Source organism: Neodiprion lecontei, chromosome 7 (assembly GCF_021901455.1).
Source record: "Neodiprion lecontei isolate iyNeoLeco1 chromosome 7, iyNeoLeco1.1, whole genome shotgun sequence".
NCBI classification, from domain to species: Eukaryota; Metazoa; Arthropoda; class Insecta; order Hymenoptera; family Diprionidae; genus Neodiprion; species Neodiprion lecontei.
Window position 1 is genome coordinate 7,579,952 of NC_060266.1, and position 144,179 is coordinate 7,724,130.

General features: G+C 36.4%; 2 protein-coding genes and 4 non-coding genes across 8 annotated transcripts; 4 read left to right on the forward strand and 2 right to left on the reverse strand.

The window, feature by feature from the left end:
- The first annotated feature begins 1,470 nt into the window (after window positions 1–1,470).
- On the forward strand, window positions 1,471–1,589 carry LOC124295622. Its single transcript, XR_006905519.1, has one exon. It is a non-coding gene; the product is annotated as a 5S ribosomal RNA (ribosomal RNA).
- Window positions 1,590–1,921: 332 nt separating this feature from the next.
- Window positions 1,922–2,040, forward strand: LOC124295623. Its single transcript, XR_006905520.1, has one exon. It is a non-coding gene; the product is annotated as a 5S ribosomal RNA (ribosomal RNA).
- Window positions 2,041–2,372: 332 nt separating this feature from the next.
- LOC124295624 lies at window positions 2,373–2,491 on the forward strand. The gene has a single exon (XR_006905521.1). It is a non-coding gene; the product is annotated as a 5S ribosomal RNA (ribosomal RNA).
- Window positions 2,492–2,823: 332 nt separating this feature from the next.
- Window positions 2,824–2,942, forward strand: LOC124295615. Its single transcript, XR_006905512.1, has one exon. It is a non-coding gene; the product is annotated as a 5S ribosomal RNA (ribosomal RNA).
- Window positions 2,943–34,251: 31,309 nt separating this feature from the next.
- Window positions 34,252–93,529, reverse strand: LOC107223201 (locomotion-related protein Hikaru genki). 2 transcript variants are annotated; one of them, XM_015662814.2, is made up of 9 exons: window positions 93,191–93,529; window positions 83,608–83,690; window positions 70,026–70,188; window positions 60,412–60,582; window positions 56,971–57,105; window positions 55,631–55,774; window positions 50,968–51,177; window positions 40,369–40,563; window positions 34,252–37,002 (listed from the first exon to the last, which is right to left on the reverse strand). In XM_015662814.2, the coding sequence occupies exons 1-9, from the start codon at window positions 93,300–93,302 to the stop codon at window positions 36,797–36,799; spliced, it is 1,419 nt and encodes a 472-aa protein (XP_015518300.1). In that variant the 5' UTR covers window positions 93,303–93,529; the 3' UTR covers window positions 34,252–36,796. The 2 variants fall into 2 exon arrangements, with proteins under 2 accessions (XP_015518300.1, XP_046601220.1); XM_046745264.1 differs by lacking the exon at window positions 70,026–70,188.
- A 31,716-nt stretch (window positions 93,530–125,245) lies between these two features.
- On the reverse strand, window positions 125,246–136,557 carry LOC107223200 (esterase FE4-like). Of its 2 annotated transcripts, XM_015662813.2 has the most exons (9): window positions 136,357–136,557; window positions 134,873–135,155; window positions 134,463–134,648; window positions 134,177–134,376; window positions 133,803–133,959; window positions 132,573–132,887; window positions 131,524–131,662; window positions 131,264–131,424; window positions 125,246–125,321 (listed from the first exon to the last, which is right to left on the reverse strand). In XM_015662813.2, exons 1-9 carry the CDS (start codon window positions 136,489–136,491, stop codon window positions 125,290–125,292), a joined length of 1,608 nt encoding a protein of 535 aa, XP_015518299.2. In that variant the 5' UTR covers window positions 136,492–136,557; the 3' UTR covers window positions 125,246–125,289. The 2 variants fall into 2 exon arrangements, with proteins under 2 accessions (XP_015518299.2, XP_046601548.1); XM_046745592.1 differs by lacking the exon at window positions 125,246–125,321 and having other exon boundaries at window positions 131,279–131,424; window positions 132,736–132,887.
- Between the last annotated feature and the right edge of the window lie 7,622 nt (window positions 136,558–144,179).

The following is a 144,179-nucleotide window of genomic DNA, read 5'->3' on the forward strand; positions in this document are numbered from 1 at the left end:
CCATCAGATGATTTTGAAATACAATTTTATCAGTCTTTATAAAATTTATTCTTTAAGCAATTGTTCTGATGCATTAATTTTAATTAGAATGAAATTAAAATTAATTAAAATTAATAATCAATTTAAAAACATTGTATGCAATGAAATTTATGTGAATTTTAATCTACTAAGAAAGTAGATTTTACATTTACTGGCGTTAAAACACACCAAATATACACGTGCTTAATGCACAGATAAATGCACACTTTAATTATAAAAATTTGTTTTCAAGTAAAACACAGGTTATGTGTACTGTAGTAAACAAAAACAAAACACTGTATACACTCCGGGAGTATACAATGGACAGTCGATTGCGCACGGCGACGCGTCGCCACACCGTACTACCATCATATAGCGTGGCGACGCGTCGCCACGGCTTGCGTCGCCACGGCTTGCGTCGCCACGCCAGAAATCTGTTTTACGTGCGGCTATAGATGTTTCACATCAAAAATGCTCAAACCTCTCCAACTACAGGCCAACAAGCCTGCATGCCAAGCATGAGTAAAATATTCGACGTTGTAATGAATAAGGCACTAGCGGTAATTTGGGATGAAAATTAATATTCTGGAGCGCGAGTTTGGCTTCCGCCACAGACACTCAATTATCCATACAATATCCAAATTTACATTGGACATCTATTGAGCTTTGAACATCACCGAATGCGTGGCAGCATGCCTGATTGACCTTGAAAAAGCGTTTGATACCTAGTGGTTGGACGGGATGTTGTAGAAGCTATTGAAAAAAACATTTCACAAGCATCTGACAAAGATGCTGTGGGTAATGTTGCACGGCAAACATTTTCGCGCATGGATTGGATCAAATACCTCCTCTAAAACGTTCGCCATTGCCGACGATCTGCATCAGGGGACGGTTAATCGTCCATTTTATTTAACGTGCTCAATCGCAAAATCCTGATATAGTTTGGCCTGAATAAAGTTACCTCCAAAGAAGCAACTGCCTTCGCCGACGACCTGGTTGTCTACATCTCAGGCAACAACCCTTGGAACTGAAACCACAGCTGCATGAACTTTTCGTAAAAATTATAGGTTCTTATAATGTCTGAAACCTAAAAATTATTACGTGAAAATGTGAGACAATTTTATTGAGGCCAAATCTTGAGGTCACAAAACGTGATACCAAAAAGAACTGGAGAAACGTTGAAATTTCCTACAATGAAACCGGTGGCCAGGTGGGTTCCCACAAAAATATAATGACAGAGAACTAGAGAACCGGGAACCAAACATTAGTGGTTTCCTTATCAACGTCATCTTGTTATGTATGATTTCAAAGTTCGTCAGTTATATTTATTGTTATAGCACTCGTTTGAGAAAAGTTGGCCGATTTCGAGGAGTGGTTGTTTTTAAACGACATTCGCAGGCTCTGCAGATTTAATTGGATTCTAAGATGAACCGGCAAGGTTTCTAGACATTCGGCAACGGCCATACCACGTTGAAAGCACCGGTTCTCGTCCGATCACCGAAGTTAAGCAACGTTGGGCGCGGTCAGTACTTGGATGGGTGACCGCTTGGGAACACCGCGTGCCGTTGGCACCTTTTTTTCTCGCCAGATTCTCTGAAAATTAGGTGACTCCTCATTTATTTTTTTGCTAGCATCGCACAGTCTCAATTTTGTACAGTTTTCCAAGCTTATACGCCAAATCAATCTTCATCCCTGAATGATGGAAGACTGGATAATTCCACGCATTCGTTGGTTCTTTCTTAACGTCATCGGTTGGTCTATGATTTATACCGACAGTACTTACTGCGTAACTTGATTCGAAAAAGTCTCTTGATTCCGAGAAATGGAATTTTTTAAGCGACATTCGCAGGCTCTGCAGATTCAATTGAATTCTGGGATGCACCGGCAAGGTTTCAACACCCACGGCAACGGCCATACCACGTTGAAAGCACCGGTTCTCGTCCGATCACCGAAGTTAAGCAACGTTGGGCGCGGTCAGTACTTGGATGGGTGACCGCTTGGGAACACCGCGTGCCGTTGGCATTTTTTTTTCTCACAAAGTTCTTTGAAAATTAGGTGACTCCTTATTTATTTTTTAGGTAGCATCACAAAGTCTCAATTTTGTACAGTTTTGCAAGCTTATACGCCAAATCAATCTTCATCCCTGAATGATGGAAGACTGGATAATTCCAAGCATTCATTGGTTCTCTCTGAACGTCATCGGTTGGTCTATGATTTATACCGACAGTACTTACTGCGTCACTTGACTCGAAAAAGTCTTTCGATTCCGAGAAGTGGAATTTTTTAAACGACATTCGCAGGCTCTGCTGTTTCAATTGGTTTCTGAGATGCACCGGCAAGGTTTCAACACCCACGGCAACGGCCATACCACGTTGAAAGCACCGGTTCTCGTCCGATCACCGAAGTTAAGCAACGTTGGGCGCGGTCAGTACTTGGATGGGTGACCGCTTGGGAACACCGCGTGCCGTTGGCATTTTTTTTTCTCACAAAGTTCTCTGAAAATTAGGTGACTCCTTATTTATTTTTTAGGTAGCATCACAAAGTCTCAATTTTGTACAGTTTTGCAAGCTTATACGCCAAATCAATCTTCATCCCTGAATGATGGAAGACTGGATAATTCCAAGCATTCATTGGTTCTCTCTGAACGTCATCGGTTGGTCTATGATTTATACCGACAGTACTTACTGCGTCACTTGACTCGAAAAAGTCTTTCGATTCCGAGAAGTGGAATTTTTTAAACGACATTCGCAGGCTCTGCTGTTTCAATTGGTTTCTGAGATGAACCGGCAAGGTTTCGTAACATTCGGCAACGGCCATACCACGTTGAAAGCACCGGTTCTCGTCCGATCACCGAAGTTAAGCAACGTTGGGCGCGGTCAGTACTTGGATGGGTGACCGCTTGGGAACACCGCGTGCCGTTGGCATCCTTTTTTCTCACAAGGTTCTCTGAAAACGAGCTGATTTCTTTATTTTCATTTTTTTGCTAGCATCACAAGGTCTCAATTTTGTACAGTTTTCCAAGCTTATACGCCAAATCAATCTTCATCCCTGAATGATGGAAGACTGGATAATTCCAAGCATTCATTGGTTCTCTCTGAACGTCATCGGTTGGTCTATGATTTATACCGACAGTACTTACTGCCTCACTTGACTCGAAAAAGTCTTTCGATTCCGAGAAGTGGAATTTTTTAAACGACATTCGCAGGCTCTGCTGCTTCAATTGGTTTCTGAGATGAACCGGCAAGGTTTCGTAACCTTCGGCAACGGCCATACCACGTTGAAAGCACCGGTTCTCGTCCGAGTCGCGTTCCGTCTCACGTTCCAAACGTATCGGCGCTACATAAATACGATTAGTGACACAGAAGGTAAACATAACCTCACAGAGTCCCCACAAATGCCTCCGGCAGTGGATCTCAGCACGGTAATCACACCAATCAATAACAGAAAACGCAGTGCAAATGCAAATACAACTAATGCTAAAAGTAAAATCACCAAAATGATTAACCAACAAGGAAATGGACCCGCTATTCCATTGTCAAACAGATTTGATCCACTCGCAAATGACGACATGGAAATACACGAGGAAAGCACTCACCAACAGATTAATAATCAAACACCACCAACTGCAACCCACACGCAGAATACACCACCAAAAAAAGAAAAGAAACCTCCACCAATTGCCATCCACGGTAAGGTTCAAGACCACTCAAAGATAACAGAACTCATAAAATGCTTAGTGAAAGAAAAATTTTACATAAAATATCATCAATATCACACCGAGATCTTCACAACATCAAAAACTGATTATGATAACCTATTGGCGCATCTGAAAGCCACGGGGGTTAAGTTTCACACTTATTCCCTAAAAAATGAAAAAAAGAAAACTTTTGTAATTAAAGGACTGCACGAGGTAACCAAACCGGAACAAATACAAACTGAACTCCAAGAAATTGGTTTTGATGGCACACAGGTCAGTCTAATGAAAGGCACTAAGTATCCAATATTTATGGTAGCAGTTTCAGCTGACACTCACCTCAAACATGTCAAGCAAAAAGCACAACTATTGTGTAATACCGTAGTCACTTGGGAAAATTACGAAACTAAAAGAAGAGCCTCACAGTGTCACAGGTGTCAAGAGTGGGGCCATGCAACTGTCAACTGCTTCGCAGAACCAGCATGCCTAAAATGTAGTGAGGCACATTTAACTAAAGACTGCCAAAAACCCAAAACGACACCAGCAAAATGTGTCAACTGTGGTGGTGAACACCCGGCAAACGCCACCATCTGCGACGCCTATCGCAAAAGGATACAACAAATAGCGAGTAGATCAGCTAACGCGAAGCAAGCAAAAACACAGCCACCGAACGTGACACCAAATCTAAATGACCAGCAGCACTTTCCATCACTTCGAGTTAGGACTGCAGAGCCAAACGCCAACTCCTGGTTTAACAGCGGAGTACAAAGTAATTTAAGCAATAGGTTACATCAAGAAAAACTTAACACTAACATTAATAATAACTATCACGTAAGTAATGAAATGACTGACTTCCTAGAGCTCACTAATGTAATTAAAAGCATTAATAAACTTGTCGATATTAAAAAAATGTTAAGACTAGCAAAAGAACTCCACACAAATTTACAAAAGTGCTCAACACAGACAGAAAAATTTAGCGTATTCGCTGATTTTACAGCTAAATTAGAAACACCATAGATAACATAAAAATATGTAGTTGGAACGCAAACGGCTTAAAAAATAAATTAGGAGAAGTTATCCAATTTTTAAATAGTTATAAAATTGATATATTTTTAATTAATGAAACTAGGCTAAGTGATAAAGACAAACTTAAAATTAAAAATTATAACTGTGTACGTAAAGATAAAGGTTATGCAGCAGGTGGAGTTGCAGTGTTAATTAAAAAAGATTTAGCATATAAGGAACTTAGTATAGACAATAATATTACTATAGAATATATTTCTATCAAATTAGCAAGTAACATTTGTATAATTGCAGCTTACAATAGCCCAGCTAATGATTTTACAACTCAAGAATTAGATTCTGTTCTAGGTATTGGAGATAAAGTACTGTTGGTTGGGGATCTTAACGCCAGACACCTCAGCTGGAACAACCATATCAATAATAACAGAGGATTAACGTTATTTAACTACACCCTTGCTAATAATTGCAGTATCACTTTTCCAGACGAACCAACACATTATCCCACTAATAATTCCACTCCTACCACCATAGACATTGCTATAAACAAAAACATCAGTCAAGTTTCAGACATGAAAGTCCTACATGAACTCAACTCAGATCACACACCGGTTATAATCGAGCTAGGATCACAAGAAAGAAGCTGTGCTCAGAAAACCGTCTATGACTACAAAAAAGCTGACTGGGTTAACTTTAGAAAACACCTTGATCAGAAAACAATTCTCACACCAACAATCAAAACAAAAGATGAGCTCGATCAAACAATACTGAAATTCACCACCGACATCCGCAATAGTATCGATAAAACTATCCCCAAAACAACATTTAAAAACCTACATGATAAACTGCCACATAGTATACTGCGAATGATCAAGCAAAGAAACCACCTCAGAAAAATCTGGCAGCGCTCTAGACAAAATAAAGACAAAGTTGAAGTAACAAAACTCACTCATCAAATAAGAACAGCTATAATCAACCACAGAAACAAGGAGTGGTCCAATAAATTGGAAAAGTTGAATCCTAACGACAACTCGTTGTGGAGAATGACTAAAATACTAAAAATGGAGGACAACAACATCCCATCGCTAGTAAAGAATGGGGTCGAAGCCTTCACTGACTACGATAAAGCCAACATGCTGGCAGACCAATTTGAACAGGTTCACAATATAGATCTAGTTAATAATACATCCGATCAGGACAACATAATAAAACAGGTAAAGAAATATCTAGAAGAAACTGATAATGAAAACTGGGATAACTCTATAACATCGCCACGCGAACTGTCATCTATAATCAAAAAGCTACCTTCTAAAAAAGCACCAGGACAAGACACCATACAGAATATAGTTCTTAAAAATTTTTCACGAAAGGCACTTGTACAACTCACATATATAATAAATAACTCAATCAAGCTATCCTACTTTCCGCAGCACTGGAAGACAGGACAAATTGTACCAATCAAAAAACCTGGTAAAGTAAGCACAGATCCTAGTAGTCATCGCCCAATTAGTCTTCTTCCGACGATGAGTAAAGTCTACGAAAAGGTGATTCTCAAGAGACTCATACAACATGATGAAAAAAACAACATACTAGTAGATCATCAGTTTGGGTTCAGAAGCAAGCATAACACAGTACAACAGGTAACAAGAATAGTAAACGACATCTCAATTAACTTCAACAAAAATCTAGTCACAACATTATTATTACTTGATATAGAAAAAGCATTTGACAGAGTGTGGATAGATGGCTTAACTTTTAAACTGATAAATTACAATTATCCACCGACAATTATCAAACTCATCTATTCATATTTATCTGACAGACACTTCGTCGTATCTCTCAATGGAACGATATCAACTAGAAGAAAAATCAAAGCTGGTGTTCCACAAGGCTCAGTTATTGGTCCTATACTTTTCAATATCTATCTTAACGATATTCCTACCTTTCTTAAAACGAGCACAGCACTATTTGCAGATGATACAGCCATCTATGCACACTCTTTCAGTGCCATCACCGCTGCCAAACAGTTACAAGTACACATAAACATACTCGAAAAATTCTACACCATGTGGAAAATTTCACTAAACGCATCTAAGACTGAAGTCATAACATTTGCCAAGAAGACGAGCAACACAAGAATAATTCAACCCATAAAAGTATACAATCACAACATAGAACCAGCAAACACAGTCAAATACTTAGGCGTCTACTTAGATCCCAGACTAACATACCACACCCACATCAAACAAGCAATCAGAAAAGCCTTTATAGTACAAAAAAAAGTGTATCCCCTGATGGTTAAAGGCTCAACACTGACAATTAAAAATAAAAAACTCATATGCACGATGATCTTAAGACCTATCCTGACATATGCAGCTCCGGTGTGGTGTGGTGCATCCCCAACCAACTTACTACTTCTCCAAAGATATCAAAATAAATGTCTTAGACTCATTCTCTCAGAAAACAGATACGCGAAAATTAAAAAAATGCATGAGACAACTGACTTAATGTACATAAAAGAGTATATATATAGACTAGCAAATAACTTTTATGACCAACAATTAAATAACAATAATTTAACAAAAAACATTACAAATATAAGAAAGTATAATATACCACACACGTTTAAACACAAACTACCTTACCAAAAACTAGAAATATTTAATAACATAAAAACCTAAGCAACTGAAATAAATGCTACCTGATAAACAGCATACAGGCACATGCCTGGAACAATTCTCAATCACAGGTTTTTGCGCGATCTTTTCCTGTATCTAAGTCAATTACTACTGCATTTGCTACAATACTGCATTCAAGTCTTAGACAAAACATTTAGAAAATAAGTTAACCACTTAATGTAAAACAAAATGTTAGATTAAGCTTAAAATCTAAGCCGGAGTTACATAAACTAAGATAATTATAAGTGCAACATTGTAAATATTGTACATCTATTGTTTCATCTAATAAACAAACCTAAAGGTTAAAAAAAAAAAAAAGGTTCTCGTCCGATCACCGAAGTTAAGCAACGTTGGGCGCGGTCAGTACTTGGATGGGTGACCGCTTGGGAACACCGCGTGCCGTTGGCATCTTTTTTTCTCACAAGATTCTCTAAAAATTAGGTGACTCTTTATTTATTTTTTTGCTAGCATCGCAAAGTCTCAATTCTGTGCCGTATTTTCAAGCACATGTATATAATTATTGAAAGACGAATAACAGGAAAATTCTAGGCATTCATTGCTTCCTGCCCAACGTCATCTTTTTGCGTATGATCTTTTCCATTAGTACTTACTGTATCACTTTATTCGAAAAAGTCTCCCATTTCAGAGAAGTGGAATGTTTCGTCACGACATAACATTCGCAAATTCTACAGATTTGTTCAGTTCAGCAAATTTCATCTCGGTTGGCAGCGGCCATACCGCCCAGAACACACCTGCTCTCGACCAATCAATGATAGAAGCAATATTGGGTGCGGTTAGTATTTGGGCGGTTGATTGCCTGGGAACACTGTTAGCATTTTTTTGTTCCTTTAACTGTTTTATCATTCATGATTACATTCTTTTAGACGTAGCTTATCATTTTCATCACGATGCTAATGTCTTTATAAAAGTGCGACTAGAGTCGTGTACTGCGCCTGAAATTCACACGACTCATACCCGAAGTTATTAAATTTCATCTCTGCAGTTGAAATCCAATCAGTTGAATCCATGTGAAGTCATATATATATACTATTAATCTACAAAAAAAAAAAAGAACTGCATTCTCTGACTTATTCTAGGATGAATTAGAGTTAGACCTTACCCTTCGGTTCCACAGGATTAACTACCCATACGATTCATTGACACTAAATGCAAAGCGAAACAAAAATGAAAGTTAAACACAGTGTAAATTATGTATGATATTTTCATTCTGTATTCTAAATTAAATTTCCGAGTTCCCATTAAATTTCGCCTTGTATGTCTTTAGCTTATCATTGTTTAAGCAATCATACCACGAATTTTCTGACTGTCTTGCGAACACTGTCAAGTCAACACCGATAACAGTCTAATTAGTCCCGATTAACTCGGCAATCATTTACATTAGCGATTTATATTATTCACTCGATCACTCTAATAATAATAGAAGAGAGAAAAGGAAAGAAAAGGAAAAAAAAATATCAAAGACGTAAGTTGGCAGCAAATTTGTGGAAATTTCACGGAGCTCCGGAAGTCCCACGTCCACAAGTTACACAAAGTCGAAATAACTTTCAGCTTAGAGAATTCCAACAGCAATGCAAAGCCGCGAAACATGGGTGGAAAAAGGTACGGGAAAAACGGTAAACTGCATGTGCAGGTGGACGGAAACGGCTTTGCTACACAACACGTTAGAGTCCAAGACGAAATTCGGCGTGTGTTTTCATGCTGCACAAGATTTGTGGAGGCATTAGTAGCTGCCGCCTAGCGACTGGCCAGATGGCCGGTTGCTGATCCAGCTTCCAGGTTTACTCGAAAGCTTTCAGCCTCTGGGTATCGTTGCCTTAACCACATCTCGACTGGAATTCTTTACCTTCATCCATTTTCGTGAAAATTCCTCGGATATAATAATATTTCACATGTTTGCAGACTTGCAATATTCAGTCTTCTTCTCAACTTTGGGAAATCCCAGTAAATGAACCCAAAAACATTGGAATTGAATCAAAAACACCAGAGGTTCATGGGTGGGGGTGAGAAATCAGAAAAACCGAAAATCATTTAATAAACTCGAATAACAAATATGAGAGAACGGATACCATCAGAAATTTTAAGTCCCGAATGGTGCCAAAGAAAAAGCTGCAGTTTACATAAAATGTATTTAATAGAGGGCTCTATTATCCGAACCCACTTACTTCAGAAAACGTTAATCCAAGAATTCAGAGACGCAGAATTTAATAATGTATTGAGTCAATATTCTAGGGAATGAATTTGTAGAAAGTTTCATATTCTGAAATATCTAAATATTATGAAAATAAAAGTTGGAACTTGATCATCTAGAAACGGCGGAAAACAGATATCCAGAATGTAGAAGGGTCATTATTCAGAATCGTAAAATTCAAAAAGATCAGAATTCTGAAATTAACCGTATAGATGGCTTTCCACCAGAATTCCACATTTCGAGTCTATTCAACTAATCTATTTTGACTTGTAAAATGTTTTATATACAGAATCAAACAAATTCTGCAATATTTTTATCTCACTAAAAGATTGAATACGACTTTTGATATGATAAACTTATATTTCTTGGCTTCTAATACTAAATATGAGTTATTGAGTCTTCTGATATATTGCGATTCTTTATTCTGACGATTCTGATACACTGCAATTCCATATTCCGAGCCATCTATGAGATCACTACTCGGAGTTCTAACCGTTCTGATTCTTGATCCTTCGCATTTATGAATTCGAATAGATGAAAATTCTACTTTATGATCCATCTGAAGATTATTTAAATTTGTGTTTGTGAGCAATCGCGTTTGCCTCGTTCCGCCAATGGCTTTTCGGAATTTTCACCAGTTGGGTATTCTAAATTCTATAACTTCAAACTTTGATATTTTAATATTCTATTTCCATTATTTCTGGCTCAATGAAGATTCACCACTTTGTTCTTTCCTGATTGTGAGTTTTCGATGTATTTATGTTCGGAATTCTGACCATTCTGAGTTTTGGTTTTTCTGATTTTTCATCCGCACCCGTCTCTGGTTCATTTGGTTTCACTACTGCTACGAATTAGTTATTATTCAACGTTAAACATGGGTATTTCAGCAGAATTACATAACGAACATGCTGAAGTTGTTTCATACCCATTGCATCCAATATTAAATTGCTTATTGCAATGAAGCTGTTCGAATTTTCGATTCGAAAAAATTATAGAATAGCTCTAAAACATCTTTCTTCATAACACGATTGGATTTTTAGAGATCAACTTCATATTGAATATAGAAAAAAATTCTCTCAGCAATTAAAACTTGAGAAATAGCTTTTTTTCTCTTAAAAAATCATAACTCGTGCAACTTGGATATTCTGAACTGAAAATTAAACCCAACACTCTCGAGATATGATACTTTAAAAAAAAAAGATAGCGGAATAGTAGGCGTTCCAAAAAAGGATACTTATTCCGAGAACTGAAATGAATAATTGTGCAAGGGAAAAATAAACAAAAGATTCTTTTAAAATAATATACTGAATTTCCGAGGTCAGTTTTATTTTCGCGTTGCAGGTTAGGCTAAACCAACACTGAGTTTCTTTGGGCTCTTAAGGACTACGCAATGCATGTTAAGGGATAACTCTTTCAGTCAAATTTTTCAACTCAATATTTTGGCTTGAATTTTCTTATTCATCACTCGTCACAAATCTGAAGTCGGAATTTGATAATTTTGAAATCCAAGATGGCGGATCCGATATGGCGGACGTAAAATCGATGATTCTGGCTGAAACTTGTTTGTAGCCAGGGGTTTTTAGGGTCATTGATTATGAATCTGAGGTCAAAATTTGATAATTTCTGAATCCAAAATGGCGGACATAAAATCGATAAAACTATAAAAACTCGATGATTCTGGCCGAAACTTATTTCTGGGAATTTTTAGGGTCGCTGGTCATGAATCTGAAGTGAAAATTTGATGATTTCCGAATCCAAAAAAAATTCGATGATTCTGGCCGAAACTTGCTACTGAAGGGTTTTTGGGGTCGCTGGTCAGGAATCTAACGTCAGAATGTGATCATTTCTGAATCCAATATGGTGGATATAATATGGTGGACATAGAATCGAAAAAAACTACCGAAGTTCGATAATTCTGGCTGAAACTTGTTACTCAAGGGTTTTTTAGGTTATACGAAGTGACAAAAATCGTTCGAAGTTGTAAATAAGCTGCGATAAGGCTAGGACATGGAAATTTTTGAGGTGGGAGGCTGAGCATCCCACTGTGACCGAATGGGTTAAGGGGGGAGCCTGCTTTAGAGGCTTCAAAAAATCTATTTTTTTTTTTTTTTGCATAAATGTCTTCCCAAACTATCCAAGAATGTGTCCCTAAAATTTCAGACACAAATTCGAAACATTTTCGGAGTTACAGAAGAAATAGTGAGCAAGCGTCGAGCAGGTATACGAGCGGTTTTTTGAAGTTTTTTCAAGTTTTGAACCAGTTTTTTGAAGAGTCAGAAGGGCAACTCTATGGACCAGGAATCGCTGATTAGCATATTAATGCGGTAAGTTCAAGAAAATTACGATTTTTTATGTACGAAAACTTTGACGCACGATTTCTCGGTTATTCATTTTTACGCTTTTTCCTAATTGGCGGGAAAGATAGGGAAAAAACTAAACGTCCTATCGAAACGAGACAAATTGCATTGTACTCGGGATTAAATTCTCTTCTAGTTGAACCTAAAAAACCTTAAGAAAGTTAAGATTAACCCACTTTTTTAACAATCTAAAGTGAATTCTTTTTCCAACAAAAATGAATTTTTTTTTTAATTTGCGAAAAATTGTTGAATTTTTCACTTTTTGCGGAATTTCCTTGGTTTAACTAGAAGCTATACTATTGAGAAGTAAAAATTTTTTTGGTTCCTTCGTTTCAGATGGAAATTGCGACCTGCACCTTCCCCGCCGCACGACAAATGCATACTCGAGACGCCTCGGTGAAATGCTTGTATCAGGCATAATATGACATGTATCCTAATGAAAAAATTCGAGAAGACTGTTGAAATACATAACAATAAACCCTGAAAGTTCCGTTTTAATCGGATATTTCTTTCCTTCCGAAAAAAATCCTCGAAAAAACCGATTTTTTGAAGCCTCTAAAGCAGGCTCCCCCCTTAAACGGTTTTTCCTCTTTTCATACAACCCACCGATTCGTCCTCAGGGCTGCGTGTACGCATATTCCGTATTATATCGTAGAAGTGTCCCAAAGTTGCGGGCGGGTTTTCCCCCGGCTCAGCGTAAGCCATTCCAAGGGTAACGCGATTCTCGGGACGAGGCATGATCCATTTAATATAATTAAGGGATGACGGCGCCTCGAGTTGTTTACAAGTAGGCCGGCGCCCGGCGGTAATAAACGCATCCTTAGTGCCGGGTGACCCCGGCGTCTCTATGGCAAACTCAAAGCAAGTGTCTCCCTCAAGAATGCCCCCTGGAATCGTTCTCGCGGCCGAGGGGAGGCTTCGGACTCACCTCTGCATCCCCCTCTCGCCCTGTCGGCGCTCCTCAAGCCTGAGAATTAGAGAGGCTAATTTTCGCCCGCGTTCACCCCTTGCTTTCGCCCCAATTTTACGGAGGACTGTTAATATGCCGAAACCCTGAATGAGCTTCCCGACTAAGGTAGCAATTAATTTTACGGAGGTCGCCGCCTGGCTTTTCCTAACAATGTGTCTCCACTAACGCATCGACCTGTTTCCCCGGATATACCGTTATAAGCCGTTTCCACTTTATTATACACCTAACTTGGTTAATTTCGAGTTTACTTGATGAGGGGAATCGTCCTCATAGATACCCCTTGAACGCTCCGTATTGCACAGTTCGTCTGTTATGTTACACCTATTTTTGAGGCAGGGTTAAAATTTCTTGTCTTGAATGTTTTGTTGGTGAAACTTAAAGTAAAAAAATCAAACCTTGATCAAACGTCGAATTTTTGAATGTTCCGAAACACGACGCTCCAAGTTTCGAAAGACCAAAATTTCTAAGGGAAGAAAATAAGGAAATTTAAAAATCCGAAATATCGAAGTTCCAAATGATCGAAGATTTTCAGTTCCGTGCATTTTGTCTCGGTAATTTCACCACTTTGATCTTTCTTTGTTTCATGTATTCGAAATTCTGTTAATTCTGATTTTCAGTTTTTCTAATTTTTTACACCCACTTGTCGAGTAAACTACGCTGTGCGAGTATATTTTAATTTTAGAAATTTTTCTGTAGCGAAACTACGATTCCGAACTTTGCTCTGTCGTAACTTAAATTTTCAGAATCTTGCATTTCGAAACTGAGTCGTCGAGGTTTCAACCATTCGAAACTTTGTTGTTTCTTAACAGTTCGATTCCTTTAATTAAAGTTTCGGAACCAAATAATTCACCAAATATTTTTCACAAAGGATCGTGTATTGAGGAAAATTTTCTTTCTTCCAGTTATCATGAAATTTTGGTAAAACGGATATCTACACAAAAACGGCTTGAATAAGCAACTATTTAGTGTTATAATAGTTGTCAATTACACCGAATTTTCCAGTAATTGCAACCTCAATCCTTCGACAACACAACTATTTTTTCGATCGTCGAGAACACTCTGGGTCAAAATGACCCTGTCCCATTTTTGATGTGTTACCATTTCTAATCTACGCGTACGATCAACCCAAAAAAAAAAAAAAAAATCAAGACTATACTGCCACCATCTTAGAATGTGATAGTGCAGTTTAAAAGTATGAACAAAAATGTGGAATATAAAATTCACAATCCAACTTTCACTACCTTCGATATCGGTTTACGCAATTTGCAAATACTTTGAAGCGTCCGTTTAAAAAATTATTCGAAACGCTGAGATATATCGTTGATATCAGCGTGCAAATATCATCTCGAAAAAAAGGCGACAATTTTTTTATTACGTTTTGAAAAAATAACAGAGCACGCAATTAGTTTGACGAGAATTCCGCTAGTGCGAGGTTGAAAGAGGAGAGTAAAAATTCATGTTTCATAAAACGCATTGAAACTACACGCGCCGTGATACATCGCCGCAAGCCATATATTTCAGCTGGCGACTCGTGATCCACGCTCTTCAATCATGTAGCCTAATGGCACGTTCCTGAGCTCTTCGCCCTTGTCACATGTCATTAATATTACACCGTTGCACGTTTCCCGCATCGTGTATAACACATCCATAGCTTATCTACGTGATGCGCAGGCTAGTCGGACGGCTGAACTGCGTTGAACCTGCACGTATAATAACGCTGAATTTTTTTTCCTATTTTTTGCACGCAAATATGGGATCGTTGAACGTGCTACGATTGCATATGAAAAATTACAGATTCAGAAAATCGTAGAACAGTAATGAGAAAACATGGATGGACACAAAATCTATGTCGAAAGCTAAGGACCAGAAGGGCGAAGCTCGCTGTTTTATTACGTTAGCTTTCGGTGATCTTATTGACCTAAGGGCGTATCCTCAACTGTAACATGGAAGTTCAGTAGAAGGAAAATCAATGAGCCTTCAGCCAGAAAGGCGTAAGACGTAATCATTTTTGTCACAACACTGACGGAAGGGCGCAGCCCGTAAAAATACAAAAACACGAGAGTTGCGCTTTTCTGGCAAATAACAGGTAAACATTTTTCGAATTTTGATCACCTCCTCACAGCCATAGAAAGGCCTGAGCTTCTATTTTAATTCGTTTGTGCGTTGAACTTTCCTGGTTCTTCATCCTCGATGTGTATGAAATATGTAAAGAAACAAAAAAAAAAAAAAAATGCATGCGCGTATGGTGTTTATGAAGTCATTTAATTTCCATTCAATTTTAATCATTCTCTGAGGTATCCGTCAAACTTCATGAAATGGAACCCCTTTTGGAGTTCGAAGGGTCAACAACTGTAATGTGAACTTTTTATTTTCTTTATTAACGGAACGGGGTCGAATAAAATAAATCTGTAGTTCGTAATTTTTTTCCTCTGTGTTAAAATGCCAATGTCGGAGTAATTAATTATATATTTAATCTTTTTCTCTCTGGTATTGAAAGAACGTTTTTTCTCGTAAAGTTTGATTCGATGAATACGACTCGATTTTTCTACACTAGTATTTTGAGCAACGTTTGTTTATTCGTTTTGTCATTTTTTCTGCCAAATTTCACTCACATCTAAACACACTCACACTTACTGTGCTTTTCAGAACGATAGTAAATGATGCTCGTTACTTCACACAAGCTTTAACCAGACATCACAACATTGTACTGAGATGTGGCTTGATCTGAAGCCGGTGAAGCTCAATCCAATAATCCAGATTTTACGACCGAACGATATGCGACACCTTATTCCAGCGTAAAGTCGGATACTTCAAGTAAACTATCACATAATAAAGTAGAAGTTTGAGGTTAAAGCAGCACTTCTTCATCTCGAGGAAAGGAGAAACTAGGATTAAAAAGTTAATAGTGCGAGTTTTGACCGTCTGAAAAAAAAAATGGAGCTATATAAGTAGGACCGCATAAATTGACATTGATTACGAAGTATCTTAAAATTTAGCACTGAAGTTGCAAATGCTTAATTCATTCATGAATGTAGATCACATATTGTATAATGTGATAAGTTTTTTGATATTTATTTTCATGGGAAATCAATGAGGTTTGTTTTAAGAAAAAAGAAATTTACTACGTTGATAAAACATTTTCTATAAAAATCCTGAGAAACCCAATATAACCCCCATGGAAATTCTTGAAACGCCGTAAAAATTCTTCAATCCCCATAAAATACCCATAGAGATTCTTCATAAAAATGGTGAAAACTCGTGAACTTTCCCCAGAAATGTGTTTCGATATTTTCGAAACGAGAACGAAACTTTTCGAAAACCCCATGTAAACTCTGACCCCTGAGAAATCCCTTTAACGTAATGAAATGGTAAGCTTGCATGTAAGCTTCAGAATGGTTTACACGTAGGTGTAAAATGGCGACCGTGTTATAACTCCGAAAGCTTGGTTCTATTCGAACCCTCAGACGTGGTTGAATAGTTGATGTATTATAGTTCACGGACGAACATAGCTGCCCAAATTACGTTCGTAATAATTCGCGGAATGAACAAACGAGACTGGGGTACACGGGCCGCTATTAATATAAATCCAAATATTAAGCCTCCCTTTTATTACCGGCCTACGGAGGCCTCGATTAATTCCATATGTATACCGAACGGGCAGCTCCGGTGCAGTTGCATCAATGTCGAAATGCGCTGAGCACGCGCTGTTTGCGGTGAATTAAAACGTGTTTGCCGTTGTCCGAACCTACTCGTCAAAAACCACCGACGAATATTGGATTTTGCAACATTTTCACGCTCGTGTGCGCAACTGGGCGCTAGCAATGCGAGAGTATCTATTATTTGCAGCGTTTAGCTGTTTCATATTTTCGTTTCGCTTTTTTCCTCACAACTCGTAACAAGTGCAACGTGAATATGACGATTCATCCGGCGTACATTTGCGATGCCGACAAAACTGAAGTCTGATTGGGAAATTCTATAGACAATGAAAAGTATTCTTCCGAACAAGCTTATTATTTCATTACGTTAAAGAGATGTCCAAGGGCTCAAAGTTAGCATGGGGTTTACAACAGTTTCGTACTTCTTTAAAAAAAGTTTGAAAAGATATTTCTGTAGGAAGTTCAAGAGTGTAAAAAATTCTTATGGGAAATTCCCATGGGTATTTTATGGGGATTGAAGAATTTTTATGGTGTTTCGAGAATTTCTATGGGAGTTATATGGGGTTTCTCGGTTTTCTTTTTTCTCAAAAACGTTTCATCGGTATCGTAAATTTTTTTTTAAAAACCTCACAGGGTTTCCATTCAAATAAATGTCAAACAACTTACCAAATGTATATGTATATATATATATGGACCGAAAATCTACTCAGACTAAGGAGAGAAAAATAAAACTCCAACAGTTGATGGGAAACGTCGAAATATGCTTGGCTAAATCATTGTGAAATTGATATTGTATTTGGAGGCATTTTATAATACTCTAGGGTTTAACCTCTGACATCTGTACCGACAATTTTGATATTAACATAGAGATGTAAAATTACAAAACCATTTGAGTTGTTTAAAATTTAATCAATAAAGTTATAACATTTACCATCATCTAATACGAGAAATAAACAATTGAGAAAATTGCTTATGTTACGGAATTGAAATTTTTCCGAGAATGTAGAAAAATTATTTTACAATTTTTGCATTTGAAAAAAATGATGTGGTTGAAATTTAGAATGCTTTAGGCTAATACGTATTCATTCACTATCTCAGACTGAGAAATATAACGTAATTATCTGTTATGCCTGACTGCGAGTGAAAACAATATTTCGTCTTATTCGATTGAAGCATGCATAATTGTGGATTTTGAGAAATGGTTTCATTCCGAAAATTTGAACATTGATAACAATCGAACGAAGATCTATTACACGATTGATTTACCTTGCGAATCGAATCGTTTATCCAAGGAAAAAGCACTCCTATAAATTTTTACCAATTGCAACAGCTGAGTGTGCAAGGCATTATATTATATGTGAAAAGGGTGTCTCAATTATCGCGAAAGGCCTTATAGGTATTAGGTTTAGGCGATACGCCAACGCATTCGCAACAGATTGGCTCGCTCAGAGACCCAACGAAAGGTACAAGCGTAACCCCCGCGACGCGGATGCTAAAGCTAAGGGTTATTTTTATACGTGCGTGTGTCGACAGATGGCGAGCCTATAAAACAGGCTGATTGTAGTCGGCGTATTACCTATTACCCAAATTAATTAAGACACTAATCAAGTAGTTTAGCCGGCGACATATTTTATGGCTAACGTTTCGAGGGTTCGCCCGGCGCCCGATGAAACGACGCAACGCCTGCGGAGGAACGAATTCGGAAAGGGAGGGTTCAATGGACCCCTGAAACATGACCGCTCCACTGTAAATTTTTACCCCAAATTTACGTCGCCATTCTCACATTCACCGTGAAATTCAAACGCGAAACATTGAACAAATAACGCAGTTCGACGTGAAAATAATTTTGTTTTAAATTTTTTTTTTATTTTATTTTTTTTATTCGAGCTTATGTTTATTAAATTTGGATTCTATACATCGAATAATAACCAAAATCTTCTCTTATTATTCATAAGGCTTGCTTTTGTCCTTTTTACGTTGACAAAAAAAAAAAAAACGTCACCAAGGTATGATGAACTTTATCGTCATTAACGTTATCAGGAGCAGTGCAATGAGAATATGATTGGAGATTAGGGTTTAGGGGTTGACACGACGAAGTCTATGCAAACATAGAAGTACGAAAAATATTAATTTTTGAACTTTGTTTGACAATTTTTTTACGTTTGTAGTTTGTTATTAATTATCATTTTCAAATAAACGTGACTTAAATGTGAAACTAAAGTTTTTTCCATTGTTGTTTAGAATAAATGTGTGAGAAAACGGGTAACTTTTCTTAAAATCCGAAATATTGTTCTGGTTTCTAATAAAGCAAACTTCATCCAACGAATTCTTTTCTTTTGTCAGTTACGTAGAAGAAATCAAAATTTGACATTTAGAACCCGAACTCAAAATTCGTGTTTACCGGTATAATTCAGAGAATTTTCGCAACTTTGCAGTCTTATCTGACAAAATTCATATTTTCGTGCTGAAATTAGAATCTTTCATCGACTAAAAATTTTCGAAATCGAATCAACGTGAAAAACTTTCGAAAAATATGCGCCAAGAAAGTATGTAAGCATTTAATCCGAGAAAATTATATCAACTTCCTACACTGAGAGAAATTTTTAGTTCCGGTTACCGTTCGGTCCTTAACTAATTTCATTTTTTATCACAATCGAAAAACATAGTTCTAGGTAGAAGATGAAAATTAGTTTTCTAGCTTTTACCGGAAAGTCTAGTATCCGTTACTATTCTTTCTCATTAGCAAATTTTTTTTTTTTTTTTTGTTTACTCTCAGTGTATAGTTCTGATATTTCTGTAATGCTCTACGTCTGCTAATCTCTGAAAATTTCCGAAAAGAACTTTTTAGGGCAAAACTTTTCAACGAAACGTTTTTACCCGCAGGGTGTATTTGCAGCTCGGTTTGCTGAAATTTATGGTGTTTATACGCTGTGCAACCGGGGCTGCAGATGTGTGCGGAGAAAAAGGATTATCACCGGATGTTTGCAGTTGGACTTTTAACCCCCACCCCTTCTTTGTTTCAAACCGTCGCCATTTCACGGGACCTCCAGCCTTGCTGGCTATTTCTACAAGTTTTAGTACCCACTTTCTTACCAGTCACAAGCGTTTTCAAGCGTGGCCTCTGTTTTACCGACAGTATCGCATTTTTCGGCAGACCGTCGTTACTGAGATTCGCAAGCGGAAATTCACATCCCTGCCGAAAAAGCGTTGACCACTCAACATTTCGGACTCGATATGTTTCACGTGATACAGTAGATTGCGCTGAATAATAATTTGACAATATGAAATTCGTTGTTATTTCGATTTATGATTTTTTTCTATTTTGACTTTAATTTCCAACAAACGAGAGATGATTTTCTACGATTATGTGGAACATCGAGCTTTTTTCAGTAATAAATATTATTGATTTTTGTATTTTATATTTGTTTGTGTTTAACCCTGCTATTATTACCTTTATCAAAATACTTTTGCGCTCTACTGTACTAACAAGGTACCCTAGGTAAGTCAGCCCCTACGATTTCGATGCAGTCCATAGATACTGTGGTGCATCGAAAACCAAGAGACACGTATATTTTTTTATCTGATAATAAACGGTTTAGAGGGGTGAAAACGACCCCTAAAGATGGGCACCCAACGGGGTGATTTATTGATGCACTTGGTGGATTTGAATGAAACCAACGCCGAAAGGTTTTATTAATGAATAGACACAGGTATAATAGATACATTCAAAAATGAAAATCGTTATTCAATATCACGTAATAAAAAGGTAGATAATAGACTGAGATTAATAAAAAGAAAAATTTGAAGTTCGAAACTGATTACGCAAAACAAAAATTGAAAAAGAAAACAATGTTGTCAGTTACAAATATTTCTCGAATAATTAGTTAGAAATAGAAATTGATTTTTTTGGTATCGTAGATTATTATCGGTTCAATGGGCTAATTTCTTTTTTTTTCAATCAATCCTTGGGATTACATAAAATAATGTACGAGAGCAAGAGAAAAATCAATGTTTTGATGCCTGAAACAGTTTAAACGTAAATTGATTATAAAACAGATGACTTTATTTCAAACTTACATATGTTCGTATGCACTGTTTTTTGAGTAAACGTAGAAACCAAAAGACGAAAGGCGTGTGCATTGTTGCTAGTTTGTTTAAAAATATCAAGATGGATGCCGATAATTAGACTCATTGATGTTGGTAATTACGGTAATTAAGCAAGCCACTAGAAAAGCTCAAGAAGCTCGTTGAGAAAAATATATTCATAGCTGAATGGGTTATTCGTACTGTCGATTTTTCTCCACTTGAAAATGCAAAGCATAATATAATTCTATGGAAATAAATGAGAGAAATGAAATCACGAAGTCAACGTATTTACGAGTACATAATTTGAAAGTTTACCACCTGACAAAGTCCCTCGCTTTTCTTCAAACGACCAAGTTTCAAAAATTGGGGTGTGTCGGTGGATTTGGATTCTTACAGCCATGCTTTCGACACTTTTGATGTGATTGCTTTACCGGAAGTTAATATTTTCTATTTATTTTATTAGTAGATAATCGTACATTGAGTATTTTTATCGAATTAATATATTCACGAGCTGAAAAAATCTCTTCTAAAATACAAGGATAGAGAATACTGGAATTATAAACAAAAGCTGAGATATCGATACTTCGTTCCAAATCGCTTCAAAGAGTGATTAAAAATGTAGAAGATTCGTTCGATTCGACTAAACGATGGCTCTTTTCATTCATAATTAGACTATTCTAAACAAGGCTCAGTGAAATAATATTTCTTGTCATGTTGGCGTCGTAGAACGTTTAATTTCACAACATTGCAACAATATTGATAAGGTTGAATAAATGGCGATATTGATGATCATCTATGAAAGAAGAAATTCGTTTCAGTGATTTGAATTTGTAAAAAACAGTACATACTTCGAATAAAATGAGCGATCGCAAGGTGAAAGGGAAAAAATCTGGTAAATTTCTATTAATTTTAAGAATATTTGCAACAAGTATTTCAATACTTCTGATTTTTGTATTTTTGAAAAGATCCTCGTTCTTGACACATTTAATTTATAATTAAAAAATTAACAGCACAAATTGTGAATTTCTCGACGACTCGAACAAATCGACAGAGGGTTAGACATTACAAATTAATTTTCGGTAATTTTGCGACTAAGAATCAAACAAATACGACGAAAAGTGGTCAATAATTGGGAGACAGGTTCAATAACTGGTACATTCACCTTGATACAATAATTTGACGAATACTCGTGACCGGTATTATTACATGCATGATCCAAACTAAGCAGCGATGAAAAGACAATTTTGAGTTAACAAGAGGACGCGGTTAACGGATATAATCATTTGGGCTGAAAGATATCCGAGCTCCTCCGAAATTCATTTGAAATACTGGTCTTTGTTTCCCGTCTGCGAAATAGCGAGGGAAAAGATGACCTGCTCGAATAAAAACTAATTGGCAGAGGCCATTTGTTTTTGTGTGGTTCTCGGGAAAAACTGGGGCTGTAGGTTGAGAAGAGAGAGAGAGAGAGAGAGAGAGAAGCATGAGAGGGAAAATAAGGGAAAGAGATCCTGAGGGCGGTGAGAAAAAGGTGAGAAAAAACGGAAATTGTTATTTCTCTTGCGGCACCTTCTGCTACTTTTTGCAACTCACTCTGGCAGCTATCTTCGCAGACGCAATTCCGGACCCCTTTTCCCCGCCGTTTCGCCCCGCCTTTTCAGTTCTTCCCTTTCGGGGCAGCAGCGCAGCCGGCGCAAGCTGTCCCAAGTTTTTTGGGCGATATATTAGCCCAGACAAGGCGGCGAAGCAACGCCGCGGATGGGGGACCGTTAATTGTTTCACCTAACCTTTGAGCGAAAGTTTCGCCGGTCCGCCGGAGCTTGCAAGCCGCCCGAAGCGCCCCGCGCATTCTTTGTCGCAAACCTAATTATAAACCCATTCCGATAATCTGCATGAGAAGCGGATTATCTTGCCAGGAATATTCTAACGTCAATCATACCCGCGTTTTATCTTCTTCCGAGACTCTGCTAGACCTCTTGGTGGCTAAAGTACGTTTATGGAGTGAAGAGGGTGCACAAAATGCGTTGAGGGTGGGTATTGTTTTTATTTTTTTATTTTGTTTTATTTTATTTTTTTCTATTTTCACAAAATGAAGACACTCGGAGCAATTTGAGTTTGAGAACTTTATTGTTTATAGTTTCAAGAACATTTGACAATTTTTTTCATTGAAATTAATTCGTGGCATGACGCATTTAAGTAGCGAACGACCACGTTTTAAATCCGGTGGCGCAGATTCCTCGATCAATTTTTACCCGATCGACTTGAAATCTTGACGCAATCGTGAAAACTTGTTTATCGATTCGAGCTCGTGTCCAGATTTTTGAATATCAATCCCAACATTTTTTTATACAAATTTTTCCAACAACTTCTCGGTCGAAAAATGAAATTTTTTGTTCATTATCGCGTATATTTAGAAGAGAAAAAAATTTCCTAACGTTTGGGGTACGAGCTCGAACCCGAAACGATTTTTTTTTTTTTACTCAACAAAATATTTTCTGTATTTTACAAGTCGGACAGTGATGTCAGGAGATGTTCTCTACTTATATGCGCCATGCCACCATTTTGTTACTAATTTTAATAGAAAAATTTCTGAAATTTCATCGAAAGTGTAAGTAATAAAGCCCTCGAACTTGAATCTCTCCAAGTGTTTTCATTTTCTTTAAAACAAGCCTCGTAAAAATTGGCAAGATTTTAGACCCTCCTTAAAGATACGAACGAAGCAAACGATGTGTTCGATAGTTCGAATTCAAGCTGACAATATTATTGAATCGTATAATAGATGAATTTGTAGTTGAGCTGATCAATCAAACCTGATGGTATTTAAAAAATAACAATTGATCGCGATGCATTCTGTCGATATGTGATTCGATCAACGACAGATCACAACGAACGTTTAAAAAAATCTCTATCAGTACTCTTTAGAGTCAGTGCCAGTCAACTCGAATAAAATAATATACTCACTGTGTAACGGAAATCAATCTCATCAAATTCCAAAAACTTAAGCTAAGATGTCAACAATTTGACAGAGAACATTGTAATTAGGACGTTCAGCACTATCAAACTCTGGTGATTTTTATCTGAGTCTAATATTTTTAAGGGACATTATTAATCGATTGCGTGAAAAATACCGGAATCCGATTATCTTGAAAGATCTAATTACGAAACCGCTTACGAAATTGTTGATATTTCAGCTTCTGTCATTGAATTTTGCTGAGATTCATTTCCCAAGCATCGTACCAGTGGTTATCTTTTCATTCTTGTTCGCTATAATTCTAACAAGAAGCAATGCTAAAATTTTCAAAGTGACGTTTCACTTCTTATACTCTTATACTCTTTGTTTCAAACGATCATTTGCACAAATACATTTTTCTCCAAATGTAAGGGTGGAAATTGAACCTACACAACGGAGTATAACGAGGAGGTGCTTTCTGAAGTACCAACGAAGGACCTAATAAAGCATAAAATCCTTTTTGTCGACCGCGGCTTAGCGCTGGCGCTGTCGATGATATTTCAGCTGTATCTATGGCGGCTCGAGCTTCAATATTAATCCCATCCCGATACCCCGCTTACGGGATAATTGCTTTCTTCAAGTACTCACTTGACCCGTCGACCTTTGCGAGGAAAAGTTTAAGCTGATCCGCACTCCGTAGGTCTGCGGGCTTCCTTGACTATTGCTGGTGCCTTCCTAGTCGATTGCCTGGTTCAAAGTGGATGATTTATTAACAACGAAGCTTAATTACATTCAAGCTCGTTTCGTGAATAGCTGAAATTTTATTCGAATAATACAAAACCGAACTGTATTCGGTTTCATATCCAAGTATAGATCGATGTTCTTCGGTATCCCTAGAATGTTCCACGAGCTTTTGCTCTTCGCAATCCTCAAATCAATACTCGTACTTTGCCGATCTTGCGAATGCAAATTGAGTTTGTGAACATCAGTCAACGCGTGTAACGGATTTGACAACTAAATTCTCCAATGAAGTGATCGGAAAATCGCAAATCGTCAAAGGTTCGGTAAAACATCTAAGAGCTTCCATAAAATCCAAATTGTTCCACACGTTGTTCTATGACGTTTTATACAACACTGTGCGATTGCTTCTGTTCTCTTTTCTTTTTTCACACCCTTTGGGACTTTCGGGACTTACGAGGAATGAAGAAAATCGGCGAGGTACGCGTCGTTGGGTGCTTTTCTTTGTTGGATTCTCGAAATGTCTTTGAACTCTATCGGACACCGGCTGTTTGGCCTTAGGCACATTCGCATAGTTTGAAGAAAATTTCAGGAGAAACTTTCGATCGAAATTCAGTGAGGAACCTCACGTGGGGCGTCATTTTACAATATCCCCGTCGAACTTCAAAGCTTTCGCATTAACCGTACACACTGCATGTCTGTGCCCTTATTGTTAGACTGCCTCTAGGCTATGCGCTCACCTTCATTTCGCTGATCTAACTTTGAACTGATTATGTACTTCAGAAGAAGATTATATATGTATATTATTACCATATATAGGTATAATAAGACTTCGTGATGAATCAAAATGCCCTCGAGACATGTTCCAACTCCTTGCAAATAAATCTTCCTCGCTCCGTGAAAATTACGTGGAAAATGACGTGCAGATTTTAACGATACACAGCGAAACATGCAATTCCAAGTTTGTGAACATTCACACGCAAGAGATCTTCGTCGAGTCTGGTTTGACACGATGAAAAAACAGAATCTCACTTACCAGAAAAAATTCGCTACCGATAAGTCTTTAATTTGGTGACGGAGAAGGAAGAGAAATTTCCGATACTCAAAAGTAAGAAATTGCGTACTATCAAGGAAAAACTAGAAGAATGGATTGTAAAACATTGCTTCGAATAAAGTAAGTGTAGTTGGAGCGAAAACATTGTTAGAAACGAACTATTGAATCAGTTTCGGAAGGTATACAAATCAGTTTTGTTATTCTCGAAAAGATAAAAGGTTGAATAATATTGGAAATGTGTTTTTTTAGTGTTCAGTGTTGGGTAAATGTTACGTGATGGCCAATTTTCAAGTCCACTCCTAAACACGACTGCTTTTCTTTTCTTACCGTACCTTCGTCAGGATGTCACATTTTAACTTTCGCAGCAAAATTTATCGAAAATAGTTGGGGCTAGCAAAATATGTTTCATACAAAATTTATTGGAATCTGAGCGGACGTGCTACGATGACCAACTTTCATTTTGTAAATGGGAACCCCTATTTTTGTCCAAGAATTCGAAAAAAACGAAAAATTCTACGTTCATACGAGGTTTCACGTATAAAGCCAACTCAGCCTTTTTAGTTCATTTGTGAGTCAAAATAATTGTTTCGATAAAAATTTCTATTTTAGAGCCCGGATTTGGAGAGGGCGACAAATTTTTCGTTCAACAGCTGAGAGTCGAAAGCAATTAATTCCAATAAAAATTTTTGTTCCAACGAAAAATTTTTCACCTTCTCCAAATCTGAGGTCAAGAAATAGACAGTTTTTATTGAAACAATTATTTTTACTCATAAATGAACTGAAAAGGTTGAGCTGGCTTTATTCGTGAAACCTCGCGTGAACCTAGAATTTTTCGCTCTTTTCGGATCCGGGGTCAAAAATAGGCGTTCCCATTTACAAATCAAAAGTTGAACTTAAAAATTGTTGCACAAGCATGAAATTTTCGCCACAGTTGCAAGAAAATCTAGTAACAGTGATCGTAATGAGAAAGAATAGTAAACAGACACTAGACTTTCCGGTAACGGCGAGAAAACTAATTTTCATTTTCTGCCTAGAACAATATTTTTCGATTGTGGTAAAAAAATGTAAATAGTTAATTAACGAACGGTAACCGGAACTAAAAATTTCTCTCATCGTACGAAACATTTTTTGCCAGCCCCTACGAAGTTCCATAAATTTTCTTTCGAAAGTTAAAATGGGACACCCTGTATAACGTATACCTGTGCACCGTGTACCATTATTGCATACGTATGTATTTTCGTTGGTCATCCAATAAACTAAATTTATCTGAGAATCTGCGTATTCTGTCACGGTAATTACGAACAATCCCGAGTATTTCCGACCATACTGCGAGAATTGCAACTGATTAAGTCTACGAGGGGGAATTTCTGTACACGCGGATCAAGGGTGGATGGAAATATTGGAAACTGTTAATAGAGACACGAAGGTTATCGAAGTTGCGAAGAGGCGCGGACCTGCAGGGAAATTCGAGGGTAACGAATGGATGTTCCATCGAGTGTGTGAAGTGGCTGCAGGGGTTGTCGCACGGTGACGAGGCTTCATCCCCGTTCCTCCTCCCCCCCCCCCCCCCCCCGACATCGTTGTCCCGAGGGAACCGTGAAGGACTCGCTCATGCATCTCAACCAGCTCATCATCTTCCGACAAATGTATTCAAATATATTTACTCCCCCCCCCCCCCGCCTTAATAATATCTTTTGCCCCCCTTCACAAGGGTATGACGGTTATATCATTCCAAACGCGGTGCCGCACCAGAACCAGACATCGAGAACTATCCTCGAGAGGCTCGTATCGCAGTCGCGGTTTTATTTTTATCGCGGCGACTCAGACGTGAGCACGGTTTTTTTTTTTTTTTCATTCGACGAGCCGACTCGCCGGGGAGACTCGAGTTCAATAATCTGCAACGGCATGTAGAGCTCGCTCGACGGGACAGTTTTTTACCGATTGGTAATAGAAAATTATTAGCGTTGTAACGATGCAAATATGCCCGTCTCAAAAAAAAAAATCAAAAATCAAAAAAAAAAAAAAAAACTAGTACTAGGTACAAATGGAATTGACTATGTGCGTCTGTCACGTGGCGTCCGCCCTTGTCGACTCACAGCTTTCTTCTTGGAAATAAGCTTTCTCTCTCCGCTAAGCTCTGTTTGAAGTACGACGTGCCGAATCGTCTTTGAGGATGCATTTGTCGCATAGATTCTCAACCAAAAGTAAGTCTCTTCGACAATATTAAACACTTTGTGATGAGATAAAAATGGAGAAAAAATTAACCACAATAAAGGTGATGAGAACCTTAAATTTGAATAGTAATAATGCCCTGAAGTTATCAGAACATTGTTTAATAAATTTTACAGGAATATTCTTTCTTATTTTTTTTTTTGTCGCGTTAAATGAATTCGTTGATTTTTCTAAATACACGTGGAATTTTAACGAAATTTCTGTCTACGAAACTCTTCGATAAATATCCCGGAAACTTCTTAATTGTGATATAGAACACTTTTAAGAAAACGTATCCAAAATACGTGACTTTTCTGTCATGTTTGTAAGAAATCTCTAATTCGCACTTTTTTGACATTCCGGGATTTAGCAAACGACTTTAAAAAAAAAATATACGCTTATTCTGAAAAGCCAATTATTTGAAAGTCATCCTAAAATTGCCCGGTATTGATTTTTTTTCTCCCGACGTATCGTTACGTTGACGTTACTAACTTCAGTCTCATTCATTTCACGAGTGAAACCTATAACAGGCATCTATGAGTAAACTGACGATAATCTCTAGGTCTATTTTCTGTCAACAGTTTTTTAACATCGCACAAACGGCGCATTTAGAATTTGCCGATGACTTGAGACACGGTGCAATTAATTACACTGAGCGTTCATTAAACGTATAATTTTCCACGAGAAATTTACACCCAGCGTTGGTTTAAGAGCTGACTTGGCACTCTGATTGACCGTTAAAGCGTCGTCGTATAAAACGCAAGAACCACTTCTGAAATGGGTTTACGGTCGCATTGTTGCGTGTTCATTTTCAGCTTGAGTGAACATTTTTAAGAACACAAACCGACGAGTTATTATCTTCGCTGTTATATCAACCTTTCGACATGCGTGCACAACAAGTTACGTATTGAAGTTTGTCTCTGACTTTGAAAGCGAAAGTGGGAAGTAAATACCTGTGTTTAAATTAGCTCTGTCAAGCATTTGGCCGCCATCTTGTCGTTAGTTGCACATCGGTTGCGGAACATTTCGATACCGACGATTTGTGAACATCGGAACTCTTTGATTACAAAACACTAAACGGCACTGGACTTTTTCTCACTGCCGACACGCACCTTCAAATCGATTCGACAAACTTCAAATTACGGAACTGAGCTCTTCCACCGCTTCCTTAAAGAGCCTCGGCTGAACTGAAGAACTTGCGATAACGGATATTTTTCCCAATCACACGAGTGTCCAGATCTGTTTACATTACCCCCACTTTAACCAGGAGGCTTGGCTGGATTATTTTAGATTCCATAGGCTATTAAAACCTTGATTGATCGCTGGATGCATCAATAAACGAAGGTTTACGTCTATATGAGGTATTTCATGCAAACTCGGCCATTGATTTTCCATCACCATTTTTATTTCGTTGATGATCTTTGATACGATTCTCCTAACTCCAAAGGTCACTTTATAATTATGTCTGGTTTTTTTTCTCCAGCGGTTATTTTCCTATGAACTCAAAAACCTGCACAAGAGAGAAAATTTTTTTTCATCTACTTCAGAAAATTGTCAAAAATTCTTTGATCAAAGACGATCATTTTAGGCTGTATCCAGAAGTGGAAACTATTCCTCTTTTATTTATTTTACTGATTTGACGATTTTTTTTTTTTTTTTCATCAATTTGTTTCATTTGGTATTTTTATTGGTAATTACTTATTTTCAAACTCCAAGCAGATGTGAAATTATGCATATCGGACGCCCAATATCGAACTGTAATAATTCAAAAAATCTCGTTTCGTGGAAGTGCCATAAAAACTTATGCAGTGCCATGTATAATTTCATTTTGATATGAATTAATTAGAGAACATTTGGCCATATGTTACAGCTTTGTTGGCATGCGAATATATATTGATGTATTCATAGTTGTATGTATATTGCGATAGATATATTAATATCTCGACGTAAATTAATATAGACGTATGCCCGCATCAATATATTTATAATTTCAGAACCGCTTTCTGAATGAAAAAAAAAAATATTAATTGGCAATAAATATCATAACTTGAAAAAAATTACGAAAAAGATACGACTTTCAATCAGTCAAATGAATACAAGAAAAATAGTTTCCACTTCCGGATATGGCCTAAAATAATCGTCTTTGGTAGGAGAATTATATATGAGAATTTTTTCGAGAAAATCAATAATGTCTTTCTATTTTGAGGTAGAAAACTTATACAAAAAAAAACACTGTTTGAGAAAACAATTTTTAGAGTCAGAACAAACGTATACAAAAATTGTGAACGAAATAAAAAATTGAGAGGGAAAGTCATTGATCGAGTTGGCATGGAATACCTCATATGTAGAGTTTAGTGTATCGTATCAAACAACCAGATAATATATATATATATAGAACAAAGTAGTGCAGGTTTCATTGTTGGACAAGATTTAAACCAGTCTAATACATGGCATATTTCCATGCAATGATTACGTCTTTACATGATTTTTGATCTTTATATTATCTAACATAATAATGACATAATAAAGTGGATGATTATTAATCAATTCCATTTGCTAAGAGAGGAAAATCTGACCGTACCACAGATAAAAAAAAAATATAACATTATTTGCTTATTATGGGGAGAAAGAAACTCGTCAATTCTTGGATTTCGTGTCTCGCAAATTTTCAACTTGGTTTTGTTAATATTGCAGAATAGAATTTTCCTTAAATTGTCCTGATTAAACTTGTCTCTCAAAAGTTCATAAGATTATCTGTACACTTTGTAACTTATATATGTATTGTTTTTCAAGACACATTTTTTTACTCACTATTCAATCTCACTAACAAAAGATTCGTGTATGAAAATTGGATTATTGGGGCTTACAGACTTGAAGACTCTGAATCGGATGGACGGTTCAATTTATTCGTCGCGACAACCGAGAGAGAATTTTCATCGGTATGTAACTGTTACGCAACTACCGAAACTGCGTCAGATGCAGGAGATTCAATAATTTATGATGGTCACATTTGCGTTACGTTGGAAGAACATAGTACCAAAACTGTCATAAATGTGTTTTCGTAACTGCGACATTAATTTCTCTTGTTTACCTAGATTGCACTTACACCTCAACCTTTACCTGCAACGTGAAAAGAGCGAATCTGCAGTATAAAAAAAAATATTCGCGCAGTGTTTCGGCATTATCGTAAAAGCCCCGTGTGTATAACGATTCTCATCAACTTCGTTTGAGAGTGCGCATGACATTTCACCCTCGCTTCACGTGAGCACGAAAAATGAAAGTTTTGGCCGGACTCGCCACGCTTGGATTTTCCAGGCGACGTTCACGTGCTTCTTTCTGCTCTGTTGAATGATTACAATAAGAGGAACGGCGATAGGGAGACGAGACGCGAAAAAGTGTTCGAAGCGCACAGGTACCAGACTCCATTATTAAACTGACAAGACGAGAGAATGAAAATGAAAATGAAAACGAAAATGAAAATGAGAGCGAAAGCGAGAACGGGACTGGGAATGGGAATGAAAATGTTGCGGCAAATAAAAAATGGAAATAAGACAACGAGAGTGGAAAGGTAATTGTAAACCCATCCCGCACTTTGATCACGGGGCTTTATGATGTACCGGGACGATCTCTTGAAATTTGAAAATCAACCGCGCATGCGCTAAATAATTCAATCTCATTGGTCGACGAAATCTTCCCGCAGCGATATTCTTGTCTGCGACTCAGGCAGGCCAACGTACACAAAATGTGTACGTTTGACTTTTCAAAGAGCATAAGCATTAAATTCCGACCGTTCTTCGAAGAATCAACTTTCCGACTCAACGACAAATGCTTCCCAAACCTTACCGAGTCGCTACATCAATTATTTGAGATTCTAACCTCGAAAATTCGTATCAACTACATCGCACCCAGAAACAATTTGACAGCTGAAACTCGGGATGGCCAGCCTGTGCGAACAACCAATAAAACTCGCGCATGCGCGGTTGATTTTCAATTTTCAAGAGGTTGTCCCGGTGTAATGTATATAGTATGTACGGTGCAATATATGACTTGACTGTTAATGGACTTGGCGACTTTTAACCCCGTTCCCATTGCCTCTGTAGAGTTCGCTTTGTCTTTCTCTATGCACGGCTGTCTAGACTGTTGTATTCTCTGGGGAGCCCTGCAGCTTTCATTATGGAGAACAACAGCCAAGCCTACAAATACAAACGACTTGCCCAACGCGCAAGACATCTGTCCCTGAGTTGTTGTTTCTTCCCTTTCCCATTTAACATTTCGTCTCTCATTTCCGTCTCTTCCCGCTGTCGGAATGAAGATTCAAATGTCTCACCAACCTGCCATGGTGCATAGATATGGGGTAGTCCAAATGAACGTGAACAAGATTTGACCCCGATCTCCCTCGAATTGGTCACCGATTCATTCCCTACTTATACTCAACCAAACATATGTTTTATAATTTTCTCAGATTTCTTCCACCTAGCGTTTGAGAGTAGGTGTTTTAGATCTCAACTTCAGTAAATCGAAAACTGTGCATTTGGAAGATAAATTGCGAAGGGTAAAAAGTTTCTTTTTTTTTTCAATTAGTCGAAAATTAGTTTTTCAGAATTTTCTGGAATTCGTAAAGTCATCGCTTTCGACGAAAAACGCCTATAAGCAACGTTCTCGAAAATTTGAAACTTTTTGTGAACTTTCTCTGAATAGAAAACTTTTTTACTTGAACGAAAAATGGGCCCATAATAATATGCTATAAATAATAACGATGCCACTACCGGACTCCAAATGTCGAAAAACATGGTCTTCTATAGCGATTCCCGAAGATCTATCTCAAAATGAATTCAATATTCGCAAATATCGGATTTTTTATTACAAAAAGAAAGAAAATGCATCATATTTTTTATCTAACGACAAGAGGTTCGAAAAATTCGAACGAATTCGGAAAATTAATAGAAATGATCGGAATGTTTTCAAAATTGGAGCCAGATAGAAATTTTTACCTTAAAAAGCTGGCCAAAATTTGGTGGATTAGTCCATAAGAAAATTTTATTATTTTTTCGTATATTTGGTATTGATAAAATCAAGAATCAATGAACAAATTCACGTCTTTCTGATATCTGTAGAACTAGTTTAAAATCATACGATTTTCCAAGGAAAAACCAAGTCACTGAATACTTTTCTCATCTTTTCTTACACAAAATTCAAAGTGCATGTGTTATCCGCGTTGAAAGACTTTAAATGCGTGTTTTCATAACACTCGGAGACCGAAGTATTTTCCGATGGAGGAAAATAAGGAAAGCGAACCACATTTTGTAGGTGATAGCGTGCCGAGGTATTGCAGCTGCGGCTGAATCGACGGAAAGAGTGTTTGAAGAGGGTGCGAAGATTGTCTGTTTTCAGGACAAATAATAATAACAGAGAAAGGGAGAGAGTTGGAGAGAACAAGCTTACGTGGCTTCGCCGATGGAGCCATACCGAGAAAGTTTTCTATTTGATTAGCCACGAGCAGACTATTATTGCCTGGCGTTGCTGAAGTGGAACTTCAACCGAAGGATTACGATCCAGCCCGCTCAACTTCCACTCACTTGTCCAATGAAATAGCTCCGGCTGGCTCTTCGTTCAGCAATGGCATTAACTACTTAACACAATTATCAGATGGTCGTAATAACACCTTGCCCCACGATACACACCACGCTATACTTACGTTCGCGATACTTTTCCGGTAGGCTGTTGATGTGATCACTGATCAATCAGTTGACCACTCGAATGTTTTCTTTCGTACTATGAGGCTGAAGTTAGCCGAAGTTAGTAACGTTAACTCAACGAAACATCGGGTAATGTAATCAGGCTGAAGTTAATAAAGTTACAGTAACGAAACCTGAGGATAAAATATCATCGTTATTGGGCAATTAAAAAATGACTTTTAAGGAGTTGGCGTTTCAAAATTGAAGTATATTTTTTTTTATAATGGTTTACTAAATCTCGAACGTTCCCAATGATGCGAAGTAGCGATTTATCTCAAACATGCATCGTTACGGTAACGTTACTAACTTCATCGTTATGAAAAATATCATTATTGGGCCGTTTTGGACTGACTTTCGAGTTGGTTTTGCAAAACATGAGTATATTTTATTTATCACGGTTTACTAAATTTCAGGCATACACAAAAGTGCGAGGTAACGATATTTCCTAAGCACGCATTGTTACGACAACGTCAACTAACTTCATCCTCATTTCGTACTTTTGTATAACGTTGAAATATTGTTTATACCTCAATGAAAGAAAATAACTTTTGACAGTAACGACTCACTTGAATATTCTAACGCTGACGCAAAAACCTCGTTGTATTCTTACCAATTGTTATACTTCACGAAGTGAATTATACAAGTTTATAGTGTAAAAACTTGACGGTGTTAAAATTAGGTCCATTCAGAACTTGAACGTCAGATAGTGTTAGATTTAGGATAATTAGTATTAGATCGGCACCACGTATCGTTGGATTGACACTAAAAGATATACCATAGAAGTCCGCATCGCATTTTTTTTTTTTTTTTTTTTTTTTTACAGTGTACTTTTCTGCAAGGGTATATTCCTGAGACACAAGAAACACAATAACGCATTGTTAAAGAATAAACGTTAGCTTTATTATACATCAATGTGAAAAGAAACGATCTAAGGGTATTCCGCGTCGTTGATTCGATACACCATACACTGCCGCGTCATATAACTACCCGTTATTGAAGGGATTCTAACGGGTACCGCATGGCATATATGTATGATTAACAACGACGGGGTGTAAACTATATATATCATTATATATATATATATATAGGCCTGTAGTAAAGGCTGGACTTATAGGACTAACCCTTATTTATACAACTATAACACCACACTGGAATTATATTTACACATGCGAGCTATGGCTACAGGGTTGCTTAATTAATATTTCCCTGCAAACACGGCGCAACTCACGCGACTCACCGTCTCCGCTCCACTTTCCTACAGTTGGATTTTACGCGTTCTAGCTTGAATGCTTCACAATTATATGAAATTTCTCCGTGTACGATATAAAATTGCGATACGTCGAGTCTTTCACCCAATTTTACGTAGCGCGACAGCCGCAGGAAAATTGACATCCAATTGCGCATGCGCAATGTTTTCGTTTGTTTAGACAGTCTGACCAACTGTGAGACAACGAGTAACTTCACGCAAATTATTAATAGGCGCAAACGGACCGAGGCAGTGTTGCCAAACCTATAGAAATTTTAGTCCGTTCAAACAAAAAAAAAAAAAAAAGCTTCCTTTCTTCTGAAAAAAACATGTCTTTTAAGGCCGAAATCTGAAGAAAATCTAATGATCTCAGACGAAATTTCAAGACTGACAGCGAAATCTCTAAAACTGGTCTGTGAAATCGAAACAACAGACTAAAATCAATCAATCGTGAGATTCGTGAGAAAAAATGATTTGCGAACGCACTTCTTGACAAGTTAATGGTTCGTAAGTATTAAAAATAAAAATATTTTACACAAACAAAAGTTCCAAATACACTTTTATACTTACAATTCGGAATATAAGATACTTATATCAAGAATTATTGCAGTGCAATGTAAAGAGTTGCTTTCACGCCATTTAAAGAAATACTTGTCCGATAAGTTGGCAACGCTGGACGCCGAGGTTATGTTGACTCAAACGTAGCCCGTTACATTTTGGCCGTCTCAAATTCGCGACGCAAGATAAACCTCGAGTTGCCTGGGAATTTTGACGGCTAGCGTCTCGTTGCGACTGAGTAAGTTGGGCAATTTGACGAGTTTATGAGAAATCTACCGATCGAATCACGTGATTTGGCGCATGCGCAGTTCGGTTTCAAGTCACCTGATACTGTCGCGGTGCGTGTAGCTCACCTCCCAACAAATATCTTCGCACGTCTAATTGTTTATATGATTGTTGTTGCTCAGAACCACTATAATATATGAGGTATTCCATGCCAACTGAGAGGGCATTTTCCCTGACCCCCGCCAATCTGCTTCACTATTTTTTATATGATTCTACAACCTACAAAAAGCACTCACCATTTTTTCAGATTTTTCGTCCCAACCATTCTTTTTTAAAAAATGTTAGAAACATAACATATGTTTTGTATACATACAAAATAAGAAAAATTATTCCTAAAAAAAAATATTTAAAAAATACAAAAAATCGATTCACCCCTCTGAACTATGGCTCAAAATGTTTGTTTTGGGACCTAGAAATTATTTTAATTTTTGTAAAAAAATAAAAAATGGAGTTTTTTTTAGGACCATAAAAGGGTTTGTAACATTTTTTTTAAAATAATGGTTGGGACGAAAAATCTGAAAAAAATGGTGAGCGCTTTTTTTAGGTTGTAGAATCATAAAAAATAATGAAGCAAGTTGGCGGTGGTCAGGGAAAATTTCCTCTCAGTTGGCATGGAATACCTCACATACTATTTATATGTATAGTATACCCAACGATGGGTAATCATATCGTGTTCGTGCGTTTTAATTCCCTCGTATTTCGGCCTTACCGTTGAACGAATCTCATAAATCGCGCGTGACAAATTAGTCTCATTGATGACGGGGATGATCCACTCTCGTCTCAAGTCTCCGGAGATAAATTTACAATACATTACACGATGTATAAAAAATAAAATAAGCTTACTCGGTATATGTGTCTAGGTATGTATAAAATGTCGTCGATGTTTTGTTAGTTTCATTTTCTTTTTGTCTTTTTCTTTTCTTGCATTTTTCCTTTTCTATTTCCTTTTTTTTCGGCCAGAGAACGGAATCGCCTTACAGAGAGGAACACGTGGTAGCGGACCCACGAACGATTCGAAGTTCGAATCGCATGTACATATATACGTATGTGTGTATATATATACATATAGGTAGATGTTCCCTGCGAGGAATGCTTTTGGACTGTTGTTGGGCGGTATTCGGGGGCTTAAAGGTCGCGCGAAACATGAAATCAAACCGATTTCCTCACGACTAGCATGTATGTATTTATGTATGTATTCACGTATGCGCGTGTGTTGTAACGTGTACTCAAACCTCGCGCGCCTCGCCTCTCAGAAACAGGAGACGCGATGGAACGAGACAAGGTGAGGCAACGCAATTTTGGAACGTCATCGGACTCGAGTCGAGCTTTAATTTTTAAACGTCTTTGTAGGATCGACACGGGGGCGGGGGACCACTCCAAATGCCGTTCTCTCGGCATGTGGGCCTCTTCACTGGTTCCAAAGGTGTTACGTAGCCCGGTGAACACGTCACCTGGATATTGTCGCCAGGCTCGTACCAGAACTTCAATGGAGCTATTCTGCCGTGCGGTGGATCCCCAGGATACGGACATCTCACCTTGCCTGAAACATCCGACATCAAGGTTTTGACTTTGCAAGTTCGATCGGTCCAGGATTATTTGAACTTGTTTTTTATTTATTTTTTTTATTTTTTTGAACTTCATTTTCGTAACGTGCATACATTCAAGTATATACGCAGAAAATTTCACATCGATCCGACAAATATTCTCGAAGTTACGCGAACATTAACAAAGACGCCCCGGAGCGTTTTAAAACTTTGCTTTTGAAACTTTGAACGCATTGCTCTTAAAACTATATTTCCAAAGTCGGTGAGCAAGATTTCTCGGAAACGGCTGAACCGATCGGTCTCAAATTTTTGCACAAGCTTTGTGAATACATTTTTTCGTCCTTAACGTAAGGTTTTTTCTCGTCGATAAATATTTTTTATTTCATAAACAGATTAAGGCGAAATTTTTTAGAGGTGGTCCCGGAGATCGGCCATAGCAGCTTTAGAAATCATTATTTTTATGAATAATAAATACCCCAATATGTGTATAAATTTGTATATTAATAAATTTAAATGTCTCTTCGTGAAGAATCCTTGAAAAAAACGCTTTTTCGGTTCTCTGATTGGGTATAACCCGTTAATATAGGTGACCGAATGACTTGCAACGAACTGAAATGGCCTCACGTCACTTCATATAATTATAACTGAACTCGAATTATTGATTAGTAAAATTGCGATTAGTCGTATCAAGAGACTCATTGTCAATAAAGTCTCGCACTAGGTAGATTAAAAAAAAGAGAGAGAGAGAAAAAAGAAGCCAACGTAGTCTCTTTCTCGCGAATGAAACATATGGTGAGAATTTTCTCCCTTTTTACGATCAACTGCGATATTCGAGCATTGTATCTGGAATGCAGGTTCGAAAAGCTTTTATTTGTAAATAGTAAAAGGAGAGCCGAGATGTATATAATTTATTAATTCCGGATCTCGTCGAAATGGTCAGTTCACTTTAGAATTTTCGTCTAACGAGCAGTTTCGCTTTCTTAAACAATGATGCTCGCGCATTTAAGGCTATGAGAGTTAAGTTGTTGAATTAATCGTTGTAATGAAACAAAAGCACGATCTAAAACGTGCATGTGAGAAATTTATCACGTTGACCTTACGTGAGAAGAGATTTACTCATCAGACAGGATTAAATGTGGAACTAAATTTTGTTGGAAAGATATTAGAAAATGAAATGGTATTCTTGAAACTTGTGGTACAGAAAATCCTCAAATACAATACAAATGCACTTTGTATTTCATTTCACCCAAAATTAAAGACTGTAATAAGACGATGTTGAATACTGCATCAGATTAATTCAGTTCAATCCATGATTGAGCTTCTTCCATTGCCTCAAACTTATGCTCAATAATACAACATGGCACGATCATAGATGCAATAAAGTCATATTTACTGTCAGTAGTTGAAAAACAAAAGTGAGCCGTAGGTTCGATCGTAATAAAACAACTACGTTAAATTTATGTAGATTTACTGGATCCTCGTATGTGAGAAAGGACTTATGAAAATGATTGAAAAATTTGATCTAAAAAGTGGCACTGCATGCGTTTACTCGAGAAAATAGGGCAAAGTTGGTTCGGTCGAAGTTATAACACATTTGCAATGCCAAACAACGTTGCGACAGCTGCAAGTTGCAAAATGTTTAGCGTTAAATAAAAATGACCACAAATTGAAAAAAGCCACGGCCCATACATTCAGGTACATATTAATTGTTAGAAAAGTGAAAATTCAAACGAAGAAGAAACATATTTTCGGAGAAATATATTTCAAGCCATTTCCCAGACAATTTAACAGCTCTTGCGTAAAATTTCGTGATATGAACTTTTTTTGTTTAAATGGCTGTTGTTAGAAGCAGTTATCACAGTCGCGGAGTATCGACTAATATTATTAGAATTGCATCGAATGCACATTTCCAACGAAAACACGGACCATGCCATTTTTGATTGCCACGTTAATTTCAACCGTCCTTCGTATTCTTCGCACGGGATTTGTGAATTCAAAAACTTTTACTCTGAAAAAATTATTTTTCATCATAAATTGGAACAAAGATTGACGGCTCCTGCAGTCGTTAAGCGTGATTCGCCAATCGGGAAGGAAAAAAGAGCCGTAGAATAAAGTAAAGAGCGATAATAAAAAGTTTTTGGTTACGCCGATACTCCGGCCGGTGAGTAATTTGCATTTCGCAGTTGGAAGTTTTCCATGCGGCGTGTTTTTAGACAGGGATGAAAAGAGCACTGTGCAGTGTTTGAAAAAAAAAAAAAAAAAAAACCACGAAAGTTGTAAAAAAAGAAAAAAACAACAACGACGTCAAACTTCTCGCGAAAAATAAAGGAGAAATGTACACGCTCGCTTTTCATTCACCCTCCAACAGTTCCTCGATCACCAGCCACTGTAATATAAACATTCCATACAAGGATCGGAAAGCGAAACTTTTAAAATCACGTTACGACCGACCACAGTTCGCTTACAGCTCCGTTGTTCTGCAGCGGAAATGCTGTTTCCGGAACAAGAAGTCTTGAAATATCGGGCGTTTCATACCGGCCGTCAGATTCGCAGCGAGGAATATTTTTCACGGAAAATTCTTACTCTTTCCTTATCGTTCTCTATTTTTCTCTTTCGCCCACAAGATAAACAGGAGAAAAATATGACTTGTAATAGGTAGTTTTTGGTCTTCGGGTGTGCAAGTAATTCAAAATCAGGAATAATTATTCTTCGAACAATTAAATTTTTTCGAGCGATTCGGCTCTTCGAATAGTTTAAATTTTTTTAGCAGACCGATTCGAGTTCGCATAATTTCATATCTCCCGAATTATTCGGTTGCATAATCTTCGTACCTTTGATTTCTCTTTAAAAGAAAATTTACATACCTGTGACAATATATCTGAATAATTCAAACGAAACCTCAAATATGCAGTTATTCATCCACGCGGTATTTATTTGTTTGTTGATTCTTATTTTGCAGATTCTCATATTTCCGAAATTTGTCAGTCGTTCGAATTTTCTTATCTCTTTACTTAAAATTTACCTGTTAATTTTTACAATTTCCATTCAAGTTTCTGTCTTCAATTGAATTTTTAGTTGCAAGTATTTTGAAAACAAACTCAAGAAAATTTAGATTCTGGAATTTAAACCGAATAACTTGAATAATTTAAACTATTTGAGTCACTGATCGGTCTAATTCAAACTATTCAAAACACTAGAATTATTTGAAATATTTGAATCAAATTTCACTGTTTGATTCGATTCGATCACGGCTCGTTTTTACTAACTTACCAATGTTTTGAAAGTCCGCAAAATAAGAAAAAAAAAAAAAAAACTGAAACCCGAAAATATGCCACGTTAAAAATGACAGCAAAATTTCTTACATATCGGCGTTGGGTGCGACCAGCTTCCACCTTCGGTGCAGATCGCGGAAGATTCACCGACCAGCTGATGACCAGGCTGACAAGCGAACTGGACCAGGGCGCCAACTTTGTATCGAAGATTTCGCTTTTTCGTACTCCGCTTGTGTTCGACTATATGTCCACTTTTTGGGGACGTTGGTAGTGGGCAGGTGATTTCTGTAAACAAAAAGGATCACAAACAGTTTTATAACGAAGTCTCAGGCCTTAAAAACGCAGAAAAATTTGTTTTCGTGCGATTTGAAGACGTTTTGTTTATGCAGATTTTTGAATATCGCATAAATATTCTTGACATTTGACAATTTTTCCCCATCGTGTTTAACATGTTGACTTCGATATCCAGATTTAAAAGCATTTATAAATTTTAACGAAACAAATATTTTCCGGTTCGTTTAGACTAATTGTATGCATCAATTCAAATAACCTCAAAAATTACTGTTTTTCAAACATTTTTTTCGGACCAATTTAAAACAATATCGTAATTTGTTTTATAGAGTAAAAAAACGTTGCTTTGCCACTTTGCGATTTGATCGTTAAAATGTGTATAATGAAATTTATTATCAAAATATTTTCTATATCGAATTTCTCCTCATCATAAAATACATTTTAGCTGAAACTTTAAGTTAATATTAACAGTGGCATGATTAAATATCAATCGTAGATTGCAAATTGAATAGCAATTTTTCTTCTTTCGAAGTACTGGGAAAGTGGTGGATTTTATTTCGAATTTCGATGAGAAAAAGTATTTAGCCAGGAGCTTTTTCAATAACACTAGCTTCATATGTTATTTGAATGAATATCTAGGAATGTATTGAGCGAATAAACGATTCAAACAGGCAAGATACTTATTTTATAAAACATAATTGATCGATAAAATTTCACGTCAATCAAAGAAGTTTGGATATTCAATGAAGCGTCGAAGAATTCGGATTCGACTTGATTTTATACTACATTTTATGGAGTTTTATGTGATTTGACAATTTTTTCTAATTTTTCTCTCAAAACAAAAATTGAAACGAATTGGACGCTTGCAGGGACTTAAAAATTTCAAGCTGTTAATTCCCCTCCGAAAAAAGCTTAAGTCACATAAAGTTTATACTCATCCACGAGCTACATTCAACACGTAGAAAATCTCCATAGTTTCAGAGGCGGAAGTAGATAAAGGATCTTACATTCAGGGATGAAAATGTTGGAGGCGAAGCTCAGCAGCGCCGTGTTAAATGTACTGGATTCCGTTTAACACAAAGATAAGCTTCGACGACTGGATTTAGTACGATTAAGATTGAGCCGACGACGGGAGCTTTTGACGCACCGAACTTTCCCGCTATATGCAACATTGAGGTGGTCCTTATACAGGGTTTTGACGAATTTTTTCCGGACCACATCCCAAATCAATTTTAAATAATTCGAAAACAATCGCCTAATTTTTTCAGATTTTTCAACTCAACTCTAAACCCTCTTGCCAACAGGATGGTTTTCCTTATTTAAAATAAACGTGTTTCGGACACATTCACAATACAGATTTTATTGTGAGAATAATGATATTCAAAAAAATCTGTAACAGCGAGGTCTTAGTGATCATTAATGCTACTATATGAAAAAAAAAATACACGTCATCATATCATGTAATATCGACGAATTGCAACGCACACCCTCGAAGTCTGACTTTCTTGTTATTTAGAGGAAGAGCTTTTTGAGGAAAAGTTATTTAGAGAAATTCGTTTAGATTGCCTGGTATAATGACGCGTATTTTTTTCAGACAGCAGTGCTAATGTATACTAAAACTTCGTAGTTGCAGTTTTTTTGAAACATCATTACTCCTGCAATAAAGTATATTCTGAGTTAAAGAAAAAAATCTTGTTCTTTTCATAAAATACTTCGACCACAAAGCGTACTATCTTAGATTTAACATGGAGAGCAATAACTTTGAGGGAATTCTTCTAAGCAATTTGAAAGCGTTTAAGCCCCCTGGGACCATAAATATTCAAAAACAACACTGTTAAGGACCATCCCAATACAACATACACACGCCGACGTACCGAATCACAGTTCGTTCCAAGTAAACGGCACGGTATGTTGGGTTGCCTACCGCTAAGAGGAGCAAATATCGGTAAAACAGACCTACCGAGTCATTATCACTTTAGTCGAGTACAGTTGTACGATCATTTTAACGTGACTCCGGAACACGATCACTGAACGCTTCAACATAGGTTATAAACAGCGAAATAATTGCTCGATCAAATCCACACAACTTAGCAACACGGTCACGTCCAGCTTACTCACGAGGACTTTGAATGAACTACTTACCGATAACTCGTTAGGTCTGCATTACCGATATTTGTTTACTTTTGTAGTAGGCAACCCGACATACTGCGGCGTTTGCTTGGAAACTCTCTGTACATGATTACGGTTACTTTACAAGGGAAGCGAAGTTGAAGAAGGAAAAGAGAAAATACTCGACAGGCAAAAGCTCCTTTGACGTTGCGATTTTACTGATTGAGAGCGTCCTGCGCATGAAAGTATAATCTTTTTTAACAAATACAAAATGTACAAACGATGACCATGATGTGAGAGGGAAAGAACTCACCAATGCAGTAACAAAAAAGCTTCAAGCGCAGCTCGCCCTAATTGGAGAGGTTGTTTTGTAATCGATCGGGCAAAAGCGACGTGGAATAATCCTCGGATTATTGAAATTTTATACAATCAGACGGTTGAATTGTACCGCAAGGGTTTTCTTGTACATATTATTTCCACAAATTGCAGGTTATACGATTTTACTACCGGATGAATAATCGTGGAATAAGTTTCTTCGTTCACATCTTTATTCATTCTTGATTCTTTTTTTAAACATTGTTTCACTGCAATTTCATTATTTATATTTCCTTTATCTTAAAACTCCAAGTCTGCTTTATTACAAGTATTGACCTTGCTGACTTTAAAATATCTTGAAATAAATATTCATCTTATTCATGAATACACATGTTGAAATATGCTTTATTATACGTATTTGATCAACATTTACTATTTAGTATTTTTTAATACTGAATTTGATGATAGATTTGATCACAGGTTGATCTCCTATTTCCTTAGATTCAGATTATTTCAGCGCATAATCATTTTCATTTTTAACCTGATCCCGAATAAGGTGAATTTTTTGTTCTGAATGTCCATGCGGGTGACAATTTGATTTGATATTTTGACAGTTGAAATAGTGGCAGGTTGAAAAAATTCTCAGAGGGTTGTGACTCGCGTGTATAAAAATCACTGCCACAATAAATAACTCGACAGATAAATTTTCGGTGAATAAATATAATACGTATAGCACATATGATAAAGCAGCGCAGCTTAATTCATCAACCTTTCGCGAGCTTGCAGGCGTCAGCAAACACGCTGGAAGCTAATAATTTACGTTGTGAAATCGAGATAGAGTCGGTCGAGATGCGAGAGCTGCAGGCCTTTTACGAAGTAATCCCGCATTAGTCCCTCAGAACAACATTAAAGGAGACGTGCGCTAATTCCATCATTCTGAAACCGTCATGATTAATAATACTCCCGTAACTCTTAAACTTGCTCATTATTCAGAACTCGTACGATCGGTAACTTACTTACCGTCGGTAAGTACTCGCTCTAAATCTAATACATCGCCCGTTTCTCTCTCTATGTAGTATTCTCATACTTATGTATCAAATTTTGTGCAAAGTTCGATGTGATTTCGTTCAAATATTGTTTCTCTTCTAAAATTTCGTCCCGGTTAATCAGAGCGCGATGAGGTAAATTTATTCTCGCCAGCTTTTCGAATTTTCTCTTTTGTGCAATGAACGAGGGTAAAGACTTCATACCAAATAAAAATTTTTAATAGTATGTACGTCGAGATTTTACGTGAACCATAAAATCTAAAATTCCAGAATTTGTTCTCCTTAATTTCATTAGACGTATAAGTGCGCAGCTTTCAACTGTGAAGGTACAGCTTGCAAAGTGCATAGTTCCAGCTTTATGGATGCACTGAAAGTGTGAAGTATATAACGAAGTTGCGAATACGTCTCGTGCGGAAAAGTTTCTTCTTTCACAGTTGAGCGGGCAGCTGTATGAGTTACTCTTCATAAATCTCCAGAATATGTAGATAATTTATGCCCCATGGTGACTAGTTTTTAAGGAAAAGAATAAAAAGAAACACGGTAAGTGATTAGAAGTACAAATTGAAGTTAAATTTTGTCAAAAAATAACTGCGACGTGATGGAATTTTTGAGGAGGTATTCTTCCAATTTTTCAGTGACATAGTTCATTCGTGCTTTTTGAGTGTATAAAGCTTCGTATCTCCTGATGAGGTTGTCTTTGCAGTCCTGATTCATGGGAAACTGAATTACCCACTGAGGCAGGCTGTTGGTGTTTTTTTACTCGAATTGGAGATGCAATTGAAAGGATATTTTTAACGATGCACTTCAGCTTATACTTCTTACCAATTCCCACACATTTCATATTTGGCCGTGTTGAAAAACGGAATTGCTGAGTCCAGATAATTTACTAATTCGAGAAAACGTTCGTCTTTTACGATGGGAATTATAGATTCAAAATGATATGGAATTTGGCGTCCCCGCCGAAATTTGATAAATCATCCAAATCAATGTTTCTTTTTTTTTTTCTTTTAAAGAATGAAGCTCGATTTTGGTCCCAAATTCCATTGATTGATAGATCCGGTACTTCAAATTGTCCTGATGGAAAAAATTCAATATCTGATTACGTATTGTGATGATACCAGAGAATTTTTTCCGCAATTTTCCCTTCGCATATCTTAGTCATCTTCCTAAAATATCAAATTGAAAGCAGAAGCGATGCAATGATAATATTATTCTGGATTGATTTAAAAAAAAAAAAATTTGATTGAATGTCAGTCTATGAAATAATTCACCAGGTGTGGGCGAGAAAACTTTATTTTATTCGATGAAAATCTATCTCAGCCCAATAAATCTTTGTTTGGAACAAATAAATTCTATCGTCATAGGTTCGTATACTAACGGATCTTTTCTCTGGATGTGAGCAAAGAATTTATATCGGAATGTGATATCGTGATAGTTCATATCAGCAGGAGAATCCAAACAAGTAAATCTCCCTCAACTTACGTACAAAAATAATGGAATTGAAAAAATCTAAGAGTGAAAAAATATCTGTTCTTGGAAAAAAAATTTACCAGAATTACATGTAAATGTAATTTTAAATAGTTCGTGGTTTTTTACGACTTGTATTCACAAAAAGTACGTCTTAAATAAATCTTTTCGATTCATCGAAAACGATATGTCAACTTTAAATTTTGCACTGTTTCTGTTTGAGTCATACGAATCTATCACATGAAATATTGTGTGAAGTATTATAATTTCAGGATTTACTACATAAACTCAGTATCAATATCTTAAGAAATGCAAAAATAATTCTTGTGTGTAGATGTGTGTACATCAATCGAATAGAAATTTACATAATTGGATGAAGTTTCCCTACTTAGTCGAGAGTAGTTCGCATGGTGCTGTTGGAAAGCTTTTTGGAAACTTGTAAAAGATACTCGATACAAGCTATGCGATGGCTTAACAGTGCTTCGCAGTAATCAACTTCGCCGGAAATGAATGAGAACTTCATGTTTCAGGTCTCGCCTACAGAATCGCATATAATAATACAAACAGCAGCTAGACGCTGGCTCAAGAACGAAACCTATTTAAACTCAATTTCGAATTTGACGACAGTTTTCTCATATGAACGACGAGTTTCAATAACGACATTTCCGATTCATTGATGCTGATCAAAACAAGCGGTTTTAGACTGACTATGAGCTAGCACTCGAACTTCCCATACTCACACTGCAGGTTCCAAGTTTACAGGCAAAAAAAAAAACCATTTCGAATTTTGAAGTACAAATTCAAATTTGTGATTAACGATATTGAAGCCCTCGAATACTTTATTACATGGAAATATGATGATATTTTTTATTTTGAACCACTATAATGGATCCAACATTGCAAATTTTGGAACTCTGACCTTGGATTCGTCATCGATGACCCAGAAAACCTCTGCCTACCAATTTCTACCAAAATCAAAATATTTTTAGATATTTTTCCACCACATTGGATCGTCGTTTTGGATTTCGCAATCTAACTTCAGATTCGTAATCAGCCGCCCAACAAACCGACGAGTACCAATTTTCATCAATATCAAAATATTTTTAGTCTTCTTTTTTCAGCTTATTGAATACGCCAAATTTAAATACAGAAAATCTGACTCAAAAAAACTCACAACACCAATTTTTATTCAAATCCATTAATCCATTCTCAAGATATCGTCATTTTATTTGATTTTTTGAAATTTTGTTATTCAAATAATTGAAAAAGTTCTGCACCGATCAAAGACGAAATCTAATCAGTTCTAAGTTTGGAGAAGTAGCTTCGTCTGAGACGAAAATCATTGAAATCCGGTAACTCGTTCTCGAGATATCGTCGGACAAAAAAACTTGATAACATCCACATATATACGTACATACATACACACAACCAAATGTCCGTGCGAAAATGGTCAGAGGTGATTCTCCAGACTTTGAAACGTGGAGATCAATTGAAAACACAACTTTTCATTTTCGGGGTGATTAAAGTAACTTCCTTTTTTCTCTGAAAAGAGAGAAACGGAAAGTTAAAAATGTGCAAATGAATCTTGATCTGCATACTTTTGAACAAAATAAACCCCAATTGAATTGAATAACTGATTGTCGAGAAATAAATTCTGAAAATTCATTTACCTTGTCAGCCTTCTACTCGTATTATACACCCCCTTAACATAGGAAAATACATCCAAGTTACACGAGTCGGGGAATCCTTTACAACCGGTAGAAATAAGCGCTGAAAACTTTCAGCAGTCTCCTCTCTCTTTCCCTTTTCCCCCCTTTTCACCACCCTTTTGCTCCGGTTTGCTCAAGTGTACGACAGTCCGGATCCCGTTCTCGCTTTCCGGATTACCTCAGCATTTCGGTGTTCAAGAAGAACCGGAGATAGGAAAAGCAAAAGGGAGGCGAGTGGAATGGAAGAAGGGAAAGAGGAGAGCAAAAAGTAAAAAAAAAAAAAATTTCAAAAACTCCCCGGTTACGCGATGTTAAGTGATGATAGTCGGCTTCCACCCAGCTTTTACTGCATCCTGGCATTGTATAGTCACTTATAGAAGTAAGCAGTCTGGTCTGATTTTACTCCAGTGAAAGTAGACGGTTGACATATGAGACATGAGATTTTCGTCCTCGTCAACCAAGGACAAAGAAATCCGGCATTTTTTTATTTTTTATCCCAGCTGAGGGGAGAAGATTGCTCAAAACGTAGCGCATAGCTGTCTAATCCGCCATTTTCAGTTTTTCAAGTATTTTAAAACAACTTGCAAAATTTCAATATAATTTTAGATTAAATTTTTTTGCCCAATTCGAGTGCCATCTGTCAGAGAGTGAAAAATTTCAACGCGATAAAAATTGTGAATTTTATTGAAACAATATTGTTTTAATGTAAAAAGAAACGAAAGAAAAACCGTTGATATTGATCTAAACAAGTTAATTTTGTAATTACTTTGAATTAAAATCATACCGTTCTGTAATTTTCACGTGCCAACAGAAAATGAAAATACTAGTTGAATTGTAGATAAAATGTAACGATTTTACCCAATCGTAGTTTTTCGTTTTTCAAATCGTAAGACAATCTCATCTCTCAAAAACTGACAAACTTTGTGCTTTCACAGTTGAAATCAGGGATCGCGATTATTTAAGTTGGACCCGACAACTTTTTCGTATCTACGCTTCCTTTTTAACTTTCTCTGCGTTTCTCTGCTTTAACAGAAAAAAAGAAGTTACTGTAATCACCCTGGAAATGAAAAGTTGAGTTTTCGCTAGATCTCCACGTTTGGAAGTTTAGAAAATCGCCACCAATCATCTTCAAATGGAAGTCTGTGTGTGTGTACGCATCACGTATGTGATTAATTTTTTTGTTGGACGATATTTCGAGAACGGTTTACCGGATTTCAATGATTTTGGTCTCATTCGAAGCGGCTTGTCGAAACTTAGAACTGATTATATTTTAGTTTCGATTGGTTCGGAACTTTTTCAATTATTTGAATGACAAAATTTCAAAAAATCAAATAGAATGACGATATCTTGAAAATAGATTAATAGATTTGAATAAAAATTGGTGTTGTGAGTTTTTTTGAGTCAGATTTTCTAAATTTAAATTTGGCGTATTCAATAAGCAGAAAAACAACTAAAAACATTTGGATTTTGATGAAAATTGGTACTCGTCGATTTGTTGGATAGCTGATCACAAATCTGAAGTCATATTGCGAAATCCAAAATCGCGATCCAATATGGTGGAAAAAAATCTAAAAATATTTCGATTTTGGTATAAATTGGTAGGCAGAGGTTTTTTGAGTCGCCGATAACGAATCCAAGGTCAGAGTTCAAAAATTTGTGATAATTGACCCATTACAGTTGTTTGAAATTTAAAAAAAAAATCGCCATATTTTCATGGATTATTGTATCCGAGGACTTTAAAATCGTTAATCACGAATCTAAATTTATAATCGAAATTCGAATTGGGTATTGTTATTTTTTTTTTCTTTATGAACTTGGAACCTGCAGTGTCCGAAGCCGCTTGTTTCGTAATGGAATGAGAGTGAATAAAAGAAGGTGGGCGTTGAGATTTAACATGCCAATCCAGATTTCCGACGCTACCGTAAATTCTAACGTTGCATAAATCCGTCGATATAAACGCACTTGCGCACTTCTTACGATCAACTCGTCAAATTGAGTTCATTAGAGTTTCCAAGTTGTCCAACTCCAGTGACAGCAGCTGCAGCTTCGGCAAAGTTTAGTAGTTCAGTTTATACAGTTTAGCTCCAGTTTAGTTCAGCTCAGTTCAGTTTATACCTAGTACAGTTTGACTTGGCCAAGATCTTTATATGCCGCACATACACGCGGAAAATAGTTCGTCCCAATTCATCCCTCTGCGAATCTCTCTCGCACAAATCAATCACTGCAATAAAGAGGAATTCAGTTTCACTATTCGACGATCCGTTTAAGAGATTGATGGAAAAGTTGGATCTGGTCGTGATGCGACTGCTAACCTCTGTCCAAAGTTTATTCTCATGTCTACAGATTTATACATTATACATTGCTCGATCTTTCATGCATCGGAATAATTTTACGCAAGTACAAGCTTTGAGACTTAATCTTCGATCGGTTTTTCACATCATAATTATTTATAAGCCTCAAGATCGTCTCGCCCTAAACGCACCCCGATTTTTGGTGCCGGATGTCGGATAAAGCCGAATCGTGTTTGATTGTTGGAAATGCATGAATTCGAATCGACGGGAATTTCGCGCTAAAAGCCTTCGGAGAGAATGTTTTTAGATAAGTGCTGAGAATGGATGGGACTCGTAGTCTGAATCGAAGGTTAGAATGAATAGGGAAAAACAGTTTAACAAATGGCCAACAATTTTATTTGCATTTCTCAACATTCTCACTTTGCAACAGAAATGAATCCGAGAAAATTCGGATAACGTAAGCTAACTCATCAACAATTTGCGAAAAGGTTTTGTCGTCAGAACGTTCGAAACGCTTTAACTCTGGTGTTGTGATCCGATTTTAATGTTTCATCAGCTCATTTTTCTTCCTCAACCTCGAATTGTGATTCTTGCCGATTCTTGACCTGTTGTATGCGTGTTACAAAATCCGTTTTTATTTACTCTGAATTTCATTTGTTAAATTGCTTCTAAGCGATCTCTCGAGATGTCTACAATGAACAGAATATCCCCAAAAGATTAGAATTGAATCAAAAATCCAAGAGTTCAATCGGATGAACGTTCCAATCATAAAATCTGTTCTCAAATCGATAATGTTTCAGCGTACCGTTATTCGAACTTGTTCCAACTTGTTTTTATCGTATAGTAGCAATATTTTTACATTCAGCTCTACTGTCATTGGCACAAATAATATTGCTGGAGATTTTTGAAACGTTTTATTCCCTTTCCCTAACTTTTCCTTCACAAACTGTGTGTCCCATTTAGGGGGAGGGTTTGAATTCCGAATTTTAAAAGTTCCGAAATGGCGAAAATGAGAAAATTTTAACATCTAAAACATAGAAATTCCGAATGATCGAAGATTTTCTACACCGTGAGTTTCTGGCTTGCTGAAATTTCACCACTTTGATCTTTCCTTATTTTGGATTTTCGATATTTTTACGTTCGGAATCCTGGTCATTCTAATTTTCGGTATTTCTGAATATTTACACTCACTCGTTGAGTAAACTACGCTACGTGAGTGTGTTTTAATTTTTTGTATATCACTATATCGAACCTTTACTCTATCTTAACTTGAATTTTCATAATCTTGGATTTCGGAACTTTGAGCCATCGGGTTTCTGACCGTTCGAAACTCTGCTATTTCGTAAAAGTTTGATTTATTTACTCCAAGTTTCGCCACCAAATAATTCGGAATAAGGCGATTTCGGAACTTTACAAATTCGGAACTTCAACGAAGAACCTTCAAAAGCTATCGAGTCTTACCTTCGCAGGTGGGCATGCTGTTTGTCCAGACACCCTCGCCCTCGCATTGAATACTCTGAGGACCCGATAATCTGTATCCCCACATACAGGTGAAAACTACCCGACCTCCATGGCTGTTGTTGCGCTCGAGAAGCTGCAGCTTTGCGTTCGTTGGTACAAGCTCAGGACAAAGGATCGGCTCGCAGCGAGGTACCGCAGCTGACCATAAACCTGGAACAAACGAATACGAGTCCTTAATCAAAGCCGCACTCCGACTGCGACTCTTTTGTGTCCCTAGTAAAAATTCCCCAAAAACTGGAAGCTGTGAGAAATATTTGTAAATCTATAAATATTACGAAAATCTTGTCAAAAAGGCAAAGTTTCACAAAGATCGCTCCTTTCGAGGACCGAAATTTTTTAAACACTATTTGATCTCGAAATTCTTCCGAATACCTTATCACCTTTTTTCTCTTCTTACTCGAAACGAATTTGCAGCGCTTTCCAATAAGATTTGGATACGAGATTTGCCCTAAAAAAATGTTGCAGGTATTCATATTGAATAAAGAAATTTCGTTGGAGATGGTCATTGAATTAATAATATTCATCTCAACGTTTCAAAATTGTCACATTTTTAAATTATGTTGGAGAGGAGGAGTGGAAAAATAGTTGGAAAGCTAAGTTTTTCACCAACTGTCGAATTCAAGGTCAATAACGGTGCGAACAAGATAATACAAGAAATTTTTAAATTAAATTACGCTATTCATATTTTGAAAGTGTTCGTGCGAATTCACCGACTTATCGATTTCGAACAATCGATTGGGTTTGAGGACGTAAAATGCACATACACGTGGTACAAGCGCTGATGGAATGCGCCGATATGAAGAAGATGCTGACAAGTTGAGATGAATGAAGCAATGCCCGGCTGTATCTTCACCCGATCCGATATTCACCCGTTCAGGAGGAAACGTGAAAGGCGGCAACGCGCGAGCAACAGCGTCGTGAATATGCCCGAGGGAGTTTACCGACGACGTCGAGAGATAGACGTAAACGTACATTTTTTTGGTTCCTATCCCCAGCAGTGTGAACCCTCCGGGTTAGCGACGATAAGTTCGCAACAGTATCCGAATTTTATGATCTCCCGATACCGCGAGGCGCAGGATTTTTATAATCCGGTTCCCCCCGAGGCCGGCTGGTTATCTCCTGACGAGCTTTCCTCCTGATTTTCAAACACGTGCTGAAAGCTTGTCTGTAAATCAACGTCATCAGCGAAACGAAAGAACCATCAAAGGTGTCCAGTTTTTATCGCGTGTGGGAGGGGTTGAAAATGTATTGTGATGAGAAAATAGACGGGTCAAAGATTATTTTTGAAATCGTGAGAGTGTATTTTTTTTTTTTTTTTTTTTCACAAAATTACAAAATGGAAAAAAACGAAGTATGGAAGAGTCAAAATGTGAAACGGTTGAAGTATAGACAATTCGGGTGGAGTATTATCGTATACTTCGTTTTTCTACTTACTGAGATTCTACGAAACAAATTTTCGCGATTTCAAAAATTCTATACATTTTTATAGTACTACGAGTCATTATTTCATAACTTCAAAGGTAGCTTCCGGCTGGATAGTTATTGATTTTTGTTTAACTATAGAAATGCATGTGAAAGAATCCAACTTTTCGACAGCAATTTTCTCATCGTGATCAAATCATCGTACAGCAGTGAAAAATACGACCTGAAGAGAAAACTCATTTTTAGGCATAAATGCTTATTTTTCTTATCAAAGTCTCTTTCTAATGTGTAGCAAATCACTATCCTGTGAATCTGAAATTTTCAGAGTAGGATCTCAATGGGATCTATTATTTCCACGATGTTAACAAACAACAAGATAGCGTATATACATGTTGAAATAGTATGTTAAGTCATTTCACATGAATTACCAAAAAGCCTTGTACATGTGTGTATGCCTGGACAGATAAGATTTGCTAATATCTAGGCTCTAAAATTATCGTTGTCACCTTATAATTTGCGTAAAAGAATATTATTTTGTAAATTAAATGACTATTCACGATTAAAAACAAAATTTTTCTTTACAATCGTATTTAATACTGTTTTACGATTATTTTATCACAACAAAGATATTATTTTTTTCTTCCAAAAAGCGGTGAGATTTTCACACAAAAATGATGTGTCGAAAGAACTCTGTTTTCAAACACCTAGTGAAGGTGAAAAAAAAAAAAAACAAAATAAGAAGGAAAATGTAGCGAAAATACGATGTAAAATTCTCGGATTTCATTGATTTCAAAATATATGGACGAAAATTTGAACAACTTTTTTTACCGAATCAAACATATTCCCAAAGTTATAGAAAACTCGGAAACCAACAGGCGGAGAATTGTCGTAGGAATTGAAGTAGTGACCCTTATTCTGTAATCTTTTTACTTTTTTATCCCCACCCAATTCTATCTTCATTGTATCGTCGAGGGTGGGATAAACGTGGCACTGCAAAAAGTGGAAGCAGGATGGAAATTGTTTAAAGAATGGGGCACGGGCCGTTTGAACGTGGGTTGACTCGAAAATTCTGGCACTTCTAGTTTCTTGTGCAAATGTGTTCTCTGAGCTCTAAATATTGAGAAATTTTTTTTATATTTGAAATCGGATAACGAGATATTTTAATTTGCGCACAAAATTTTGAAAATTGAATAATCTTTTGAAGAAAATTATTTCCCTAGTGTCGAGTTGATGAGTTCGATAAATAAAAAAATCGCTTTTTGATTAGAAGTGCTTCTAAAGGAATAACGATTTTTTTTCAATTTTTTACCGATCGATGCCACTTTTCCGGTGTTTTTTCACTGCCATAGATCAATTTTCTATCCAAAAACTTATTAACTCTCCGTCAGGTAAAAAAAAATTTTATTCAAGAGATCATTTGATTTTTAAAACTTTGCGGACAAATTAAAACAGCTCGTTATCCGATTTCGAAAAAAAGAAAAAATTTCTCAATATTCAGATCTCAGGTAACACTTTTCCACAAAAAACCCAGACGAGCCAAAACTTTCGGATTATCCCGCGTTCAAACGACCCGTGGGGGCGAAACAAGCAGAGGAAAATGATATTGTCCCTTCGAAAAGAATGGAAAGTAATCGAGATAAGGAGGTTATTTACTTTTACGACTGTCAAAGAATTGTTCAACACAATTGTTCTCTCAAAAAGGTAATACAAGAATAAAGACGGTCGTTGAATTAGGAGCTAACAAAAGGCATTGATTATTTTTCCGAATTGGAGCAGCTTCAATTTAAGCTGCCTGCATGTCCATGTAACTACGCAAACACAGAATAGCAGAGAAAATGTTTTCAAGAAAAATTTTGAAACACGGGTCGAAGGGTAAAATTTTTAAAAGTGAAAGGGATGATAAAAATGCTGATTTAATAAAATGGCATTTCAGTGACAATTGTTGTATCAACAACTTTGATTCTGCCTGGAAGGGAAAAATTGGTAAAACTATTTTGGCTGAAAGTTATTGTCCAAAATGGTTATTGAAAGTGTTTTGACTTCAGTAGAATCTAGATGACAATAACGCACGAAGTTGATACTGTCGGAAATAGAATTTTAGAAAAATTAAACGAATCGGAGTTTGAGATATAAGAATTTTTTATAGGTGGAATGTGGGTGTTGAAAAAATAGTACGTATCAAAATATATAACTGTAGATCAAAATGCGAATATTTATATTTTGAAAGGTGTCAAGACACAGGAAAGTCAAAATATATAGAATCACAAGAATCTACAAACTAGAAAAGTGTAAAATAGTGATTTACTCTTGTACTTCTGTTTTCATACTTCTATATTTTGACTCTTCCGACTCGTAAGTCTGATAATCAAATCCTTGATGAATCTGTGTCGTGAAATTGAAAAAATTCGACATCATGATCTACGATTCTACATTTCAGCCTTTCCGAAATCAGGATCTGAGTCTTTTAACGAGATCGATTTAGTATTTAAAATTTTTGAATTCTCAGTCTATGTATGACAGTTACATTAAATAAAAACTACGCTCAAGAAAACTGCCAAAATTTGTCTATCAAGTCGAATTATTACGTAATAATTACCACAAAAAAAAAAAAAAAATTTTTGACTTAAATTTTCCAACTATCTTTACATTTATTTAACCGAATATTTGTCTACCAGTCAACATTGACCTTGCTCAGCAGGAAATTATTGCAATTAGCATATGAAACCGTCGTATCGTTTAAGAGGTTATTCGCCTGTTTGGCCCAAGCAAAGTCCCACAGGGGTTCGTGTCATAAAGAATAACGTTTATCAACGAATGGTAGACTATTTTACATTTCCTTACATCAAGCGTCTCATCGCAAACTGACCCACAAGTTGGCGTCGGTCATAGAAAGTTTGTCATCTAGAGAGGACGTTCCGTACGCATATGCGTCTAACTTGTTAATCGGACCTCAGTCTAACTAGTCAATTTGCATTCGTGATTCAGGTTACAACACGACTGACATTTATACACAATTCATATGCCAACGGTGGTATTAGGTCCGTATTTCTCATATAAGAGGAATCCCGAAACATTTCTAGAGAATTTCATACGAGATGTGACACGCTGTTGATTCGAAACGTGAAGGGGACAATAAAGAAGATGAGAAGAGGAGAAGGGAAAGAAAAAAGCACTGACTCACCGTTATACTGGCAGGTTATGTTCGGCGCACCCTGCAGCCTATATCCCTCTGGACACTTGAACGTCGCGCTCTGTCCCATCCTGGCACCCTCGATTTTACCACTCAACGGTGCGACCGGTTGTTCAATCGTGGGACAATGGATGTCTGCAACGCGTAAGCAAATTTCCAGAATCACATCCCTGCGTTTTTTTCCAAGACAGATTTTCCCCTCGTTGCAACGTAGGCTTGAATATTTTACTGAACGCCTTTTGTCACTTTTGAATTAATCTTCATTCCAAGATTTCTTGCACAGATATTTTTATGAAAAAAAACCATTCAAAACAGTTCGTTTAACTGTCAATGATTATTTGTTTACGGTATATTTTTGAGCCGCACAGAGAAAGTTTTCATTTTTTTAAAGTTACTGGACTATGACTGTTTCGAATATTCATGAAATTACAACGCAATGTTGTAAAAGTAACTATTTAGTGTGATTATAGTTGACAAAAGTACATTCTGTGGTTATTGTAATACTAAATCTATTTGTTTACATCAGTTTACTATATTTTTTCATCGTCAGTTGGATAAAGTCAAAGCATCAATTTTTTCTTGCAGTAACAATAAACTATTGCAACAGTTACTAGAAAATATAGAGCCAGTGAATGTAATAAAAATTAATAGTAACGCAAGCTCTATTTTCTGGTTTCACCTACGAAACTCGTTGTTATTTTATTATGAGAACTCTATTTTTCAGCTATGGTAAAAATTGATAAACGTTTATAACTAAGTAGTGATCGTAACTAGAAATTTCTCTCGTTGTAACTGCTGAATGGAATTGTGAACGTAGAATACTGAAATTATTTCACATAACTGATAAATATTCACGATTATGAATGTATAATATTTGGTCAGTTATAACCTTATCGTGAGTTATTAATTCTGGAACATTATACACAGAAAATAAATTAATTTTTGTGTTGATACCCTAATTCTTTATTTGGCAGCCAAGATTCTGAATTAGCAGTTTCGTTTTTATCGATTCAGCTACACTGAAAAAAAGCTTACCATTTACCACTGTACCGTCATCAATTATTTTCATTTTCTTCGCAAATGTAATCGACAAACATGGTTTAAGATACAAAATGGAAATGAGTTTTCTAGCTGTGATCGGAAAATTTTATTTGCCTCACTACTCATTTGGGTCATAATTACTCGTATAAGATTTTCTCGTAACTATAGCGATAAGTTGATATTGGTACAAGTTTTATTGTAAGCTGACTGTTTAAATTTGAGGAAATTCGCTTTCAAAGAGAGTCATTAAATTTAAATAGTTGGGTAAAGCTCGATTTCTCTGGACTTACCGACCACGTGGACGCGAATGGAGTTGGCCAAGCCTCGGGGCGTGGAGCACACGTAATTCCCAGAGTCCTGAGACTTGGCGTAGTATATAGAGAGTCTATACTTCCAGTCCCTCTCCGTGGATGCGATAGCCCAGCCTGAGAAATAGAAAACAGTGTTGAATGCCTTATAAAAGCGGAAAAAATAAAATTTCCAAGTAAAGGCCGATGTTGGGTTGCCTACCACTGAGGGGAACAAATATCGGTAAAACATACCTAACAAGTTATCGGTTGGTAGCGCGTTTAAAGTCTTCTCACGTGAGCTGGAACTGCCCGTGTTGCCAAGTTGTATGGATTTGGCTAAGCAGTTCTTTCGTGCTTGTAACCTATGCTGAAGCGTTCAATGATTGCATTTTGTAGTCACGTCAAAGGGGTTGTACGACTCGAATTGACTAAAGTGATTATGACTCGGTAGGTCTGTTTTACCGATATTCGTGTCCCTTAGTGGTAGGCAACCCGACGTACTTTAGTGTTCACTTGGAAACATCTGCGTCAAACTTATTGCCTTTGTGTCTGTCTGCTCTACCTGTTTATTCGTTTACAACTCTAGAAGTATCGAACCGATTTTGATTCTTTGTTTTTTTGTGAATAGCTACAATGACTGGCCATATTTTATGCTATATTTAAGTTACAACCAAATAAATAGTTTCCGAGAGAAAACGACATTTGTATGCCAAGTCGGAACGCGATCACAAGCTTATGCGAACGCTGACTAAACCCTTACAGATGAAGGTTAGGTTAGGTTCAAAAATTTCTAAGGTCTTGGCAAGCTCTACTAAAATTTATCGAGAGCATAAAACCATTTCCAATGGTTTTGGAAATATTTGAACACGGAGCCGTAACGGACTGCTAGTCCTATACAAGCACAGGGCCGCGGTTACTTTTGTTATCCGTCGATTTCGGGAAGCTGATCAGACCATACGAGGCTGGATTATAGAGCCAGGTGCCTGCAGGTACCTTGGGCAAACTTCGTGTAGGCTTTTCACCCTGCCAAAGAAGTTCGATCAACCCTGTAGCATTTATTTATTTGTCCCCGACGTCCGGCATCTGGCATCTGGAATCGCGCTCATTTTTGGGCACAAACATTCGTAAACGAAACGCTTTGTACACCGAAAACAATTTCTTGCAATTTTGGTTACTACTCACATTTCTTGACTACTTTCTTCTTTTACTTGCGTGAACGAAAAATACATACTTCTGGGTACAAAATGAAAATTATTATTGTATATACGGGTAATTTCACTAGTTTCTGAACAAACGTATGAAAAATTTGCACCTGGGCATTAGCGAATAAGGTTGATATTTTACCAGGAGTTATTATAGACTCAAACAAGCAACCCTAATCTTATGAATTTTTTTCCTTTTCTACGTTTGTGGCAATAGATGCCTAATGCTTATGGTTTTGTTGCAACATGGACTAGCATATAAATAACAATCGTGAATTGGTCGATTTGAAGGAATAAAATAAAATAAACAATGTTCTTACGGACTGAAAAAGTTCGATAAGAATATTCCGGAATTCCTTATATCACCTAAAAGCCTTCGAAATTGCGGTTAGAGTTCACAAAATTATTTTTCCACCAACTAGAAAACATGTTATATTCATAGCCATAACCACACGAAACGACAGTTACTTGTGTCGAATTTCCTATCACAATTTCATATAACATTTGAATCATTATCGTAGCAATTAATGCCTAATTGAATAGAATTTTTTTATGGTGTCATCAATGAATTGAAATTTTTCTCAGTTTGCGTTTGCCTTTGCAAAAATAACGTCAGATTCACAAAATAATTATGTAACCACGATGAAAACCATAATTTTGGTTACTTAGAAAATCGTTTGCATGTATTCTCAAAGAATAGATTCATGTAAACACGATACCAATGGAAGTGTATCCGAGTAATTTGCCTGAAATTCGGAAAGGAATTTGTCTGCATCTTGACGATGTTTCAGTAAATTTGTCGACATTTTCTCACACTCGGTTTCGAAATGGCAAAGGTTTAAATTTTAAGAAACTTCGTGACTCGTATATTTTTCAAAATAATTGATGACCGAATTTTGATGTACAATTTTATGCCATTGAAATGCATTCTAACTAATTGCACCAAAATTTTCAATCACGCAAGTTTCTTGCTGATAGCATTCCAAATAAACGGCTGAACCGATTCGACTGAAATTCGGATAGAATACCGATCTCATCGACGCGATCCACTTCAACAATCTTTTTAATCCATACCTAATTTCGGTTTTGAAATGGCGGACGGTAATTCTAACGTTTCCCGAACTTTGAATTATGCAAATTAACTCTTCTAGTTTTAATTTTCACTTTCATTACGATTTTCAAACGATAAGAACGCCGTTTCGACTCTTCATTACTTGGTCTTCGGATATTACAAAATTCATCCATTGCAAATAAAAAATCACACAATATCCGGTGGTTCCGAAAGCTCGTATTAAATCAGCCCGGATTTATAAGAGCTTATACAGCGTTTCATATTTGCTTCAAGCAATTATTTTCCCTAAACGTACCCGTGATAATTTACGTAATGAGAACACTCCGGCTTCACGGACAATCCAATATATCACTGATGCCTTGGTAATAGGTGTTGTTCATTTCGACGTGCATACCTATACATATATATTACCGTATTCAGTCTAGCGCGAATTTTCACCGCAACGAATTACGAGGCATTCGGTAATTTCGGTTGAAAATTTGGAATTACACGGCTGTCTCCCGTTGATTGTGTCCTTGCAACACTTTTATTTTTCTTATTCTCATTTTTGTTTGTAAAACTGAATATTTGCGACTCCATTAATAATTTGTCACGTTCAATTTTTTTTTTTTTTTCTGAGAATTGACTGTTGTCGATTTCCAGCGTACAAAATGAACTCGAAAACTCGATTTTGATCAAATGTTTCGAACCGCCGACACTATCAGTTTTCAAAATTCGTATCCGTTCTACGTTTCAATAATTGTAAAGAACTTGAAAACTGTTGCCGCAGGTATATTCAAAGTCATATTAAAAATATAACGATATCATACAAACGTTTGTTTCAACTATTGGGACTGTCACTTTTCAATGCGCCATCTGGTGGGAAAAAATCAAACTAATGCAACCAAGCTGACAGCTGATCGTTGACGGTGTTTTTTTTTTTTTGCGTGCGGATGATAGAACTGGTATATTATTAATTAAGTTTAATTAATTTATGTCACATGATTAATCTGAAACCCAAAAAATTACAATTTCCTCTCATTAAAATTAAAAACTTAGGTTATGCGGTGACAAAATGGCGCCGACGATAAAGCTCCGACGTCGTGAGAACATTTTCCAACGCGAATGTAAGAGCGAGAGGAGAGTTGTACAAGTGAAATCTGGCGTCAAAAAGTTTCCCAAACTTACCGGTGAGATATTGTCTGTTCGACGTCCATGTCCATTCAGGATTTCCGAGACGTCGGGCAAAGAGACACTCGAGATGCAGGATGCTGCCGGGAAAAACGGCGAGAGTACCGGATGGTTCAACAGCCGCCGAACCGGCCGGTAAGCCAAACAGAATTGTCGGTGGAACGTCCTCTGAAAAGGTAAATATTTTCAATGCTCATGGGTCAAGCGATTGCGAGGGGCAGAGATCATCAAAGGACTTCCAGCCCTTCGACCGCTGCAGTATTATGTGACCAAAAGTCTCTGCGCGGGGAACCGCTGAATTAGTCTTTTCACCGCGCATGATTGCCCTCCTTGAAATTGGCCTCTGAAATTGACTCTTTTAGAAGGTTCAATTGTTCGTGAAAAATTGCTTAATTTCGATTTGAGCATAACTATGAAAATTGAACTATTAGAATTTCCTAGGAGTTAACAATTCGTGACATCGTTTGATCCGACAATCAGCCAAATGGGACGATTGTTCGAATTACAGATCACTTTTTAAAGCTGTTGTTTAAGGCGGAACCTAACTTAAGAGTCCGAAATGTAAGTTTTTAGGGAATTCTTTTGACAGGGAAGAATTGAATTGATGTTTTCTTGACTCTGAATATCTTCTATTACTAGTTTGAAATACATCTGGTGATTTTTTCAAATAATTTGAACCGTAATTGATGGAGTTATTAACTACGCCCCACAGCAGGTTAACGATTTCCGTGCACCTGGAGATCGCAATTTCGAACTGAAACCAACGAAACTGAAATTTTTTCATTGTTTCGATTATTTTTAAGAACGTAAACCTAAATCCATCCATTATAGTCGAAAATTTAATGTTTTACACTTGTTTCAAAAAGAAGGTGTCGCTTTTCACAGCTTTTTACAATCAGAAAGGGGAACTTTAAACAACGAAATTATCTAAATGATAGGTTCATGTTCTTAGAAATAATCTGATCAATGAAAAAATTTCAGTCTCGTTGGTTTCAAATAGAAATTGCGATCTCCCGAGTGTACGCATTAAATTGCATACGCGAATGAAAATCCGCTGTGGGACGTAGTTAATTACACGATCAATTACGGTTCAAATAATCTGAAAAAATCACCAGATGTAGTTTGAACTAGTGATAAAAGGTCCTCAGACTTCACAAAATATTCATTCAATTCTCCCCAGTACAAAAAGATTCCTGAAAACCACTTTTTTTCTGCTTCCTACAAGGGTTCCCTCCTTAAGCGGACACATCAATGAAACTCTATAATTTTTCGATTTGCTTGAAACTTGAACTCGCAATAAAGCGTATCAAAAAAAAAAAAAAAAAGAAATTATAAATATATGAAACATAACCGATTAAAACCAGATGAAAACGTGATTCGTGAAGATTTATTATGAGTTGAAATTTCAAACGAATCAAAAACTTGTAGTTTCTCACTGACGTGTCTCCTTAATAAGGAGTTTGTTGAGTTGAAGTTCAGTATTATTTGTTAGTCTTAATAAAAAATAATCGCTCTTCAAGTATATTTATCTAATTATTACATTCGTTAAATTTCCAAGACGATATATTTTAGATTTAAAAAATAGAAGATGTAACCGAGATTACGAACAAATGCTTATAGTATTGATACTTCATTTCGAACAACTTTAAAATGGTTGAAATTCTAGCGAATTCGATAATTTTTTCTTCACGAAAGCTCATTTTAAATAACAAGACTTATAAATTCAGTACGATCTTCACTGAAACAGACATTTTTTTTTTTTTTGCAGTAATCAATGTATTATTGCGGTTTGTTGATCATGATCATTGTTCATGCAATGATGTAAGATTGAATAATTAACTTTGCTGACATGGTCTGGAAAAGTATTTCAGCTAGTTCGTAGGAAAGTTTTTTGTAAGTTTTTTGAACACAAGGAGCAATCGTAGAGTGAAATCCAGTTTAAAGCGATTTGAAGTGCATCGTCAAGATATAAGCTTTTCTTTATAATTCTAGTATTTTCCATTTCTTTGTTCGTCAATAGATCTTCGTAGCTTACGGTTACAGTAATGTGATAAATATTCGATACTCGATTACCTCGTAATAAAATTAGTGAAAGTATAAATTCTCAGTTAACCAATCTCCTCAAGTTTTATGGCGACATTGCATAATTTGAATTCTCCATTCCTTGGAATTTTACCAACTGCCTTTTAGAGTTAAAAATATTTCAGTCTTCATCAATAATTTAAATTCTGAGAAAATGAAGCGACCAATGGGTCTCGTTCAGGCTTAATTAATCGAGAATCAAACCATTCGACTCGGCTTAATAAAATGCCGATCGAAAAATTCACCTCTCTTATGCGTAAAATTCACCTGAAATCCATGCGTAAAATTCTGGAATAGGAAAATAACTAGCTGAATTCACTATTCACCCGATTGCTCTTAAAATGCAACTTATAACGTGTATTCCGTTCGCGTTTCGCTTCACTATAACGAATGGCAGACAAATGAAAAGCGTCAAATCACTGCCAACATTAAGACGTGACTACGCAAAACTTTCCCTTTTTGCTCATTTATCACGATGCTCCCCGCATTATTTTAGAAAACATTGGTATGAATGGGCGTCAACCCTTTCGGGTCAGAGTCGAGGGTTGATATGGAACAACTTTTACCACGTAACTCGTTTCACAAATTATTATAGGAAAATCAGATAAAAGCATGCAGCGAGATTGACAATCTTATTTCACATTGAAAATTAGTTTTGACTGTTTACCGGGATCCAAAAATCAGTCGAAATTTGTTAATAGACTGGGATTGTTTTCTACACAGGGTAAAAATTTTATTTCACTAGCATGATTCATTTAATTTAATGAAACGAACAGTTTACACCAAGTTTTATTTCAGGGGAGAAATGTACAGTCTTTGGGTTAAATCGAGATATGAATTCATTAAGAACTGTTAATCGAGTATTTAAATTATTTTACGTAGTAATATTCACCAAGTTTACATGACATTTGTTTGTCTTCAATCATTGTTGGTTTCTTCAAATGAAATTCTTCCTTTCAAAAAAAGTTTCTTACAGTTCCACTAGATTTTTAACTATACGATTTCTAGTCCGAATAATATTCCTTTGGCTGCAGTGAGTAATTAGTTAATTTCTGTGAATCAAATGAGATACTGAGTGTATATAATAAATGGTACATAAAAAAAAGCCGAATCTTGACCAATCAACTTCGTTGAATCTGATTAATTTTTTCTCAGTGTAGAAAGAGAGGATATAGATTTAGACAATTTTGATCTACATCGTTTATTTCATATGTTATTGGTTTAAAAAACAGAGAGAGAGAGAGTGAAAAAAAAAGATTTGATCAATAAATTCTTAATTTTAACTACTACCGTGAATTTCAATTAAATTTCACGAAATTCTGACCGATGAAAACACTCGAATGTAATAAGAAAAGAAAGCAACAAGATACCCATAAATCTTTATTGAGCAGGAAGTAACGAAGTGACATGCGAGGAATGATGAAGTCTGGGTGAGTTTACTTTAGAAACCGTGAAAGACGGACTTAAAGAAGAGCGGGGTTTACATTCGGAGTAATTAAAAAAATGTCCAAACAACTCCGCGGTTTGAAAGAGGCATAGCGATTGTTAGACGAGCCAGACAAGCGTTGCTGCCACGGAGCAAAACCACGTCTTCGGATTGCCTTTCCAAACACGTAGCCCAGCAGCCCCGTTTCTTCTTCCTTTCTACTTCCTCTTCACTCTAGCTTACGCGATTCTTTTTTTCTCTTCTTTTTTCCCCCTCTCCGTTTCCCTTCTTCTTTTTTCCTCTCGAGTTGCCAGGTGCTCAATAACACTTTTGCAGGGTAATTTTATGCTTTGTTACCCGTTTTAGAGGGGCGTCAAAACGTGCGTATTTGCGACATGTCGTATTTACCGCAAAACCGATGAACATTTTGATGCAGAGAAAAATCGAAAACTTTTTTAACTTCCCGCTTCCGTGTTAAAAAAGCTTATTTCGACTGGCCATCAGCCAGCACTCGAACTTCCAGTTCTCACACTGCAGGTTCCAAGTTCATAGAGAAAAAAAAAATAATAACATCGAGTTCGAATTTCAAACTAAGAATTTTGATTCGTGATCAACGATTTTAAAGTTCTCGGATACCATGTTACATGAAAATATGACGATTTTTTATTTTGAATATATATAATGGATCTACCGTTAGAAATTTTGGAACCCTGACCCTGGATTCGTTATCGGTGACCCAAAAAAACCTTCATCTACCAATTTGTACCAAAATCCTAATATTTTTAGATTTTTTTCCACCATATTGAATCTCCATTTTGGATTTCGCAATCTGACTTGAGATTCGTGACAAGACACCCAACAAACCGACGAGTAGCAATTTTCATACAAATCCAAACGTTTTTATTTTTTTCCAGCATATTGAATACACCAAATGTAAATTTTGCAAATCTGACCTAAGATTTGTGATTAGTGACCCAAAAAACCTCACGGTACCAACTTTCATTCAATCCGCTGATCCATTCTCAAAATATCATCATTTTTTGAACATTTGTTATTCAAATAATTGCAAAAATACTGAACTGATCAGTTTGAAAATGGAAATTCGAAGGCTGGCGAAAAACTAGCCGTAGGTTCACTAAAAGTCTTACAATTAGTAAACTTGTCCTGATCGTAACTTAATTCGATATTTCGTCTCTGGTTTGCCATAATTCGAAAATCCTGCGCCCTATTCTCGTACGTAATAGTGTAAAATTTTTTCGAAGAGGAATTTTCATCCGAGAAAGGTATATCGGTAGCCCCTTCAAAAAATACAACATTGAATACCCATCGGAGTATCCATTCTCGATAAGGTTAGGGTGGAAAAGCCCTGCGGTGAGTCCACAGCAATACGTTGGGGGATTAGGGAATCTTATGGCCATCCAGCCGGTCGCTATACTTATAGATACGATTTTACCCCGCCGAAGAATCCCCCGAGACGTTTTTCACCCGCGCGAACCGTAACATAACCTCAAAACCGTCCTTGGAGCAATGCTCTTGACTTTTATACCAGTTGTTCTGGAAGTTGCTCGATATCTTTCTCCCTCTTTCCATTTTCCGTGTGTATGAAAAAAATTGATCGAAGGCTTTTCTCCTTATCGCATCTTTTTATTCATCAGACTGACTGAGAAAATTATTCAGAGAAGGACCATTGTCCTAAAACGTATGGCAAAAATATTCGCTTGTGGAATATATATTAAATAAAAAATTGAACAACATTTTTTGTCTTTCTTATGATCGAACAGACGGATCGTATAGATGGAATCGCGAGGTTGTAAAAAAGAAAACAGAAATTAAGTGGATGTATAAATCAGCTTCGGGATCATTAATACAGGGCCGCTTTATTAATTCTTCTCGAACCCCAGGATTCATTAATTTTACTCCGTTTTCAGACACTGATTACAGTAATTAACGGACGTCGAACTCATTTTCCATCCAATATTAAACAGATCGAAATCATCATACAACAAGTTTCACGGCTCATCTCGTTTTATTATTGTACATTACAAATAAAAATAATAAAAATTCCACAGAAACGAATTATTTGAGTTCAAAAAGTAATCTGTACTAGAATACTGCGAAATTCTTTCTCTCCGTTTCATCGCAGGGACGAAAGTCATTCACGTAATGCTTCTGTTCTTTTTTTTTTTTTTTTTTTTTTTTTTTAACAGACCAAAAAGTAGCGAATCGCCAAAATTTCAAAGTTCACCCTCGACGATGTCCATAAAAAAAGTTGAACACTGTGGTAATGGCATAATTGGCAAAAGAAATTTTTCGCGGGGTGAAGTAAGAGCGGAGAAATGGAGGGTGTAACTTTTGGAATCCTGGATGAATATTTTATTAATTGATCCGCAGGGTTAAAGGCCGGAGGAACGCATCGCGCTTGTCGTAAGATATTAACGCTCGACAATGTTTTAAGTGCACAATGGAGGCTTGGCTTCTTACCGAGTAAGGATGATTATACGAACGCACAGTAACAACGTAAAGTTTTAAGAGGACGAGAAAGTTCTAAAGCTACATGAAAGTTTATGCCAAAACGTGAAGTCAGCAATAATTCAGCTTGTTGACTTGCTCGTGAGTCGACGGCTTTGAATTAGGCAGAAATGACATTCAATATTTATACGCTAGAGATTTTCGCGGTTTTGAGCTTCGACATAGCAATTAGACTTGCGCAAAGAGGATTTGCGCTGGATACGTGCAGTGGAGTTATCAACTACTGCGATTTAAACAGGTGTAACACACGAAATGAAAGGTAATATGACTTCATGACATTCTCGCCAAATCAACATAGTGAACTTTTAAGCACGTATAAAACTAAAGGACTATTCACTCAGGTATCAAATAACAGACTTTTCCTAACGGGTGAGTAATGATTTTGGGGAATTTCAACCCAGATTCGAGACGCTTAAAATGACTCGAAATTAACTTCAAGTAATTATAAACAGTTTCAAACTAATTTCCAAGAGTTTCAAAGTGATTTCAAGCGATTCTAAATGGTTTCAAACCGATTTGAAGTGATTTCAAAGTAATTTCAAACGAATTTGAAACTAACTGTTTACTCATGGATCAAATGACAGACATTTTCAAACGGGTAAGTAATGATTTTCGACAGTTTCAAACTAGTTTCAAGATGCTTAAAACGACTTGACATTAGTTTCAAGCAATTTCAAACAGTTTTAAATTGATTTACAAGAGTTTCAACCAACCTCAAAGTGTTTTCACGCGATTCTGAATGGTTTCAAACCGATTTTAAGCAGCTTCCAAGTCATTTCAAACGATTTTAAGCATTTTGCTATTTCAACGAGTGAAGAACCCCGAAAATCTGACCGCCTAAATCAAAAGTTAGAAAAAGAAACAAAGCTCGTTTGACGAATTTCCAGCAATGTCGCTGACAATATCAATGACATAACTGACGACGATTCAAACAAAATTTTTACTCTGTCATACAAATGAGTCCATAGAAATTTGAAAAAAAAAAATTGACAATTAAAAGGTGCAAAATGATTCAACTTTGGTATTCTTGGTCCGAATATAATGTATTTGAGCCCATATTACTCGTTGACTAATATCTCTACAAATTTTTTCAAATATATTCAAGAAATCTCACATTATAAGACAGTTCTAATGCTAGAATATCTTAAATATATTTCTCAAGAAAAAAAGAAAGTAAGTGAGACCTGGAAATTAATATGTTGCACAAAATCATCCCAAAATCATCAAAACTGAATGAGCAACACCAGAGTTTAATAATTTTGAACATTTTCACCATGATACCTTTTCTAAAATCTTTTCTATCTTAATTTTATTGTTGTTTGAACTGGTGCCAGATTCATTTCTATTAAAATAAACTATATTGTTTCTTTTGTGTTCACTATCATGGGTGAGTATAACGTCAGTGGGTATTTTTTTTCAGCCCAATAAGCTCTGCGGAGAAACTTCAAGCTTCGATGAAAATCCGACCCGTTTCACGCCGTCTTGACGCCATTCCGCCTCAGCTGTTCACCCATCCAGTTGACGGATGTGGAGCGCATATTTTAATCGAAAAGTTTCGTTATTTACAATGCGGTTTCCAACTGAGCACCACTGCTGTGCAGTCAAGTTCCCCATCGCCCTGTTTTACCGATCCGGATCGTTAGCAGGCGTCAGTGATACAAAATGCAAAATCTGGTGTTCACGATGAAACTTTCGAAACAAAAATTAGGTACATATTTGTTTGTTTAGCATCGATTTTCGCACGTTTGATGATAATATGTCAAACTTGTTTGGTTTCCTTATTATTTCATATAGTTTATTTTATATTTCGAAACACGATGTCCACATTAATGGTGAATTGCTTCTTTATAAATTCTCGATATCTGCAAGAACCGTTGATATGATGCCTTCATTGCAATGTTTACGAAATAATCCAGCTTCACGACATTTGATTTTCAAACTATAATAATCGGTGTTTGTTCCATTGCTTGGTATTACCTTAAGAAACGAAAAAATAAAAAAAAAACGGCGAAAGTAATTTTCACAATTAATTATAATACCTTAAAGTTTAGGTAATGAGAAACTTTCGTCAAACAACTCGATTTCCTTACTCGTCTAATTATCGATTTTTTAACTTTCGAAAACTAGAACAGATTGAACAATAAATTCTTTTCCAAATAACCTCAACATCAAGGCCGAATAAAATTTCGAAAATTTTGCCACTGAAGAGAAAGTCAGTTTTATAATTTGAGGGGACATGAAGAGGTCAGAATACAACGAACAATTCCGGAACCTTAGGGCTGACCTCACGCTTGATTTCCGTTCAGGGTCTCATTGTCAGGCTTAAGAACGGGCAAGCAGAATGTTCCAACCTCTTCAGGGATCGTGAAATCGTGGCATTTTTGCCTCGTTTTGAGTGGAAGCTAAAGTGTACAACAAGGGCTCTTTCCTCGCATTTTGCATGTCGGAGTGTAACACAGAGACGTGTACGGGGAATTCCAGACCATCTTGACCTGTCTACACCCCTAACAATTTTAATCGCATTTCTGGCTTCGTGCTTCGTCTGCAATGTCATGAAAAATACGATACGTGAAATTTTAGATATTCAAAAGAATTTTTCATCTGTTAGTCGTCCAATTGATCAGCAAATTCACTGCTAGCAATAATAACTTCGACAAAATTCACACCGCAGAATTTATGTGGTCAAAGCAAAGTTTTTTAACCCAGAGCGACGATGAGTATGCTTTCGTTTTCGGAGATATGCGAAGATATTTGCAAGTACATTATGAATTTTAATTAGGTAACTGTAATCGGAGTGAAAAAAGTGCTATCGCGTGGAACTAGATACCACGTGCTCCATTTTTGAGTTCAAATAAAAACGACCCCAGAGCTTTGGCAGAATCAATGATTCAGCCCCCAGCTGATCCTGTCTTCCTAAGGGACCTAAGGGGCTATTCACAGATTAGGTCACGCTCTCAGAGCGAGGGGAGGGGATAAGTTGCATTGCGACGACCTGGACAGGGGAGCGAGAAGATACGTACGTCACGCTCTATTGCACTGACAGCGCTCATCTTTATCTACAGCGCTTGGCAATAGCAAGCTGCGGTGAAAATTTGGGAAAATCTGTGGATAAAACCATCGCGCATTCGGTTGCTTTGATCTCGCATCGGTTAAAATGTTTCAATTTGTCAATAAAATACCGGGGAATCAAAAATTGAATGACTCCCAAGAGGAGAATAAACTCGAAAATAGCAAAAATCGTGACCTGCACTGTTGAAAATTCCGAGTAACATTTGTATGAAATTTTACTCACTTTAGTGAAAATGAGGTTAATATTCTTAATCGAAATTTACACTAAATCAAATTAGACTTCGAGCAAACTTACTTATTCTGAATGAAATTCATGTCAACTCTTTTTAAGCTCGTAATTACAATTTGCACGACTCTGAATTACATAAAATCTGGACGAAAATTTTCAAGAGTTTGCATGCCGAGATGCTCTGAATCGTTTCGTATATTCGTTAAAGCTGCGGTGTGGCGTCTATGAGCAAATCCTGGAGTCGCAGGCCGGGCGAATTGGGTTGAAAACACTCACCGGTGTAATTAGAGATGGCCGTTGTAGGAACGCAAGAAGGCAGCTTTCCGTTCCATGTTCCGTTCCGACACTGCAGCAAGGGATCCCCCATGAGCTTGTACCTGCCGAGTTCCCGGCAGCGAACTGAGACCCGGGATCCATGGGGCAGCGTGATCTTGTCAGCCTGGAAAAGCGCCTCGTTTTCAACATCCCTTCCCAGATTGAGAAAAATATAATTTACCGCAGTCACTAGAAAATACTAGTAGAATCGCCACGCGAATGGTTTGAATATTGTTCGAATTACCTATAGAATAAACTAGTCAGTTTGATTAAAGTTAACAATTCTACTGGTTACAATACCACAATACTTTCTAGTTATTGCAACCTTAAATCTATTTGGTTAAATTACTATATTTTTTCTGTCAAATCAGGCCTCATCATCAAATTATCGCAACAGTTACAACTAAACATGGCAAGAGTGACGTTGGCTCAGCTAGAAAACTGAATTTCATTCTTCACCTATAACTATACAACGTGTTTCCAACTAAGCGCCGCAGTATTTTGGGTTGCCTACCGCTGAGGGAAAAAAATATCGGTATTACAGACCTACAGAGTTATCGGTAGGTGGCGTTTCCAAAGTCCTCGTGAGTGAGTTGAAACTGACCGTGTTTGCCAAGTTGTATGAATTTGACTAAGCAGTTGATTCGTTGTTTATAACCTACGCTGAAACGTTCAGTGATCGCGTTCCGGAGTCACGTTAAAGCGATTACATGACTTGACTTGACTAAAGTGAGTATAGGCGTCGGTAGGTTTGTTTTACCGACATCTTTTCCCCTCAGTGGTAGGCAATCCAACATACCGCGTTGTTTACTTGGACGCACGTTGTAGTTTCCGGTTACGATAAGAAATGAAGAATGTTACGGCACTGTACTACCACAACCAGTAAACCACAACTAGCAATTTCCCTCTGTGTGAGTTTCATTTGCTTTGCTGTCGAGGAACTTGAAAGTGGTGCGAAAACTCTGTTCTCTTGCACCTCTGTAATATTATGTGCAACAATCAACACCAGAATTTGTTACCCAAATCTAAACCTATACTGCCATGAATGCAGTTGAAGTTTAGCACTTCTTTAATTCTATAATATGAGAATAAGTTTACCCTAAATGATTATTATCAAATTTAACGAAGTTCGTTGTTATTTGAATTTACTCAGGTACATTTTTTTTTCTTATTAACACAGAGAAGCATTGAACTTGATACTGAACAGGTTAATTTATCGTCACAACATGGTGTTAATAGTTTAAATGTCCTGCGGTTCGCACGGTAAGAATAGTTATAAAAAAGTTATTTCGAATTTCAATTCCTCACACTGAAATTTTGATTAGATATCATTTTTTGTATCATTCAATGGAGATTTTTTTGGCCAAATCAAGGGGATGTATAATATGTAGACCTAGACGAGCCGTACAGAGTGGGGATTCTATCTAAACTTGCGAAGCATGAAAATGAGGCAGTTGAGGGAGTGACTGCATAATTCATAACCCCTGAGTGGGGTCAGTCTTTCGCCTACCGTTCCATTCGCTTTCAAAAATTTTCTTTTTCGGCAGAAAGAGAAAAAAAAATAGTCAAGAAGTATGCTCAAAGTAAAAACTACATACAAGAGAAGTAAATTACAAAATAATCACTAAAAAACTTTGAATGGGTCAGTTACAAGTTTCCAGTTCGATTGGTAACGTACTTGAGATTTTTTCAGCGACGTATCGTTGGAATAACATATATGTATATTGCTGCTTAAAATACGGTTGGAAAATATATAATTGATAAATTAAATGAGAAGAAAAATTGAAACGAGCACGGATGAATTCATCATTTTTGACGTTGGAATTAAAACAGTTTAATACTTTTCGCAACAATCGTCTCCATTTCTTTGACAAAATAATGTCATTCTATAAAGAAAATGCAGTAAATATTTACTAAACTGAGATTCTGATGAATCGAAAAATGATTTTCTATCACCATGCTTTATTATCAGAAGTAACTTTTGAATATTTCCAAAATCACAAGTACGCAAATGCAACCAGAACAAAAAAAAGAAAACTTGACCCGGTAAGAAATTCGAATTATCGTAGGCTGAAATCATCGGAGCTATATACTGTATATCCCGGTTTTTGATGGGAGTTATAAAGTCGTAAAATAAACCCGATTTTGTGTTGCAATTTGGTCAATTTGAAAGGAAAATTTAATCTCAACACACTAGAGATGTCTTCAACAACCAAGGATACTGAATCAAATCAAAGCAAGTCTAATCAGTTTCATAAAATTGGTATAAGATTTTTTTCAAAAAAGTTGTAAAACTTTCAAAATGCTGCGATGTTTTATTCTTGCGTGGGAGGCACTTTTTCGACTTCGGATTGATGGATTTTAAATTAGATGTACTCTCAAATGAGTTTTTCGATTTTTCGAAATTTGAGGAAAATAAACGCATACTTGAGATGGCATATTTTTCAGTCAAAATTCAATATACCCTCTTTTTATTAATTATTTCACCCGATCCTTTTCAGCCCTAATTTAAGTAATAAGAACTAGAAGGAAATATTCCTGCCTAGTGAAGATTTCGTTCATTTGTTTCAATTCGTGAAAATAATACTAAGTGCTTTGAGATTAATGCAAATGTTGAGTATAAAATGTTTCGACAGTTTGCTTTCCTACTTTTCACTGCTGTTACTCAACAATCAAACCCATAAAGGAAACTTATAAAGAACTTCAACCAAAGGTAATGCAAGTTTGAATAATTTTCCAAAAAGTTTCTAACTAAAAGTTTTCGTTACGGCCTGAGGTTCAGATTAAAGAACACCAAGAAACTGGACTGGGTGAAAAATCAGCGCCGTCTGAATGAAAGCTTCGTGTTGAGGCGAGCGGTTTACCAAAAAGCGATGCGTTTTATTAATTTTATAACGAGATAGTAGTACAGTAAGTATTTATCGAATAAATATATTTGTAAACTATGATAATCTCTTCAATAATACGAATACAGAAAATACTAGAATTATGAAAAGAAGCTTAAATATCGATGCTTAATTGAAAATCGCTTAAAAATAGTCGGAAATTTAGTAAATTGATTCGTTTTCACTCTTCGATAAATCATATCATTATAACGACTATTTTCCACGAATCGACGGGAAAACGTTCCTTTTGTTATTAGACAATTTGAGATTGTCATTTATGGATCAATATTGGTGAAACGTTGAGAAAGTAAATATATGATAATGCTAACATAAGAGAAAACGTGTTATCGTGAATAAGTGAAAATTTTTTTGTTTCAACAAAATGAGCCAACCTGAAGTGAAGTAGAGAAATCTACTAGATTTTACACAATTTTGCCACAAAGCAACGATATCTAAGCTATTGTTTGCAATTCCAATATTTCCTATTTTTGAATTTTCAAAGAGATCTGCGTACTTTACAAATATAATAATGTAACGAACACACAATGTACCACCATACTAAAATAAAATAATGAAAGAGAATTGATTATTCGCCAACCAACCTCCTCCTCTACTCTCCAACAAGTGTGCCAAACCAATCTCGCGTTCCATCGATTGATAGATTCACCGTCCAACAGAACCACTACATCCGATTCAGACTTGACGACTAAAGAGGTCTTCAAAGTCAACAGAGAGAAGCTTCGCAAAACGTTTAATCGTAATTAAAATGACCGGAGCGTTTTTCTGCATGGTGCGGAAAATTTAAATACTTAGAATGAAGAATTTTTAGGATGTCAATCGAAACGTATGAGTTAAGCCCGATCCGAGGTTAAATTTTATATTTTTGTATTATTACTAACATAAGATGCGAAATTCCTGCAAGTTTCAGATCTCTAACTCTTTCGGTATCGGAGAAGTATGTTGATCGATTTTTCAACAGTTAATACACCGACTTTCGTACTCAAATTTTTAGCATATTTTTTATACTGCAAAAAAAATTTACAATACGTGTTTTCATAACCCTCACAAATAATAAGACGAAAAAAAAACGCGTTTCCTGGCGAAAGAATTTTTTATTTACGTTCACTAACTATTATACAGAAACAGTTTGGATCTTATATTTTTTCCACGATATGGATACGACGAAATTTTCAACATGAAAATCAATTTATTCACTATTAAAAAATTATTCAATGTATTTCTGTAAAACCGTGAGAACTGACGGTCGGAAACTTGCAGGATTTCAGCATCGTAGTGAATACTACAAATTCGTTTGCCGATAATTGTTGAGAGGAACTAATTGAAAACTTCGAAACCACGTCACAACTCTTATGTAAGTGTAAAAACGCGTATTGTCTATATGTATACATCGAATTCAATTCCTACGAAACTGCAATTCTAGTGTAGTCGCCTTTTGAGCCACCAATTTCTGATCAGTAATGAATATTTTTTGCAGCACGTTTTAATAGCATGCGACAATCGATAGCAAAATTGAAATAAATAATATAATCAAACTTGGTAACCTAAAATTGGTCAAAGTCAAAACTTGGGAATTCTCAAAACTCAACAAGGGTAAGCAAAATTGTCAAAAGAGTTAAATGTATACTAAGCTTCAAATTCGAAAAAATTTTCGGGTACTGATTATAAAATTTATGGTAAAGTTTCAAAAACACAAAATAGCGGTTGAAACTGCTGTAATTGAAAATTAGAAAATTATTTAGTTTCGGGCAAAATTTAGTACTTGAATACGTTTTGAGACTTTGATACCAAATCTGGAGTCAGAAGACAAAAATATAAAAAATTCCGAATGTTGCTCCAGTTCTGTTATCAGTGACGTGCATCAAAGTCCACAAGAAGTTTTTGAAAATAATTAAATGTAAGAAAAATTCATGCATTGGAGGATTAAAAACGCTGATTGCCAACTATGCAGAGATTTTTGCGCAAACTGGGATATTCCACATATAATTGTTACGTTAAATTCAAGAATCTTTTTTACGATCTTGTCATTTTGGAACGAGACGAATAATCCAGTTGGAATTTCACAGGTAGTTTTGACTAAGGGGAGCCAACTGTTGAATTGAACCGTGCTTCGACATTCGGAGAAAAGTTTATTTGAATTCGATAAAAGATTTTTAAGTACCTACAAAAAATTTTTGCACTGCGATTTACAATTAAACCAAAAAGTGTAATTCACTATTAATATCTTACTCAAGTGAATCGGTTTTTCATTTCAAAAATACTACTTTGATTAAATTGAATCCGTTTTTGCTTCAGATTAAACAAACGGATTTGAAAAAGACCGTATTGTTATAAAGCCGTGCAACCTCTTTCTCCGAATGTACTTCTTCCAGATCACCAAACTCCCTCCAAAGCTGGAATGAAACCTGGCAATAAGATACAACGAAATTCCCAGTTGACCAGAATTCCGTACTTCGAAACCCGGCGATGTCGCTTCCGTTTCACTGCGGAGGCTTCGATACTTCAAAGGTGAAAATTTTGGGCAACTACAGCTCGAAGGGCGGCTTCAATAGATTGTTAGAGACACCAGGATGAAAGGGATGAACTCGCGTGTGGAGAAAACTGTCGAGACTATCTTGTTGCTTCAATTGGAATTCACCCAAAATTACGGCCAAAGCCGAAAGTGGCACCAGACAGAGTTCACGGTTTTCCTCCAAAATTACGGTACACGAGCAAGTGTAGCCTGCCATAAATAATTTAAGAACGAATGGGTCCCACAGTTTGATTCTAAATACAGGAATCTCGAGAAAATCTAACCACTAATGTCATCTACGCTAAAAGTCGTAAACAATATTCTTACTATATGAAAGGAATGATTCTCAGCAAAATGGAAAAACACGAGCTAAGACATGAATAATTTGAGAACAGGTTTTATGATTGGAAAATTTGGAACGACTAGACATTGCTGTTTTTTATCAGACTCTGATACTTTTATTTACAAAGTTTATCAAAATTGGATAAAAATACCCGAGCTTAATCGTCTTGAACATTTCAATTACGACAGATTTTTTTCAAGACTGTCGATATCTCAGTTTCTGTCACATCCGAAGTTGCTCAGATTCATTTCTATCGCATAGAACAGATATTATTTTATTCGTCTTCACCGTAACTGTATCAGATAAAATTTCGGTATATTTTTCGAGCAGTCTTTTCACTTTTCCTAACTTCTGATCCAGACTGTGAACGCCCATTCATCCCTAAGCCAAGCCCGAGGCGACGAACGGTGGAAAAGCGTAAAACTCGCGCCGCTCCATCAGCCGCGAATCCGAACTTTGCTGCTTTCCAGAGTTATTTCACGTTTATTTTATTTTCTTTTATTTTTTGAACTTTTTTTTTTTCTTTTTTTTTTTGTTTCGTCTCCCTTTCCTCAAAAGTAAAACACCTCGCAGCGTACATGTAATATAGTATATGGTTGTATACAAGTTTTGGAAGCTGATTGATATTTATAACACACATCCCCGAGCTTTCATGTAATTTTCCACGTGTTGCAAGAGGGGCAGGAATTAACTTTTTCTCTTTGCCCAAAAATTCTTGGCGAACATTTTCCAGTTTTTAGCCACGATGATGCGACGCGTACCGAGATTGAATTAAATTTGCAGACAGACGAAAATTTAATTTCGTCCTAGGACAATTTTAGCTATATAATTATTGTGAAATATTAACTCTATCGACGGAAGAAAGCAGAGTATTTACTAAATGTTAATGCATGTAATGTTCGTTCAATTTCGGTACACAAATTCTACACTCGTGATTTTGAGTTTTACTCAACCAGAGTAGGCATGTTCGTCATCTGTATCGGGAAGTTTGGTAAAAGCTTAGCCGTGTGTGTGATATTATTGTTTAGGTTAACAGTCGAGTCTCGATTATCGTGCGTTTGCCCGCATTTTTAGGCTTCTTTTTAGTTTACAAAAAAAAATTGCTACGAGGCGACTTAGAGGAATTCTTTGCGTCAGATTCAACGATTGCAAATTTGATGCGGTTTCCGAAAAAAATATCCAGTACATGTCACCTGGACTTTTATATAGCTCTTAGAAATCACCTTACCGTATCAATTATCTGATATGCTTAAGGAAATAAATAGTGGAAGCCATTTTTGTAATTACAAATAGAACGAAAATTATCATTCACGTTCTGACACTGAGAATAAATGAACTTTCGTTTCGTGTTACAAATACAAAAAATAATGGAATTTGAAATATTGATAAGTTGGTCTGATTTGAATGCTACGTGATCCAAATCATTGGACATAATAATACAATGTATTTTCAACAAAAGTATACTGTTTTTTGTTTATATACATAAACAATATGTCTGGTTTTGTTCACCTAGATTTAGTTTCATTTGTTGCTCTCACAGGTTTTTTTAAATTCAATCAATAATTCCAATACGACGTATTAGATTCCAATTAATTTACTGTAATCAATACAATGGTTGTTCGATTCACATTTTCTTGTTTGACAACAAGTGAATATTTGATGAAGAATATTTGAATATTTAAGGCGTTCTGAATCCTCTAAATGTTTATTGAAGTCGGATAAAAAAAAATTGTATTTGGGTGAATTTTATTAGAATCAAGTAATTATTTTGGAGATTCGAAACGCTTCAAATTATTTGACTACTCCTCAACCAATATTTACTTGCTGCGATAAAAGAAGGCTTGGATTAATAATTAACAACCATTGCGTTAATCTTGCTAAATTCATCTGATTTTAGTGCGTCTTGTGCGAGTGAAAAGAAAATCATCAAACGAAGAAGATGAGTCGGGGAGAACAAATAAGTATATTATTTATATTCCTCTCTTCTTTTCTCTAAATATATAAAACTCAAAGTATCTCTGTCTGTCTGTCCGTATGCTCGCTTATAACTCCAAAACTTCTGAACCGATTTTAAAACTTCATTTTCCGAACAGCTACAACGCTTACCCAAATTTGAGCCTATATTTTGTATATACAACCAGATCAATAGTTATCGAAATAAAACTACATTCATAATTCAAATCGAAACTCCGGAAGTCACGTTAAAAGGATTATACGAATTGAATTAACCAAAGTGATTATAACTCGGTAGGTCTGTTTTACCGATATTTGTACCCCTTCGTAATAGGCAACCCGATGTACTTTGGTGTTCACTTGGAAACATCTGCGTAAAGCTTATTGCTTTTGTCTATATCTGCCCGAATCTATGTTCGCTTGTAATTCCAGAACTACCGAACCGATTTTGATTCTTTTTCTTTTTTCTGTGAAAAGCTACAATGTTTGGCCAGATTTTAGGCTATATTTCGTTATCTAATCAAATGAATAGTTTCTGAGATAAAACGACATTTGTACGAAATCATATGTGACCGCTGACTAAACTCTCAGATATGGAGAAAAGTTACCATCAACTATTTTCAAAATCTCAATGAAGTGCATAAAAAAGTTCGAAAGAGCATATGGCCATGTCTAACAGTTTTTCAATAATAACCATTTGGGAAATATTAGCGGGCCTGAGCCGTAACGGGCTGCTACTACTTGTATAAAAGCAATTTATTTTTGCTACGTGAGACGTTCTACCCGGGATAAAATTCGGGACAAAATCCCCTATACGCAGGAATGTAAAGTAAAAGCGGAATATGGGATTGAAATGGTAAGTACCTGCGGTGGGCAGGCGGCGTTACGCACCCTGCCTAATGGATTGAGAGGTAGTCAGATGGGGGTCGCCTTATTTGGTTACAAATTGGTCGGTTTTGCCCCAAGGGTTACCAATGAACCGCATTTGCCTGTATCGAGGCCCTTAATAACAGAGGATGAAGTCTTATCTCATACCTTTGTGAACTTTCGAGCCATTCGAGCTTTCGCGGCGTGCAAGAATTGAAACGAAGACGAGGTCCGCGTATCCTTTTTCCTTTACGAACAAATTTTAATCCAATCCAGACGCAATTCACTTTATCGCAACGATTTGAGCACCGTAAGGGTTCCGAGTTTCTTGCCAGGTTACTGCTCACGGATCATGGACTAGATTACTTTTGTACCTTTCCCCCACCCCCGTTTCCACCACCCGCCGCCTTTCGCCCGTCCTTCCAGTGCCGTTAACCCGCTCTATTCCGTTTTTCCCTCTTTACCGTTTCCCCTCTATAACATTCCGTTTTTTGCATTTTCTTGCTGTAGATTCAATTCCGGGTAAAAGTTGGGAAAGAAGAAAAATCCGTGCGAAAAATTTTCACCGAACGTTATTTACGCAAATGATTCGAATTACACAAAAAAAAAAAAAAAGTTTTACAATCAGAACGTTTGAAATTATTAAACTCTGGTGTTTTTCTTCCAAATCCAATCTTGTCGAGCTAATTTTTCTGCCTGATCACATTTCCACACGTTCTTTGAAAAAAAATCCGGGCAGCTCGGACATAGTTCAGTTTTGACGCGTGGGAATGTAATCGTTGACGGAAATCTGTTGCACCTAACTAGCAAGAATCAATTTTCAATTTTCTGTAGGTACAGATGAGTAACTATTTGCAAGGAAAAATTTCATGTAATCACTCTTAATCGATTTTCAAACTAAGGAACCGAAAATCCTTAAAATCTATTCAGAAACACCAGAGTTCTATAATTTTTAAGGTTCTGGCTATAAAACCCTTGTCAAAATTGTTTACATCTCATCGTAGCTTATGTTGTTTCATTCAAATTCACAACCACTAATTACCACATATAAGCTGACGGCAGACGGCTGGAGATTTTTCAAACGATCATTCCTCTTTTTCTAACTTTCGATTTCGTTGGTGCGACCAATTTATCCTCAATAATAAGATCGATGAGGATATTGACGTCTCCTTTTGTTGGCTAAAAACTTTTCTTTCATCCGAGTTGGGGAATGGCCGAAAACAGAAAATTAAAAGATTTTACAATCTTCCACGTTTTGGATTTTGAGTTTTCTAGGTTCGATTTTTTTTTTTTAATTCACCTGAAGTTATCAGAGGTCTCTTGACGTTGTGCAAAAACCACTTGAAAACTGCTAAAATCCAACAACCGTTATAATCCACGCTCACGCGTCACATTTAATTACGTTCGTTTCGGTGATGTTAATTTTACTTAAAGGCTTGTACGAATTTCGAATCTGAAAAGTAATTTTCATATTCAACTGTACCTGATACAGATTTGAATCTGCAATGTAAATTCGCACAAGTTATAATTAATGTGTCCATTTATTACGCGCGATTCCACTGTAATGTTTTTCGGGAATGTTATGTATATGTAAAATATAATACCGAGTCGAAACTTGGAAAGTTTTTGGAAACAGATTTTATTTCCCCGAACTTTGAACGAAATGATAACGCCACGTTAGGGTGTTGAAATATTTTCCATCATATATCATATCACTGTTAACGGATGAAAATTAATTTAGAAAAGATAGCATCGATCCTTCGAAGATACTTAAAAAATCGATTTCACGGTTCTTGTTTTAATCTCCGGACTGGGAGTTTATTGACGCTTTAATATATCGGTTACTGTTATACTTATTACAAAGATGAAAATTCTTTGCGAACGATGGATAAATTGAGGATACATACGGCGTTTCGCTCAAGTTCGTTATCAATCGATGAATAAAACCCAACCGACGGTTATTACAAGAACAGGATATTGATCCCAGTGAATACACAAAGGGAGGACGGATAATGGAAAAATGCAAGAAAATAAGGATGCGGAAGCTCTCCGTTTTCCCTCGCACTTCGTCTCGCCTCGCCCATCCTATCGCTCCAGATCCCTCCGCCATCTCCATAACCCACTACAGGCAATCTTGAAACTATGAATACCTACTCTTATATTTGCGAAAATAGAACGGATAAAGACGGTCTGAGGGTATTGGCGAATCGGTAAAGAAGCTGTATCTAATCAAGCTTAGACGTAGAACCAATCCATCTCGTTCACTGTAGGATGATTTATGAATATCTCGCGATCATTCCGAGGATATTTTTCGACGGTCAATTGGTATTTCAGTGTTTTCTGCGAACGAGACTTTCCTAATTTCTAGTATTTGTTCGTCACTCTTTTCCTATCATTAAAATCTATCCGCCAAATTTTTATGCCGCGTTTTATCGGACGATCAACTCGCAGGTTCCTTATCTCACTGATTTACCGACCGAGTCGAACGCAAATTACTCGATCGATAAAATTGATCTTTAGGAATAATAATCAATCTTAAGAGTTTTTGCACAGATCTAGGATTCCAATTGGCGAATCGGTAAAGCAGCTGTATCTAATCAAGCTTAGACGCAGAACCAATCCATCTCGTTCACTGTAGGATGATTTATGAATATCTCGCGATCATGCCGAGGATATTTTTCGACAGTCAAATGGTATTTCAGTGTTTTCTGTGGACGAGACTTTCCTAATTTCTAGTATTTATTCGTTACTATTTTCCTATCATTAAAATCTATCCGCCAAATTTTTATGCCGCGTTTTATCGGACGATCAACTCGCAGGTTCCTTATCTCACTGATTTGCCGACCGAGTCGAACGCAAATTACTCGATCGATAAAATTGATCTTTAGGAATAATAATCAATCTTAAGAGTTTTTGCACAGATCTAGGATTCCAATTGGCGAATCGGTAAAGAAGCTGTATCTAATCAAGCTTAGACGCAAAACCAACCCGTCTCGTTCACTGTAGGATGATTTATGAATATCTCGCGATCATGCCGAGGATATTTTTCGACAGTCAATTGGTATTTCAGTGTTTTCTGCGAACGAGACTTTCCTAATTTCTAGTATTTGTTCGTCACTCTTTTCCTATCATTAAAATCTATCCGCAAAATTTTTATGCCGCGTTTTATCGGACGATCAACTCGCAGGTTCCTTATCTCACTGATTTACCGACCGAGTCGAACGCAAATTACTCGATCGATAAAATTGATCTTTAGGAATAATAATCAATCTTAAGAGTTTTTGCACAGATCTAGGATTCCAATTGGCGAATCGGTAAAGAAGCTGTATCTAATCAAGCTTAGACGCAAAACCAATCCATCTCGTTCACTGTAGGATGATTTATAAATATCTCGCGATCATGCCGAGGATATTTTTCGACAGTCAATTGGTATTGCAGTTTTTTCTGTGAATGAAATTTCTCTAATTTCTAGCATCTGTTCGTAATTTGGTTCCTATTGTTAAAATATCTTCAATAAATTTGTATACTTCGTTTATTGGACGATCATCTCGCAGGTTTCTTATCTCAATAATTTACCAACCGAATTTAACGAAAAACACACAATCGATAAGATTGATCTTTAGAAATGATGATTAATCTTAAGAGTTTCTACACCAATCTTCTCAAAAAAGACTAATTACTTTCGTCTGTTGCATTTTCTTTCAACTTGTCAAAAACTCTCATCTACAAGTCTGTAACAATTGCGAAAGAGTATCGACGTACGTAATTACAAATATTTGTAATTAGGATTCGTTGAAATCAACCGATCCTTTCTTCTTCTTTGCAGTTATCCTCTAAACTATCTCTAGAGTATCCAATTCACAGTACTCCAAGAAATTAGATCGACGGTAAATGAAATACCTGAACATTCAGAAGGAGAATTTACAAGGATTTTGTAACCTGATGTAAACACTTATGAGATCAATCCTCGTCATGTTCATCTTCAGAAGTTCAAATCGAAGATTTTCCTGCAACTTTTGATGATACTTGTTAAAAATTTTGCTTCCAGGTATCCCAGAATAAAACAGTAAAACCTGAATTTAAAAAAACAACAAATTTAGAGTTAATCATTTTTCGTTAATGCTTAAAAAATCACAAATTTTAATAATTCTCAAAGTATCTGCAGTAACTAGAGCATTCAAAAACTATATCAGAGATCATCAGAATCTCTACTACGTAAAACTTCGGTTGAAAAATGTGTCACATCCAATTCCATTGTTATATTGATATAATTTATATAGGGTTGATAAATTTACCGACTCAATTACATGATCTCGACAATTTCAATTAGTCGCCTCTCTATTGATTCAACAATTTAATCACGTAGCGTCCCAGTGCGTCAATTATCCGTAATATCGATCGATTGATTCGTTAGTTCGGAAATAGGTTGCGCGATTAAAGTGGACAGAACCGAAGCGTTCTTTCCCAATCCTGTTCTTCGGATTTCGCACAAATTTTCTCAATCAATTAACAACATTTCCTCATCATGATATTTATTTGCACGATATTTGGTACAAGAGAAGCAAAGCTTCAAGCTCCCTTTTAGTCTGCGTAAATTATACGTCGCCGGGTACATAATTTGATTATTATTTAACCCCGGCACGCCGTTGTCAACCATTTGCGCATAATGCAAACGCGCTCTCGAACCTGCTTCAAACTTCACGGCTGCATCATCAGCAGCGCTAACAAATATTGGCATATTACGGGTGCAGCATCCGTGATAGGTACACGAGTTACCCGATTTTCCATACTCCGTTTGCAAATCGACAATACACTCGAGGTTTTATGCGAATAAGGGTCGCGTCGTCTCAATTTTAAACTGACGTCCCGAGCGTTTTAGCATCCCCGAGAATTGATACGTTCACGAGTTTATGCAGCTTGCTGGCGTCGCACGTTTTCTACTATTCTTACGGAGATAAATCTTACCGATATCGTGAGGTTCTTGTAGGTGACGATGAGCAGCGGGTGCATTCCTTCGAGCTTGCATCCTTGGTGGTGATTCTCATTTCCTGTAACATAAACGAGATTCTTCGCTAGTGGATGAAACGTCACAAAATCGACAAGTCAATTTCATCAAGAATTATTCTTGTACCTGCGGTGTGTCCGATACCTTGGTTACACAGATTTCTTTCACTTTACGGACAAAAATAGAGATCTCAGAGAATGTTTGGTCTGTCAGGGAATTTTTTGTTTCACCAGTGAAGTATAGTTTATCGGAACACTCATCGGTATGTTATGTACCAAACACTTTGTGAGTTCCAACAATATTCAAGCAGTCTTTTTAACGATACCTGTTTTACTAAATTTTTCTAGTTACTGTAACAAATGAAATTTTTCTCAGTGTATCACTATGGAAGTTTTTGATATTATTTGTTGCATTAGTTTTTAATCTCGACAAGTTGAAAATACTATTTTCCCCCGACATCATGACTGACAAAAATGTTTTTTAAGCTTCAGCATCGGTAAAGAATACGCAAAAAATCGTTGGAATCTTACGACTAGAGCTGCGTGTTGTACAGATTGAATTAGATGATGAATATTGGATGCAGACTGAAGCGAATGAATCTGAGGAGAATTACGACAGAAGTCATTAACGAAGCGTGACCGGTGGCTGTTAAACGTAATCTGTTCAGCTGCTGAATTTCAGATTTCAATGAGTATAATTCACTATTCACATTCGCATCAAGTAACTATTTTTGAACTTACGATTATACGAGTGAAACAAATTTTCAGAATTCGAATCGGTAGAACAAAAACATAACTTGAGTCATTATTTTTTGTAGCTTAATTTCTTCGCAGATTAATACATCGCTGGTTTTCGAAACGGATACTAAATATGGATCTTGGATATTATGCACGAATTGTGTAATTCGGATGTTTTATCCGAATTTTTTGAAGCTATACTTCTTGAGGCGCGTTATGAAAAACTGATGAGAGTGAAATTTCAGGATGCGCGCGCATCACTGTAACACAAAACTGTAACACAAAATTAACAGGATGAAGTTGCCCACTCAACCGAATTCATTAAGTCTCGAAAAAAAGCTAAATATTTATCCACATGGTTTTAGTTTTTACAGTCACAACACGTGTTTTATTTTCATACAAGTGCGAATTATATATGTGGCAATAAAATATATTCAGTAGTGATTTAAATTGAATATTTGGATTAATATTATTTACTATTTGTGAATATTAGTGAAAAAATTGTGCTAAAATACTTTTTCAAGTGCTCCAATATAATTGAGGTTAGTTGTCCGTATGTATTATTTATTGATATAAATTAAAATATCATTATTTAATATAATTAATACTAAATATTATTAAATTATCAATGTTGAATATTTATTATTGGTTTTTTAATATTTACAAAATAAAGAAATAAATTTAATAGAACATTTTAATAAAAAGTTCGTGACAAAAATTTAATAGATCATTTAAATATAATGTAAGACATCCGTTATTTTTTTTATTGTTTTTTATTACATACTTCTTTTCTTTATCATTGTGTGACAGAAGACTTTGACATGTTGTGTATTTTTTAATGATGCCAAAGAAGTATAACTTCTCACGTGCTTACATAAGTACACGCACCCATTTTTTTAATGAAATAAGCTAATCGTTATTCAGCGTTCCTCTCTTATTATAACTGTAATGAAACCCTAGTTTCTATACACGCAATTGATTATCGTCGACTTTACACGCACGTGTTTAGGGTTTCGAACCCTTCTCATACGCAGAATATCCGGGATCTCAAAGGGTCGAGAAGGAATTGCAGAACAGTCTCGAGTTACCAATTAAACAACTGGAGGTTTGATCCGATGTTTACCATCAATACGATCTCGTGTTTGAATTACACCGGAAACTAGGATCGTTTCCCCCATAGTCGGGAATAATTGTAACCCGGTGAACCACTCGGGATTATAATTAGACGTGTGATATTGACGAGGAAATAGTTAAAAATTTGTAAATCGATTCGCCTAAGAAAAGCTGAGATCACTAATAACAATAATAATAACAATACCAGTTACCGTGAAAATTTTTATTCTCCCGGTATTTTCTGGCTCCGATTTCTATTCGCAGTTTGGCGAAAAAAAAAAAAAAAAGTTACAAGCGTGTAACGATTTAGTTTGCCAATCGGCTGATTGTATTACAGCAATTTTCTACAGCTTCTATTTCATTCAACGTATTCCCAAAGAGGAATTCGCGAGTTGAAATCAGACTTCAAATCATTTCCATCGCATTAGATTCAGCCAACTAGAATCTCGTTATTTCGAACTTGCGTTACTATACAGTGCAGGGAAAATGGTATTCTAGCTCTTTATTGCGCGGCAAATTACTTTTACGAGTAATTCTTTTCACTCGGCGCGATTGCCTCTGAAACGCGTAGACAACATTATAAACAACCCTCACGAATATTCGTCGTAACTTCGGGTGTGCAAAATATTGGACGAATTGTATTTTTGAAATTTCGAGAATCGTCGTTTCGGGCACCGAATGGAGTCCAAAATTGAATTAGATCCGTACGAACTGAATTTTTTTTTTTTTTTTTCAAGATTTACGTGTCCGTAGAAAGCAGAGAAATGAGATTAGTTTGAAAAATATAACAATATGCACTTTGAGAGAATTTCAAGTACGTTATTATCAACAGATAATTCATTTATGAATTTTTCCATCAACACTGAATAATGAGAATCTTTTTCCGACGGGTAAGAATTTACTCTAATGGTGAAATAATTTGCAATATAAATAATCAAGGACAATGACAAGTCAGGTAATAATTATATCTGACGATAAACGTTTTTAGTACGCAATTTGAACTAAACACGCAGGCAGGTTTCATTGAAGACGAGGATACAGCTGCTCGGGAATTTAGATCGCATAAAAATACTAATCTTAATTGCAGCGAGAATTAAATTAAATTTAAATGAAAAACGCCGACGCCTCGTCATCAGAGGCGAAAGCGAGCTTGGCTCGAAATGAGGTCAAGCTTTATTTCCCAAATTCACGAGAGACAGCGATTTTCGTACATCATTAATAAAGAGATTAAATTTAGATAGATGAACTTGCGCAACTGCGGATATTTCAGCTAAGAAGAAGCGACTCGCGATCTTCAATGAAATTCGATGGTCATTCTTACCAGACCATTTATCCATTCACTTTTCTTTCTAGTTTGACAATTTTAATGTATATTTTCCATTCTCTTGTATTTGATTAATCAAATCTACGGACCTACCCAAAAATTCTATGTTTCATTTTTGTTGGGATTAAAAATGCTTCGCAATATTGTTTATTTTCAATCATTCTTTGAACATACAAAGCTTTAAAGAATATGGGTCATGATTTTTGTAATAAAGCTTTCATTCGAGGATCATACAGATCGAAAACGTAAATGGGAATATAAATTAATTTCGTGATAATTAATACAACGAAATCGACTTCCTGCGATCGATAATTGAAAACCTTGACGTACCCCGTTTTACAAGGAAAAAAAAAAAAAAAATGCGTCGATCGATCGTTCGTTTCAACAGAATAACAATTTTCTGTAGAAAATTCACCGGCGAATAGCGATATTGCAAAGTGAGTTTGATAGGAAGAAAAACGTTCGACAAAAATTCAAGTTCTTTCCCTGCTCTCGGATATCAGAGGAGCATTAAAATCCCCGACTTGACTGATCCACCTCTGACGGAATACCGAATGACCCAAATGTAAAGCACGTAATCCTTAATCCGACGGCTCCAGAGCTTTCTCGGTGAAAGCTCGAAACTCATTTCAACCATAACGGGCCTCAAAATCAGATCCGACGTCATCCCGTGTAATTTTCGCACACCCATTACTGCTGACCTGAATCAACAATAGTCGGGATGATACGAGCGAAATGGGGGTCCTTAACATTCTAGTTTCAACATTGTAACGTATGATCGTGGATCTCGTCGTGTCGTTTAAAGCTTTGACTCGTAGTTTTAATAGTATTCTATGTATACATGTTTTACATTCATTTTTTGTATGTTTAGAGAACTTTTCAAGATATTTCTATGCAGTTTTTTGGTAGCTCTGACAGTATACTGATAGGTTTTCAATACGAGAGAATACTTTTTGCGATGTAACGTGAGTTATTATTGTTAGAAACAAATTGGTTGAAAAATATCATGAAACTTGAAAGAATAATTCATATCTAAGAAAGTTACCCCTCTACACGTGTACATGTTTTACATAAATTATAAGTTTTTGGACTCGGTGATTACGAATCTGGAATTGCATTTAAAAAATTCAAAATGACGGATCCAATATGGCGGGTGAAAATTTTAAATTCGATCAAATTTGGAGAAAAAAATTGGTCCGGTGATCTTTGGGGTCACTGATTGCGAACCTGAAATCAGATTTTGAAAATTTAGTATAGCGAATCCAGTCCACGACCCCTGCATTGAGTTTTTTGACCGTATTCGATCAAATCTGAAATTTTCCTCCACCATATTTGATCCATCATCTTGAATTTGCAAAATCTCATCTCAGCGATTCCGAAAACCGTTGCATAAAATTGTATGATCGGATTCGATCAGATTTGAATTTTTCATTCTCTCTATTAGTTCCGCCACATTGGATTTGCCATCATGAATTTTTGAAACTCTATTTCAGATTTGTAATTTGCGACCCCGAAGGCCACTGGATAAAATTCATTGCCCGTACTTTATTATGTTTGAAATTTTAGTCCGCCGAATTGGATCCGCTATTTAGAATTTTTGAAATCTGATTTCAAATTTGTTATCAATGACCCCAAAAACCGTAAAATACTATCTTGTTATAAAAATTGACTTGACGCAATAATGTGCGAATGAACAGAATAATTCTGTCTGGGTCGTGATAGTTCAACCTTGCGGAATTAGAATAAGCGAAACGAAGTTTTTACCACCATGATTATTCGCGCTCGGTTCTTTTCCTTTTTTTTTTTTTTTTTTCACGAAATTGGCAATTTTACCGCATTACCACAATAAAATGACAATCATGCGTGTAGGCATCAATTTTCCGTTGATTTTTCCATGATACGACCGCATTTTTTTCCACCGTTATATTTTTTTGCTCCGTTTCTTTCTTTCTTTCTTTACTTCTTTCGGCAAAACAGGAAACCCTTTGTGCGTCGATTGCTTTCATACCGTCTGATTGTGCGAATTCACTCAGGGGTGAACGAAGCCGCTTTCTCGCACATTCTGATTCGTCCATACACGAACAGAATCGACTGGAGGTTGATTTATACCGCGATTGGTGGATGGAAAATTTGAGCTGTCGATGACAGAATCAACGTCGCTGAAACACGCGAAAGAACATTTTTACACGAGAGAAAATTGCTAATGAGACGTAATCTCTTCAAGGAAGTTGGTTCGGCTGAATTGTAATTAATTTCACAACAAGTATTAATTTTTCGCTGCCCAATCTCCTCGACTAGATCCAAAAAATCACTGAGAATTCGTATTTGGTTCAGTTGATTCGAATACATCAAATTCAGCTGTACATATTGAAATTTTGCATTTTTTCTTTCATGGAAAATGATTTCCATAAACTTAATAACCATTAATAGACTATTGAAATAGATCATTTTTTTTCACCACCAGTAATTTTTCCAGCTTCGCAAATATTCTTGAATTCTATTAAACATTTGATGGACTGATGAAAAAAAATTCATTCTATGATAAAAGTTCGTGTTATTTTACTAGTTTTTGGTACAGTTATTTAGTTTGTCGAAGCGAATAATTGTTTAGTTGAAACTTGAAATTTCTTTACCCAAATTAATTTATTGGATTCAAATAAACCTGTTTTTTAACCAGGCTAATCTGATTGATTTTTTTCTTTTTGAAGGCAAAAAAAGTCGTTTTACAGTGTTGGCTATTATTACTATTACTTTTTAAGAAAAGGAGCCTTGTACATAAGTCCAAACCGTTGTATTGTTTAAGAGTTTCTCTAGCGTTTATAATTACAGGTTGTAAAAATTGTAACTTTAAAGAGAGCGAGTTGGGCTGCGTTACAAAAATCTCTGTTTAACCTGCAAATACTGCTTTCCGCAGCAAAAAAATTACAACTTCAATTCTTTTCAAGAAAAATGCAAAACAAAAAAACTATTTGATTTCAAGATATCTTTGATCCGTAAAATAAAACAATGCGTTGCGTTCTTCATAAAACGAATGAGAAAGATGGCTAGGGCTTGTAATAAAGTAACTTCTTTTGGTTCGAGAAATTGCTTCTATTATAAAACTACAAGAACCCTTGCATGGATTCCTTTCTTCATTTAGAAACAAGTGGTAATCGGTAAACTACAGGTTAATAAAAACAGTTCCGACTCTAGATTGTATAATTTACGTACCTACAAAGCAGCGAATAGAAACTTCCGGTTTCAATGGCCAGAATTCAATACCGGAATTCAACTTCTTGTTCGCAAACTAGCCGAGTGTATTGTACGTAATACATGTCTATGCATATAAATATATATATATATATAATTTTATGTCTACTTCTCTTCGTGTAACGTTCGTTCTGGTAATACAGCTGTAATTAAATCCGACGAGGACTTTACGGTATTGTGCAAAAAACCGAATTCTTGAGTGTTAGATAATTCCTTAAAAATAATATCAATTCATCCAACACCGCGGAATTTATCGATCAGCAAAATTTAATTTCAACATGTCGTGAACAGAAAGTGACCCGAGTATATCACTAACATTATAAGCCTGTATTTCAATTCCTTAATTTGAATATTTCCTTTTTTTTTCTCCACGTGTATGACAAAGTTCCGAAAAACCTTCCGTTGTACTAAAATATAATTATCAAAAGCTTGGACACGGAAGAATTAATATTTTCGTTTTATTTACACGATGAAAAACCTCGAATGATTTCCGAAAAACATCTGAAAGATGTCGTATTAGTTGAATGTAAAAGAGAATACAATGATATAAATATTAATGAGGATGTGAAAGGAGTTCTTTTTTAATTATTACACTCAGATAAATTTCATTTGTTACAGTAACTAGAAAAATTCGGTAAAACAGGTATCGGTAGAAAAAAAACTGTTTGAATATTGTTGGAATTAACCATTTTGCGCTATTGTCGATCCTTTTTTGGTAATTTCAACGCAAAATCAGTTTCTTCGGTTTACTCTACTTTTTTAGTTAAACAAGGCTTTAACGTCAATTTATTCTAGCACAAGCATTCAATTTTCGTAACAGTTGCAAGAAAATCTAGTAACAGTGATCGTAATGAGAAAGAATAGTAACGGACACCAAACTTTCCGATAACAGCTAGAAAACTAATTTTCATTTTCTACCTAGAACTATATTTTTCGATTGTGGTAAAAAATGAAAACAGTTAAGGACTGAGCGGTAACCGGAACTAAAATTTCTCTTAGTGTACTGTCACCCCGCAGGTGATTTACTCATATTACTCATATCATTCAGATTGATTATCTCACGAAAATTCAAACACTCCATCGGCCCAAATTTTTTATTACTTCCGTGCAGCCTTTAGTCGCAGGATTACGCTTTAGAACCGAAGTATACTTTACGGCGGTTTCAAATTTCCTTTGGAATTTCAACTGATATGAAATACTTTCATCGCAAACCTCACAGAGGAAGGTTCATCCCGATGGCGATGAATAAAAAAAATTTATGATTGTTTCTGACGAGATAAAACGCGGAAGAATTCGTCCGCAGGAATGTTGCTATGAAATTGTTAGAAAACTTTTCTTTTCACTTCTTTTTCCCGCTTTTCTCAGTCAAATGTCACCGCAAAAATAACTCAAAACCTTGAAGTAAATAATACTTTTGAAAAATTTCTGTACAAATTGGCATTGTGCGAATCAATAAAGCGAATCAACCGGACTTTGTAACGTGTACAAAAAAGTATAAATATTCTCCTAAAAAATTGTTTGCAACTACGTTAATCAGTGTTTTTACAATGGGTAGCCCTTTTTTCTATTCGAATGAAAATCGATCCGGGCAATATTGTAACAAACGCGCGTTACCTTATAATTGAAAAAACGTTACACTTGATTCATAAAAAACAGACTATTTGCCAGTTGTTTTTTTTTTCTATAGCGATAGATAAAACCCTATCACTGTGCAGAAATTTATGGTAATAGCTATTACTGTAGTTATCTTAGAATTAAACGATCCTGTGAAACTTCAAGCTTAGTGATTACCAGAATTTAAACTCCTATTAAGGTGAGGTTTTGGGATTCGAGCATCGATACAAATGGAAAAGTAACGATTTTCGAAATGTTTTTGACAATAAATTGATCAATGGATGTGCTTAAATACCAGTCATGGCTGGCAACGTACAACAAAGCGATGTGGCAACGACTTTAATTATTGGAAATTCATTTCACATGGACTACGTGTTTTCAATAAAGGAGTTTGAAGTTTGTAGCGTCAACTTAGCGATGTATTTATAGAAAAAACTCCAGTTATCTGAAATTTCTACTCATATTTTGGAAAATCGATATTCCGTCAAAGTTATATAATTTTAAAGTCCCAAACAAGTGCTTTTTACTTCAACGTTTCGTCATTTCGATGCAATCTTTCAGAAATGTTCAACAATTTATAGAAGCTCTCAAAGTTCATCGGTAATGAATTTTTCAATGTCGCTTATGGACTTTAACGAGCATGAAACATGACGAAAGCTTCGTTTATAGAATCGAACGACGATTTCCGGCCAAGCACGATCCCTCGTGCTTTTTGACACCTGCATGATGAATGCGTTAATCCGCTCCGCGTGCAAAGCACTAAAGCTCACAAGTCATAACCGCGCAATAACACGTCTGTATTATACTTCCATGGTAGTGATTGATGAAATATCGAGTTCAATCTTTCTAGTGAAACATAGTGGCTGAATTTAGTAACGTTAACCCCTGTTTCGTAATTTTACAGTAACTGAGATAATCGAGTTTTAAAAATATGAATATATTGTTCCTTATTATAATTTACCGCATCGTCAGATTTTCCTAAAATTGGGGAACAACGATTATTTCCGAAACGTGAACCGTTACAGTAACGTTACCAACTTCACCTCCATCGTAACATAGAGTTTTTCATGCTCGCGTGATTTATTTTCACCTGTATATTTTTCAAACAAAAGCTCACGCGGCTTTCTCCCTTCTAAACAATCAGGTGAACAAACTTCAACCAGACGCCTCGAAGAACTTGCCTGAATTATTTGAAAATTTTTCGAGTGTTTTGAATGTCCAAAATAACAGCAAGACATTTTAAAGATTTCAAAACCGCGTATCGAATCACCCGCGTCATTATCCGAAGCTTTCGAGTCCAAGCTTGCGACGATCGAGAAAGTTGGAGCTGTGCGACAGACATTGATGGTTTGATTTTCCAACTCTCGAAATCGGGTACTCGACATAGGTACGCGAATTCAATGCACGAAACGAAGCAGAATCGAATTTCTAAATGGAATGAAATTTGCGAGAATCCAAACGTCTAGATGAAATTTTTCAGCACGGTGTTATGACAATTTTACGCACCTTGCTTCTCAGCGAGACAATCGACGGTCGTTAGTAGGTGCAGCAGAAACACTGTCCAAAGTCCATCGAGCAGCATAAAAAGCATCTCGCGCTTAACAACGATCACTCGCATGCCTTGGGATTTTCGTTATCGGAACAACGTACCGGCGGTTTGTTTTGTAATTTTTTTTTTTTTTTTTTTTTCTCTTCACCTCAGATAATTCGCGACATGGCGGGAGGCTTTGGCTGATTCGCGAGGCTCCCGATTTTGGCACTACATGTCAGCCGGCTTCCGGTCGCCGAGCTTCTCGCGCGTGGGTCTGACTGACCTCGTGGGGAGGCGACGCAGAACTGCCGCCCAGAGACCGACCGATTCTTTCCGTCGACTGGCGGCCGACGGAGCTTGCAGCCTCGGAGGGCGCAAGCGCGCCTTCGAGTCCTCGACGCCACCCTGAGGGGTGCTTGCAAGCTGATTCGGGGGGAGGGAAGAAGGGGTGAGAAATAAAGGAACGCGTTTTTTAACCGCGCAGTCGATCCGCCAACAATTCTTTGTTGCATGAATTAGTGATAATTGGGCCGAATCCTGTTTTTTTTTTTTTGTAATTTACTTTTTACAAATTCGAATATTTCACCAAAGTATAATGAGGTCATAGTTTCTTCTTTTTTCCAATTGCACAATAAATTACAGTTCATGCATAGATGTTCCAGGGGGAGGGAATAAGGTGTGAAAAGTAAAGGGAACGCGTTTTTTAACCGCGCAGTCGATCCGCCAACAATTCTTTGTTGCATGAATTAGTGATAATTGGGCCGAATCCTGTTTTTTTTTTTTTGTAATTTACTTTTTACAAATTCGAATATTTCACCAAAGTATAATGAGGTCATAGTTTCTTCTTTTTTCCAATTGCACAATAAATTACAGTTCATGCATAGATGTTCCAGGGGGAGGGAATAAGGTGTGAAAAGTAAAGGGAACGCGTTTTTTAACCGCGCAGTCGATCCGCCAACAATTCTTTGTTGCATGAATTAGTGATAATTGGGCCGAATCCTGTTTTTTTTTTGTAATTTACTTTTTACAAATTCGAATATTTCACCAAAGTATAATTAGATGACAGTGTCGTCTGTTTTCCAATTGCACGAAAAATAACAATTAATACGATGGATTGAAAATAAGAAAGTTACGATGTCACTCACGCCGAGGTTGTATAGTTTTAATGACGATTGGTGACGTCATGGAGTAAAAGAGACCGATAAGAATAATTCACTAGATCGGTCAAGATAGTGTCAAGAAAAACGGATCATTTACTTATTTGGCTGGTTATCAACGAGTCGTGCCATCAAGTTCATCGTATAACCTAAAATAAAAGCTTTCTACTCGTCGCAGGCCAACAAACTTGACTTGATAGTTCTGAATATTAAATATAAATAGACAGCACGGAGTGTATAAATAAAAGTATAATTGGATTTCAACAAAACCCGACAAATATTGTAAAAGATATGGAAGAAAACAAAGACAATTGAAATATATATTAAAGAGCACACTGAGAAAAATGTCATTTGTTACGGTAACTGGAAAAAATCAGTAAAACAGGTATCGTTAAAAAAAACTGTTTGAATATTGTTGGAATTACGAAAAACGAGGTACGCGTAACCATTTTGCGCTATTGTCGATCCTTTTTTGGTTATTGCAACGCAAAATCAGTTTCTTCGGTTTACTCTATTTTCTTAGTTAAACAAGACTTTAACGTAAATTTATTATTGCACAAGTATTAAATTTTCTCAACAGTTACAAGAAAATATTAGTATCAGTGATCGGAATGAGAAAGAATGGTAACAAATACTAGACTTTCCGGTAACACCTAGAAAACTAATCTTCATTTTCTACCTAGAACTATATTTTTCGATTGTGGTAAAAAATGAAAATATTTAAGAACTGAGCGATAACCGGAACTAAAAATTTCTCTCAGTGTAGAGTTTCAATAACGTCGACTGATTAAAATGATTTTCCATTCTCTTTCCTTTTTTTTTTTATGTCAACCGTCGAACTGAATAAGTTGTTCATTAATTACCTGATCGGTAATTTCTTATTAAATTACACTCTCGGAATTCACAGCCTCGCACAGATTTAAATTAGACCGTCTCCTTCGAGTGTTGTTTACCTACTACAGCACTGATCCGCTCACTGTCAAACCTTCCGTCGTGACTATTTATTTTGAACGGAACACATCGTCAGGAGATATATTCAATCGCCTGTGACATCGGAAATTTGTACTTTCAACAAAAATGAAGTAATTTGTCGTTGAAAAGGGTTTTATTGTTGTTGATTGCACACACGTGTATTGATAAACAATGCGTATGCTATAGAATAACTTATGCGATCAATAGCGAATCACCCCCAAAAAATAAAAGAACTCGACCGTTTTGGTGCATGGCAGCTTAATTCGAATTCTTTTATTGAATATCTTCAGCATGATTTACACCCCGTAATTATTTAAACTTATTGTACGGAATTCACTTATCAGCATTCGAAGTGAATCGCATAGTTCGGTTTGATCAAATTTACATGTAAGTGCAATATCACCGTTTCGTTTCCATTTCTATCGTCAACATAAATGCAACTTTGCTGACATATCTTCAACGAATCGATTGCCGCAATCATCGTGGCAAGATCATCAGAGATTAATTTTTCTACATCGATTGAGAGGTTCAATGCCGTTCAACATCATCTCGAACTTAACCTTCGAAGAACCAAATTGTTACCAACATCACACGTCGGAGAGTTTGAGTTAGTCGGTTTGGAATTGGGAACGTTCCTTGATACCTCCGTATGAAAAATAAAATATCAAATTACCCTGTGCCAAGAAAAAAGAATTCCTCGAGAAAATGCAAGAAATCCTACAGCATATAAGCTAAAACGTTACCCTGCAGGCACTTCCACGTCGTTCCCTGCGAACGTCTCGTGCCAAAGCGATGTTCACCGGAGCGAAATTTTCCACTACGGAACCAGCTTCCAGGTGAAGCTGAGAAATCTATAACACATCTCGGAACGAAACTCGGTTCTGGACCAAGTCACACATACGCCTGGAAATATTCGGTCTTCGCTTCGATCGCTGGAATAAAGGTGCTGTTTCAAAAACATTCAGATTATCTTGTTATTCCATGAATACCAGTTGCAGTTGCTGGATGATTTTATCTGACAAGACACGATCGTTTAAAAAAAATTCACCATATCCTTTTATCTCATAGAAAGAAGGTCAAAGTGCGTCAAGGTCATTTTTCATTTTAATTCACACAAATTTTTTATCGAATTTCTTTTTTTTTCTTCTTCTTTTTTAGCACGGTGTCCAGTGATCTTGGAAATTTCATTGAATTTTGCTTGTCCTTGAAAAGTCCTTGAAACTATCCTTGAATTATTCTTGTGTCCTGGAAATATTCGATTTTTAATGTCCTTGAATAACCTGAAAATGTCGTTGAATTTGTTACGGATTTCTTACGCCATATTTAAACCGGAAAAATAAAAATTGCCTGGGCCAAATGATTTTTTTTTTTTTCTAAACATTGGCGAAAAAAAAAATTCTCGCGCGAACTTGAACTGAATTTTACTTTACAACGGCAGATCTTTTTGTCGTTTCAAAAAATCTCCACTGTTCAATTGAACCCACAAAATTTTTTGCATTGCCTCGATGAAACATTAATCATAGCGACAACAGATTTTTTTTATTTTTTGATATCACGTCATCCACGAATATTTATTTTATCAAACCAACAAGTCTTTTTTTTTCTCAGTGTATTAAGAATCTCTAGTTTTCATTGTTACTTTTATGACTAACCAGATGACAATGAGGTTAACCTTATCTTTCTACCTTATCTAAATGAATTTGTAGATAAATAATATTATTTTTTATCTGTATAATAATACTAGCTATATTGTGAAACACTTGCGAGAAGCCGTCGTGCTTCACTGATATAAAATAATGAATATCTGTACTTGAAAAATTGATGTAACATTTATTTCAAAACTCGTATAATATAGGATATCGTCGACGAATCTAACACCCCACTATTCAAGGTCATTTAAGGTTGAATAACCCGAGATGAAGGATAAGAAAAGAAACGCAACATGCGAAAGTATATCGTAAAAGTATTATCTCTATTTCCCAGCCTTCGATATTTCCACTCTATATAAGATGATGTTTGAAGTGATGCCTTCGAAATAGCAAAAACTCTTCGGCTTACGCTATAATGTTTTGTTTTTCGATTTCCCGAAGGATATTGGACCGCGAACGATCTTGAATAATAGATTATTGAATTTCTTTCAACACGTGCGACGATACTACGTAGTACCGAATAAAAAGTGATGTTCCAATACGAAATAAGAAAATCACAATGACCTTGAAATCTCTGGGGGTCATTCCGGCAAAAGAAATCCGTGGAATTTCCATGTAACCAAACCCACTTTAACTCAGATCTCATTCGTGTAACGGTGGATTGAATTTTGGTATCGAATCATACGGTTCATGTTGCAATTAGTCTAATAATTACTTCTTGCATGCGTATTGATGCTCCGGTATCTTAATCCGAACTGAAAATCGAACATCATGCAGGGATTGTTCGGTGAAAACCGATGGAGCACTTTCAGTGAACTAGATCAAGAAAAATTTGATCGACAATATTGTACAAAATAACGAGTCTCATTGTTTAGGTAAAGATAATATTATTCGTGTATATACATGTACAAATTCATCTCGATAAGATAAAAAATCGTTTCTCACGCAATTATCTCCGTAAAATATACGATTGACTTTATTTTCAACTTGATAATCAAATGGACGACGATAAAAATACTGAGAAAAAAGAATCATCAACTTGACAAAATATTTCATTGCGAGTAGCGAAAAAAATATAATTTTGTGGCTGGGAATGATTGTTTTTTATTAACATTGCGAAAGATTTGGTTGGATGAGTGAAATTTGATTCAAAAAATAAATTTTTTTTTTTTTGCTGAAATAATCCTTTTTTTTAGCGCAACATAGATTATGAAATTTTTTTTTTAGTAAGACGTTTTCATTGAATTGTTAATTTTCGAAAAATTGCATTAAAATTGTCACTCCGAATGACGACGCCTACGTTAATTTTTATATCGTCATATGATGAAAAAAGATGAATATGAGGAGCAGATATATCTAGACAAAGATAAAAGCTGAAAATAAACTATAAAGTTATCTGTATCAGATAAAAGGTTGGGTGAACCCTGGTGGAAATAATTTCTACGACTTACTAAGAATTTGATTCAACGATAAAGTAGAAGAAATCGGATACTTTTGTAGTTTTGAGACAGAATTTTCATCAAATTATCGTCGTATTTTACAGATAATTTTAGAATAAGATCGGATTATGGAGATCGATCTGATCGAATTACTGGTTCAGAGCAATAACAAACGTTAGATTTTTCATAACACTATCATTAAAATATACGACAAAGTTTCTAAATCCGTCAAAACCTTATTCAGTAAATTAGAAAATCAGTTTGCGAATGTGGACCAAAATTCTGCCAGATACTCAAATTGTCAGCAATAAGTTTTCTTTGTGAGAGAGATGCGACATCTAGCGGTGGTTCAAACGTAGTATTTCATACTGTCTCGTATATTCGTAATCTTGTCTATCTAAATCGAATTCTAAAAATGCCGATCGTCGTAATTTGTCATAGAATTTCGTACTCTTTCATGAGGATTAATAGAGTTTATAAAAAGTTATACTTGTCCAGGAAATTCTAAGAATACCACGAAAAAAAAAGATCATGTTGTTTAGATCCGAAATTGTAAATGGCTTTCATAGAAAATTGTAGATTTTTGTAATTTTTCGTGGAAATCTGTAATTTTTTTATGCTAAACACTACAATTTTCAACGACTTTCCACAATGTTTTACACTTTTGGACGATTCCATACAATTTTCAAATATTTCCTACAATTTTCAATAAACAGGACTTTAAAGCAGTTTGCCGTGGGAATTTTTTTTCACCAGGCAATATGTAGGTGCCCAGAATGTTTATCTTAGAAAAAATTATCCACACTGAGGGAAATTTTTAGTTCCGGTTACCGCTTAACTATTTTCATTTTTTACCACAATCGAAAAATATAGTTCCAGGTACAAAATGAAAATTAGTTTTTTAGCTGTTACCAGAAATTCTAGTACCCGTTACTATTCTTTCTCATTACGATCACTGTTACTATATTTTCTTGCAACTGTTGCGAAAATTTGATGCTTGTGCAAGAATAAATTGACGTTAAGGCCTTGTTTAACTATAAAAGTAGAGTAAACCTTACAAACTGACTTTACGTTGCAATTACCAAAAAAGGATCAAGAATAGCGGAAAATAATTACGCGTACCTCGTTTTTCGCAATTCCAACAATATTTAAACCATTTTTTTTTTTTTTAACGATACCTGTTTTACTGAATTTTTCTAGTGACTATAACAAATGAAATTTTTCTCAGTGCAGACAACGTAAAACGTGGTCTCCGTGGGGAATTTGACTATCGTTTTTTTCCCAATTTTCCGTCTGTCAGCCGGCGCTGGAACGTCTTCCGTTTATTTAGTTATCACAAAGACAAACTCCCGCGATGAATACACGTTATACGCATGCTTGCTCGATGCGCTGTCTTATTTTCTGAATAATGCAATATCCGAATGAATGCACGAAATGTGCGGGGGGACGGTCCTCCTTCCCCCCTGAATCTACTTTCCATATTTTTTACAAATAAATAAATAAACGAACGGGGCATCGCAGCTGTCGTAGCTGTCGTAATATGCTGCCGGAGGCTGGATGACATTTCTGCCTCTCACCCAACCCGGACTTCTAACCGGGTAATGTATGCTCGGAACAGCCACCCGGACGTGTTATAAATCAGTTGGCCGCGTAAGCCTCGAGATGAAACTTTACCAGACACGCAAACTATACCTACGCTCGGTCCGCAACACCGGTTCGCGTTTAGCAAATCATGCCAGAAAATAGGGGTTGAATTGACTTTAATTTTTACGACACCCAATCTTTTACACTGTTCGCATGCGTTGCGAGGACTGGAAAAAAACGAGAAATTGGTTCGTTGAAACTAAATTTTGCCAAATAGAGATCACCTTGTGATCGTCCTACTGAACATTCAATCCCGTGTTACGATTTGAGTCACACATTATTGCGCTGAGTCAAATTTTAGAGTATTCTGTGGTTTTTGCGATCGCTGATCGCGAACCTGAAATCAGATTCGAAACTTCAATATGGCGGACGAAAATTTCACATTTAATCCAAATCCGGTCAAAAACTATTCAGTGGTTTTCGGAGTCGCTGATCGGATTCGCCATATTGAATTTTCAAAATCTGATTTCAGATTCGTAATCAACGACCCCAAAAACCTATGGACAGAGTTTTTTTTTCGGATTCAGTCGAATTTGAAATTTTTTTCCAACATATTGGAACCTCCATCTTGAATTTTTTAAATCCGATTTCAGATTCGTAATCAGCAACCCCAAAAACATGTAATCAATGTAAAACATGTATACGTGCAGAGGAGTAACTTTCTCGTAAATGAATTATTCCTTCAACTTTCACCATTTTTTCGATCAGTCTGTTTCTAACAGTAATAATTTACATTGTATCGCAATATTTACCCTCGATTATTGAAAATTAGTACCTGTACTATTAGAAATAGCAAAAAACCGTAAAGAAGTATGTTGAACAGTTCTGTAGATGTATACGAAAAATGGATATAAAATCGGTGATAAGAATACTATTAAAACTATGACTCAAAGAGTAATTGTCAAACTCATGTGAAGTTATAGGTTGAATTTTGTAATTCAAGTCCATTCGATGCTCACGAAAACGGCGCGTTGAGTAATTGCTTCAAGGTTTTTGGCCGCAATTGAAAATTCATGAAGTAATTTTGAATCCTTACAAGTATTCGAAGTGACTCTAGTGATTTATCTTAATCTGTGGTATACTTGATCATTTAAATTAAAACTTGTCCAAGTTGAAACGGAGTTCCTGAAGATATAAGCATCATTGCATTCCTTAGTCTAGGTATATCTTTACAGAGCTAATTGTAAGGTGAAGAAAGGAAATGGAACTTTTTGAAAAAGTCAAAATTGTTTTAATTTGGTTTTGTCTTTTTTAATTTCTAACGTTTCGTAATTTTTATTCGAATTTGGTAGAGACAAATACATTTAGAATTGACGAAAACGAATTACACTGTCATATTTCAAAAATTTTTATGCAACAGCCAGTTTCATATCACAAGATTCTGATTGAAAAATCAATAACTAATCAATCAGACAATTCTCATTTTCGGTTTGGTTTAAAAAACGAACATCAAAATCAAAAATTATTCATTTAATTATGTAAAATTACAAATTCCGTGTTTGAATTCGAAAATATGCCGTTTCCGATGACGACAGATGTTCAAATTACATTTGTAATATTTTTCCTGAAACGAGTTGTCTTCAAGAAAAGAAACGTTACAAGTTAAAAGCCGGTAGTTCTTCGAAATTTTCGATCGATTACACACTAGTCAAAATCAATAGTTGAAATAAAAAATGGGATAGTAAAGGATCTAATCTTGCGTTAAAAAAGAAGAATTCGACAGATAAATCCAGAAAGATCTGATATTTAAAATTCAGAACGCTTTCGATTTGAACAAGAATTATCCACATTATGTATAATCCAATAGATCAAACTTCCCTAATTCACCCAACTTGTTCCAAACCAGCTGTGTCTCTAGTTTCAGAACAACTGTGAGGCAACGCTGAATTATGGACTAATCGTCAAGTTGGTTTTTTCGTACACCAAAGATCGCATTGTACGTTTTATAACAACTTTTTGCTTTCTTTCCCACGTAATTAATCATGCTTTTACTACCGCGTACAACGAACGTGAGCAGAAGCCTTTTTATTCCGGCACGCTCGTAATAGTTCTCATGTTCTTGCCGCAAACTCTTCAATCATCATTGCGATCTTCCGAATGCCTCAGCTATTTTGAGATAATTCAAAGATTAAATTTCACCGTTCTCTTATCATCAAAGGATATGACTTGTGAGGAAGGTTCAGCACGATTAGTGCCTTCCATATCCCTGCAGTGATCAGTTTAAATAATGGCTTACAAAAGTTTGAAAACTTCGAGTACGGAATCCAATACCCACGGGTCCCTGAAACATAACTTATTTCTCCGAAGGGGTGTAATAAGCTCTGTAAAATAATCCTCCATCCTCCTTTTCGGTGGTTGAAATTCAACCCCTATGTCCACAATACAGAAAAAAGTCTTATACGAAAGAAGAATAACTCTGATAAAAAATGGCGAAGCAATAATCTTAAGAAGTCGACCCGATCACGGCCATCATTCAGCCTTTGTCACTTGTGAAGTGGAATAATATATACCTGTTGAAAATTTTTTACGGGTTGTCCATAAATTACGTAGCTCTATTTCGGACACTTCTGAACCCCCCTCCCCCCATGTCGTCTATCTCGGACTCCTCAGAAAGGCACGTGGTTTAAAAAACAAAGAAAAAATTACACCTTAATAAATTAAACATTTTTTTTTATTATTCTAAGACGTTCGAAAGAACAAATGACGAGACTAACCGCGCATGCAAATCATTATCAACAGGCATAGAATTGTTCTCAGCTTTTTCATGTTGACAAAGCTGAGTTTCAAGTGTACTTGACAAGTACGAAGGAACGTAATTGAAAACCGTGATGCAAAAGAGATAATATTGCAAGCTGAAAACTTAATCAGAATGCATCAATTGTAAAACCACGTATCGCGGACTAAGACCCTCCCCCCTCCCCGGCCCCTCTGATTTAGCTACGTGGCTTACGGACAGCCCCTTAAACAAAAAAAAAAATTGATAAGTTGATTTCTGTATGCGATGAAATCACATGAGTCTTATTTTTTCACGGTGTAGTAAAAAATATTTCAGACGATCCGGTATCTTTTTCATACGTACGATGTGCGTTCCGTAAGAAAAAAAAAACAAAAATAAAACAATCTACCGATACGATACAACACGTTTTCATAAAAGAGAGAAAAAAAAAAATATTCGCTCATTCATCGGAGAAGAAAAAATCCCCAGTCTTCTTATGAATTGCTAAAACAACATCATTCCATTATGAAATATCGTTTACAAGCCGCAGTTGTACTTTGACTTCCGAGATGAGGCAAGGGTACGCAGCTCGAATTGCGAGGTCCCTTTTTTCACGGGTAGCCTTGGCATGTATCAGTATGCGTATTTTTGCCCCGATAGACTAATCTTCGGAGTCGTTTTTCTTTTTGAAACGGGGCGCGTGGTACGTGCAAATGTTATTTCTCTTTTGGGGCTTGTATTCGCTGCAGAGGAATATATAACGTTACATGCTCATTTTTTCTTCCGCATATTTTTTTTTTTTTTCATACCTGCCTCTTTTTAGACAGCTTCGTATTTATGCCGCAGCGAGCGTATAATATACGCCGTGTAGCCAACATGTATATTGCATTTAGGGTGCGCTGCGGTCTTTTAAATGGGTTCAGTCCATTTCGTGAGGTCATCACTGACTCCCGCACATTAGCTTGATAATCTCTGAACACATTATGAAGCTGACGCGCGCCGTTTAGCGTACACGTCATGCACACACAAGCCTAACCTAAAATAATATAACACCGTTTATCTAATACCTGTGTAAAATTCACACCGATTATGAGGAGTCATTCAGGGAGATTCGGAATGATTATTTAAAAAAAGGAAAAAACATTTGTCTGCTGGTATATAGTTTGAACGATGAAATGTTACGGTAGAAATTTCAGAAATTTTAAAAACATCGGTTGTCAGTTCGGTTTACAAATTTCAAACTAGTCTTGGTACCAGAAACTGAAACTGATCAAATACAAATGATGAATTGGAAATAAATTACTTGCAGAAATTGAGACTCGAATTAGCTATTGGACATAAATTTGGAATTTAGAAACGATGGTACAAGAAATACAAACAACGTCCTACTTTGTAACTAGAACGGAACAGGAAACAATTCACATTTGCATTTTTCAATAAGAAAAAAATTCGATACAAATTTGTAGATTATATTTGTAGAAATGTTAAGATTTGCTGAAATTTCAAAGGTATCCACGAGTTTTAATCGAACGATAATCGTTTACCGATTACGAATATACTTTGTATTTCATTATACTCTGAATACAAATTGTGATTTACATTAAATTTTTTTTTTTTCCTAGTTACAAAATGCCAAAGTAATCTGTAATTTATTTCATCCTAATTACAAATTGCGGTGAGATGTCAGCGAACACTGTTTTAAACTTCGAAAACTGTGCATGGTGTATTTCAGGAAATTCACAACTTGAAAATAAGCTTCGTCGATTCGAAGTCTTACGGTCCTATCGTACTCCTACCTTTACCGATCGAGCAGGCTCACCCTTCTTCTTACGATATTAAATGAACGAAGGAACGGAAAAGACTATAAAAGAGCGATGCACCGTCAAAATTCGAGCCATTTCCGTTCGTTTGTTTGTTTAATATAGGAAGAAAAAGGGTGAGTTTGCTCGGTCGGTAAGAGTAGGAGTACTACATCACCTTAACCCTTAGTACGCAGATAAGAATGAAAATATTGTCTGGTATCGTTTTTTACAAGACAACTCCGGTAAATTTACCATCGTGACAATTGTGCATTTCCTTGAATCGCGATAACTCGAAGCAGCTCAGCTTGTGGCGCTGTGAAAACTGCTTATTAAATAAGTATGGTTTATAGAAGCAGTCTTCCGTGAAGGCGGGAAACATCGGAGAAGAACTATTCGAAGAAAGTACAACAATAACGAACGAGTCAGCAGTTTATTACGGTTCCGGCATAACGTTGTCCGCATCCTTTTCTCTCATCGTAATATTTTTTCCTCCGCTTTCAGCGCTTACTCACCTCCTTTATTCCCCTGTGGTGTTTTCTTTAATTATTCTTCGCAGCTCTTATATTAAGATCCGAGAAATACGGCGCCTGACTTTACGGCGAAAATTTCTGTATTACTGTTCCTGCAGTAACGTGTTTCGCCCTACAACCTGCAGATCCTTGTCCAAACACGACGTGTTCAAGATTTCACTGAGATCCTTGTCCCGTCAGTCCTTCCCTTGTCTATGCAGCAACGGCCAAGGACCAGACTGACAGTGATATATAGGAAAAGTTGGCCAGGCTTCGACTCCATCAAAAGCTACATGGGACCCTCGAAACTTTCGTCGCTTCGCGATAGCTCCGCCTTGTAATCCCTGTCGCCTGGACCCGAGAATTCGGAGAATTACAGAAACAGGAATCGATATTGTCGTACAGTTTGCGTCGACTTTACGCCTCACCGATGAGACGCGATCTCTTCTTCGCATATTCGTTATTCGAATTCGGAGGAAACTTGGACGATATTTTGATTGAAGAATCGCGGCAATAAATCGCCGTCAAGTGCCTATCAAGGCAGGAAAAAGCTAGCCGAGAATCACTTGCCCGACCTAACTAATTCCCGATCTTCCCGTATGTTAGCATGACGTCATATCACAGGAACGTGGGAATATTTTTTTAAGGGGGTGGGGGGAGATTTTTAGGAATTTTTCTGAAAATACCGTACAATTGATTTTTTCAAAATTACTAGAGTAGGTATTTTATTGTGAGTTTAAGCGAACCAGATCAAAGTTTTTTGGAATCAAAAAAAGGTTATCATAGTAGTTAAAAATTGGTTTGTTTGGAGCGAAACCGTTCGCGCGATGATTTTTCGTGCTAAATAACTCAAAAAGTACTAATCTAATTGACTTTTCCTTTGACGTGTGTCTGCAATAATTCTTTCCTCGTGATTTGAACCAACATTTGTAATTTGTCTGGTTATATTAATGTAATTGCATAATTAACGTCATTCAATTACAGTAATGTAACCAGTATTAATGCAGCGCACGCCAAAATAAGTCGATCAGATTATTATTTCTTGAGTTACCTTCCACGACAAATCATTGCGCGAACGATTATCCTCCAATCTTTTTTTGATAACAAAAAAATTAAAATTTGTTCGCTCAAACTTACAATAAAATACCCTAAAAATTTTCAAAGGATCAATTGTACGATTTCTTGAGAAATATTCCTAAGAATCACCTTTTTTCAACGCGTCACACGGGTCTGCCCCCTTAAATTTGATCAAAATTGTTGGAGTAGTTTTACAGGTATTAGTTTTCAAAGATGATGTTTTCGAATTTTTTTTTTTTTTTTTTTCTTTCGCTCCACTCCACAACACCTGGTGACCACGATATCTATCGAACGCGTATAGCAATCGACTTCAAGTTTAGATCGTGAATATGTGCCATCGAAATCTCGTCCCCTATTATTTTTAGTATGAATCTAAAACCGGATTCCGCCGGTATGTCATGACAAAGTCACGAAGTGAATGTTATGACGCGTCGGTAAACAAGATGGCCGTCTGATGGCGCTGATGGTCGCGAATTGAATATTTATATTAAATCACGACGTGAAGAATCAGGTAATCTCGAGATCTCAATTCTCGCCGATCAATCAACGACTTTGCTAATTGCGAACCTAACCTATTTGACTTTCTAGGCAAATCAAATTATTAAATCGTACTGGTACCTGCCTGTACGGAATTACGGAAACGACTCTGTAATAATAAACTCAATTTCGAACAATCACAAATTTTGAAAAAAAGCGATTATTATTATGTCATTATAATTACTATTATCCTATTATTATTATACGTTATCCATTCTTGGAATTAATTTCTGAAATTGGGGAAAATCGGTCATGCCGACAAACTTATCTAATTGTAAGTGAATAAGTTAAACAGTGTTTCATACCAATTGATATAATTATCCCTGAAATCTGCGTTCCGGCCTCTTGTAATTGTACGAAATAGATCCTCTGACCTGGATGTAAATAGAGAGTGAAACCAACAAATGTGCGGTATTTTGTGGTCTAGATACAAATTTGAAAATCAGCCTGAATATCAATCAGCAACATTTGAGGTACGCACAAATGGCTAGCAAGGACCGTCCCAGAAGAAGGTTGTTTACGCTTCATAAATCTCGCAAAACAATGCTAACCAGAGCTAGTGGAAGAATACTCATGAAGTCTCAAATTGGACGGTAAGTTACGCACGTTGATTCTCACTATGTAACATTCATTCGCATAACGTGATGAATAGATCAGCCTCAACCTTTTTATTTCCACTAAATACATGACTCCTTTTTTTTGAATTTTATGTTTTTTACGATCACTTGGAATATTTTTCAATTGTCGAACCTATAAACTGGTCAAACGCTTTGAATTGATAACGAACGACGTAACCAAAATCAAAGTCTGTCAATTTCTCCGAACCTCACAGTTGACATGCGCACACTACGATATTCCATATCTGTTACGTTCTCTTTATTCACGAGACAAATGCTGGGAAAATTAGTAATGATAAAGTGGAACCTCTTCTTTGATTGTTTGTTATTTTTAATGTTTCACAATCACTTGGTTCATTCCTTATATCCATTATCGATCAGTTGGAACAGACAAACGTTACACTGAGAGAAATTTTTAGTTCTAATTACCGCTCAGTCCTTAACTATTTTCATTTTTTACCACAATCGAAAAATATAGTTCTAGATACAGAATGAAAATTAGTTTTGTAGCTGTTACCAGAAAGTCTAGTATCTCTTACTATTCTTTCTCATTATGATCACTGATACTATATTTCCTTGTGACTGTTGCGAAAATTTGATGTTTGTCCAACGATAAATTGATGTTAAAGGCTTATTGAACTAAAAATGTACAGTAAACCAAACAAACCGATTTTGCGTTACAATTACCAAAAGAGGATCGACAGTAGCGCAAAATGGTTACGCGTACCTCGTTTTTCGTAATTCCAACAATATTCACAGTTTTTTTTTTTAACGATACCTGTTTTACTCAATTTTTCTAGTTACTATAAGAAATGAAATTTTTCTCATTGTACAATTTGGTAAGACGACGTCCCAAAACAAAAGGTGGCTCGCAAATATTCCAAACTACACATCTCATTGGAATGAACCAACTTCCACCAGACTACCAACCACTAGCTTCAACTTCTTACCCATCAGCGCCACTGACTTTCTATCAACATGACTGATATAGTCACGATACCTCTCATTAAACGGGATGTAATGCGCAAAATAGTATTACCAAATCGCCTGTAATCACGTAAAATAGACTCCATAACCATTCAATTATAGTTCAAACGCGTGACTAGTTCTTATTATGAATCCATTGACAGAAATTATACTCAGTCTTAACGACAGTTGAAATCAGGATGTGAGCCTGCTGGATGCTTTGAACCAAGGGGTTAATCACTCGTCAAATCTGATGAACGCCCAACTGAAAATTTGTGAACTTTGTCGCGAGCTTGTGAACTCTTTTGTGATAAAATTTCTTAAGTTTGTCTATCCGCTTTGACTGTCGAGGCACTAGTATTGCATTGCAAAATGAAACGCTCAATTATGCTACAGAAACCAATAAAAAGTAATAGCTTTCACCGCAAGACTAAACCAAATAAATAAAATACGAAATGATTTGAATGATTCGAAATCTTATGTTATCCCTCGAATCGCTTGAAATCTGTAAAATCTTGTCAATTAATTTAGAATCCACTAATATCCTCTGTGTTTGAAATAAATTTTCTTGAAATGTTTCGAATCATTTGTAAACTTGTACAATCGTTTGAGATCTTAGAAATGCTTCAATACATTTGAATTGTATGAAATCGTGGTAAAAAAAAGAGTCGTGTAAGTCATTTGAAATCGCTCGATGTTATTTCTAGAGTGGTAAAATCTTCTGAATTAAGTTTATTGGAATGTTTTAAAATCATTCAGAAAATGCTGAAATGATTTAGAGTGTCATCAAATCTTTTAGGACTTATGAAATATGTTGAATTACTTGACATCTTCTAAAATCTGATTAAATCGTTTGGCATGATGTTGAAACATGCTATCTGTCAGATTATTGAAATGGCGTTGATTTGTTCCAATGAAGACGTGTCGCTTGGAAGTCAGAATTTCGTGGAAACTATCTTTTATCGAACGGAACGTAAATGATTCGTTATTTGCAATTCTTCAATGAAGTATAAAATAATGTAACTACTTCCAACCGCAAATCAAGGAACAATATAATTTACGAAGCCTGTTGGTATAAAAATTAGACAAAAATGTCAGAAACAAAACTGACCAAAGTCGGCAACACGGAATTGTAAACAGCGTATTACGTTAAATAAGTTTGTACGAATAAATGAACGCATGACAGATGAACCTCAATTTCATCTACGTTGGCAATTTGTTAGCTCGGAAAAAAGAGAGATTATCGTATGTAATAAAAAATACCTATTTACGAATTCCTAACGAATGTGCATTACTTGAGAAATGTAATTTCTGTTACTTGTTATTGCACTTCTTAACAAAATTTTCAATTGGAGAAAAAAAAAGAGGCAGCAATCTTCATTTAATCATACGAAAATAGTATTGATTTAGAGAAACTCAGCACAGTTAATACAAATGCTTACGTTGCATTATTTGCTTTCTCAAAACTGTAATTACGTTGCTTAATTTTCGGAGCGATTCGTCTACATTTCTGTTTCATTAGCAGCGTCGTCGTAAATCGATAACGTTGAGAAACATCTCACGAATAATCTAACGTCAGTCACAGTTGTTAATCGTTCCTTTGAATTCATTGATTAAAACGCGTCGTACGCCCAAAATCAAACTGTAACACCTCGAACAAATCTTGTTTCAGAAAAGTCAACACAAAACTTCATCTATTGATCTTTTAATTTTAAATTCGCGCAAATTATCCGAAATAATATAATTCGAGGTCCTGCAATTTTGGTCTGAGCATGCGACACGTATTATTACTTGGTAATTTAGTGTCGAGAGTTTAATACTGTGTAAAACGGAGTTACATTCAGACAGTCAAATAACATGTATTTAAAAAAAAAAAAAATAGTTTTCCCTATCGATTTCACCTTGCAGCGTATTCATTAATGTTAGTCTACGATTTATAGCACCGGTGACATTACACGAGCAACTTTTAGGTCACGTGTGCAGTTTTTCAGAGCTCCAATTATCTCATATGAAATGCCGTACGTTATTGTGGATTGTTTTACCGTGATAGATAAAACTAGAAATTAATGAATAATCAAAGAAATATGGTTCACTGTTTATTCAATTTACACATACAATGAATTTATTAAACAATTTACTAAATTCAAGTTACTTTTTTTCTGTTTTGCTCATAACTTTTAATAGAATCAAACATTTTTACAGTAAATTTAAGGCAAATATATAGTAATTTACGTCGCTACACCGAATTTTTAAATTTGCAGCCTGATTTAGAAATTTGACAACTATTTGGTACAGTAATTTTTTACTAAATTCACTATCGTTTTCAATAATGCACCCTACGCTGATAACTATCACTAACTTGGAACGCTACAATTAACCTCAGATCAGGAGTTTTTTGCCGTCGCTGTCTGTGAGGTTTATTATTGTAATTTTGCCGATCTATTTTAATCAATAATTAGTAATCTTAAATCGTATATTTTGTCAAATTAAACAAATGTATACATTATCAAATTTAAACTAGTCTCTTAAGTTACGCATGAATATCGTGTTAAACATTTATGTATCATTTTAGCCTGAAGATGGTCGATCAACAAATAAATAGTCATGTTGACCAACACTCGACGAAACTTACCTCTATCAATCCACCCTGGTCACCAATTTTTACTTTATACTTATGTATATTAGGGTGATCCTTACTTGGGGTGTTGATGATTTTTTTTCAGACCACCCCCCAAATCAATTATAAATAATTCAAAAACAATTTCCTAATTCGTTCAGATTTTCATATCAATTCTAACCCGTGCCTGTAAATGGATGGATATCACTATTTAAAATGCACCGGTTTCAGATACATTCTCAGCATATAATTTATTGTAAGAGTGACGATGTTCGAGTCAATCTGTAATTGCGAACATTTAGTGAGTATTAGTACTACTATCTGAGAAAAAATTCACATCATCATACCAACCAATCTCGACGAATTGCAGACCCCAGAAATTTGACTTTTTCTTTTCATTTATAAGAAATGCAATTGTCTGTATTACCTGGTATGATGATGTGAATTTTTTTTCAGATAGTAGCACTAATGCTCACTAGAACCTTACATTTATGGATTTTTTCGAACATTATAACTCTTACCGTAAAATATATACTAAGAACGTGTCCCAAACACGTGTATTTTAAATTGGGAATTCCTTCCTCTTACAGGCACGAGTTACAGTTGATATAAAAATCTGAAAAAATTGTGAATTGTTTTTCAATTATTTATAGTTGATATGATGGGGTGATCTGGAATGAATTCCTCAACATTCTAAATGAGGACCACCCTAATGTATATGTATGGGGGATTCCACCTCGAATCGAGCTAAAAAACTAGATTTTGTCCCTCACCGCTTTTAATGTTTTCGCCTTTTTACTCACTTGAAGTTCGTGTGGAAAGCATCAAATGTGAATTTAGTTCAGATTTTCCTGGCCAAGCATTTTCTTACCACAGCTAGTCGAAAAATCGGTTTCTGACGATTTCTCATTTTTTCAAAGTAACACAGCTCGAATTTACGATGACATATGGAAAAAGTTCCTATAAAAAAGTTTCCCATCTTTTTATAAAATTTTCTCGGAAATTTCTAAAAATAATTTTGTGCGATTTCTCGTTCCTCGTTAAAGTATGGTTTTAATGAAAAATCGTCGAAAATCTTCTGTAACAAAATAGTGCCCCAAAATAGTGTCCTGGAAGTCGAGTTTCACCAGGTAGTGGACCTTGAGCGCAGGATCCAGGAGGTTGAGAACTTAATACTTGAAATCTGCGGAGCGCTATTCTTACACGTCCTCTCTACCGTGCGGTTGTTTCTAGACTGAGGAATTTGGCTAGCTAATTTTCGTCTATATAGATCGATGACGTCAAGAAAAAAAAAATTTTGGGTGACGTCACTTTCTGAACATCCGAACATCCAAACTTTGGTTTCGAACTTTAATACTATGTATGATGTGTGATGTATGATGTATGATGTACGATGATATGATATGATGTACGATTTTAGATTTTACATTTCAGACAAGAAATACGCACTTTATCTTTCCTGCTGATTCCAGACTCAAGCGGCTAGGCCCTTCGATGGTCAGCCGTTGACTGAGGATATGTTCTCCAGTTAACGGGTCAGCTAATAACGCTGCCGTTCTGCGATAGTTAGATGATAAAACTTTTTGCTCGTACCTTTCAAATGTGTATTAAAATACACTCGAAGTTATAAGAAGCTTCGTTTTATCTCTTCCTATCAAAAAAAAAAAATCGCCGACAATCACCCGTTTAGGTCTTCAAATCAGGACACCTCGTTAAATACTGTCTCATATACGGACCATCAATTTCATCTCGATCAAAATTAGCGCAAGCGTGATGTATTACAGTTTTTCTGAATTTTTTTCCGTTCGAACACTTTTCGAAAAACAATTCCGCTTTTCGACCCAACGTAGAGACTTCACTAGCGACTAGCCGAAACAGCGTTTCGATTTTATGCCTACGAAAATTCAACATCGAGAGAGCAAACGAAAAGTTGTTGGAATGATTATGAAAATTATTCTCATGGAATACATGGAGGAGCAGGGCGACGAAGAGGACGAAGGTGGTCGGAGGTGGATGGAGGTGGCAGGAGGTGGTTGGAGCGGGTAGGAAGTATTTGGTGGTGGTTGGAAGTGATCGTGGCTGGTCGTGGAGGACGAGGACGACGAGGTTGATGAGGTGTGGCGATGAGGTGGAGGACGGGGTCGAAGTGGACGAGGAGGACGAAGGTGGTCGGCGGTGGGAGGAGGTAGTTGACGGTGGTTGGAGGTGCTCGAAGGTTGTTGCGGTGGTCGTCGGAGGCGGTTGGCGGTGGACGCGGTTACACGTCTTCTCACGGCGATGATCGAGCTGATCGACATTTCTAAGTCGCAGTCGACAAGTAGTCCTACGTACTCACTTTGTACTGACTCAATTTCAAGCTTTCATACCGACACTACTTTGGCTGCTACGAATGTCGGTGCGAGCCCATCCGAGTAGAGTCGATTATTGTCTTTTATGGTATACAAAATATGTACACTGCAACAGGTATTTACATTTATACAATGTTACATTATACGCTTTTTTTTACATACTTACCAATTTGACCGTCAAATTTTATTTTTTGTGTTTTTTTTTTATTATTATTTTATTATGTTTTATTTATTCTTGTCACACCAAATTTATATCAATTTTGAAGAGCAGAACCCTCGTACGCTACCAGGCCCACCAGGGCCCACTTGCCCGCCGAAAACTGGTTTCAAGAATTTACCCATTCTTCAGTCAACGACGAAACTCACATATCGTGTCAGGAATCGTGATAAATGTCAGACTGAAGTATACACTTCTAGAAAAAGTCGTCAACTGAGGTTATGAACAACACGCGTAACAATTGAAGATCGGGCTCGAGTGCGCAGCAGCGCCACGCGCAGGATAAGCAAATTGCTTGCCGCGCCGCGAAGTTTGAACTGAATTCTCGCCACTGTCTGAATATTTGTTGATATGTCTTCTCAACCACCGCACCACCCACTATGAAGTTTTCCGACAACCTATCGCATTGACGAAGGCACGCTGTGTAGCCCATTCGATTAGGGCACTTTTCAATTACAAGTAATTTGGCCGCATTTTGTATCAAAACTACACTGAAACGGGGTATGAAAAATCGGAAAAAAATACTCTCGAGAAGTTCACAAGAGAATTGAACCCCTTGTAGCCCCTTGTGATATTTCTGCAACAAACTAAATAAGATCCAACAACATCCATACGGAAGGTATTAATGACAAGTCCTTAAATGCTATTAATTTTAAAATTTATGATTTGGGCTACAAGGGGTTAAAATTTTTGCGAACGAACTTTTTACATATGTCGACCAGGGTTTAAGCTACGTACACGCGAAAAATCAAAACATTGTTGAAATCAATTTAATGGATGAGGTGTCATGAAGAACTTGTGTGTTGAAAAAATCTGAAAAACATCAAAGTTCATCCTCTCACTGTGTACTTTGACTGTCAGATTGAAATGAGTTAGGGAAACCGTGCGTTTGATGATGTGGAAATACCCCGTATACGTAACCCCGTGATAATGACGAGCGTGAAAAATTATTCGTAGTTCAAAGTTGTGATCACTCAATTTTGTATCGCGACGAAAATTCGAGGAAATTAATCGTCAACTTCAGATTTCACAGCTCGGTTGGACTTCACGATTTATATAATATGCATCGATGCCGCGAATGCCTATCAAAGAAGCCTGAAACTCTGAGGTACTACTTATCCCTCAACCTTTTCGACGATACGAGATGAAAACGCATCTCTCTAAGGAAGTTGTAAAGATCCTTCGTGGCTCTTCTCGTTCGTGACATCAATTCGGATAGAGGGATTTTACAGACCATATAACGCGGCCTCAACCCCCGAGTATCTACCGCAAGCACGGTGCGTATAATCCGAAAGCTTGATGTACACTAAAAAAAAATTCATATATTCTATACATGTCATATTTATGCACCAGGCATACATTTCACGTTCATATAATGCAATCGGCTCAAGATGTTGGTGCCTGGAATATAAGTGCGATGATTAAAGAACCTTCTAAATCCCAACGTCATGGGGATAAGAATATTGCATCTGCATAATAATACGATTTGAATAAATATCACACACAATGCTTCAACTTGGTTTGACTACGTTTCTCATTGTCAGATGAACTAAACAGAATTACACCTCTTCAAAGATAAATTAAAATTCTTTTTAAAACTGGAATTTTTATTTACGAACCGAGAAAAATCAACAAAGTAGTAAAAACATTGGACAGAGATATCTGTTCGAACTAATTAACCCCTTCAGTCACGCTATTCGGCTTTTTTCCGGCACGGAAGTTTAATTATACGTTTCGGATGTATTTCCCAACGCTTGTAACTATTCAAATATCCGCGCATCGAATCCAAACAAATATTACAAATGGAATTGACTCTATATGTGCATCACGTGGTGTCCGCCTTCATAAATATGCACCTTTCTTCTAGGAGATGGGCTCTCCGAAATTGCGAAACCATCGTCAGAACACCTCGTGTGAAATTGTTTTTCCTAATATGTGTCTTTTATTTTCTTTTTCTTCTTGAAGAATTCAACTTCGATAACGAATAAAATAATTTGCTAATCTGAAGATTCCGTTTCACGTAATCAAACCAGAGATATTTAAAACATCAACTATATCAGGTAACTTCAACAATATAATCACACAGATACACGCTTGAAGCAACCTGTCGCCGTCATGGATAACATTGATTGATCTACTCTTCTGATAATAAAAGATAAATGAATAATTGCTGGCAAAACAATTCAAGATATAAAAATTCGAAAAGACGAAACTTCATTGAAACAAATTGAAATCAAAGTGAGAGACTATCTGAAAAATAATGAAGAAAAAGAGAATATTTGAAAAGGAATAAAGATAAGTTCGATGAACAATTTTAATAAAAGAAAGACGATTTATATTTACAATTTTAATCTGTTTCACTCGATGACTAATAATTTATGCGTTGTATGAATGAATGATTGAATGGATGAACGAATAAATAAATAAGATGTGTTTTTCGGCTATTGCTATAAATTTTATAACAAAAATAAGAAGAATTTTTACAATTCTCACACGCTATTATGATTCATTTTTTGAAGATCGAAATATGTATAGTAGGGTGATTCAAAAAAAAACAAAAATTTTTTTTTTTCTCGCAAATAGGCTTAAAAGTTTCCTTTTGGCGTAAAAAAGTGCCAGTTAAAATTTGAGCCCTTAATATTAATATTCAGGTTGTCCTCATCGCACTTTTCTATTTCCCATAAGAATAACATGGGATAAATTTTTTTTGCACCTTCTGATTTTTATTGCTTGCCTATCGTGTGTCATAAAAAAAAACTATTGCTCAATCTTATAGAGAATTGAACGCTCTACAAAAAAGGTCTCTGATGATTTGTTGCGGAAACTAATAGTTCAAAAGTTATTTGAGGTCAAAATCCAAGTTATCGCAAATTTTACCGTTTTTAATGCATTACAGCGAATTTCATGGTTTGATTAAAAAAATTTATCAGAAAATTTGTGTTTATCTTGAACTTAGTCTTAAGGAAAAATAAGTTTGTCAATAGTTTTTTGGTATAGTGAGGCCAGTGATACTCGTTAAGAAAATTTTTAGCGTCAGTGAGCCTTAAAATCATAGTTTGTTTCCTTTTTGTTCAATCTAAGGGCAATAAATTTTCTTTCAGTCATTTAAAATACTTACATGAGGTATAAATTTAGTGACGATTGGTTTTGTTAAGAAAAGAAATTTATTTATTTTACTTGTACTTATAAATTATTGCGAAAAAACTTATTCATAAATCTGATCTAAATTATTATTATTGAAGATTTTTTTTTAAACAGTCTGGATAACGTTGCCGATGCTCTCGAACTACTTGTATTTTATAAAACAATTTTAAAAATTTACTTCGATAAATTGTTTTAAACAGTCCGCTTTTTTTAAATTATTGCAAAAAATTATTGACAAACTTATGTCTCCTAAAGACTAAGTTCAAGATAAACACAAATTTTCTGATAAATTTTTTTAATCAAACCATGAAATTCGCTGTGATGCATTAAAAACGGTAAAATTTGCGATAACTTGAACTTTGACCTCGAATAACTTTTGAACTATTAGTTTCCGCAACAAATCATAAGAGACCTTTTTTGTAGAGCGTTCAATCCTCTATAAGATTGAGCAATAGTTTTTTTTTTATGACACACGATAGGCAAGCAATAAAAATCAGAAGGTGCAAAAAAAATTTATCCCATGTTATTCTTATGGGAAATAGAAAAGTGCGATGAGGACAACCTGAATATTAATATTAAGGGCTCAAATTTTAACTGGCACTTTTTTACGCCAAAACGAAACTTTTAAGCCTGTTTGCGAGAAAAAAAAAATTTTTTGTTTTTTTTTGAATCACCCTAATGTATAGTATGTATACGCTGAAGGCGAATCTAATGTCAAAACTTCAATAAAACTAAAATCAACCCCTGAAACGGGGTGAATTATCAACGTTGTTTCAGACAGAATTCTTGAATGAGACTTATATGAATATTTATTTTGAGACAGTACGACTTTAAGCCGAGAATAGGTACAACCCTCAATACTATCTATATGCACCCCTAAAGAGGTTAAAAACTGCCCCTATGCATTGAATTTGGTAAATCCGATGCCCATTCTGAAATCTCTGTTCGTCAACCAATAAATTTCAAGCGTTTTTAATATATACGTCAACGAATTAAACTCACGAAAATACGTTTCGTCTGCATATTTTTAAAGTTCAAATATTTTCTTACCTGAAAATATGCGACTTTGCATGGAAAATAGAAAAAAAAATGGGCACTAGTATAGTGGTTTCTGCGACTGAAAGGGTTGACACGTTTCGAAAGTTTCGTCAATCATTTCGGATACTTTATACTTCGGTATAATTTTTTTTTTTTTTAATCTTTTCATTTGGAATCGATAAAATATTGCTATATTAATGGAAATTCGGGGGAGAAATGTCAAATAAAGCGAGAGGAGATAAGTGAATTTGAGATATAAAATCAGAAACGAGTCTGAGTTAGCAAAGCGGACGAGAAGGTAAGAAGGCTGAAAGGGCACGCGGATGACAGTGATGGTACCGAGCGTGTGTCCCTGGAGAAATCAAAAACACTCGGGGTTGCGAGTTCCCACGGAATTGCGCCTACGCGTTTGTTTGAACATCTCCGACTGAGAAAGATGGTCGATTAAATTCCTACAGAGGACCGTGGCATTGTACGCGTGCCACGCTTACGGATATTCCTGGAGGTTGAAACCCTTCCAAGAGATTCCGAGGGCAGAGATACCATCAGTTCCCTCGCTAAGCCTCCAGTATTCCACGGTTGTCCATGTCGCCCCCTCATCTCGGAAGCTCGAGTAAATTTCGATCAGCAAGATTCTTGTTTGAATACCCGCGAAGCTAGCCAACTGTTTTCTGCCGAATCTGAACCCATTCAAAAAAAAACCGTCCAAAAATATGGTGAAACGCGAACTTCGTTCCCTCCGCTAACGTTAAGTACAAATTCAATTACCGAGACCTCGAGTCGGAGCTTGTCGATGTTTTGACTCAATTACCGACTTTCAATCACTTCGTATTCACGGTTCAAAAACGTTCGAGTCTTTTACAGATGTAACAGAGTTCACATATTATCAGTCTAACCTTATTCGGGTCAGAGTATCGAAAGTAATTTCTAGTCGTAGTCATTGTTTACAATACTTTACATAAATATTTTAGTAATAATTCTGCGAAACGGTTTGTCACCACAATCCGAAGAATTCTGTTGCGATTACGAGATCGGATTTACAGAGTGATATCATCTCTAAAAAAATCTCTCAAATCGATTGAAATCTCTCACTCATTGTAATTGAAAATATTATCGTTTCAATGCAACTTATGATTGGCTAATAGACGAATGGTGCCAACGTGCATGCGCTAAAATTCTACAGCAAAAGCAGATGTTTCGTCAGGTTGACCAACCGTCATAAGTTCGAACGACAGGTCACCGCGATTTATTATGTACCTAACCTCAAAAACTTTGACAGATTCTGATGGCAGTTGTACTCAACTTCGGTCATTCTCCGATTGATAATTTTTACAGATAAAAATATTCGCCGTCTGGCCATTCGATCGTCAATAACTGCCACCGACAGCTGTGAAAATTTTTCTGATTATGCACATCGCGGCGACCTGTCATCCGAACTTACGACGGTTGGTCAACCTGACAAAACAACTGCTTTTGCTCTAGACTTTTCACGCCTGCGCTTCAGACCATTCGACCGTTAACTACTCACACTCTTTATACATGAATTGAATAAAACATCAAACAATAATAAAGAAATACGCCATTGTTCGTTGATTCAATTGTGCCTATTTGACCAGGAATGTTTTAGTTGTAATGATTTTACTATATGAGTGTACGAAGTCTATCCCATAAATAACTGCTGATTCTAGATCCCCTGTAAGAAAGGATTTTAGTCGCGCTACAAAGAGCAATTCACCACTCGAACAAAACGTTTTGTAGATTCGAGATATGTCATATTATTTGATTGAGGTAACCAATTGAGTAGTAACTCTCATGATTTGGTAAATAAGATTATTCTTTATCGAACAATTCAGTTAAATCTGCAAAAAACCGTTTGATTATTTTGATAATATCAGTATTGAACCGATTTATTTTATGGGACGAAAAATTGTGTCTCCTCGAAGAAATGCTCCACTAAACACATTTGCAAATTGATTACTTTTAGAAATGCAAAAAGTTTTGTCTATGTGCGCGAGGGTTGATCTATAATCTTTGTTTCCGTCATACATCAGTAGTGAAAAACATCCGACAGATTAACGGCGCGTAAGGATCAACTGCGAAAAGGACCGGCGTATAATTAAGAATAATTCCGACATGAAATTGCCGGAAATTCATCAGATCGGTTCTGGACGTTTTCCTGCACGCGCTAACCGCGAAAGAAACTAGGTGCAAAACTCCGACATTGATGATAAAACCATTAACATCGAAAAACTCACCCCCGTTAGATGGAACGAAGGCACCGAGATCGATTGAGGTGCGCCCACAAACTGTGACAAATGGATGCGCCCGTCGCCGCAACTTCCACCCGAAATTCCCAACTCCGTAAACCGCATGTGTTGCGGACGCCAGTTTCCGAGCCCTGCGGTGGCTTACGGTAAAAATAAGGTTACACCCGCCGCTTGTATAATCCCGTCAAATTTTTTGCCATTTCTGGACGCCCGTGTAATGGCCAACGGCAGCTCGTGCGGATCTCAGTCTTGTGACAAAAGTCGGTTCATGGAAATGAGAAAGGATAACTCGACAAAAATTATTGGAGTGAAACTGTTGAAAATGAGTTGAGGGTTAAAATGTGTTGCAGAGTATATTCGCACGCGAATGGCGATTTCAAGGTTTTTTAAAGACACGCAGACACTTGTGATCGACAACCTCTTCAGAATTATTTTCTCTTCCGATGAAGTCAAGCTGGAGAATCAATGAATAAAATGAGGAAATAGTGGACTGCGCAACTAGTGCGCAAAATAGGTGTTTCCTGCACGAGTCGAGTTTGCAAGGGTAACAAATGTAACGAGTACGGAAGACTATTTTTTCTGACTAAGTGCTCAAAATAGTACATTCCCGCACTAGTGCGGGAATTGGGTTGCGATATCTTTTGTTGTAGTCTAACTAGATATTTCAATTCAATTCCGCAAAATCGAATTTCACGCATTCCGTTTGGAAGAGAACGATTCCATCCTGTCTGAATCACCACAAAATATAAGTTCACAATGTGTTCAGGGTTTTTTGGAAATTTCTGCAACTGCGAAATCCGGTACTGCAATTTGTATTAGGTAGCAAAAATCAAGAAACCGAAACTGAAATTACGATTAGACTAGAATTCTTCGACCGGAAAGCGTGAAAATTGCTTGTCTGCAAATGAAGTTAATTACCTGTCTACGTTCAGTGAACGACTAATTTTCGAGGTAGCACAGCAGATTCTTGAGTTACGAAAACTGACGTGTTGGAATCACAACGTCAAAGTCTGTACCACTATTTGGCTTGCTCGTGAACGCGCTGAGGGGGGTTAATTAAAAAAAAATCTATAATCTTTACAACCAACCTCGTTAAAAAGCAGACATTGGTGAAATTCTCGTTAAATAATATGTATGTATAAGAAAGAAAATGATTTCGTCGGGTCGGGTGATAAATCAAATGACTTGAAAAACTCGTTGCAATAATTTTCAATTCATGGTAGTAAATGTGTCGACAATATATTTCAGCCTTCTGTAACGATTTAACCCTTTCAGCCACAGTGTGGGGCTAAGCGTCCTACTTAAAAAATTTCCATGTCCCAGCCTTATCACAATTTATTTACAACTTCAAATAGTCTTTGTCACTTTGTATAACCCCAAAAACCCTGAGCAACAAGTTTTGACCAGAATCATGGAATTTTTATAGCTTTTTTCAATTTTGCATTCGCTAAATTGGTTCCACCATCTTGAATTTAGAAATTATGAAATTCTGACATCAGTTTCGTGATCAGCGACTCCAAAAACCCCCAAGTAACAAAATTCAGGCCAAAATATCGAGTTGAAAATTGTGTGTCCGAAAGGGCAAACTAATGCGCAATTAGGAACGTTTCACAGAAACTTGAGAAAAATATTAATATCTCCGAAATCACTTGACTTATCAAGCTCAAATTTGGAACGCATTCCCATTTGAGGGTTCTGGAAGAACGGTCGAAATTTCAGAAGCATTCGTTCAACGATGCGAAACTTTTGAACTTCACCGAAGTCTTCACGCAATCAAACATTCCTTTACCATAGAGCATTCCAAACTTCTCACAGTGATGGAATCACAGCTTCAGCTTGCAACCTGTGGAAAGCACGAGGTTCCGTGACCAAAACACAGTACCTGCAAGAGTCGGTGTTGCGGTGACCGTGGACTGACAACATCGAGTGGAGGGAGTCTGTGGGTATGGTAGGCGGTAGTAAGTTGGTCGCCCACAGGATGTCCCAAGCGGGAAATTTACCGTAGTTCCAAACGGAGTTGCGTTAGCGAACAACCAGCAGGATGCAACGTAAACTGGAAAGCTAGTTCACGGCTAATATGAAACTATCCCCGACCGCTTCAGACACGGCCTTAAAGTCACTCCGAAAATCTATAAGCCGTTGGATTTCCGAAGATTTATCACTGGATACTCTTTCAGGCATCAGTCGCTTCTCCCGAAGCTCCGATTTGTGCAACCGCTAATTTGCTTCGTTACGTTCGACGATCAAAGTCTTCAAAACCAAGTCCAAAACTAAGCTGTACTTGGTATTGATTCGCCGCTCCATTCAATGTACGGATTTAATTAAAAACTGACCTTTGAAGTGTGTCGATCTTGAACAGATTGGAAGAAGCGCGCGCTCTTGGAAGTGCTTTTTTGTCTTTCGTCTAGGTATTTTGATCTTCATAATTCTTTGATGAAAATTTAACGGATCTAAACTTGACGACCAATGTCTGCTTTATCGCGGTTATCCGAGTTACATCAACGGATTAATTTACACGGGGTAAACAGAATTACGGTTTAATTATACACCGGGCTTGTGAACCCCCAGAGGATATTCTACCAGGTGGAAGGAGATCTTACTGAATTTACCTCCTACGAACTACGCTTTCTTCTCCTAACGACAGACAGAATGAGTTTTGGAACTTCAGATTTTCTTTTTTATTCTACTCATCCACTCTCCGATGGTTCTTTGGTTACCTTCGAATCTGATTCCAAGTTTGGATATTGTTTGATATGGATTTTAACCGTCTGAAATGCTAAGTCTTCGAACCGTTACTCGAACTCGAACGCGGTATTTCGTAGAAAAAATGGAATTTCATTATCGATTGAACCAAGTCAACAAAATTTCTCTCAACTTATGCTTTGGATCATATATTCTTTGGGTCTTATGAATTCAGCATCATTTTGAATGTCAATATTTTCAACGAGAAGTTTCGTTTTTTTCAAACTAAAATTAGAATTCCCAAAATTAGGAACTGCAGAGTCAAAGAATATTTGAGTTCAAATCCTTCAAAAAAAATTCTACATATATACTTCAAGAAATTTTAAAAGAGTTTCCATCAAATGATTCTCTGATAGTCTTTAATATTCGCGGATTTTTATCGTACTTTTTCTGACGATGATCTTCATTTTCGATTCTTCTGCAATAATTGTCCGATTCCTTAGTTTCGAGGATAATTCCCTCGTTCTTCAATGAATCATAAAACTCCTGTAAACAATCGCATGGAAAGAAAATTGTTCGTAGATAAATATAGACTGAAAAATACAGATACAAATTAAAAATTATATGTAGTTATATTAAGTGCCTTAAGATAATTGAAAGTGAATCTTACTCAACCAAAACAGAAGTAGAATAAAAAAAAAAAATGTTGATAGATTGTGAAAAATGACAATGAAATTCATCATAAAAACCTAGAACAGACTGAAATGTTTTTTGCTGTGGAAAAAAAAGAGAAGTTTTTAAAAACTCATTCTCACGAATGAAATGAACGTATAACATGATACTTTCCGGTCAATGATTGGCATCGTAATATTTTACATCCACAATTTGTCAAATAAATATCCTAAGCTTTCATATGATTCACGTTTTCACTAAAGATTTGACTGGTACGAAATTCGTCTGAAAATGTTCTCTACACCGCGTGTAGCAAACGTGTTGCTATAAAGCGAAAAAAAAGCGATACAGATCCGTGACCGCAAAGAAGTTGCGGCATGGGCGATGAAGATAACGTTCTATCTGGAATCTGAGCGCGATTCTGTTTCGCGCGGGTCATGCTGGGTCTTTCTTGAACCCCACTTGTCTCCGCTGGACGTCCAAAAGCCAAGATAAAGCTCGAGGCGGTGTTGACTGGGCGTCTAGACAACCGCTTCTATCCACCGTACATAAATAATGACACCCAACCGCTGGAAATAACTTTCAGTCATCAAAGGGAAATGCAACGGGGGTCGCTTTTTTCGAGCCTCTCAAGGTTCTGTAGGAACCGATACGGGGCGGGTTCGAAATTCCGAATTCGGAAAGTTCCGAAGACGCTTAATTCCGAATTATTTGGTTTGGCGAAACTCGAAGTAAGGAAATCAAACTTCTACGAAACAACGTGGTTTCGAATGGTCGGAAGCCCGACGGCTCAAAGTTCCAAAATTCAAGTCACGATAGAGCAAGTTTCTGAAAAATAAGTTTCGGTGGAGTAAAATTTCGAAAATTAAAATACACTCACGCAGCGTAGTTTACTCAACGAGCGGATGTAATAATTTAGAAAAACCTAAAATCAGAATTACCAGGATTTCGGACTTGAAAATTTCAAAAACCAAAAACGAAAAAAGATTGAAATCGTGAAAAATCACCCAGCTCGAAATTCACAGAACTGAAAATTTTCAATATTTCAAATTTTGGAACTTTGACTTGTCGGACTTACACCCTTTCGGTATTTTTTTCTTACGGAATTTTACCTACTCGGAACTTTGCACTCTTGGAAGTTTGAGGGTCGGGTTTTGGACAATTCGAAACCTTGACGTTTTGTCAAAGTTTTATTTCTTCACTTCAAGTTGCACCAACAAAAAATTCGGGATTTGGCGTTTTCGAAACTTTTCAAATTCGAAATTTCAACCCCGCCGCTAGCACGGAGCAGTGAAAGGCGAGACAAAGTGGGATATCGAAATTTCAAATTTATTTATCTCACATCAAATGATGATGACTTCAGAGTTTCGCAATGATAATGTTTTTACTGAGCTCAAAAGCAGGTCTTGTACCCTTTTTTGTACGGCTAAAAGGGATGCATAATTTTCAGATGCGTCCAATTCGTATCAAGTAATTTGAAATTCATGGTATTGTGATCAGAATGTTTTCACCCTCCTGTTAGAGAGGCTTTATGCTTGCTTTTTTCGATGGGCGTAATGGAATTCCTTCAGTTTTACATTCTGAATAATGATTACCATTTACTGGAAAAGTTCCGACAATTTCCAACGAATAACGATACTTACTCTAAAAAGAGTAACTGCATCCCATTTTCCCCTACCTTTATCACTTTCAGAGTATGAGTTCAATCTCTGAACACACGAGGAATAACCGATGTGATAAATTCTAGAAAGAAATTTATAAAGTGTACACTTATTGTCGAAAGCATTTTAATCGATGTTACTCGCAATCCACGTTAATCGTCAATTGTTATCGCTGAAACCTTTGAAACTCATCGACATCCAATCACGAGTCCCAGCTTTTAGAATTAATTCAAACATTGAATATTTCCATACGTGCGCGACGATTATATCGATGAATCCACTCCAAAATAATGAATTCCTGCGTAACGTCGTTCTCACAATTATCGTGGAACAAATTGTTTGATCAATCATTTGCTTCGCCTTGTGAAAGGTTACCTAGAAAAAAAGAAACCACATTTGTGAGAACGCTGATGATTATACAAAAACAAAGTTTGTAGTCCTATAATTCAACGATCGAAGTACCGGAACACCGAACCGCAGTGGGAAACTAAAAAAGTTTTAATGCGCAATATCCGATATTGCGGTTAATAAATAATTCTTTTCCAGACAATATGAGGAGAGAACGGAGTCTCTGGATACTCTGGGGAAAAAAACTTTACTGCGAAAAAAGCTTCTCTCGCTCTTGTCCTTTGAGTGAAAACTCGAACCTTCGCAAAGTTATTCAGGATTCTACAACGAGTACCGAACTTTGAAGTTTCCCAAGAAACTGGTAGCCGCCATTCGATTTCAGGTCAGCGTCTTTAACACGTCCGTCAGTTTCGACCGTTTCATCTTTCTCGAAAGCAGTTTGTAAATACATTATTCACCGCGTTTTTGTACGTACGTCACACATATCTCAGCCATTTATTATAGTTGGTGAATGACAGGGACAAGAAATTTGTTGGTTAAAAGAATCCAGTAGATCTGTTAGAATTCATTATACGATTATTCATTTTATTCAGAGGATTATTTCTCGAATGTCCCCAAAACAAATTTCCTTTTTTTTCTATCGTCAATGCAATGTTACAATTTATTGATCGCAATCAATATCGGTGCAATTTTGTAAAATTGAATGTTTGACGAAAACAACGTAATGAAGAAAAGTATTGCGGTTAATTTGTAGAAAATAGTTTTCTAAATAGAATAAGAAATCGTAGCGTGAAATATAACAAATCTACTAGAATTTTAACTATTTTCAAGATATTATGTGGATCTAGATTATTAACCCTCACACTCCACACCGGGGTCAAAATGACACCGCGGCATCTTCGCCATAAATTCCATACGGAAAACATCGGAAATAATCTAATTTGATCCAAGATAAAAAATAAGATATCATAAAAATCGTTAATTAATACTTTTTTCAAAAATTCAAATTCATACTCTTGAATAAAGGTTTTTTTCCATCACGCAGTGCCGAGATATTTTTTTTCTTAAATATCTGTATCTTGAGAGTTATTCAGTCAGTTTTCAGCTCAAAATATTGAAAATTGAGCGACTCATAATTTTTTAAGTATAATAATCTGAGATTTATGAATTTTTATTTCACATTAAAAATTTCATTTTGCTGAGGATAACTAATTTGCCTTGATATTTAATAATTGAAAAGTATCCCAGAATTTTTTCAACTCATTTGAATCGATATCTCAGTTTCTACGCAACGATTTTTGATGTGGGGTCCACAAGGACCCCGATGCGTTACCAGCATTACACACAGGAAGTTTACAGCGTGAGGATTGAAGAATCCGAATTATCAAACGAATAGAGATCAGTTTGCGGACGGACGAAACGATTTTTCGACACACAACTTATACTTTCCCCGTCACGGAAACAAATTAGTAAATTTTTCGCAACCCCTTTTATTCGAGAATGGTCTGCAGTCACGTAGAGAGCGGCACTTCGCAATATCGCACGTATGTCCGCAAGTGAGGGAACAGGAGTGGAAAAATAATTCCAACTTTCACAACGAGCCATTCAGGATTCGTTTCTTTTTTTTCCCTTCTTCTTCTTTCATTCATTTTACTTTTTACGTGTACACTTTCTTTCGTTCCTCCTTCTCCTCCCTTCTTTACTTTTTTACCCGCAAGCACTTCCGGGCAAAAAAAAAATAAATAATTTCGCCACCTGAAATTCACCGGCTCTTTTCTTCTAACGAAGTTGCCAGACGGCGTTACATTTCAAAGAAATTTTTTCACCGTTCCGAGCGCTGTGATCGTTACCGGTAATAACATCAGGCACAGAAGACGGACACTGAATTTTGCTCATTAAGCCACTAGAAGATGATTGGTCAATTTTTTTTTTTTATCGTCAACAAATTTTTCGTCAGTTTAAAATTGTATTTTTTCAGTACATTCACTCTTAGCTGTTAAGATCACTTTGACGCTTAATTGTGCTCCGGTTTTTCAGTAACCAAGAATTTGACCGATCGGGTTTGCGCCTGGAAAATATTCATATGAGCACAAAGTAAAGGAATCGAAAATAATTAGGAAATATTTTGTCGTTTTCCGATTACCTAAAACTTGAAGCAAATACAACAGATTAAAAACTGCGACAATTTGACGAAACCGACGCTAGTTTTGCGTTCCTCGGCTTTATCACACGTGAAAATTGTTTGGTTTTCGATTCGTGCAAACATAAATGTTGTTGTTGAAAAATTCGATCTCTAACATTTTCTTATTCTCAGTTTTCGGTATCATTTACGAAGATAAAGCAGAGATTTTTTCAAATCAATTAAAATTCCTTCGCTCCGGCATTGAGTGCTTTTGACACATTCATGAAGCTTGTATCCACGGTAGAGGAAGTGAGTAAAGATCCGTTCTTTAGTGCTTCGCAAAGCGCGGAGCGACGGCGTGGAAAACGAAATAGAACGGCGAAAAATCTGTTCGTTTGATACATAGTTGATGAAAATGGGAAATTCCCTGTTGAAAATTCATGGGATTCCGGGACGATACGTGCTCTTTAGCACCCGAGCATTGTGTGTATTATATATTCGTGCACGCTTCAATCTACGTGCCCATTGTGTTTTAACCAATTTACCGGCGAGCTATCTCCGAGCTTATCGAGGTGCGACTGGTTTGAATAATCTGATTTCACAACGAAAGCTCAATTTCCACCGGCACCGTACGTTCTTCTGCCTAGCTGGATGCGATATTTAACGACGCACTGCACCGACTCTCGGCCATTTCATAATACCTACTCTCTCGGCGTCCCGACGCTCGGTACTTCGTTTAATAGCCTGCATGGGAATCTCAGTGTATGTATCTACAATTTGCATACATGATACACGAGCTCGGGTCTACGTGTATATGGGGCAGTCCAAAGGAAGGTGAGCAACGTTTCACCCCAACTCCCGTCGCACTGAGAAAAATTTCATTTGTTATAATAACTAGAAAAATTCACGTTCTATAACTCGAAGATTGTGCAGTTGGAAAAAAATTGTACTGGGGAAAAAATGGTGTTTTTTTTTTTTTTTTTTTTTTTTTTATTGGAGTTGGTGGAAAATTATTTTTTCGGAATTTTATGGAAATTGTAAGTGCATTGTTTTCAACGAAAAACTCACAAAAAAACGATTTTTTTTCAGAAGCTACGTTCTCAATAAGTTTGAAACTATTTCTGCATTCTCTTTGATCGAAAAAAAAATTTTTTGACCGCCGTTTGAGAATTATGCCTCTTTTCGCACATCAATGTTAGACCGGTGAAGGAAAATGTATCAAAAAGCATACAAAATGAAAAAAAATACAAAATTCAGTATAGTTCACTAAGGAGAGATTTGACTGGATCAAAAATTAAAAAAACAATAAACAATACGAATTTCATCACAATTCGTCGAGGAGAAAAGCAAGTAAATGCGAGTTTAACTATTCTGGAAATTGAAAAAATAATTAATAAAAACAATTAATTGGTTCAAAAATGAATAAAAATAAGTGTGTCTCTTTTATTCACTGCTGCCCACTTCAGTTTGATTGGTATATTTTTAGTTTTAGCCGAAGGACTTGCATGATTTTTTTGATAATTTTCAAAATTCGTTGAATTCACTATTCGATTAAGGAGCTCTAGAGACGTCGAGGGTGATTATAAACATGTGAAAAAAAAATTGAAATGCTTGTTAAAGTTAAACAAAAACATAAAAAATCACGGACCAAATCCAAGATGGTGAGAGTTAGACCCCATATGAATTGAACTGGAATGCTCTATATAAATACACTACCTGTGCATTTGCACGTATTTATACGGGGTAAAAGATAGTGCATTTTCATAGCGCACAGCTGGAGTGTAATACCTACGTATTATGTGCGGTGATATTTTGGAACTTTTATATACCTAGATACAGTGTTTAAAAATTCACCAAGCGTAAAGTCGAGTTATAGCTAACATTAATAAATCGAAATAATCTAATCGAGTCAAGTTTAATATTACTTACGTAATCTCTCTTCAAGATGGAAAGAAGATTGAGTCTAGGAATTCTAACGCAGACTGTTTTCCGCCTGACTGGCACACTCAGACATTTATTTCAAGAATGTAAGAAGAACTTTCTTACTTTTTCTTGTCTTTTGTAGAAATATACAAGTATTTTTGAAAGCAGCATTTATGTCGCAGAATGCCAGAAAAGTCAGGCTGTCGCTCACCGGCAAAACTTAGATTATTATTAATTATAAATTATAAATTTTCACAATCAACACTGCAATTTTAACAGAAACTCAGTTTAATTTCAATTCTTTGTTTGGAAACTCAGTTACTCTGTTTTTCTCTTCAATAGACCATATAATTCATGAAAAATGCACGAACGCAAAATAATAATGATGATAGCAAGTAAAAAAATCCGTTCAACGATGCATTAAATACAAAAGAAGATTTCTTGAATTCCACACGCGAATCACAGTTCACGGTGTTATTTAAAAAAATGAAAAAATAAACAACGGAAACTTTAAATATTGCACTGACTTCGCAACTTTTTCAACCGCGAGTAAAAAGTATTAAAAATCCAAAACTGAACAGGAAAAAAATAATCATCAAGCGTGACTAGGACTTTTCTCGGAAGGGACTTTATTTCCGACTCTATTCTGGCCGCAATTTTTATTTGAGAATTGGGACTTTTAAATCGGGCTCATATTTCGCGCAAATGCGTTTTAAAGAAAAATACGTCATTTCCGTCCCGCTATTGAGGTCAAAAAAGCTAACTTTATGGTCGAGTTAGGGATAAAATATTTTTATTTTTTCTTCTGAGAAAAAGAAGACAAGTATATTAGACTGGGCCAAAAAAATTGACTATTTTTTTTTCAAGTATATACCGGAGCCAGTAATTGTTCATTATGACAAAGCTTGATTACAGCAATTATAATATTCGGTTTTTCTCATTTCCAAAAACATTTAACATATCATGGGCCGTAATTTCTCTTTGAATTAGAGAAAAGAAGATATCCATATCGAATTGTTTTTTTTTTTTCAACATATCATCTTACAATAATACTGAGAAGGTTTTTTTTCAAAAGGACACTGTTCAAATTACTTGCCGTCCTTTTTTTTTACTCTTCAAAAGTATTTTGAAGAGATTAAGATTACTTTATAATCGCTGTGTAAACGAATTTTTCAATCTCGACCGTAAGACGCCGATGATCTTAATCCCAAGTCTAGTGAAAGGTTTGAAATAATTTCGAAGCCGTTCACGGCACTAAAAATACCGGCAATTTTTCACCTTTTTCGAGAAATGATTAACGACGTGAATAAGAAATTCAAATACTCGAGACGCGATCCTGACTCCAGGATAAATCAAATAATCGCGATTGCACGCCATTTGAGATGAAAGATATTCAGGCTACGATCACTCGACCAGAAAACCGGTGCAATATTTTCAAGCACATTTCTTCCGATTGCAAATATGACAACTCCGACGACGAGAAAACAATTTCGCCAAGGGCTTGAAAATCAATCTAGAAATGATCGCATTCCACACATCCTAACCGAGGTAGAAAAAAATGTCTCTAGAAATATTTCCAAAATCGACAATGAAACCACTTCTTCGAAATTTCTTAAAAAATAAAGCACTAGGTTCGACGAAGGATTAAAATCATGAAAATGGAATCAGGAGTTGCAAGTGTCAACTAGAAAAGTTCGAACGGTTAATGCCGTTCAACTTTGTTGAATATGATTCATACGATGATTAACTTTCAGAGTTTCCCGTCAGACTCAGATTTTGGTTGAGGTTTGTTGGAAGTTATTCACCAGAAAAAAAAACAATGTAATCCTTGACGTGAACGCGATAGCGATTCGTGTAAGTTTCACAAACTGATTAATCTTCGCGTGAAATTCAAGACACCTTGGCTAAGCGATACGTTACTAACTCTTAACGATATCAGAGATTCTCTTGAACAGCAACTCGACCTCTTCATCCGGATTTACACCAGCGGAAAGCTCCGAACCAATTTCCAAGTAATTTTTCGTTGTTCGTGTTACTGGATCCCATTTCACAGTAATTAAATCATCGATCTGGGGTGTCGGATTTCTGTTGAAAAATATTGTTGTAATCTGCTTTCGAACGTTGGCTCCACAATGTGTAAATATAACTTCGACGATCGAAGCTGTTCATTAATAAGACACTCACCCGGTTTTTGCAAAGTCTGTCCACATCTTGACAAACCTATCGGACACTGTTTGCTCGATTGAGTTTGGTTCAATTTTAAGTAGATCGGCAAAGCGCAAAGGATGAAATAGATACGGGACTTCATCCTCGTGAGATGTACCTGCGAAACATAGTAGATGAACAGAACAGAGACAGTGCTACCTTCAGCAAAAGTTTTCTCACACAATGAGTTCGTGTTTAAGTTTAGCGAAATATTTCATCTCACGAATGATTACCAAAAATTCATATTCTCGGATGACAGGAATCAATACACGATGGATACACATGAGACATTCCACGTCAAATTAGTTGTCCATGTATCTCATCCCCTTCGATTCAGATCAATGTTTGGTATGATGTCAACCCTAAAGCGTGTCCGGAATTTTTTCAGATTTTCTTCACCCACTGTTGAAATTTAAACAAAATTGCGAAACCAATTACGAAAACGCGATTTTTAAAAATCTTAAAAAATTCACATGGATTCTTTGATTCAAAATGTGAGTTTTGAGCAGCACATGATAATGGAATTTCAATATTTATTATTTCTTTCACAAATTTTTAGTTTTTCTATGTCGGTATTGTATTTGCTTTTTTGTTTTTTACATGCCTCGATCTAAATAGATTACAGAATCACATTATTTTCATGATTCCGTGATCTATTTAGATCGTGGAATAGAAGAAAAAAAAAATAAAAATAAAAATAAAAACTCCAATTCTCACATGGAAAAACTAATAATTGCGAAAGAAATAGTAAATATTGGAATCACATTTCAAATCACAGAATCTGTGTGAATTTACACAGATTTATAAAAATAGCGTTGTCGTAATTGGTTTCTCGATTATTTTAAATTTCACCGGCGGTTAAAGAAACCTGAACAAAAATTCCGTGACCTTTTTGAGTCGGTACGAATATCGTACGAAAGAATTATTAAAATCGAAGAGGATGAGGTTGGTATATGGACTGGCAGCCTGACGTGGAATGCACCATATATTCAATACAAACAATCATATTTATGAGTGTACGTAAATACCTTTCATCGAGCTTTTGTAAACTAATTTTGTCAAGGACTTGGGACTGTCGTAAGAAAACTTGTAAAAGTACGTCGGCGTCCTCTTCTTCTGCTGATATTCAACCACTTTTTGGGTCCCGTTGAGGAAATACGTATCTCCGTAATACCGGACTAAGTCACTTACTGCATCTGTGGTTATTGGTTTATCCTTGAAGTAAAACTTTCTCAACTCATCCGCAACCTGAGATACTTTTGATGGATTTTCCATAATCAAATCTGCAGGCACCGTACGCTCGAAATTCTTATCGAGTTCTTCAAACATCCAATCATGAGGTGCTACGGACAATTGAAACAAAATGTTTGCACGGAAGGAGAAGCAATTTCTTACCTAAAGAATTTAACGATTTTTCAGGTTAAGACAATGCTTGAGAGACGACAAATACGTGCAAACGAAAAGACCGTTTTCGATGGCATCAACTCTAAATATCACAAGTGAATGATAACATTCGCAAAATCAATACAAAATGTCTACATTATAAATTTCAACACACATCATTTGACAAATGGCGTTCCTACAAGTTCGTTTGTACAAGTGGCGGTCTCATAATTCAAATTCAATTAAATTAAATTAAATTTAATTAAATCAAAATTTACGGAATTGAGAGTTAAATGTATGAGAAACGAACTTGTAGGAACGCCACTTGTAGAAACGGTATATATTGTGTTGATTCAACGATAAATAATTGACGTGTTGAATTTTTTATTTAGACATGTAACCCTTTTCGTTAATAACACAGGCCTACTAAATATAACTTTTAATTTCCCCCTCAAGTAACAATGCTTTTTTTCGGTATTTTAGGTTTGTTGAATTGAAATATAGCGTTAGTTTTGTTACAGCACATCGAGATTTATTTTTATGGAAAAATAAATAAAACGAATATAAAACTGAATGTTCAAATATGCATTGAACAGCATTAGGTTCAAACAGGATTTAAGAGACTAGATAATAATCTCGATGTGCTGTAAAAAAATTAGCGTTATATTTTAATTAAAAATACTTAAACATCTCAAAAAAAAAAAAAACAGTTTTCTTTTGAGGGAGAAATTAAAAGTTATATTTTGCAGGCCAGTGTTATTCAATCATTATCTTACTAAATATTTTCTTTCCCCTCCATAATAATACCACCGATACAGATACAGCGAGATAGTTGTCATGTACACGTGCAAAAAACTGTATTTTTTTAAACTTACTCAACAAGAACAAAATTCCCTCATGACTGTTGTAACCAATGATCACGGGCACGTCAAAACCTTCCACTGCAAGTTCTTCAGGGGGTTTCGGCATGAACGGCTCTTTGCTTTTGTCATCGACGCTCGGTCGAAATGGAGTTAAGAATTTAAACCTGTCCTAACAGACAAATGACAGCTCTTATATTCGCAAGCATTCGGACTGCTAACGTGTTGTAGAAAATGAAAACAGGATTTCACGGCGATGTCATCGTGTAAATAAGTCTTTTTGTAATAATAACGTTAATAATACTACAAGACCATCGGAGCATGTATTCAAACTCACGGAATATATTTTTGATGTTTTTTTTTCAACTTTATTCTACCGACATACTTACCTCATCAGTCTGAAATTGTTCTTGAGCTTCTATAAGCTTGGCAGCCGGAACAGTGCGCAGATACTCAACAATCTCGTGAGGATCAGTGATTTCGTTTCCAAGAACAGCGACATAGCGTCGAGCAGTTTCGACTGACAGTGGAGTCCCTATCCAAGGAAACAGCATTGTTCCGCTCTGCATAATGGCCTTGTGGAAAAGACCTAGACGTCAATGGTACTGTTCAGAAAGTTGCTCATAATAATGCACGATGACATAATACATCGATGACGAAACGCATCTTGTATACCTTTAGAAATCGGCGATACGAGTTGATAATGCACCGAGGAACTGCCCGCACTTTCTCCGAAGAGAGTAACATTGTTTGGATCGCCACCAAACTGGGCGATGTTTTCCCTAACCCATTTCAGAGCTGCCACTTGATCTTTCAGACCCATATTACCAGGCACCACCTCGTGATCGAGTTTCAGGAAACCTTGAATTTTATTGTACTTTAGTGTTACAAATCCTTAGGAGAAAGGTGTTCCAGGTCAATGTCACCGATTTGATTTCTTTCGTAATATGTTGTAGTGGACTAAAAACTAAGCGACACGTTTTTTTTATCTACCATTGGATAGTTTAAGGAGGTGAAACCGACCTCCAAAGTTGGGTATGTCAAGGGGCGGTTTAAATGGTAAGACGAACATCGAATGGACTCACCGAAGACACCAAGTCTGTATTGTATCGAGACGACTAAAATGTCCTGCTTCATCAGGTAATCTGGACCAAACATGTCATCACCTCCATCGCCCATTATAAAAGCTCCTCCGTGAATCCAAACCATCACTGGCCGCGATCCTTTTAAAGATGTGGTTGCTACATTGAGATACAGACAGTCTTCATCGCCGACCATGTTCGATGTTATGTAGTCTATTTGAATACACTTTGGCCCCTCTTTAGAAGCATCTCGGACGCCAGTCCAAGGTCGTGGGGGTTGAGGATCCTGGTGAAGAAATTTGTGACAAATGGCAATGAAAACTGTTTTCATTGTTGATGGTTTGTGTTGAAATCAAAGTTATTACGGAAATGAAGAAATTTCTAAATTTTCGTTTGATAAATGTCAAACGAACTTTGAAATTACTGGTAATTGTGTTGTTTTTCAGGAAGATTCTAGGCTACCTTGTGTTTAATTGTTTATGAATTATAGATCAATCAGTTTGGCATTGTGCAAAAACTTTACTAGGACACCAGCAATCCGGATGGCGGTTTATTGAAATATCAGCCATATTTTTTTACTATTATTTTATATGCGTGAAGTGAAAAACGACAAGTAAGTACCGGGAATTCAAGTACTTTTCACCTGTAATTTTTCTTGCATCAATACGATCAGTGTTGTGTAGTGATTTAGTGGTTAGAGATTAACAGACATGTTTCTAGACTTTCTGAAATATTTTATCGGTCACCGTCGTTGAACTGGACCTCACTACACCAGCAACGTGACGCGAACCTCAGTATCAACATTGAGTGAGCCGGCACTTTCGTTAACCCTTTGAATCATAGTGGTAAGTATTCTAACCACCTATTTTACATGCATTTTTTGTATATCTAGAGAAATTTTCGACATATTACTTTGCGGTTTTTTGCTGTTTCTAATGGTAAATGTACTAATAGATTTTCAATACATAGGAATAAATATTGCGATACAATGTAAATTATCATTGTAAGCAACAGATTGATCGAAGAAAATGGTGAAAATTGAAGTAATGACTCATTTACGATGCAGTTACTCCTCTGCACGTACACACGTTTTACAGTAATTACATGTTTTTGGGGCTGCTGATTACGAATCTGAAATCAGATTTTGAAAATTCACTATGACGAATCCAATCAGCGAGCCCGAAAATCACTGAATATAGATTTTGACCGGATTTCAGAATACTATAAAATATGACTCAGCACAATAATGTGTGACTCAAAGGGTCAACGTTTAAGCAATCTCTATCGACACTGCCACGCTTAACTAGGAGTGCACGAGTATGCCGTTTCTTTTTGTAGGATATTCGATAAAGAAGGATTAGTTTCATTTTAACTACCTTACTGCTCATACCTAATGATAATAATAATAATAATAATAATAATAATAATAATAATAAAAACGAAAACGACGTTTTGTAGTTTACTCATTGCACGAAACGCGGACGTACCGAAAACCTCAGATCCCCTAGAGGAGGCGCTGCAAATGGAATTCCCTTAAAAGAGATGTAGGATCCTCCAACGACACTTTTCACAATCGTACCGCGAAGCCAACCTTGTTTCACATTCACCATAGGCCCACCCATGCTAGACTATTAAAGCAATTAGACCACCCAATTCTACCGCCGTCTATGTTCATCTGGCATTGCATACAGCTAGTCTACAACGAGTATCGTCAGTGCTTTATCAACAAGGCATCGAAATTCCCAGGCACGATTGTGTTATCTCAGATTAATCTTACACACACAGTTTATTTCTATGTCATGATTATCATTTTTAAATCATGTCATAATAACGTTAATAAAAAGATATGACCGACTTCCAAAAAATTACTCAATATACCTTTGCTCTACGAACAACGAAATCATTTATTTCTTTTAGAGAGAGCTATCTGAAACCAAGAGCGCGTATAATTTTCTGAATTTTATTTTTCATCGCCAATCGTTTTGCAGACTTATTTTCAAGATAGATGTTAAAAAAAAAATTATACACCCTCTTGACATTAGCACTGCGATATAGGATAACGACTTTATTATGAAATTTCTTTTTATTCAATAAGTTTTTGTTACTTTTTTTTGTCTATAGATCTGTAGATATGTATTTCAATACAGGCAAGCTGACGAAAAATGAGACCCGTCAAAGCTAATCATCCAAATCGATGAATGATCGTAAACAGCGATAAACGCTGACTAGTTATGATCGGATGGAAATTTGGATTTTCTGATCCGCGTGTCAGTGCATCAGTATCATTTTGAAAATTTCATTGGAACACAACTCGAGCGAGCAGTTTCAGACAAAAAAAATAATCATCCGTTGAAGATGATACGCAAACAGACGTAAAAGAAAAAAGATACGAGACGAATTGATAACCTCCTTCTTTTGAAGTCGGTCAAAAGTAGACATCAACGATACCGTGAGCCACTACTCTACGTCACCATGCACTGTTGTAAACTAAAACCAAAGTAAACACTTCAGGGTAATCAAAGAAGGCCGTGCAATTATGTAATATCAAGTTCAACTCAAGGTGATAATCGAGGTCGGTGAAAAATTGTAAAGCTCGTGAAGCAATACGCCGTAAACTTTGAATTAACAATGTTCGATATTATAATTTCTTACCGACAAGCTACCATTTCTACGAGAAAGGTGTTATTCGTTCTCTCTGACCAATCAGCCGGAAGCTACGATCAAGGTCGAAAAATGTTACACTGAAGCCTGGAGGGTGATGGGAGGTTACGACTGGATTAACGGCTCAATGATGTGCATTCTGGTCTGCCTGTCGACTCGTTGATAATGAACGTGGCTCCCACGGTATCCAAATCCCACGCACACTGCAAAGGTCACTAGGTTACTGGCTGATAGCAGATGAGGGCAAGCTCGTGAAATGTGGCTGGGCTCTAACTCGAGGGCAATAATAATCGTTGCGGATACTGCAATACAGAGAAAATTTGTACCTCATTTGACAAATTACGACGGACAAGCTCGTTCATCATTTTCAACAGTAGTGTTCCAGAGATTCGCCAAATCGACTGTTCAGCTTGTTCCATATCAGGCTCAAACGCATCTAGGTGGATTTGTTAATTTCCTTGACAACCTTGACAAACCTCTGTGTATAATAGCTAATTTTCAATGTATCAGCTGACACCTAAACTGCTTTATAGCAATCGGAGAGAATGATTTTTAGAATCTACTTGCCTTCACGAAGACTACAATGAGCTGCAACGTACAGTGAACAATTCGTTATCGGAGCAAGACCGGTTCTAGACTCAATTTTCGTTCTGATACCGTTTCAGAATTACGCAACATTTGATCCTTGTGCACTCCGATTATATCGTATTTGATTCCATTCAGTCTATAGAATTAAAAATAATTAGACCCGTAATTAACTGCCTGTATCTCATCATATTTGATGATATCCGATCGTTATACGTATTCACACCCCTTAATTAAGCATCCAATTACGTCGAAGACAAGTTTAGATCCTAATTAGGTATAGATAGGTACATCACTTACTTATGCCACAGGGTATAACCCTACTCGGCTACAAAGAACATACATATGTCGTGAAAACAGTTGGCAAACAGTGGCACATTCCGTAAACAGCATTGCGAATACAAGTGGATAAGAATATAATCAATGTAAAATAAAAGTAAAGATGAAATGCAATTATAATTATAATTAAAAGTGTGGGTAATTGGTTGGTATCCAATCGCCAAGGTACTGTACAATACGCCGAGACACACAACTTCATAATATTACGATACATAACCGTATCAAAACAAAGGTTATCTTCGAAGCTTCGTCAGGATTTGTTACACAATATGGCTTTTGAAGTATTATTAAACACTTTTGTTTGACGAGTAATTCATGGGGCGTAAGTCTGCCAGCCCACGAAATGTACCGGTATCTCAATTCTTTCTTTTTCTTCGACACCGGCATCGAAGAGTAACGGAGTGGAGAGAAAGAGAGAGAGAGAGAGAAGAAAGAACCGCAGGGCTCCGAGGAAATGTGACAAATCTTCGACCATCCGGGAGCGAGCTGGAGGAGGGAGAAAAAAACAAATCGCTGGCATTTCGGGTAATGTGCACAACAGAGGCACTCTTCTCCACTGTCGTCGACTAACCAAGTCACCATAGCTCATGGTTACGCGACCTCTCCGGCGAACGAGTGTCAGCGTAACCGTTTCCAAAACAATTGTACTTTTCTGGTAGGTTACACTCGTGTTTAGTACGTCAGTACAGAAACATCCCAGGATATAAAACGCGCGTGAAGATATCTTCTTCTCACCTATATTGGCCAAAATAATATCTTGGAGAATCTATATCCCTAACGACCCTAATAGAAAAAATGTTATCGAAAACCTCAAACTCTGAGTATGATACTGCTCTAATCATGTCGCTTTTTATTTCGACTAAGGTAGTACAACCCTATCTTCTCTACAATTAGTTCGCTGTTCGTCGTCGTCAGAGAAAGTCATGTCTTGTTGAATAAATAGAATATTTACATCTATGTCGACGCCTTGAGTACAGTTTCTTTTCGCATGCACCAGGCTTCCCATCACAAAAAAAGAATTTACTCTGATTTTACTATTAAGTACGCTTTTATGATTTTTAGTAAAATTTTTATGACGCGATTCTCCTGAACATTATCGACTTTCTAACTAGGCACCTTTAACGTAACATGTATGTACACCAAGTTCTGATCGTAAAGTGACAATGAGAACCGCTTATCACCAAAAATGGGCCTAACAGTCAGTTTTTGCGGTAAACTTTGAGCTTCGGGAGATCTGTATACTTTTGTGTAAGTTACGTATGCGCACGAGTCTGTCGAAATAAACCTTTTAATGGCCTCCTTTACCCACAAGGGTGAACACTAGGAAAGCACCACCTAGCGGCAAATCACATACCTATCAAAAAATTCATTTTCCAGAAGCATTGAGAAATAAATCTAAGATGTTGAATTTTTATAATAACTCGATCAATCGTGTTAATTTAATTATAGGCTAGGTTTCACCAACGAACCCAATGTGAATACTCAAAAAAGTTTATTTAACTAACAATAAGCTTCAGTTACAGGTACAGTGAGAGAAATTTGTAGTTCCAGTTACCGCTCACTCCTTAACTATGGTCATGTTTTACCACAATCGAAAAATATAGTTCTAAGTGCAAAATGAAAATTAGTTTTGTGGCTGTAACCGGAAAATCTAGTATCTGCTACTATTCTTCTGATCACGATCACAGTTACTATATTTTCTTGTAATTGTTGCGAAAATTTAATGCTTCTGCAATGATAAATTGGTGTCAAAGCCTTATTTAACTAAAAAAGTAGAGTAAACCGAACAAACTGATTTTGCGTCGCAATTACCAAAAAAGGATCGACAATAGCGCAAAATGGTTACGCGTACCTCGTTTTTCGTAATTCCAACAATATTCGAACAGTTTTTTCTAACGATACCTGTTTTACTGAATTTTTCTAGTTACTGTAACAAATTAAATGTTTCTCAGTGAATCAATTAATTTATTGCACCACGTAAATATTGTTTACACCCTTGCGTCACACCACGGCGTCTGTTTAAACAAACGTATCCTCCGCAGGTGCATCTCACGAGGATGAAATCCCGTACATATTTTATCATGCGCGGTATGCCGATCTGCTTAAAATCGCACCGAATTCAACCAGGCAAACCGTATCCCAAAGAATGGTCAAAATGTGGACAGACTTTGCGAAGACTGGGTAAGCGTTCCGATAGTATACGACTTTCAACATTGCAGAAACACTCGTCTAATAAATAGGTATTCTTATTATCACCTTTCCAACAGAAGCCCGACACCCGAGATCAATGATTTGATAACCGTTAAGTGGGAACCAGTAACGCCAGTGGCGAAAAATTATCTAGAAATTGATACGGAGCTTAGCGTTGGAGTGAATCCAGATGAAGACGTCGAGTTGTTGTTCAAGAGAATCAGTGAAATAGTCAAGGGTTAGTTGCATCTTGCAGAAAAAGATGTTAATAATTCACGCATGGATTCATAATTTTTCAACCTTCTATGAATCCTTCTTGAACTCTGTGATGTCTTGTTACGCTTACCATAAACAATTCTATTACTTTATTGACAAGTTGTTTATGACCCTGGATTTAAATATAACTTTATTTAACAAGACCTTACATATTTCGAAAAAAATTACGGTGCCGGAAAGTATGTACCCATGTACCAGTTAAGATTATTTTTCATACTTGCAGTTATTTGTGGCAAATTTAGTTTAGTTGACGTAATTTTTATATTTTTTTTTTACCCTTCAATCAATTAATCAATTTTTGCAGTCAAGACTACTCTTTCACGTGTGCAAAGTTCTAGCAATGATCGATTGAATAGAGTACGAAACTGTACAGAATAAAAACGAATAAAAATATTGGTAGCATACTGTTCCCTCGACTTCCGGTATCCCGCAGGCTCGTTACAATACGACCCAAGATTTACCTCAAGTTCTAATATACTAATTACAAAACGTTAGTTTCAGACTCCGATTATCTAGTCAGCTTTCCGCAAATCTTAAAGTATAAGACAGTATAAGACAGCGTCGAGCTAGTGACGGTTCGTAATGCGGCATGATGCCAGAGAGGATCATTTGGTTCGAACCTACGAGGCAAAGTTGTAACTTCAAGAATAACAGAAATATTGAGCTAACCCCAGTGAATTTTTCGGTCTGTTTTTGAACGCTTTTAAAACATCCTGGAACAAGTTTATAGGTACTCCAAACTTAGGTAGTTGTGCAAGAAAATTTTATTGCGCGTAGTCACAATATGCTGCGATTAACGGATCTAGAGTTACAGTCGCAAAACGAAAGACTTTTTTCGTATTTTCTGTGCTGCTAGTCCTACGCTCTTCTTCGTGCGTTTTCTGCGTTCCTAGTGATCCAATCGGTAAAGAGAGGGTTATACAAATCGAATCTGACAGAAGACGGAAGATTTTTTGCTCAAAAAGGAAATAGGTTTAAACACGACCGTCACCTGTGGTCTATGTCAATTTGAAATTATAAAAATTTCGTATTCTACAATATTCATCAGTTTATGCGAAAAAAGAATTCCACAGGATAAAGTATTTTTGAAAAGTTTTCACTACACGTGCGTAGAATGTATAAAAACACAACGGGACCAAAGAAGTACACACCTGTGAATCAGGAAAAGCTACAGCACCTATAGATAGTGACGAGTCTGAAACAAACGGCCATGCATTTGGACACACACCATCAACAACATCAACAACGCAATGGTTCGATCCATTAATCCCTGTTTTCGAGCGACCTCCTCGGTCCAAATGCTCCCCGGATACCAGGAGCAGTTTTACACTAAAATTTCTCCCATTGGCCCAATTCTGAATAGGAGTAGCACATAAACAAGGGATCGTATGTCCTCTCAAGCAAGCAGGCATGCATTCAGGCTCGCAGTATCTATGTATCAATCAATCTCTGTTTTTGAGCGATCTCCTCGTTTCAAATATTCTCCGGATACCAGGAGCAGTTTTACGCTAAAACTTCTCCCATTCTCCCAATTCTGAATAGGAGTAGCACATAAGCAAGGGGTCGTATGCCTTTTCAAGCAAGCAGACATGCATTCAGGCACATAGCATCAATGTATCAATCAACCTCTGTCTCTGATCGACTTCCTTCGCTCAGGTGTTCTCCGGATACCAGGAGCAGTTTTATGCTGGAATCTTTCAGATTTAGTTATGTCTAACTAGAAGTCGGAAGGTTAGTAAAGCCTAAAATAAATGTCAGCCTTATTTCTAGTACAAGTGTTCTGGTCTGCCAGTGCGTTGTACTATGCTGTAACAAGTCGCCAAATAGTAATAAAGTCGTAGATAAAAAAATTTAAGAAAAGAGAAGTGCAGTGTGTATTAATTCAAGCAGAAGATGAAAAATGTTATATAAGATAGTTATTTTTGTAGTTTTTAAGTATAGTTCAAGTTCAGTCCCGCACACGGATGCAATTTATCTCTGCAGGATACGATGTCTATGATATTATATAGTTACTATTTCACGCACTGTATTGAAATTAACTGATTCCTTAACTTCCTCGTATACCTACTCTTCGTGTTTGCTTGGCTGTTGGATTTTACGCTATTTCAAATGCCTTTTTTGCAATCCTTGGTAATTTCTTTGCTGCTGGTTCTATGTTCTCTTTGTTGACTTTTTTGCGTTCCTCGGGGTCCAATTAGTCTAGAAACGGTCATACAAATCGATTCTGAAACGAAAAATTTTTTGCTTCTAATATCACAAAAAAAGTAAGCCCTTTGCATTTTTGGTGAAAATTCGGACGATTTCGAATACCGTTGAAATCAGTTTCTTGGTGCACTATATCGACGTAATTTTACGAGAGGAATCGATTGCGCGCAGTCCGAATACGCTGCGAGCAACGGGCCGAGAGTTACAGCTAAAAAACGAAAGATACTCTTCGTACTTCCTGCTGTTGGTCCCACGCTTCTTTTATGTTTTTTCTGCGTTCCTGGGGTCTAATATCTGCCAGATTCGGTTCCACCGTATTATTAGAGTGTTTTTCCAGTGAATCTTGAATCAGTGACATCGAAGTGATTTTTCAGGTAATAATCCAATTCCACTCAATTTCGGTGTAGTTTTGAAATTTTTTCACTGCGTGACGAGATTATTTTTGCTATTAATTGCTCACTTATATTGAATTAATCTAAACAAGGGAAAAACAAATAAAACATGTAGGAATATTCTTCACTTTATATTGGAGTTGATTTTATCAGTTCATCTTTTTATATTCTCATAAACATGTTGTCTTATAGCCATCATTGAATGAAAAGTCAAGATTATTTAAAATGTCCATTCATTCAACTCATTCATACATTTAAGATTCTTGTATCAAGTAAAATACTCCCTTTTAGTTAATTACTTCCTTTGTATCAGTTTTTTTTTTTTTTAACATTTAATTTGGTTGTCAAATTCTAGTCGTCATAAACAGTTTTTCAACATATCTTTGTAGTTTGGCCCAACAGGTTCCGTTATCGACGTAAATTCCAATAATAGTCTTTTGATATGCGTCTCGTCAGATCGTTCTTCACTTGAGATGTTCGTTTTCGTAAATTAGTTGTATTATTTGGCAAGCTGTTACGTTTCAAAGTTCATTCTTTTTTTAAAACATATACGAGTATCCTTGTCTTAAACGCCGAGTCCGGCTTGACATGGTACTATTCGACTCTCACAACTGCGGTTTCACCAAATTACGCTCGAAAAATTCAACTCTGGTATCGACAAA

Bases quoted from the DNA above. Each gene is read 5' to 3' on its own strand.
- LOC107223201 (XM_015662814.2), bottom strand. From the start codon at position 93,302: ATGCGAGTGATCGTTGTTAAGCGCGAGATGCTTTTTATGCTGCTCGAT. The intron at 57,106-60,411 runs GTAAGTTTGGGA...TCTATTTCTCAG, and splicing joins GAACAGACAATATCTCACCG to GCTGGGCTATCGCATCCACG. The intron at 40,564-50,967 runs GTAAGACTCGAT...TTTTGTTTACAG, and splicing joins CAGCATGCCCACCTGCGAAG to AAATCACCTGCCCACTACCA.
- LOC107223200 (XM_015662813.2), bottom strand. From the start codon at position 136,491: ATGGGTGGGCCTATGGTGAATGTGAAACAAGGTTGGCTTCGCGGTACG. The intron at 132,888-133,802 runs GTAAGTTTAAAA...AATTGTCCGTAG, and splicing joins GGGAATTTTGTTCTTGTTGA to CACCTCATGATTGGATGTTT. The intron at 131,425-131,523 runs GTGAGTGTCTTA...ATTTTTCAACAG, and splicing joins ACAGACTTTGCAAAAACCGG to AAATCCGACACCCCAGATCG.